Genomic DNA, 144179 nt, shown 5'->3' with positions numbered 1-144179 from the left:
TTTTATGTTTAGCCGCAGTGTTGAAACAAAACTCTAAGTAAAGCATGCAATGGAAGCAAGAGGCACGATGCTCGGCTGTTGTATGCTGGTGCAATTCTGTGACTTCACTGATGCGGAACCAGTTTACATCAGCAGAGGATTTGGCCATAGGAAATGTCAACAGCAAAAAATTCCATGAAGGCTAAGGCTATATTGAGAAATTAAATGCAAAGAAGTCAGGAAAATCAATACCAATTTTAACTCTGCCTCCGCTCCCTAAACTGGAATTAGGTTTGGAGTCAGGGTTAGATTTGGATTTTCTGTACATATATGGACAGAAAATATTCTCCAGTCCAACCTCCTCCACCCTCTGGATGGATTGTGGGAGTAGAGAGAACAGTGAGCTAAAGAATGACCCCGAACCTGGAAATCCAGCAATTTATTAAATTACTTCCTACAACATCTCATTCCTCTCTAGGAACTGGAGGACCTAGAACTCTGCATTTAATTTAACTCCACTGTCTGGAGACCCACTCATACTTCTGCCATCCCTCCATGTACAGGCAAGAGACCCAATGTACACCAGCCCTCCCATGTACCATCCCCATCAACATGTGGGCCAGGGACTGCAAGTGTCCTTACCTATCCCCACCCATCCACCCTGCTGCTATGGGCTGGAGGCTCCTGCCCTTGAAAAGCCTCCTCTCCTAGGCTGGGAGGAGCGATGATGTTCACAGTTGTACAGCTCTGTGGCCTCACTCTCTTCCTGCAGCGCAGGTGGGCTTTTAAGGCTCCAGGGCTTCAATGAAATACTCTATTGTCATCTCTAACCTTAGCAAATATACATAAAGTGCATATTAGAACCTTAACTGAGAATTTCCCAACATTAGCTATATTTAAATTCACAATCATAACTTTGTATTAAAACCATTTTTATTATACACTCACCTGAATCATGGCCAAAGTTCATTATCCAGCTGGTTTTAAACAGTAATGAATATAGTTTTACACGCCAACTACCCCATATCTCATCTCAGGGCCTCATCCTTCACCTTTAACCACATGTGCAATCCTTGATTTCAATAGAACTATGCACATGACTAAGGTTTACTCACATGAATAAGGCTATTTGTATGAGTACAGAAGAGCTCCAATCTAGAGCCCTATGTGGGGCTATTTTTTTAATCCTGTCCACCCAGCAATTCCCATTCCCACTTGCTCCCTCACTGTTTCTTGCATTTTTGTCCCACAAAAAGATCCTTCAAATTCCACAAGAGCGACAGATTCCTCCATGCTGGTAAAAAACAAAAAACAAAACAAAAAACTACTACAGTTGGTTAATTATATAAATACATGGAATTCAGACAATATTTGCCATTAAAGAATAAAATACATCTTAAACCATGTAAAAAATACTTTAACTCCTGTTATAATAGATATCAAATCTCTTTCTAGCCCTCACTTAAATTTAAGTATTAAAACTTAGAAAAGAAAAGAAAAGAAAATCTTGTTTTACACTGCTGAAATTCTATCTATGACGAACGGACAAGAGATTTAGTGTTTTCCTGTAAATTTCTGCAGTCTGTTGGGTTGGGTTTTTTGCCCACCCAATCCCACCCACAATAAAGTACATTTTACACACTTCTGATTTTACGGCAGTGGGTCCTGCAGGACCCACGGGATCCCAGTCCCTCTGCAGGCTCTACTCTACTCCTTGTAATAAGTTACTCATTAAGGGCTTAATTCAGCATCTTTTTAAGTAGTGGAAAGACCTACTGGGTTGTAGGGGCACTAGATGAGGCACTGGTACATGTGCATATGTAACAGGTAAGGGGACAGAGATAATATTATCTAGGATTACTTTCCCTTTCCTGCATTTTGACCTACTCTTCTGCTGAAGCACAAGTCAGAGATCAGTCCTTTCAGGACTGAGATTTACGGTTATACAATTACACTTTTGAGAGAAAGAGTCTGACACAATTTCTTTAAAAAAAACAACACCCCAACATTTAATAAGTATAAATAATCTATATGCAATATCTGACTTGGTTGTCAATATTTCCCATAAACAACTATTATGTGTTTCAGAGTAGCACCCGTGTTTTTATGTGATAACCTTTTGGTGTTTTTGCTCACAAACTTCCGTACTTGCTGCTATTACAAGATATTGAGGAAATGTCTACCTTGACCCACACATGTATCTTCACTTCCCTCCAAGTTTCTCATGAGGTGAGCCCTTCTTACAATGTGTGTAATTCAAAGTATATATGTTCCTTGAGCCTCTTACAGCTAGAGTAATTCCAGGGTCTTCGGCCAACTCCCCTGCACCTCTTCAGCAACAGCCGTCTTAACTCTTATAACCAGTAGTAACTTACGGTCTCCTGTAGCTCCCAGTGAGAAAGGGAGCAGGTTATCTGGATCCATATGGATTGGCACAATCTTTGAGACACGGACCTTGCCATCAACACCTTTTAATCCTGTGGGCTTCAGCTGTTGAGTTCCCACAGGTGGTCTCCGACTTCCCCTATTTATAGCCTCACTGAGGTTCAGGTGGCTCAGCCTTCAGATGGGGACTCTGAGTAGGTTCTGTCAGGCAGTTTGTTCACAATTAAAAGCTGCCTGTATAGCTTCAAATCAGCTACTGAGCATGTGTGGTGACTGCTACACCCCAGTCTGGATGTTTCTTGCTCTTTTAATGGAGTTACCCTGCCCAGTTCCCACCCGCTGTGCAATGAGCCATGGATCCTCCCCACTGTTTCTTCCCTTATTTATACCAGTAAATGTTGCAGTGCAAGCACATGGGTTACACATCAATGGGGCCATGGTTCTGGATAGCTGATGAATTTTCTGGACATGAGTGGCTAATATGAAGAGTTTGTTCTCCATTCTGGCCTTCTGCATTTGATAACCACAGCAGGGGATCACAGCAATCCAGAGATATGACCTAGGCTACACATTGAGGAAATTGTTTTGTGAAGAACAAATGTCCCAGTGAAGCAGGGGCTGACCGTATCCTTTTGTTACCCAATAATGCATCACAAACCTGCTGTGTGCGGAGGTTTTTGGAAATATTTGGGTCATACACTCCACACGCCAGCCGCGTCTGTATTTGGAACTGTTTAAAGAAGGGCTCAGATAAGTCTCTCTGTTTTGTTTACATGTGCTCTGCAGTCAGTCTTCTGTTTTGAGGAACAATATTTAACTTGGACATTTCTTTTGACTGAATTTCTTACCTCTTATGCAACAATATTTGTCTTTAACTCTATCCTGTTGGATTCCCCAATTTTCCCAACACAAGTGCGAGGTGTGTCCTTGCAAGCTATACAATGCTGCATGTCAGCTCTAGGGATGACTTCTAAGCAGAGCACCTCCAACTCCTGGGAATGTTGTGGAGGCAGCATGCTCAGCTACTGGGCAGGAGGCAGAATCTCAGTCCAGCAAAGCACAAGTAGCCCCACTGAAGCCAATGGGATTATTTGTGTGTTTAAACCACATGCTTAAGTGCTTTGCTGGATCAGGGCCTTTATTCTTAAGCAGCTCCTCCCAGCTTTACCAGGAGCATTGCTGATAAATCCCAGAGGGACTCTCACTCACCCACCCAATGGGCTTTGTTTATGTACACGCATTTTTTATTTACGACCATCTGCTTTTCATAATATCTCAGGCTGGATGGACACAAGGTATTTGTGAGGGAACAGAAATGACAAGTAGAGCATGTTTTGAGCCCTTTATCTACTCGGTCTTGTGTTCTCATCCAAAGACAGTCCAGCAGGCTTTCTTCCTCTAAAGGGACATTGACATCTACCTGCCAAGGGCGCGCACTGTAAGCTGGCAACCTTCCCGACTAGCCTGGGAAATTATCAACTACGCCCAGATCAATCTTTAGCCTTTGCCTCTGAGCTCCATTTATTGTTCAAACAACCAGCAAACTTGCAAAAGGAAACAAACTTCCACCTGAGGCTTTCTAACCAGCCAGGACACCAGGGCTTCCCACCGGGAGCCTTCCTTCTCCAGGAACTTCTACAGGAGCAGTCTGTCCCTTTCCTCAGCTCTTTATAGGGAACACCTGTTCCTGTCTCAACTGCATCTAATTAGTGAACAGGGCTGGCTGACCCCAGGCCTCTGGCTCCCAGAGAGACAGGCCATCCTGTTACAGACCATTGTTAATAACCAAGACACACAGGCAGTAGAACACCTTGTAATTAGAGCTGGGCACAGTATTCACAGCAAATGATTCATGGGATGAATTAAGTCCTCTTTTCTGTCAGCAAACCATCTGCAATTTAGAATCATTTATTTGTTATGCAAAAGTCTTGGACAACTAGCTGAAGCACATATTTTAGCCTATAGATTGATTGTCACACACTAATGGTGATTCGAGATTTAAGCATTCATTAGTCACGTGTAAAGACAAGGCACATAAACCTCAAGATTATTTCTATTCCTCTGATACTTACTTTTGTAAAATTGTCAAATGCCAGGGATTAAAATCCCCTCACTTCATTAATTTCAACCGAAGCAACAGTATCCAGTAAACTGCTTAATTGCAGCAAGACACCATGGCAACATGAGTTTGATCAACAAGGAGCTGAATGATCAGCTGTAACTCCAAAGCCACGAAATAGAGATCCTTTCCTTTTTTTAATGGGGATCAGTACTCCAGAGTCCTACCTGCATTGCAATACCGAGTGGCACGTACTAGGACTGTCGATTAATCGCAGTTAACTCATGCGATTAACTCAAAAAAATTAACTGCGATTTAAAAAAGTAATCGTGATTAATCACACTGTGAAACAATAGAATACCAATTGAAATTTATTAAATATTTTTGGATGTTTTTCTACATTTTCAAATGTGTTGATTTCAATTACAACACAGCAGGAGGACAAGAATGCTAGCATGGAGGCAGCTCACCCGACCCCTTTTCTATGTGGGGCTGGGGAGAACCACGCAAAGAGAGCTCCCTCCATGCACAGCTCCAGAAGGCTTAAGCTGAACTGGAAGTGATCCCTCTATTCCACCAGCTGCATGTCATCACTCCCCTGTGCCTTGGGACCTCTGTGTTTTCATGCTACTTTCATTCTCTTTTCCCTGTTGTAAGGCCCCATATCACCACCCTTTCACCGGCCAGCACTGAGTACCCCTCACCAGCCCATGTGTGCTTGTCACTGTCCCACATCCCTGTTCCCACCAACCGAGCTGCTACACTGGGTTCTATATCACCAGACAATCTCCCATGTTGTGGCCATAGGTGCTGGCTGCAAGGGGCACAGCACCCTGCAGTCCAGAATCTGGGCCATAGTCATTTGTACTAGAAAGTCTCATGGGCTTTTGAACTTTACAGGCTTGCCTCATGTGTAGCAGTTATTAACAAAGCGGGTGGGGTGGAAAGTAGTTAGCCAGAAATTGTCAGGATGAACCACTCCTTCATGGATTTCCTGAAACTAACCAAGGTGTTGAAACTCTCTCACGGAGGAAATCAGAGATTTTTCTAGATGGCCGATAAGAGTTGGATAGTAGTAGAGATGGGTTTAAACTAAGAAACTTCATCCAAATCCACTGGAACTTCCTTAGAATCCAGATCCTAACCCTTCTCAGGTTTTGGAAAACAAACCCGAACACACAAGGTTTTGTCAACTTAACATATCACCTCATTGCCCATCTAAAGATAGCAGGTAAAAATCCTGGGCTCAGAAAAGAGACCCTATTTTGGGAAGACAGTATCAGCTTGTCTGGGGTGAACAAGACCATGAATTAAAGGATTCTGCGCCCATTGACTCCAATAGGAACAATTGTCATCCTCTAAATATGTTGCCAAACTTTCCGTATATTTATATTGCTTTGATTACTAATTATTGATAAGTGCCCAAAGTGTGCAAAACAATTGCAAACAATAAGCATGTTCTACTTTACTCACCTGAGTAGTCTCATTGACAAATTAAGGGTTTACGGGCTCAGTGCCTAAAAAAATCAGACATCTGCTGTAAGGGAGGGTTCAAGTAAGAAGGGATGGGTGTGGAAAGGAAGGGTGACAGTTATCCAACAAGAATACTCGGTAGCTTTGTTGCCTGTGTGTACATTTTAAGGTTTCTGCTATGGTGTTGTTAAGATCTAAAATGTCATTTTTATTTTTTTGAAATTTTTGGCCTGAGAGTTTCAATGCTGCCTTGGAGATTTGGATGCCTAGTCTAAAACCCTAGAAACAGCACTGAAAAGCTCAGTCTTGGTTTCTACATTTTCTCATTGTGACAAAATGTACCCGAGTCCACACCCTACATGCTATTGTAATGATCTTTGCACAGTATGTCTTGTGAGCTATCATTTGAAAACTCATAATTTGCTAGTCATTATTGTTCTGGTAAAATATGTGTGGTAACCTTTTATGTGAAGTTATGAGTCCACTGTATGGTGTTATCAACACGTGCTTCAAACTGAGGTTGGCAGACAGGTCTGTCTCAAACAAAGGAATGTGTACTCAGTAAACAGAGTCATCAAGCAGGAAGGGAAGCAAAGGAGGCTCAAACAGGTGAGGAAAAAGCAGCAGGGAACATCCTTCCCCATCGACTTTTTGTATCCTGGTACCCAGCCGGAAATTTTTGTCAAGGGGGGGACTGAAACTATAAAAAGAGGGACAAACAGCCACAAGGCACACACACTCCCACACACCCCGCTCATTGCATTGATGGCACGTGAAGTGACAAAGGAAGCATTAGTTGGATTCTGGGAGAAGGGGTCCTGACCTAGAGGGTTTGGTCAGTAAGACTGCTGAAAGCATGTTATGAGGAACCTTGCTTGAATCTGATATAGCGTGTTAAGTTAGGCATCAGAAGTGTTTTAACTTTATTTTCTAATAACCATTTCTGACTTTTATGTCTCATTACTTGTACTCACTTAAAATCTCTTTCTTTGTAGTTAATACACTTGTTTTATTGTTTTATCTAATCCAGTGTGTTTAAATTGAACTGTTTGGGAAACTCCACTTGGGTGGCAAGTTGTATGCCTATTATTTCTATTAAAGAAATAACGGACTTTATATAAACTTGTACTGTGCAGGAGAGGGCTGGGCAGTACAGGACATACATTTCTAAGACTGGGGATGTGTTGGGTCACCCTGCAGTATAACCAAGGCTGGTAAGAGCCAAGGTGTGACCGGCTGGCTGCAGTGCTGGGAGTGACTTGCAGGCTGGAGGCTGTTTGTGAACAGTCCAGGCTGGAGGCTACAGCAGCAAAGTAGTGTAATGGGCACCCCAAGTCAGAGGGTAGGGGTGACACAGCTACTCATTAGGCTGGATTGTCCCTGTTATCCAATTACCCAATTTGTTGTAATAAAAAGCTATTTTTATACACTGACTTGACTGTCCCGACTGTCAGTCACCTAGAAAGTCTCAGAAGAGATCACATGGTAGCCTGCCAAAGTGAAGAGTGCATGACAGCCTTGTCTGCTGACCTTAAGAAAGGAATGGGGACTGTCAGTCCCACTTGAACGGAGTTCAAGCTGGGATTTATCAAGACGGACAGGGCACTGTGATTATGGGAAAAGGTTCTGTCTGAGCACTATTATTATTTTTTGCATGTATTTACCAGGGAAGATCAAAACTTTATTCCTCTGACCAAGAATATCAGTCACAGTCTCCTAGGGCCATATTGTGTGCAAGAGACACTCACTTCACAAAAACAAAGAGTAATGCTGAGTCACTGACAGCAACATGGGCGTATGTCACTACCAACTCGGAAGAATAGTGTTTTACTCACACTTTACACAGGTGTAAGTGACTACACAAAGGGAAAGGCAGCAGATGACCATTCCCACAGACGGTGTGATGTATGTTGTATCAGACAGTAGATGTCCTTTTCAGCAATCTCAGAAAAGTTTTATTTTCAGAGCTTGGCAGATACTAGGGAGGAATAAACCTCGATCGAGTACTGGATCGAGTCGGAGCCCTACTACAGTCTAAACTTTGAGCTAAATTCACACCCTGAACCTTGGAAGGCTGGACCAGTCCGCAAGATGCCTTCAGTGAGATGCGTTGAAAGAGCATAGCTGGCAAAATCTGCCAACTTGACTGGAAGCCAGATGGGGAGAACTGCAGGGTGCTTTTTAAGGGGCCAGTTAAAGAGACTATGCAGTGGGGAACTGGAGTGATGAGTTTCCACACTTGGGATTTTTTCCCACTTGTTTAGGCAACCTGTTTCCCTGGAGGAACCTCAAGGATCATGGTTAGTGAGTTTCTGGCTTCCCGCATGTATTCTTGAAGGCAAATCAAATTTAGCAAGGTCCAAAGCTCAGCTGAAAATTGAGAAGCAGCAACCTGCATGGCAGATTCACACTAACCCGGATAATTGCTAGCAGTTCTTCACTGTGAGGAAGCAGTCTAATATTGCCACAATGTTCACCAGCTGTCTTAGTAGCTATTTCAATTAAATAACCAACAGGACACAGGAGGTAACGAGAAGAATTCATAGGAAAACATTAATTAAAGCTCTGTCCTACCTTAAAGGTGCTGTTTAAACTGAGACGGGGAATGTTGAGATCAGCCAATCATAGATCCATCAGTACCCAGAATCATCTGTAATATAATGAGGATAGCCCTGAGTGCAAAGACCTCCCATGTGACCTGCTGTACTTAAATTAGCTGCCCAGCTGAAACGAATAAACACTCAAAATAAGAAAGGAGATTGAAGCAATTTCAAAGGTGAATAAAAGACTTTCCTCAAGCACAGCAGAAATAGTAGATTAGAGTTAAATTTAAGGCAAAAGACCGTCCCAGTTGAATTCAGACCTAAATCCTGCAAAGATTTATGCATGTGCTGAACTTTAACTTTACAGTGAATCACACTGAGCCTACTTCTCATTCTGGGTGCTCAGGCAATGTAAAGGGCCCCTCAAGTGGGCACAAATTGCACGTACACACTCTTTAAGGCTGCACTACGCTGCCAGCGTGGTGTAGTTGGCCTCAGTGTTCAGCGGCCCTAGTCGGGAGCTTAAATCAAGCACATGCACGAACCTTTATCGAATCAGTACTCGAAATCTAACCTATCGTTCATCTATTTAGTGCTGTGGGCTCACAATATTTTGTGCTCTATGGGAAGCCTGCAGGTGTTACAGAACTAGTCTGAAAATACTGAATTGCACATTTGCACTAGTGAGACCATTGCTATATACTCTTTGCTTTATTTTTTCACATTTATTTTAATTATACATGGTTCAGGTCATGAGTCCTTTGTTCTGTTTTATTCAAACTTTATCCTTTCTAAATATGACCAGGTACATCAGGATTTGGGCCACTATATCTTTACGATCAGGTGCCAAATGTTTGCAATTTTCTGTCATGGACTGGCTGTAAATCTAAGTTACAATATTGCTGAGGAATCAATGAAATCCTTTACTTTTAAATATGACTTTGCCAATTTTGTAGAACCTGATTCTGGACTCCTAGTTCATACTAACTTGTACTCATGTGAGAAGCCCTCATTAAGATCAGTCGGACCACGTGGGTAAGTGCTACTAAGCAGGAGTAAGGGGAGCAGAATTGGGTCCTCAATGATTTATGCCTAAATTTTCAAGTGCTTCAGCTTTTGGGTGACCATCATTAACAATGAGCAGGGTTAGATGACATGGGGGTAAAGAGCCCCTTCTGCATGGCAACTTTGCCCACTGCAGCCACCAGCAGACCTGGACTGTTGGCAAATGATGTGTCTTTACTTCCCAGACAAGGCCTTGTAGTGCAGGGTCACTTCATTATATGAAGTGCTAAACCCCTTGGGATGTAACGATTATCACTTCCTAGACAGGCCTTTAAAGAGACCTTACCCCTGCTCTCGGCAGACCTGCCAACGCTATGATTTCACCCCAGAGACTATGGGTTTTCAGGTTGTACTTACGAAGAAATCCCTGTCTGAAAAACAACCTTCCCTATTCTCCCGCCTCCTGGGAAATTAATCAGGAGCACCACAAATAAGGAGGAACAGCCTGGTCTCCGCATAGGTGGGACAAAAAGCATTCCCCTCCTGCAAGCACAGAGCTGGAATGCTCCTGAAGCACTCAGCCCTGAGAGCGCACAGCTGGCTGGGGAGATCAGCTAGCCTCCGGCTGCTCTCTAGGAGATAGAAGCACTCAATATTATACACTCCTGGAATGCCCAGAAAGCTATGGAACAAATCTATGAATATTGCTGACCTACTTAGAGACAGTCAGTGTGGCTAGAGACAAAGAGATGTACGTTACATTGCTTCTCTCCACTCTTTAATAGTCTGTCTATCTGATTCAAGCCGACTGGGCTCCCTCTTGGCTCCATCAAAGAAATAGGATTTTTATTTTTATTTTATAAAGTTAATATTGTCAGAGTGGAATTAGAAATTACACCTCTGCTCCATCAGAGAGGGAGAGGAATTGATTGGACAGCTGTTGAAACAGTGTTGGCAGCGAATCAGGCCCTTAGCCACCTGATCCAATGCAGATGATCTCTTGGCTTCATCCACATATGTCCATCTGTTATGCTGACATTGTGACTGTTTACATATTAGTTACAATCTACTGAGGTTCAAAGGTGCCAAGTGACCCTGCATTCAGATAGGCAGCCAGGACACTACCACGAGTGGTCTCTCTTTTGCAGAATGCTCCATCCTCTGTGCCAGCACTGAAGCTCTGGTACCGCATGTTTCTTTAAATGTGATCCCACCTGTTGACACTTGCCAAGCAAGGGTGCTTGGAGAGTACACATGCTGGTGAACTTTGACAGGTGGACTTGTTTTGGATTCCATAGAAACTCAGAAACTTTTGCCAGCTGGAATCATGTCTGACAGCAGGTCCATGGCCCACAATGACTGTAGATACCACCTGTTTGTCCCCTGCAATGTTTCTGTATCTAGGAAATCCTGCACCATTCACCATCACTGGTGCAGCTCCAAGAGCAGAAGGACTTGTACTTCCTTAACCTATTCAGCACACATCTAGATGACAACATGGTAAAACCTCCAGCTAATGCCAAGGCCCTATTTGCACTAGCTGCCACTGCTCCCACCATCGATCTGCCCTGAGGCTGGTGGTGAAATGGTGGAGGATTTCCCAAAAATGTCTAGACAAGGCCACAGATCCACAAAAGAGTGACTCCAGCAAAGCCTGCGATATACATTGCGCATGTCCCAAGAATTAGACAATTTGTTGAAGGGACAACAGTGCTGATTCATGACAACTCTCTAATGTAGACAGGAAAAAGACAAGAGAACTTGTCATGATATTTTTGCCTCTGGAGCACTCCTGGGTAACATGGGGCACTATAGGGGAAAAGGTAGAGAAAAAAATGGCTCATTTCTCTACTTGCTGACATGGCTACATAACCAAACTTAAAGATGCTTGTTGCCAGAATGGCTAAGGAATTTGACCTTTTCTGCTATGCTAGAGTAAGGAAGGAATGCCAAAGCCTGATTGCCTATTAAAAGAAATCAGCCTCTCTTTATTGCATACTCCTGTCTGCATCTTATATAAATCTGCCCCCTGTGTTTGTTCCGCTGTCTTGTATGGTGTCTTGAATGTGTGCATTTGGGTCTGGTTAAACCAAATTATGGCTGACTGTTAATGTCTTCATTTCTTCTGTGATGCCTGGAATAGCTGGAAGAAGGTGCAGCAATATTGGAAATGATACTAAATTTGGACATAGACAGGCTGCATTATCTGCTACGTACTCTGACCTGTTATCCTGTATTTATTTTTACTAAACATGTAATTAAATATTTTTGAAAATATTAGTCACAACACAATAAAGTACACCAACCACAGATGATCCTCTTCCACTGAATGCCAGCCCCAGTGAATAATCACTTAATGTAAAGTGTTATACAGTGGGTCAGCAGGAAACTTCTGCTGAAGTGAGAGAGAGCATCTTCAACTGAAAAGGCTTTAATTCAACTCAGACACAGGAGTACATGTAAGCAATTTATTCTATTAGCTTCTTTTAGCCCGTTTGCTTAGAAGTGTGTTAGGCATCAGAAACTATCTGATTAAGGAACTGGAGATCTTTATAAAATAGGCATGCGTTATGCGGAGGTAATTGGTTGCTAGCCCTTGATTCTACGAAGATGAAGCAAAATTAGTGATTTTAAAAGATGCTACAGCACAAAAAATTATTTTCAAGAAAAAAAAAATCAAATAGTTCTAGAATCCTATAGCCACACAAGGGATTGGTATAGATAGCTGCTCGTAGCACTGATGTAGAAATCCACTGCACTTCATTTAATACAATTAGCATTAAAAGGCATGAATGCTAGTGATTAGTATTCACAGTTGTCCTGAATGAGGTAATGTATCTTTTGGCAGGAAGAACTGTTCGAATGCAGGGACAGGGAGCTGTCTTTGCTTAGCTGATTGATCTGAGAAAGTTCTTATTCCAGATAATTTAATTTGGGGTGAGGGTGGGGAATTATGCATTCATCTGAATTCATTCAGGACCTGAGCTAAGGCCCATTGAACTTAATGGGAAGACTTATTGATGGTAGTGAGTGTTGGAGCACAGTCTTGTAGAAGAAGGATGGTCTTGTGGTTACAGCACTGCACTAGGATTCAGAAGACCAGGTTTCAATTTCCACCCTTGCAACAGACTTCATGTGTGACCATGGGCAAGTTACTTAATCTCTCTGTGTCTCAGCTCCTCTTCTGTAAAATGGGGATAATAAAACTCTAGTACTGCACCTAATTTCTTAGGGCATGGTCTGTCTCTTATTACACGTGTGTGTCAAATACATAACTTGTCAGGGCCTCTGATGCTAAGTGATTAAGGCACTAGACTTGAAATCCAATGGGGTTTCCCCATGCAGCTTTAAATCCTGCTCACAGCAGCTATGGCTTTCATAAGAGTCAAACAGGAATTCGATCTATATATAGATTAATTATAACTCTGGATATGTTTGATGACAACATAAATTTTATGCTTCAGAGTTTACACTAATCTCTATTAGAAATCAGGATGAAACCTCATATTACACATCTGGTTCAGCAGAGTTCTTACACTGTGCTCTGAGGCATCTGGTGCTGGCCACTGTCAGAGACCTGGTACTGGACTAGATGAACCTTGAGTATGATCTAGTTTGGCAATTCTTATGTTCCTAGCTGAGGTTCTGACCCACAGATTTTCTGGATGCCTTTTATTTAAAAAATAATCACTAAAAAGTTAAGGATCTATTCTCACACTGTTCCCCATTACTACTGTACAATCTCACTGTATGTACAGGTCCCAAGAGAATGCAAGGGTCCCCATGGAGACTTAATGCATGGTGAGCTGGGGGAAAGTCTACAGTGTACTAACTTGTTTTGCACTAAACGTTCTGTAGCGTGCTTTGACACACTGCTCTTGGACAGTTAGTGTTTGGCAGGCGCAGGTGCTGTAGATTGAAGGCCGCTAAGGCCAAGGGTACATCTAGATGGTTGTACAAAACCCCACGGCACTGAGTCTCTGAGCCCGGGTCAATTGACTCAGGCTCGTTGGGCTTGGGCTGCAGGGCTAACAATTGCAGTGGAGATATTTGGACTAGAGCCTGGGCTCTGAGACTTTCCCACCTCACAGGGTCTGAGAGCCCGGATTCCAGCCTGAACCCAAAGTCTAATATGCAATTTTATAGTTCTGCAGCATGAGCCTCAAGCGCCTCAAACAGCTGACCTGGGCCAGTCAAAGGTCATTTATTGCAGCATAGACATACCCTAAGTCTCTGTGTAGGCAAGCCCTAATATTAAACAGATATGTCAAAGATGTTACATATAGAACTACTATTTTTTTTAAAGTTTCATGTCAATTTCACTGGTATTTCAGTGCTTAGCAGTTACCCAATTTAGTGTCTGGGTCTCATTTGACACTCTTTTGCTATGGAAACCTTGTATTTGTGAAATAGGCTTCATATTTATAAACAAAAAGATTGAATTTCTTTACAAGTAAATTATAGTAAAACAGTTTTGAAACTGAACATACAGTATTTTCATGGTCACAAATATTCTTCAAATACATTTTATTTGTATTTCCACTCATATTGCATTTTTACTTCCCCAAATAGTTGAATGAAATTTGCTATCGTGCCACAGTGGGCATAAGAACCAAGCAACTTTTTAAAGTAATCATGAATATCTGGTAAAGGAATCAAAACGTGTTTTGCAAACTCTGTCCTGTAACTTTAAGAATTTGTTGGGGTGGTGGGTGATGGTGGAAGCAGGGCCGCCCAGAGGGGGGGGCAAAGGGGGCAATTTGCCCCGGGCCCCGGGCTCCGCAGGGGCCCCCAAGAGAACAGCTGAGGCTCCTGCCTCCGCCCCTCTCCTGGAGCCTCAGCGCATCAAGCGGGGTGTCTCCGGCGGAGCCCCTGAGCCCCGAACCGCGTGGTGAGGGGGCGGGGCTGCGAGCTCCGGGCTGAGCTCAGCTCCCTCCGCTCGGCGTGGAGCTCACAGCCCCGCCCCCTCACCACGCGGCTCTGAGTGGGACGGGGACACGCTGCGGCTGTTCCGGCGAGGCGCTGAGACTCCGGGTGAGGAGGGAGCCGGGGGTAAGAGGCTGGGGCCGGGGCGGGGGGGAAGCGGGACCCACCGCCGAAGCGCAGCCCAGTCTTCGGCGGCGGGGGGCCCTTCCGTTCCGGGACCCGCCGCCGAAGTGCCCCGAAGACCCGCGGCGGGGACCCTCCCCCGCCGCCGAATTACCGCCGAAGACCGGGCTGCACTTCGGCGGCGGGTCCCGCTTCGGCGGTAATTCAGCGGCGGGGGGCTCCCGCCGCGGGTCTTCGGGGCACCTCGGCGGGGGGTCCTGGAACGGAAGGGCCCCCTGCCGCCGAAGACCCCGGGCCCCCGGAATCCTCTGGGCGGCCCTGGGTGGAAGCATTCATTACTCTTATAAATCTGCTTTGAAATAACTCTATACCAGATTGAATCTACTGTAAAACATTGCTGTACAATTCATCCTAGGTTTTATTTTCAGTGTCCTTAAAATTATAGAGTTTTCATAGGGAAAGTTCTTGCTGCTGCTCAGTTAACTCTTGGTCAGGTCTTAGTAAACTACAAGAGTCATGCAGAATCTAGCTCAGTAAAGGTCAGATTACACTACCCAAAAACCAATTTAGTCCCACTTTACTCCTGGAGAAGTCCCATTAATTACAATGGGATTACTTCAATAATAAGGGGTCTAGTAGTGTGTGAAGGGGCGGTAGAATGTGACCGTGGGCACAACTGTTTTATACATCTTCTAGATCTAATGACAGATTCTGCCAAATATTAATTGTATCACTAGGATTCCATTGTGCCACGTGCAGTACAAACACAGAACAAAAAGACATTGAAAGTATGAACCAAGACACACTCACTTGGAAATCCTCGCCAGCCCTTTCCCCTAGAAGCATAAGGACTAAAGCGTGAATGAATAAGCTTCAGCCTTAGTAGCCATCTGAAATCTATGTATTTGAATGCATAGAATACTGGTTGGTCCTTTACTTTGGCCTTTCATCTTTAGAGCATTTCGAAAGTGCATCAGCATCAGAGAAATTCTGATTCCCAACATTACGATGAGGTTAGCTACAGTGGAAGACATACTTTGGTTTCGAATTTTTCCAGACATGATGTAACACTGGGATGATTAATTGTGGTCAGTTACTGTCTTATGATAGCATGCACTGCTTACCTTAATTCTAAGGAACATTATTTACTTGGGTTATAAACAGCCTTTTTCTTTTTCTCTTTCCCACAACTGTAGTCTGTTTCAGTTGGGTAATCCTGTAATTTCAGTGGCAAAGGTCATTTTTCAGAAGCTGCTTTGGATCTTGTAATTTCTGACGCTTAGGGGATGTTTCAAAAGTAATTTTGCCCACACAACACTCAAGTCATTCTTTTAGAGCTGGTTGGAAAGGAATAGTGAGTTTTCACTACAATTTTCATTGAAATTTCATGTTTTGTTTTAATTCCAACTACACTCTAAATTGATATATATAAAAAAAAACCAACCAGCAAAAACTTTCCAAGTTTCTGTGTTGAAAGCAGCAAACAAAGGAGTGAAGTACTGAGCTGTAAGGTAGTCAGTAATGTACAGAGCCATCCCTTTGGCCTGAACTGTTAGCCAATAATTGGGGTCTTGCAGGCGTGTTTCCCTTAGGAGCAGAAAACAATATGAGTCAACGATATTCTTGGGGTGATCTTACAAAAATATGGACACAAAGTCCTGCTTCCCTGAACAGAGAAGAAACAGAAGGCAGTTTCCTTGCTCACAAATCCCCAAATCTGCTGCTCCAACAAGCTCTGTGCCCAAGAAGATTTGTCTCTCTGCTTCCTCTTGGGGCTGGTCTACACCACAGACCTATATTGGTACAACTACGCCGCTCAGGGTGTGAAAAATCCACTAGATGCTACAGCGGCGCAGCTTCACCAGTAAGCATATCTGTAAGCGTAGACAAGCCCTGAGAGGATGGTCATTTGTATCTCAATGTTGGCACATTCAGTTTCACTTCTCCTTGTGGCTCCAGCGTGAAGGATGCCTGTCTGTTGTGTAGCTGCTGCTGGCCTGAGTAAGAGAACCAGGTTACAATCAAAGAGGGAAAGGGACGAGAGCTTATTGAGTAGAAGACTAGAGTGAAGCAGATCTGTTGCACATCCTTTTAAATCAAGCTGTACTGTGTCTTGAGTAGGTAAGTGAGACTCTGGTCCCAGTCTGAGCTGTGCATGGCACGGCTCTGGCAAGTGGGAAGACAAGAGAGACTTCATGTCATCTTTGCAACACCAGATTCTGGGACTGGCTGGGAACCGGTCTCCTCCCTGGCAAATTAGAGCAGCCCAGAGGCAGCTGGGAAGAGCCAGAGTGGAGAGGCACTCTGGCCATAGCACCTCTCCACTGGCAAGACCTCCTGTGCTGGGGACTAGGGAGACTGGATCAAAACCACTATGCCAGTGTATGGTATCCAGGGATTCCCCTTACATAAAGCTTTGAGGAGGTTTAGCTCTGGAGCTGTAACCAGAATAGAGGGACCAGGATTCGGCCAGGTGTGCTACAGCTTGGAAGCCTGGCAGCTAGGAGCCTCTTCTGCTCACGACAGAGAGCACTGAACAATGTTCTGATCATAATCTAACCCAGAGTACAAAGAAAGGTCCCTGCAGGGATCACTGCACTATTACTTGGGCAAATGACCTTCAAGGCCTCAGACGTTAGAATTAAAAAAAAAAAAAAACCTATTTGTTTCATTCAAACAAATATGCCAGGACATTAAGGCTGGCAATTGCAGAGACTAGTCGTGGGAGCAGAGGAAAATGAGGCACAGACATCACATTGTGGGAGCAGAGAGGGAATGACCTACTACCCAGAAGTTCCTCATTTTATTAAGCCTCACATACATCTCTTCCTCTCTAGGAGCTGGTGGACCAAGAGCTCTATGGTTTTCAGCTTAACTCCACAGATTGCAGCTCAGTCTTTACAATGAAAGGCAAGGCTAAGGTCACTAACAGCTTGCGCTGAAGTAGAGACCAGAAGTATCCATGAAAAATTCCCTAAAGAGGCTGGGAGAAGACATCAGAAGATATCCACGTCCAGAGTGGTCTGTCTAACTCCCGGAGAAGTGCAGAAGTGCACCCCCCCCCACCGCCCCAAAGGGAAAATAAGAATAAGCTACGACAGCACCCCCTGCCAACTGGCTGACAGAATGACAATGGCCAAAAAGAAGAATAGGCAGCCTGACGTCTGACTCAGAAGGATGGAAGTGGGAAGTATGTGGGGATAGGATGGGGCTCAGAAGTGGACCCTTACACAAGCCAGCATGCAGACAGGCTGGATTTGTTGATACGGTACATGGTACGTGTATTCTGGGCTGAATCCTGCCATCTGCCACGTACATGGCTCCCCTCAGCTTTAATTATTGTTGTGTATATCTAACTTATTTTTTTTATTTCAGCACCAACCCTTCTCCCCCACACTCCCACCAGCCTGATGATTTTGTCTCTGCTAATGGTCTTTGGGTGTTCTTGACACAGCCAATATCTGGCAGCAATGCCACCTTTCAAATGCCACTGCTCTTTTCCCATCTGCTTCCTCCTTCACACCCACACATAGCAACAGGACTGCGTCTTATCAAGGCTCATATCTCAGCCCGATGATGATGTCAGCTGAACCTCTAAGGCAATCTTCTGTTTGGCCTCACGGGGTGAGGATGTGACCACTTGTGAACCTTGCCTTTTATTATTTGCTGAGATAAGATAATTAGAAATACCAAATGAGATAAGCAGCAGGCCTACTGAATAGATGTTCTGAAAGCTAAGCAAAGAGCTTTTGAGCCATCAGATGAAAATATCCTGGATACTTAAAAAAGATGAGGTACTGAACTCCTAACCCTGCCACTGACTTCCTGGCCGAGGGGCCCGAGTCATGGACCTGGACGCTGTTGTGCTAGGTGCTGTACAAACACAGAACAAAGACAGTCTCTGATCCAAAGAAAAGAGACAGATGGATACAGACTGAGCAAATGGGAAGTACAAGGAAACAACACCAGTCTGTACGACAGGCAGTGGCTTCAGCACACCAGTGGCCTAATTCATTGTCATATTGTATAGGCAACACATCAAAGGAGAATTTTGAGGATGATGGAGGTAACTGCTGTAGATGTTTCTGGAGAGCACCTGCCAAGCAGGAAGGGCAGTCAGGGGGTAAAGCACAACAATTGCTTTTCTGAAATGTTAAAGAGTGGCAATGAGGGTTGGCACCATGGGCCTATTGGAGGCAAGAGTCAACATCACTAGCGAAGGAGAGATGAAAGGTTGGGTGGGGATGGGCGATGAAGGGCCTTGAAAGTGAAGACAAGCAGCTTATGGTTGATATGATAGAGAAGGGGTGACATAGTCAAAACAACAGATTAGGAAAATGATCAATGGATGGGAGCAGGGCAAGAGTGCATTTGTCAAGGCCAGAGAAAAGGATGTTGTGGTAACTGAGATGCAAAATAATTAGAGTCTGGACGAGAGATTTAGCCGAGTGGATGGATAGGAAAGGCCGTATCTTACAGATGTTATGCAGAAAGAATCCCCAAGGCTTAGACATTGGGTAGGTCCTCACATCCAGGCGGAGGTCTGAGTCAAAGCTGAGGCCTGTAACCTGGGCACAGATGACAGGCAAGATGGCGGTGTTGTTTCCAGTGATGGAGAAAGGAGGTAGGGGAAGGCTTGGGTTGGGCTGTGGAGGAGGAAGATTAAGAACTCTGTTTTAGTCACGTTGAGCTTGATAGGATGGCTAGACATAGACAAGGAGATGTCAGAGACAGGCAGAGATTTTAGTGTGGACGGAAGGTGGCAGGTCTGTAGTCGTGAGGTAGAACTGTGAGTCAGCATAGGGATGGTAGCTGAATTTGTGTTTGCAGATGAGGTTACCCAGAGATAAGGTGTAGAGGAAGAAGAGAAGAGGCCCAAGGACAGAGCCCGGTGGAACCCCGACAGAAAGCTGGAGGGGAGAGGGATGAGGAGGATCCTCTGATGAGCAAGCTGAAGGAGCAATGAGAGAGGTAGGGGAAGAACTAGGAGAGAACAGAGTCAAGGAAACCAAGAGAGGATAAGAAAAACGTAGCTGACTATGTCAAAGGCTGCTGACAGGTCAAAGAGGAGGAAGGTGGAGTACTGCATCTGAGCTTTGGTTAGGAAGACATCATTAGAGACTTTGTTGAGAGCTGTTTCAATGAAGTGCAAGCCAGACTGGAGAGGCTCTAGGATGGAATTGGAGGAGAGGAACTCCAGTGATTGTAAATAGCATGTCCCACAAAAGGGAGATGGGGCAGTAGCTGGAGGAGTGACTCAAAGGTGGCTGGGATTGAGGACATGGAATTCAGTTAAGTGGGAAAAGCAAAGTTGTCTGTCTTTTCTATTTAGATAGTGAGCTCTCCAGGGCAGGGACTCTCTAATATTGCTCCCTAGTGTTCAAAAAACATAAGCCAGGCCCCTCAAAATCATGAGATTTCAAAAACAAGTGCAGGGTTATTTTTATTTGCCGTCTGGTGCCAGAACCTTTAGTGCTCACATTTTCAAGCTTTTCTTCACAACCATGAGGACTTGAAACACGATTCCAGAACCGAGGGGCGCTGAGAAAACAATATGAAAAGCTTTGCGATAAAATCATGAGACCTGGCAACACTGTCTCACATATAGCACCTCATACAAGGGGATCCTGATCTCAGCTAGGGCCTCTAGCCACTACGGTAATATAAACATACTGGTTCTACCTCTATTCCTGCTACTGCTACCCTGATGGCTCTGTGACACCTGACACTGCAGAAATAAAATCCAGCCTTTAATAAACTGGCATCACCAAAAGACCCAATGGAAATTAAATAATGTTTTGGTTTGTTCAATGAAAAAAGACACTTTCATATGAAAATACCCACCAAGCTTAAACATCCAGTCATTTAAAGTAGAAAGAACAGAAGTAATAAATATTTTACAGCTGGGGAAAATAAATCCAGCTCGGAGTGGCTTTCAGTGGCTATGAGTTTTCCCAGCAGCTGGCTGTCCCATTTTTTGCAATGTATAATTATGCTTACTAACAGGAAGTACTCTTAGACACTCAACAAAGGTACAATTAGAGGCAGCATTTGAAGTGGTAGCTAACCTAATAGAGACCTCAAATAGAGCTCAGTATTATTAAACATTGACCTCAAAATATTAGCCAAGACTCTGAGTCATCAGTAATCACTCCAAGCAAACTCCAATCAGGTTTTATTTCAGAGAGAACCAGACTGAACTGTGCTAGTCACCTATTTAATGCTCTGGTGGAAAACAGAGAGTACGACAACCAGGAATATTTTAGTTCTACAAAGAGAATAAATGCTTTCGAAAGAAAACTGTTTCAAATATTCACACTTGGTAGACGCTTTGTAAAATGGATCACATTTTATACATGATCCTGGAGAACTGGGTTTTCAGCTAAACAAATGTCTCAAAAAGGGTCAACTTATAGACAACATTTTTGATTTTTCAATCCAAAACCCCAATGCCCGAGAACTGAAATTTTTGTATTTGAATAGCCTACCATGGTGCCTCAGGGGAGTTGTAATTCCACATCCTCATATACCCATTCTCCTCTATGGGAAGGTAATCCCTAGCTCAAACTGGGGGTCAGGACCCCTCATGGGGTCGCAAGATTATTACAGGGGGGGGGTCGCAAGCTGTCAGCCTCCACCCCAAACCCCGCTTTGCCTCCAGCATTTATAATGGTGTTAAATATATAAAAATGTATTTTTAATTTGTAAGGAGGGGTCGCACACAGAGACTTGCTGTGTGAAAGGGGTCACCAGTACAAAAGTTTGAGAACCACTGCCTTAGCTGGACGACATCCCCCATGCCCATGGCCAGGGGCTGAAATGATGCAACCACCCCCCCTCACCAGGAAGGCAGAGTCTGGTGCATCATGGAAGATGTAGTCCAATTGGGGCACCTAGCTCTTCCAGGAGAAGGGGAACATGAAGCACTGAAACTGCAGTCCCCATATCAGTTTTCCAATCCGCTCTCTCCAACCCTTCGTGCTGCTTGGGATTTTAGTGACTAATGTTATTCTCCTTCCCTTTGAACTAGGAAAGGGTAGCCAGATGCAGAATAGCTACAGATGCTTGTCTCCAAAATGTAAAGGAGCTAAATGGAGCTATCGTGATGGGAACGGTTCCAAGAAGAGGGTGAACTTACAGGGCAGAGATTCAGAAGTTACACTAGAATGGCCATACTGGGGCAGAACAAAGGTCCATCTAGAGTGACCAGATAGCAGATGTGAAAAATCGAGATGGGGGTGGGGGGGGGTAATAGGTGCCTATATAAGAAAAAGGCCCAAATACCAGGACTGTCCCTATAAAATCGGGACATCTGGTCACCCTAGGTCCATCTAGTCCAGTATCCTGTCTTCCGACAGTGGCCAATGCCAGGTGCCCCAGAGGGAATGAACAGAACAGGAGATCATCAAGTGATCCATCCCTTGTCGCCCATTCCCATCTTCTGGCAAACAGAGGCTGGGGACACCATCCCTGCCCATCCTGGCTAATAGCTGTTGGTGGACCTATCCTCCAGGAACTTATCTAATTATTTTTTGAAGAACCGGAAGTTACCAGGCAATCGAAAATAAATCTCCAGCTCTAACATAGCACATTTTCTGAGGGCCAGTGGTTTGGGCAGAGGACATGCTCAGGTTTTCAAAACTAGAAGTAAGCATGTTTGAAACAACGGTTTGTTTTTCCTTGATACTATGTCACCGTAAGGAAATGATGATGAGGGAAGGCAATTGCTGATCATAATATCTGCCTTTTCTGTGCTGATTTTTACAATTGCAAGTGAATCTTAGAGGGTCCTTGAATAGAAGTTATTGGGCTTGTGGCATTTACCAGCCTTACTGGATTACTAGTTTAAGGGTTGCTGTTCCTCTAGTTGAACTCAGTGGAGCTAAACTGATTTACACCAGTGGCGATTCTGGCTCCATAATCTCAACATTTCGAAGAACAGTAATATTAATGATGACAGTGCTTCTCAAAGCCAGTCTTCCTGCTTGTTCAGGGAATGCCCCTGGCAGTTCGGGCCAGTTTGTTTACCTGCCGCATCTGCAGGTTCGGCCGATCGCGGCTCCCACTGGCCACGGTTCACTGCTCCAGGCCAATGGGAGCTGCAGGAAGGGCGGTCAGCACATCCCTCGGCCCGCGCCGCTTCCCGCAGCCCCCATTGGCCTGGAGTGGCGAATCGCGGCCAGTGGGAGCCGTGATCGGCCGAACCTGCAGATGCAGCGGGTAAACAAACCGGCCTGGCCCGCCAGGGGCTTTCCCTGAACAAGCGGCGGCCCGACTTTGAGAAGCACTGAATTATGACACTATCCAGCAATAGCCAGAAAACAAAGTTATTTCACAATCCCCATACTTGCGTCACGGTATCATGCTTTCTCCATAGTGGCCTTCATTGAGCGTGAGTCTTAATTTTTCATTTCCTGTCTTAAGTGTGTATCACCCTCTAGCCCAGTCTGAATATAACTTGTGGGGCCATTTTATCAGCGTGTTGTTTTTAGTGCATTATTAAGACATAGAGGCACAATAAGAACCTACAGATTGCAGCACTTGACCTAATTGTTCTATGTAACTTTTTTCCTCTTGTGCTGATAATTGTCAGTGCAGTTCGCGAGAAGCAAAGGTAACAGGATCATAGTTCACGCTGACAAGGCAGAGTATAAGAAAAGTGCTACTGCACTGAGAGTGCAAGAGCGTGTTTCACTTTCAGCAGAAAAGGAAGAGAAATATGAGAACCTCATTTGGTCTTTCACATCATCTGGCTACAATGACTGGTAGTAAGTGGGGGTCTGAGATGACCTTGTTTAACAAGCAATAGCACCCTTAAGCCTGTGTGACCTATATGATTACACAGGCTCCTTACGCTTCCAGGGACTTCCCTCCCCATGTTTCTCAGTGAACCCAATTCCATATTCACCATTCCCTCTGATTTCTGTGCTAAGAGGCATACAGCCTGTTACAGCCCCCCCTCCATACATGAGTCCTATCGACATGTCTTTTAGCTTTTGCAATCTTTGGGGCAAGGAGTATGGCTTTTTATATTTGTATAGCACTTCGCACAATGGGGCCAGAACCGTGTTGGTTTCTAAGTGCTACTACAATGTAAGTGTTAAATAACGGTTAATAATAATCCACAGCTGGTGCAAGTTACCACGGCTCCTGATTTACACTAGCTGAGGATCCAGTCCTGGTTCCCTGACTAAGCATCAAACCCACTTCTCATAAGGAAGTCACGGATCTGGCTCTACCTCCTCCTCCAGGAGTAGCTGTGGACTGAGTTCTAACTTCTGAGCAAGCAGGGTTTTTACATTAATGTGCACAGGAGAAAACCCCTAAGCGAATGTAAAAGGGATCTTTGTATTTCCATGTCATGCCTTGTTCTGAATGTCTTTTTAATTAGCATAATCGATAACAGTACTTTCAATCCAACAAAAAAATAAAACAGAAATTAGTTTGATATTTTATCATGTACTTTAAGGCCACCTTCCTATCTTCTTTCCTTTCACAGTTTGCGGCATTAGTCAGAGCCCTGCTGCTTCTGGATATTAAGGTAACAGAGTAGTGCAGAGTGGGTTTTTTTCCCCGCACTTGTGACTGTTGAGAAGGTAGCACCCTTTTTTCTCTGATTGTCACCACAGGAGTGGATTGGTGCACAATGTGGGCCTGATTCTGCAAACACTTACACACGTGAGCAGCTTTACATATGTGAGCACTTGTGCATTAGTTTGAGTACTCATGTGTGGGGCTGCCATTTCAGAGTACTTCAGATACTGCAGAATGCAGCTCTCTACTTGTCTAATGAAGCTTCTCTCATGTAACAGATTACATGTCTGTGCCGTGATCTGCTCCGGCTTCCATTTTGTCTCCTGGTGCAACTCAAGGCTTGTGTTAGACTTATAAAGCCTTAAATGGTGTGGATCATCTGGCCTACCTTAGAGATTCCCTCTCTCCTCAGGGGACTCTGCCGAGTTGCCTCCTATCCAATGTAAGTGGGTGAGGGCTGCTGGCTGGGCAATTTCAGTGCGAGGTCCCTTGACTGTGGAGTTCATATGCCCTCTTGGTGTTACACAGCCCTGGGTGTTTCTGCTCCTAGGCTTTTGACAAGGGAATGGGTCAAGGTGGGCAGAGGCAACTGAGAAGGTGGAAGTGATTAGTTCTAGGGGTTTGATGGGTGTGCAAGAGATTTTAAAAAATATTGACATTGGATTATGCTGTCAAGTCTGTATACTATCCAATCCTATCTATATTCTTATAATGCCCTCACCACTGTAGTATCTGGCCTCTAAGTTTTGTTTGTGTGTTCATATTGCACATGGGGTGTGGTTTATCAATGAAATAATGTACATATTTATCTGAGGTAGGCTCTATTCATTGTTTAAGTGTGCAGATGTGCACAGAGGCAGCAAATGGACCATTGTGTAGCAGAGGGGGGATCTCTCCACCCATGTGCTGCTAAGGGGTGTTGCGTGGTCTCTTGCCAGCCCTGAATAAGCTTGAAGACTGGGTAATGGGGGACTTGAAGACTGGGTGATAGAATCTTTAATTAACATGAATCCTGTGGCCAAGAATTTCTGTGGAGAGGTAGTAGCCATTATTCCAGTCCACAGAAAAGCTACATTACAGTCCTGGGGCATATACCCATGGGCTGTGGGACTGAATTCCAATCCTCTGAGCCCATGGAGATATCCACGCAAAGCTCGATCATTTTAGCTTTGTGCCTGGCTAAGGTAGGAGGGAGGGGGGAATTGCACTCTAAATATATAACACCTGCCTACCTACAACACATGTAGCACCCATGTACTTACTCATGCATAAAAAAATCGACACCAACTGCTAGCAGACCTAGGACTGAATGAAAACATTGCACCAAATACCGTTGTATATACATGTGTATCACAATGCTGCACCAAGTACCTGTGACTTTTCTAGAGTATAGCAACATTGCACTAAATATTGGTGTTCCCACACATCTATAATAATCCACATTTCCAATCTGCATACCTGTCTTTGTATTTAACACATGTCTTCATCCGCAAACTTAACTGTAAATATGCACAGGAGAAACTATATTTGGTTTTTAAAACATCAGCTGAGAGGAAAGAAGCAGAAACAGAAAAGAAGGGTGTTTTGAAGAGAAAGGAGAGAGAGAAGAAATATGGGCTTAGGAAGAAGTATGTGATGCAAGAAACTGGGGGGAGGGGGAGAAGATTAGTTCTACATATTGACCTGCATGGGCGTGCCCCTTTGCTCACTTTCAGCCTCACTGACACCAGAAAATAATCAGAACAGTAGGTGCTTGGGTCCCCCCCAATATTCTGACCAACCTGATGCATTTTCCTGCCTTCAGAAGACTTTAAACATCTCAGAACAAAGATTTGAGACACACAAATCATAAATCTATTTCCCTAGAATGCTGGGGATTTATTTCTGGGGCAACAGTGGGGTCTATGGAGGCACGGGGTCCCCCCACGAAGTTGTCCATGTGGGTTTGGGGTCTGAGAAGAGTTTAAAAATGTGTTTTCTAGAAACTTTACAGCAAACGAAGCTAGAGAATTAGACTTCCAGCATGCCTGAGAAAAAATTTGTTTTTGTCTTTGTGTCTGGAGGTTTTTTGAAATGCACTAATCTTCTACATGCAGGAAATTGCTCCAGGTTTTCCACAATATTCTGGAGCTAACAGGATCAGTGCATTCACTGCTTTAATGATAAACCATGTCTCCCTGCTAGTCAGAACTAAACGTTCACACAAGGTTTGTGTGCGTTAGTCTCCTGGATGTAAGATGCTGGCAATTATAGCATTTGCAGGTACCCTGCTTTTGATTTTAGGATTTGTATTTTCTTTAAACTGGGATTTTTTTAAAAGTTTCTTTTCATTTAACTTCCCCCCCTCCTGTTCTCATCGATAGACAGTTGTTATTTAACTGCGCCTCTTTTGATTAGTTTCTCGGTGTTCTGCACTTGCAGAACCGTTTTGCTTTTACCCACAACAAAAATGGTTTCCAACCATCCGCTGGTAACACATTTATCATTAGCAAATCTGAGCCCCGCAACTACTTCCTGTTCGGCTTTCATGCCCTCAAGAAAGATGGCTCATGCACTTCCAGTTCAGGAGCTGCAGCTCCCAGTTTTTCTGCTTCAGCTGTGTGAGTATAACAACGACAAGCTAATCAGGGTCTGCTCCCTTTCCCCTGGCAGGCTGTCTCTAGGGGGTGGTGTCTGAGGATTACATGCTGCTTTAATGGGGTCAGCTGGGGTGGGGTGCTGCATGGGGCTGCCAGTGGATTTGGGGTGATGTGAAGGTTTGGGAAACAAGGTGGGGGTGGTAATAAATTTTATTGGACTGGCTTCTGTTGGTGAGAGAGACAAGCTTTTGCGCTTATAGAGACAGAGCTCTTCTTCAGGTCTGGGAAAGGGACTCCCTCCCGGCCTCACAGCGAAACGCAAGGTGGAGCAGATTGTAAGGGGCCATGCAGAACAGAGTGGCCCGTTAACACCTCTCCACTCAGCTTTGTCCGGTCTGGGGGAGCAAGGAGTTGGGGAATCTGAGGGTGCTAGTGAGTGGCCAGTGGCTGCAGCAGGGTGTTAGCTAGAGGCTGGGGGATGTCATTGTGTGGTTGGGGATGGGTCTGGTAGAGCAGCACTGGGGCACGCCGGAGGAATGGGTGGCTAAAGGGGGAAGGGTTCCCCTGCCCATGGGGAGCTGTTAGCGAGCCCTTTTCAGGGAGCATGTGGGAGCGGCTGGCAGTTAGTGGGGTCTGGGTGCTGTTCACCTGCCCTCTGACAACCCATCAGCCCTGCTGCCCCCAGACTGTCATAGCTGCTTCTTGCAGCCAGGAGGCGGACAGACCTCTCCTAAGACCTCGCCCCCAGCCAGCACGCAGTCGCACCAAGTAGTGCCGGGGGCCCCGATCCTGCAAGCCCGTCTGCATGCATAGACCAGTGCGGGCACAGGGTCCTCGCTACCTGCTTTCAGGATTGGGGCTGTGGCGACTTGTCCCATGCAAACCCATGCTCTTGAGTGTCCCTAGAGCCTCTGCTTGCCAGAAGCTGGGAATGGGCGACAGGGGATGGGTCACTTGATGATTCCCTGTTCTGTTCCTTCCCTCTGGGGCAGCTGGCATTGGCCACTCTCGGAAGACAGGATACTGGGCTAGATGGACCTTTGGTCTGACCCCCTATGGCCGTTCTTATCCCTGCTCCACCCTGGCTGTGCCAGAAAGCCAGGCTTTGTAAATAACAGTGTGGGGCTGGCCCCACAGTGGAGCCCTACAGGGCTTTGTACCATCCGTGGGGGCTGCGTATCCCTGCTTGGAACCAATGGCTTGATATGAAGGCCTTTTTGCTCACTTTTGATGTCCCTTGTTGCCTTTCCCTGGGAGCTCTTCTCTGTGTTGCTTTTATTATAAGCAGGCTGAAAATTAACATTAAAAAACAAAGCTGGGGAAAGCATCTGCCAAAATACAGCCGCTGGCTTACACGCAGCGCTGGAGGACTGATAAATAATGGAGCTGGGCCAAACATTTCAACCTTTTCCCCCCACAAAAAACAGACCCGTCTCTCATAAATTTTAGAAAAATGTTTGTTTTACCGGCTCTAATAAATACTAATTGCAGAGACTGATCCTATCATAATATTTACAAGGCATTCCCTTCCAGCTCACTTACCCCTGGGCTAGCCGTAAATTATGTTAATGATTAAAGGGGTGGGTGGGTCTTTAATTTGGCTTGCTTGTTTCAGTGTTACAAGGAGACAGCCCTCGTGGGGGGCAGGGAGATGCTCTGAATCCGAGTGTGCGTGAGTGTAGAAAGGGCAGGGGTAAGCACTGCTGGGACAGTCAGACCTCTGAGGATGGGAGGATCTAGAGTAGGGGTGTCAAACACACCTGAGATAGCGGGCCTGATCCGATACTCTGCCACTTGTGCAGGCCACACTCAGCAAAAGTTATTAAAATAGAAATAGCCAAAGATAAGCCATGTTGGTAATGACCTACATTTATTTTACACTTCTCCAGAGCCTCTTAAATGCTTCCAAGTGGTTCAACACCTGTACACAAGGTTTTGTTGGATTGCTGCACCGGAGTCTGGATTGTGGACTAACTCCCCCACGTGGACCCTGTTGCTCCATGCTAAATGTTCTTTAGCGTGTGTTGATGTCGCCCTGTTTTTATCAGGACTTCATCAGTGCACACTAGCAGGGTCTACGCAGGGTTGTTAGAGCACAGCACACTGATGTGCTCTACAAATCACACCCTGGTAGCGTGGACTCTGGGATTGTGAAGACAAACCTGAATATTCATGGGAAGTCCACAGTCTGGATGAAACTGTTCTGCAGGCTAGATCTAGCCCACGGGTGTTACATTTGACCCCTCTGATTCTGTTAACAGCAGTGCATCTCCATTGAGATGAGGGGAATTATATGAGGTTAAGTAGAATAACTAAATGGGGGAAACAGACTCTGGAAGGCCAATGAGTTATATCTGTCAACACCAGCTGTTTGTGGACCTTGCAGTGTGTAAAAACATTACACCAAATACATTTGAATAGATGTGTATGTTACAGAGCTGTACCACATGCCTGTGAATTTTGCTCTTCAGGGCAGGGACTGCCTTTGTGTTCTGTGTTTACATTGCCTAGCACAGCAGGGTCCTGGTCCCCAGCTAAGACTCATAAGCCCTACAATAATATAAATAATAATATACTGAGCTATGACAACACTGCATCTGATATCAGTGTTCCTACACATCTGTGATAATCCACACTTAAAAGATGGGAATGCAGATTTTTAACATTTGTCATTATCTGCATACTTATCTTAATATCCATCACAATACAGTTTTTTAAAATCAGCTGAGAGTAGAAAGGCAGAAACATACAAGGAGAGTGTCTTGAAGAGAAAGGAGCAAGGCAGAAATATGATAGTCTTGCATGGATGTGCCCACTTTCAGCTCTACTGAAGTTATAACAGTTTTATAACAGTTTCTGTATTAACCTCTGTATTCACATGCTCATAATGTTCTGGAATATTCCTGTTTGGTATTGGGAGTTTTCCATGCTTAGCTTTTGTCTGAAGGTGGACTTTTCTTTCTGACTTTCTTAGTTTGAGCAAAATCCTGGCAGTGATTTCAGAGTTATGAGGAGGTAAAAATGATTTTTATTTTTTTACTATGGGAAAAATGTACGATTCTCCTATTTCCTTCTATTTTGTGGGAATAACAGAAAAACAGCTGAACTTTGAAACATCCAACTTGGGGCCTTTGCATCCTGCAGCGTGCTCAGCACCTCCCGGCTCTGCCCTCACTTCAGGTCAAGTTGTGGAAGTGCAAAGCCCCATAGAAACTGCTCTCAAAGTCTTGAACAATCTCTTCCTGGCTAAATCTCAGGTCTGTCCCAGACCACCTCCTCCCTTGCGCTTTCCTCTGCCTTTGACAAAGTTGATCGTTCCTGTGTCCTCGAATCCCACCTGTCCCTGGTTTCATGGAGCTTCTGGGTCTCTTCCTGCCTCTCTGGCCACCCTTTCCATGGCTCTTTTGGCAACTCTTTCTTCTCTCAGCTCCCATGTGCTGTCAGAATCCCTTCAGGGCAGTGCTTATGGCCCTGGCAGTGGTGTTCTTGGGTGACCTCCTCCACTTGCATGGGTTTAACGACCACTTCAATGTTAATGACACTCACATATAAAGCTTCTCTGCTCTGAATTGAGCGCTGAGGGTTCACCTTGTGTCTCTCACGGTTTCATTTTGGACCGCTCACCCTCATCTCATAACCAAGCTCTTACTCTCTTCCAAGCTCTCTCCTCTATCTCTGTATCATGGCTTCTAACTCCACCAGACCTATAACCTGGGGGCCACCTTCAACTTGTCCTTCTCCTCTCCCACCCAGGTTGTCTCCAAATCCTGGAGCTTTTCCGTCCATAACATTTCAAACAACTCTTCACCGGGGTGAAATCACTGGTCTCTAATCATCCTACTTCATTGCTCCAGTCTCCCCCTCGTCAGATCTTTTTTATACCAACTTCAGCCCCTTCCAGTCCATCTTGAATGCCCCAGCCTAGGTCTTGATTTTTTAGGAGTTCTGAGCACCCACATCTCCAATTGACGTCAACGGGAGCTGCAGATGCTCAGGACTAAGTTGTCTCAAATTGAGATGCTGCCTGTAAGTGGCCAATCCTTAAAATATGGTTGTCAGTGACTTGCCTAAAATCACACAGTGAGGTTATTGGCTGGGTGGAAAATAGAACCCAGGTCTCCTGAGCCTGGTGCCAGCTCTGAATGCTAGATCATATTCTCTTCCTAGAATGTATTTCCTGGAAAGCCTTGGTACAGCAGAGACAGGTGTTATAACACTCTGCTGGCTTCAGAATGGCAGCAACAGAGCATACTGGATAGGTGTGAATGAATGGCTGTTTCCCCAGCATGTGTGGGCATGAGCCAAGCACGGAGGCTGTTTGATTTTTAGTTTTCTGCTTCAAAGTTTTTGAATAAATGAGAGCTCACATGGCATCAACATACCAATACAAGTATGGAGGGTGTTAACTTCTCAGTGAGGCCAGCATCAGTGTAAAAAGATTGAAGGAAATTATTTCATAAATGTGCTGTTTTTATTTCCCAGGGAAGATCCACTGCTGCGTCTGTCCTGACAAACAGTGAGGAATGTGTTGACTTCAAGTGACACACACTTTTTGAAGGTCAGACCATTTTGGCAGAATGATCAGCTGATGCAAGGAATCTAATGACCTGTTTTTCATTCCAGAAGGCTGCAGCTGACAGACGTCCTAGAAGGGAAAGCTGCGTGACAGATGTTCACAAACACTGGCAACCTGTTCACTTCTGGACATTGCTCAAAGGGTTACTCAGTCGGCAGCGATCCATTCACAGGTACAATGCAAATGAAATGATGTGTCCCGCTCTTGCGTATCTGCGAACTCACAGGTTCAGTCACACCATCACTTTTCCTCTGAGATCAGCCTCTCCACTGAAGGCCTGGGAGCAAGTTAACTGGAGACTGGCTGTACAGCTTCTAGAAATCCATTATCATGTTATAAGGATGTGGCCAATCACTACCTAGCTTGTGTGTGTTTTCCCCTTTGGCCTCCCTTCCCTCTTTTTGCTGTGTCTTTATGCCTGTACAGCAACTAGACTGTTGAAAACTCTACTTGTAACTAATATGACTAGGATGGAGGATAGCTGAAGTGTGGTGCACGGCATGTGGTGCAGAGATGGAATTTTGGCCAGGGATTCCTAGGCATAGTTCCAGTGTTTTGACATGTAGCGTAGGAGTATTAATGTCCATGCCGAGCAGACACCCTCCTGTCCGCCAGCGAGCTGCAGCGCCTTCAGTTTATCTATGCAAGGAGAATGAAGGGATGAGCTGACCCAGCTGCTGCTAGAGGCCTCAATCTGGAAAAAGGACTCCAAACATGTCCTTAATTTTAACTACATGAGCAGTCTAACTCGGGTCATGTGCTCAGTGTTTAGCACGTGCCTCAGTATTTTCCTGGACTCCATGTGTTTCCAGGGAGTCCAGGTATCTCAGCCTTGATGCTTAGACTTTGAAGTTATCCCTTCTGCCCAAGAACAGTAAAATCTACTTCTTTCATGCTGCCTTCCTCTTCTGAGACCCACTCTCCCTTAGTTCAGTCAATGACTAAATGCTGAATCCAGTATTCTGTTGTGTGATGATGAAGAGCATGACCAGACGAGCTCTTCGGAGTTTGCTTTCCTTTGGGTTTTCATGCTACAAAATAGCATTTGGACACAAATCAGACGTCAAGAATTAAAACACCAGTTGGAGAACACTTCTACCTCCCTGGTCACTCAATTACAGACCTAAGAGTCGCAATACTCCAACAAAAAAACTTCAAAAACAGACTCCAACGAGAAACTGCTGAATTGGAATTAATTTGCAAACTGGACACCATTAAATTAGGCGTGAATAAAGACTGGGAGTGGATGGGTCATTACACAAAGTAAAACTGTTTCTCCACGCAAATTTTTCCCCTGCTGTTACTCACACCTTCTTGTCAACGGTTGGAAATGGGCCATCCTGATTATCACTACAAAAGTTTTTTTTTTTCTCCTGCTGATAATAGCCCACCTTAATTGGTTAGTCTCGTTATAGTTGGTATGGCAACACTCATTTTTTCATGTTCTCTGTGTGTATATTTATCTTCCGACTGTATTTTCCACTGCATGCATCTGATGATATGGGTTTTAGCCCACAAAAGCTTATGCCCAAATAAACTTCTTAGTCTCTAAGGTGCCACAAGTCCTCCTCGGTTTTTTTGCTGATACAGACTAACACGGCTGCTACTCTGAAATTTGGATCTCAGTAACAGTTGTGTCTTCACTGCAGTGGGGCCATGGAGGGAGATGAAACCGCATCGAGCCACCCCTCAGAGGACAGCAGCGTACTGGACCTTCCCTCTGCTTATGATATAACAAGCTTCCTGCCAGAACACAGCACTGGGACCAGTGACGAGCCTTGTAGTTCTGTGGATACTTTTGCCTCATCAGCATGCTTAGGTAAAGACTAAACTAACAAATGTAAATATTCTCACTCACACACACACACACTTTAGACATAGACATGTCGGGTCAATATTTATTGCTTCAGGCAGAGTGTTGTTTGAATAGGCAGCAAGCAGCTTGCTGAAGTTCGAAGCAAGTGCATCTGTCTTAGTGCAAAGTGTGGCTTATTGGAAGTGCAATATGGTTCTGTGCTTCCTAGTAAATATAAAGTGCGCTGTGGATTGCCAGTACATGTGAGAGCAGTCGAGAGGGTTGCAGCTTTCTGGTGTCACTGCTCATGGACGAGGGAGTTACCTGAAGCCAACTAACAGAAACAATCCTAAAGCACTCATAGGCATCAGGAAAAACATTGCTTTGTACAATTACAACCAGCAAGGAAACATCTACTCTGCAAATCCTTCTACCTTCCTTTCCCCCATCTGCAACATGTCCTTATTAAACCAGTGCAGGACAAGTGTTCTGTCTATAAAAGGTTATAGAAACAGGCAACTGAAAGGCTGGTTGTGCTGCATTCCTTGTGGATTAGTGAAAAGCTTGCTCTAGGATCTGTTTATGCTCAGCAACTAGGAGACAAGGGTTAGCTTTCTTGCCTTGTTTTGTTTCTTAGGGCTTGGCTACACTTACAAATTTGCAGCGCTGCAGCAGGGTGTGAAAACACACCCTCTGCAGCGCTGCAAATTGCGGCGCTACAAAGCGCCAGTGTAGTCAAAGCCCCAGCGCTGGGAGCCGCGCTCCCAGCGCTGTCCGTTATTCCCCACAGGGAAGTGGAGTACGGACAGCGCTGGGAGAGTTTTCTCCCAGCGCTGGTGCTTTGATTACACTTAGCGCTTCAAAGCGCTGCCGCGGCAGCGCTTTGAAATGCAAGTGTAGCCAAAGCCTTAGAGAGGGGGGATTTCTGCAAAAATGGTCAAGAAACTAAGCTTTGGGCCAGTTCCCACTTTCAAAGCTGCACTGTTGTATTTATCCACAAGGGAGATAAATTGAGGTTGTATCAACTTTAATTCTGGTATTTTCTAATTTTTGAGCATGTGACTTTACAACCTGAAAGTTCATTTAATGTAACTGTTATGGATGTGATATGTGTACAGGTATTGTTCTGCTCGTACTTTCTGAGAGCGACTCTGGCCAGTTTCCACTACCTTTGTGTGTTTGTAGGGATGAATTATTCTACAGTGGTCGGAGTGCCTTTGAGAGGGTGCATTAAAATACAATATTAATATAGTTATTGTAGGTGTCACTAGGTGGCTCTGTTACACGCAGTCTTCCAAGTTCTTAACAGGGGCTCAAATGTTCAGTCATGAGAAGAAAGGCTTTGTGGTGGTTTTGGTTATACAAGATTATGGGATTGGAGCTGTGAGCAGCAGGAGAATTTGCTCTCTGCCTGGGGCACTGATTACCTTCAGCTCTTGAAGCCTGGTTGAAAATGTTCTGTCAAAGCTGTTTTTCAATGGGAAATTGGGTTTTGGCCTAAATTAAATTTTCTACAAAGTGTGTTGGCTTTCCACAGAAAATTTAGACTTTTCATTAAAAAAACCCTGTTGCCGGCCAAAAAGGCCTGAGGCAGCAAACAGTGATTCGTTGCCCGGAGTGCCTCGCTCCAATTAGACACACCAGGGTGGAGAAGCAAAAAAAAGTTTATTTGAGATCTCAAAGCGCGTGCTCGGAGACCACGTCTCAGATCAAGCACACCCCAGAAAAGCAGCTCTCTGTCTTTATACATGATCTTAGCTAAGCATGTCTATTACCCCCAATGCCCAGCTCCTCCCTTCCCCCCCCTCTTCTCCCTCCTTTTTAGTTCCCATACAGCAAATACATTATGAAGCAGCAATTACTCTAAACAGGTTAGATCATACTTGGCAAAAAAATATATTATCTCGTTAGTAACTTTTCTTGACCGGTCATTCTGTTTCACTCCCTTTAGCCAGGTGCAAGCAGGCTGTATAATTGCCTCCTGGTACTGATAACTAGTTGCCACACATTCCATTCTTTCCATCTAGCCTGTGGGGTTAATTAAAGTTTAAACATGGAAGCGGTTCAGACAAGCAGAGGCCTAATACAGGGAGCCTTCATTGGCACTGTCATTTTCCACCCCTCTGTCAACACTGGGTCATGCCTGGTGCCACCAACAATTCCCTCCTTTGAGAATACTCAACAAACCTTTGGCTGAGTGTTCTCATATACTGTGGACAAAACATAATTGAGTTCTATGGAGCTGGGGCTGTCAATGAGAGGGTACATAGGGACCTTCGGGGCACGGGGGGTACAAAGTTTACGGAGGAGCAGTTTAAAACAAGCAGATTAAAAACAAAAGGGACCAGGCCCACAGGTTAGGCTGGCCCTGTGAAAATAAACACAGCCAACGCTCAGAGTGTTCACGGGGAGTGCGCTGTAACTGTCCAAAGGGGTCACAGGGCATTCCCAGCAGGCCTTACTGTCGCCTGAATAACAGCTTAAGTCCCAGATCGTCGTTGGCAGTCTTCTCCGCAGGTTGGACGGTCCACCGTTCAGGAGCTGGCACTGCTTTCAGACGGGAGTAGTGGATCCAGTTCTTGTATCCCTCAACCTTTGCTGCTGTGTGGGTGATCAGCAGGACGGTGTGAGGTCCCTTCCACTTCTCTTGGAGAGGCTCGTCCTTCCAGGTACGAACGAGAACGGAGTCACCAGGCTGCAGGGAGTGGACAGGGGCATCCAGCGGGAGAGGCTGCAAATCTTTGGTATACCTGTGGAGAGAACAGAGAACAGCAGACAGAGAGCACATGTACTGAGATAAGAAACCGCAGCCTACCTCCCACTCCCCTAACAGAACCGGTGTACCATTCATAGGCCATGCCCTCCCAAACATAATCTCGAAGGGACTAAGCCCTAACCTGCCCTTTGGGAGAGCACGAACTCGGAGCAAAACAAGGGGTAAGGCATCAGGCCACCGAAGAGAAGCCTCTTGGCAGACCTTTGAGAGATGCCGCTTGAGTGTCTGATTAGTACGTTCCACTACTCCACTGGCCTGTGGTCGCCATGGAGTGTGGAGCTTCCAGGTGATTTGTAGAACATCCGAAATCCCCTGAATGACTTGCGATGTGAAGTGTGTTCCATTGTCAGATTCCATCCACTGGGGGAGTCCAAAGCGAGGAATGATCTCCTTGACAAACTTGAGAGCCACAGTTCTGGCAGTGTTGTTTCGGCATGGGAAGGTTTCAGGCCATCCGCTGAATCGATCCACCATGACAAGGAGGTACCTGAACCCTTGGGTTCGGGGGAATTCAGTGAAGTCTACTTGCCACACCAATCCTGGCCCTGGGGTAGGTTCCAGAGTGGCTGGTGGCACTGACACTCCTGGTCGAGGGTTGTTCTTTTGACAGACTAAACACTCAGCCTGTACCTGGGAAGCCAGGGGTCTTAATCCAGAGGTTAGAAAATACTTATTCATAAGCTGGGTGAGAGCCTCCCTTCCAGCGTGAGTGGTCTGATGTAGTTTCTGTAGTACTGGCCGTATTAGGCTTTTAGGTAGGAGGATTTTTCCCTGAGTTTAGCCTGGTACCGAGCTACCCGAGCCTGCGTGAGCCAGAGACCACCCTTAGTGTCCAGCAGGGCTTGAACCATATGAGGGGTATACATCTGCACAGTCCCCCCCAAAGTCAGTTTCTCTGCTTCACCAAGCACTAGGGCAGTTGCCGCGACAGCTCGCAGGCAAGCTGGCCACCCCTTGGCAACTTGATCCAGTTGTTTAGAGAAATATGCCACAGGACGTTTCCAAGTGCCTAATAATTGAGTAAGCACCCCTAGAGCCACTCCCTTCCTTTCATGCACATACAGTTGAAACGGCTTAAAGATGTCTGGGAGACCGAGTGCTGGAGCTTCCATTAGCTTTCTCTTTAACACTTTAAATGCCTTGTCAGCTTCTGAGGACCAGTGAAAGGGATCGTGATCCATTCCCTTAACACATTCATACAAGGGCTTAGCCCACAGTCCGAACTCTGGGATCCATATTCTGCAAAAGCCTGCCATGCCCAGAAAAGCCCTGAGCTGTTTACGATTGCTTGGGATAGGAATTTGACAGATGGCTTCCTTCCTCTCGTTTGAAAGCTGTCTCTCCCCCTGTCTTATGTGAAATCCTAAGTACTGTACTTCTGAGAGGGCAATTTGAGCCTTGCTCTGAGCTACCCGGTATCCTCTGAGTCCAACAAAGTTCAGGAGGCTCACAGTGGCGTGGAGGCAAGGGGTTAATCCCACCGCCCCTATTAACAGGTCGTCCACATACTGCAGGAGGAGAATCCCGTCCGGAGTATTTTACTCCTCCAGGTCTTTGGCCAGAGCCTGGCCGAACAGCGTGGGGGAGTTCTTAAATTCTTGGGCTAACACAGTCCAGCAAAACTGCCTTTTAACCCTTCGGTCGTCTTCCCACTCGAAGGAGAAAATCTCCTGAGATTGTGTGTCGACCGGAATTGTGAAGAAAGCATCTTTCAGGTCTAGGACTGAAAAGTGGGTGTACTGCCCTCCTATAGATGCCAACAGTGTATATGGGTTTGGAACAAGGGGGTGCAGAGTCTTAACCCGTTCATTAACTGCCCTCAGGTCCTGGACCAGCCGATAGGTGCCATTGGGCTTTCGAACAGGCAGGATGGGGGTGTTCCAGGCTGACTGACATTCTCGCAGTACCCCGTACTTCAGAAACTGATTTATAGTTTCCTGCAGCCCTTCTCTGGCCTCCCTCTTTATCGGATACTGCTTGATCCGCACCGGACTTTTTCCTGGCAGGAGCTGAACTTTAATGGGGGTGTGATGTACTGCCTTTCCTGGGACCCCCGATGCCCATACTAGAGGAAAAACCTGGTCCTCCCACTGGCTCCACTCTGGGGCTTGCATGGCTGAGGGCTCAACTGCAAGAGTCATTATCCAGGCATTCTCTGGGGGCAAGGTGAGGGTGATTTCATCTTGGGTGAAGTGCAGGGTGGCACCTAAGCGACAAAGCAGATCCCGTCCCAGTAGAGGCGTTGGGCAGTCGGGGAGGTAAACCAGCTTGTGGGAGAGAGTTTTGTCTCCCAAAGCACATTCTGCTGGGGCATACACTGGACATTTGATTCCTTTTCCTGTAGCGCCGACCACAGTGAGGGAATCTGCCACAGGCAGCTGGAGGGGTTGATTTACAGCGGTTCGAGCCGCTCCAGAGTCTACTAAAAAGTCTATTTCAGAATTTCCCACCCGCATTTTTACTCGGGGTTTCGGGGGCAGGATAGTCCGTCTTTCCTGACACCCCTAGTCTTGATTCTCTGCTGCCATCATAGGGGTATCTTCCCTCTCGGGGCACTCATTTTTCCAGTGTCCCTCCTTTCGGCATATGGCACACTGATTGCGTCCCAAACGCCTTTCCTGTGAGCCAGGGCGCCCACGTCCACGACCTCTCATCCCCCGGCCCCTTCCACCACGTTCCTGAAACTTCCTCTTGTCACTGGCCTGTACTGCTGCAACCATCATCTTCACTTGCCTTTTTTTCTTTTCTTCCTCCCTAAGGCTGTAACCTGATTCCTCTTCACTTCAGACAACAGGGTCCTCATAAGGATATTACAGTCATCCCAGTCAGGCTTGTGACTGGCAAAACATCCCTCAAAAACCGAAATAAACTTGCTGGGATTCGTGGAGAATTCCCCTGCCTGTGCCTTAAAGGCTGCTAAGTCCACTGGGTTAAAAGGCACATGTGAGTAAACTAGCATAGTAGTGGCCCGGCGCCCCTCTGCTCCCGGGCGAGCCACCACAGTCTCAGTAATCAACGGATAAAATCCCACTGAAGGAGCAATCTCTGAAACCTGAGGCACCTGGTCTTTATACGGTGGGGGTGTAGGAGCCGAAGGGGACACCGACTCTGCCATTACAACCGGGGAGGGGTTCGGGGAACTAACACAGTGACTGCCGAGCCTGTCGGAGTCAGATTACACTCTTGCAACAGATCTGACCTATCTCTCAACAACATAAACAACTGTGCATACATAAATTCATTCCACTTATTCATTCGCTGACAAAACAAAGCTAATTGAAGGATCGTGTTGTAATTAAGTGATCCCTCCGGTGGCCACCTTTCCTGGCCCTCTAGCTGGTACTGAGGCCAGTTTACTTACAGAATCTTTTCAGTTTACTTTTAGTCAATGGATCTTTTTCAAACACTTTCCAATTCATCAGAATGCATTCTAAGGGTGTACACCGTACCCTGCCTGTACTCTGTCCCTGCCCCATACCTATGGGAAGACACTGGGCGTCCCCAGGTCTTAACAGGCAAACAAAAGGTTAACAGCACTGGACTGTTCCTACCTTATCCACGAGACCGGTTCCCCACCGTCGCCCGTAGCTGCTTCTCCACTATCTGAGCGCGTTGCACCGTAGTGCCCTCCGGGGTCGACCACACTGCGTCTCCGCCGAGGCCCCCGATGAAGTCACCGGTGCGCGCTGGGCATCGGTCGTCGCCGCAATCCGTCGACCTCCAGGAGGGGTCCGGGCAAGGCTAAATTTAGCCTCAAGCCCACCCAGGGACGCCAAAACTGTTGCCGGCCAAAAAGGCCTGAGGCAGCAAACAGTGATTCGTTGCCCGGAGTGCCTCGCTCCAATTAGACACACCAGGGTGGAGAAGCAAAAAAAAAGTTTATTTGAGATCTCAAAGCGCGTGCTCGGAGACCACGTCTCAGATCAAGCACCCCCCAGAAAAGCAGCTCTCTGTCTTTATACATGATCTTAGCTAAGCATGTCTATTACCCCCAATGCCCAGCTCCTCCCTTCCCCCCCCTCTTCTCCCTCCTTTTTAGTTCCCATACAGCAAATACATTATGAAGCAGCAATTACTTTAAACAGGTTAGATCATACTTGGCAAAAAAAATATATTATCTCGTTAGTAACTTTTCTTGACCGGTCATTCTGTTTCACTCCCTTTAGCCAGGTGCAAGCAGGCTGTATAATTGCCTCCTGGTACTGATAACTAGTTGCCACACATTCCATTCTTTCCATCTAGCCTGTGGGGTTAATTAAAGTTTAAACATGGAAGCGGTTCAGACAAGCAGAGGCCTAATACAGGGAGCCTTCATTGGCACTGTCATTTTCCACCCCTCTGTCAACACTGGGTCATGCCTGGTGCCACCAACAACCCCAAATATCCAAAAGCCAAAAAGTTTTGATTTTGGCTGAACATTTTTATTTTGAAATACAGCCGTTGTGCCTTAATGGGAGTTGGTTGTACTTTTTGGGTATGTAATGTCCCATTCGCCTCTATGTGCCAGGCTCCCCAAGGGACTAAATGTCTCATGATGCACTGTGGCTATGTGATTGCTGTGATGCACTGTGGTATCTCAGCAAGAAGGGAGAATGTGGTGCATCATGGGAGATGTAGTCCAGCCAGGGAGCCCAAGCCCATAAAGAAGAATGGTGTTATGAGGTACCTGAATTACGACTACCCTGAGGCAGCATGGCAACATTTCTGAATCAGAATTTTCAGTTCTCTCTTTATTATTTGGCTGAGAATTTTTGGTTTTCAGTTTTCTCGCTGAAAAGTTGGAATTTTCCACAGGAGAAAAAACCAACAAACCCATTTTTTGACCCGCATAGACTATCCCCAGATTCGCCTCACTGATTTCTCCACCACTGCGAATCCAACTTTCCAGCCCCTGTCAATTGCTATGTTATGGTGGAGGGGGAGCACTGATGTTAGAACAAGATGCTGGTGTCAGAAGAATGGGCAGTCATATGTTACATCATGTGATCCAGCCTGACGTTATTGATTCATGTGATCCAAGATCCCCCTTCCCCCCCACACTCACACCCATCCCCTCTGACTTAAAAGTTTGAGGGGAAGTTTGTGATGGGGGAATCACTTTACTTATGAACTAAGTGTTGCTACTATGTTGTTTGCTACTTTTAAATATTTCCAGTTAAAATAATTTTGTTTGATTTAAGACCCACTAGTACAGTATTTCTTTGTGCACGGCTTTTGCTGCTGCTGTCATCACCATCAGTGACTGCATAGACAGTGCATTGGACATGGGGCAGAGCTGGATATGGTTGTATTCAGCCTTCGCTCCTTTCTGGAATTTTAAATCCAAACTGCATTGAACCCACCACTTTCATCACCTATTCAGTCCTGATGCACCGAGGGTTAAGAAGGTTTGTGGCAGTTGCACTAAAAAGCCTGGCTTAAAATAAAACGAGGTGAGGTTGGGAAGTCGTTTGCAAATATTTTTTTAAAAGAAAAAAATATTTCTTCTGTTTGCAGGTAAAGCTAGCAAAACCCCTGTGAAATTTCTGTTCACTCTGGAGATTTAAATAGTTAAAAGGAGGTGTTTAACTCCTCTTCCTCATGTTCGCTGACACAAGATACACCTCTACCTCAATATAACGCTGTCCTCGGGAGCCAAAAAATCTTAGCGCGTGTACAAGGGTTAGCCGGGGCTCGACCCTCTCCAGGGCGGCGGGGAGCCGCACTGGCTCACTACACACAGTTGATGTTGGGGAATTAGTCTGGCCGTGGGGTATCCCTCGGCAGCCCTTGCTGTAACAGGACCAAATACTGTAAGCCCAGGCCCTGGATCAGGGCGGCGCAACACTGGGTCAGGTGCTCAGGCCAGAGCTGAGCACTGGCACTATAGACAGTAGGAATAAGCCCAGGCCCTAGGTCAGGGCGGGGCAACAAATGCTGAGTCAGGAGCTCAGGCCCTCAGACAGGGCTGAGCAGTAAGTGCAAACGGTTGGGAGCCCAGGCCCTGGGTCAGGGTGGGGCAACAAGGAGTCAAAGGCTCAGGCCCTCAGGCAGGGCTGAGCAGTAGCGATAGGCCCCAGCCTCCCCAGGCCTGGGAGAGGGGGAGACAGCCACCCCGAGTTGGGTGGTGGGGGGGACGCAGGCCCTCCCACTCCTCTGCGTCCCAGCCCGGGGCCCTTGCAGCGGCAGAAGACTCGCTGCTTAGTCAGTGGGGATCCTGGCCGCAACACACCGACATCGGCTCTGGGTGTGCTGCAGCCAGACTAGGGCTGGCTGCCCCCGGGCTACTTCCAGACTCCCCCTCGGGTAGTACCTGGGTCAGGGTGTTGTCCTCGGGGGCGGGGGGGTGTCCCGCACCATAGGTTCCTCTGGGTAGTGGGCGAGCGGCAGGCCTGGCAGCTCCTCCGGGTAGCGAGCGCAGGGCAGGTCCGGTCCGGCAGCTCCTCCGGGTAGTGAGCGCAGGGTAGGTCCGGCCAGCTGCCTTGGCCCACGGGGTTTTCCCAGTCGCGGGCTAGGCTGGAGACATCTGGTCTCCCAGGCGGCTGGGGCCTTACTGAGCTCTGAGGGCCGGCCTTTATACTTCCAGGTCGCCGCCTGACCCTCTAAGGGGCGGGCTCAGAGCTCCCTAGCTCCGCCCACTCCGGACGAGCTCTCCGGATGAGCTCTTCCCCCTCCGGGGCAGCGGGGAGACACACCGGCTCACTACATCGTGTTATAGGTGAAACCGCGTTATATCGAACTAGCTTTGATCCACCGGAGTGCGCAGCCCCCTTCCCCCCCCCCCCCCCGGAGCACTGCTTTACCCCGTTGTATCCAAATTCCTGTTATATCAGGTTGTGTTATATTGTGGTAGAGGTGTACTTGCTTAAGGGCTGAGCAAACTACCATGGATGGTAACGTTTAGACATCAGCACCTCTACTGGTTGCTCACTATATTGCACAGACAGAGGATAAGTTCCCAAAGAACCTAGTCTACTGTGGTGTTACTAGCTTATGAGGTCTGGGCAGTTTCCTTCAGTTTCCAGTCTGACAATTCCAGGATTATGTCTCAAGTAAAATAGCATTCATCTGTGATAGGGATTCCAGCCATTGCTGTGTTTTGTCTGTTGAGAGTAGGAGCACTGGAGGAGGCTACGTGACCTAGTGGTTATAGTAGATTTGTCCAGTTGATATTCCTGTTCTAATTTGAGCCTTGATTAATTTCAGATCTTGGTAATTGTAAAGTGTCCACTTGTGCGTCATAGTGTCATGATGTATTTCCTTGTTGCTAGTGAAAATATGCCAAATAAATCTCTTTCTCTTCTTTAGTAGAGGAATTCCTCTGACAATGTGATAGGCTGGGGTTTGGTTGTTTTAGACAGACAATGTGTCACAGGTTTTCTGTGAGCCTTTATAGGTGTATCCACAAGTGCTGGGATTTGTGGGCAATCCCTGGGTGTGTGTATTGTAAGCTATTTGCTCAGGTCCTATTCTTCTCCAGCAAGGATTGGTGCTATTTGAGTTAATTGTGTTGGTGATTAACATTGGGGTGTGGGAGGAACGTGTGATTACTCTGCAGTTCCGAGACTGGTTTGAGGAGCAAGGAGTTTACAGCTATTCAGCCAGCTATGACACATGAAAAAACAAAGACAAACTGCTCAAGCGTGAAATTTCATGTTGTGTTTTATGGCAGTAGAGGCCAGATCCTGCATCTTTGTTCATGTACAACACCCGCTGACTTCAATGGGCACTTTGGGTTTTGCAAAGAATGAAAGATCAGGCCCCAGATTATTCTTCTTTTGTTCACATTACAGTTGCACTTAGAAGCCCTGACTAGAGCCAAACTGTGATGGACACTGACTACACATAATAAGACAGCCCTGATCCGAAGAACTTGCAATCTAAACAAATACTTACTTGAGGGTAGTTTTCTATACAATTGCGTCTATATAAAACTGCTGCTCCAAATATCCGAGTGCCTGCTGTATGGAACAGCATCAACATTTTACATGCACATTCGCCCATGCACATCTATAAAATCATTAACGTCTTTTATTTTAAAAGGAGACGTCTGCTTTCTAATCTTGGTGGTTTAAGCTTACATAAGTCCTTTATAAGCCAGCACTGCAAAAAAACAACCTGTGGCAGCAAGTCTCAGCGCCTGAGTCAACTGACTTGAGCTGTATACATTTGCAGTACAACGGAGCTAAAAATAGCAGTACAGATGTTCCCGCTTAGCCTGGAGCCCAGGCTCTGAGACCAATCCGCCTCGCTGGGTTTCATAGCCTGGGGTCCAGCCCAAGCAGGAACATCTACACTGCTATTTTCAGCCCTGAATTGGGGCTTCTTCCAACCCTGAGATTCTATGATTCTATGACCATGACTCCACTGTGTTAGGTGCTGTACAAACACAGAACAAAAAAATGGTCCCTGCCCCAGTGAGCTTACAATCTAAGTATGAGACAAGAGACAACAGATGGACACAGCCAGAGAAATGGGGGAGCGGAAGGAAACAATTGGTCAGCATAATAAGCGGTGGTAGGACGCCAGCTGGTATGATTGAAGTTAAGAGCAGCGATTTGCTCTAACCTGTACTATAAAGCGTTTTGACTTGGAGACCGGCTCCTATGGTTTAGGCAGTGGGAATGACGGGTAATTCTTGGAACTCTGTTTTAAATGCCAGTTGTAGTTTGACAAGGACAGTGGTCTCGCTCGCTAAATGTTCATTTTTCGGCACACAGCAGTACAGCCAGCAGGATTCTCTGTCTCTCAGAACATAACTTTCTTAGTGGAGATGTAGATGGAGACAAAGTAATATTTTTCTGGCATTCCTCCTGTCCTGGATTGATATTGACCAGAAGGCATGTCATCGAGCCTTCAGGCATCCCGAATAAATATTTATGTATCCTTAGTGTATCCTAGGAACAATTAAAAGTGTGTATAACATAGGGAGGATATATCATTTTGTTGGAAGGGAAATGTAGTTGGGTAACTCCATTAGACTGTTGAATTAGCAAAACAGTGCTTCCAGTCGCATGGAAACGCTAAAAAACACTACATGTACGTGCGAATGAGCGTTCTCCTGCTGTAACAACGATACAGCGTATCCAGCAGTAAGCTGAATTTTGTAATGAAGTAAAAGGGACATTGGCAGGTCAGAAAGAGCATATTTAAGCACACACTCAAAATTTCCTTGTTTATACAGCAATGGACCTTAGGATATTAAAGCTGATAAATTGTACTTTGCATCTTTTTTGCTTTTTAAAAAAAAATTCTGCTTGGCTCAGAAAATAAAACAAAATGACTGTGTTTATAACATTCCTAATCTGCATTACTCGCATCCTAGCACAACATTGCAGGGTTTGGGATGCTGGCTCTGTTGGGGACTGTTTTAAATCCAGGCAAATTGTTTTACCATTTCAAGTTTTTAAAACGGTCTTAAAATATTTAAACTCGTATTTCGATTTTGCTGACTTTTTTTCAACGAAACCTATATTCTGTTCCTTTATTTGCTGCTGCTGTCTGCATTATGGTAGCATTCAACATGTGTTAGGTGTTGTCCAGACACAGAGGAGAACATGGATCTTGCCCTTAAGAGCCCTGCAGCCTTAAAAAATAAAGGGTGTGAGGAAGGAGATACAGCATCCAAGCCAAGGATCATGGGGAAAGTTGGCTCATCTCTAAGGCTAAGATTTTGTCATGGCTATTTTTAGTAAAAGTCACAGACAGGTCACAGGCAATAAAGAAAAATTAACGGAAGCCTGTGACCTGTCCCTGACTTTTACTAAAAATATCTATGATAAAATGGGAAGGGACCAGGCAGCTGCAGGGTGGCTGGGAGCTCTGGGGCCCCCACCACCCATGGGGGCTCAGAGCTCCAGAATCCCCCTGCCTCCAGCGACGGAGTGGAGCTGCAGGGTCCCCCTGCCTCCTTCTTAGTGGCAGGGAGCAGTAGGGCTCCCCCTGCCACCACCGCAGTGAGGAGCTTCAGGGCTCCCCCTGCCGCTCACGGTGGCCAGCAGCTGCAGGGGTCCCCCTGCTCCCCCATGGCAGTGGCTGGGGAGCTGCGGGGTACCCCTCCCTTCCTGCGGTGGCTGAGAACTGCGGGGTACCCTGCTGCCCATGCCGGCTGAGAGCTTGGGGGTCTGCTGCCTCAGGCGATGGGGGTTGTGGATTGCCACGTACACGCAGGGGTGAAAGAAAATGCAGGCCTGTTATTTACCAGGCTGCACGTGGCAATAGACTATGTTGGTAAGGGATGCAAGGAGAATATGGGTCACAATGCAAACTGCAGACACACACACACAACTAAAGTTAATCAATTTAAAGTTTTATTGGGGATAATTACAAGGGGTAAGGGAGCAGCGTATGATTAGCTAATAGAGTTAATGAAACTTAAAACACACAATGACTAAAATATCTACTAACAATATTTATAAACAAAGATGCAGCATTTAGTAATAACCGATACTTACAAATACAAACCAACGCATAACGACCGGCAAACGTAGAAACTCTGTTTGAAACACGTGAGCTGAGAGAGAGGCTTCGAGGTGATCAGGCTCGATTACGGGTGTACACAGGATACACAGGATTCGTTTTTCTTTCTCCTCTCCCTGCCTGCACATGGCAGGCAGGCCTAAAGTACCAACTATGACATCATAGAAGTGTCATAGGGGATGGGGCCCAAAACCTGTTTGTGTTCGTTTCTGATTGGCACAAGCAAAGTTTACACCATGTAGGGGAGCAGGTGCCTTAAAGTCTGGCTTCGCCCCCAAAAGGTGAGGAAATGCATATTGTTTTAGAATGCGTTCAACACTGAATGACAAAAGAAGAGGCCAGGGCAATACCGGTATGGGCAAGTTTTACAGGATGCAGACAGGAACTCATCTCAACAGGGGTACCTTGCAGCTCCCTGCTACTGGAGATGGCAGGACCCTGCAACTCCCAGCCACCAGGGCTGAAGTCACAGAGGTCTTTGGAAGCCATGGATTCCGTGACTTCTGCGATCTCGGTGACAAAACTGTGGCCTGACTCATCTCTAATTCATTCTGTGGAGGGTTTATGAACATTGGTACAAGTTCTGCAGAAAAGGACCTAGGGGTTACGGTGGACGAAAAGCTGAATATGAGTCAACAGTGTGCCCTTGTTGCCAAGAAGGCTAATGGCATTTTGGGTTGTATAAGTAGGGGCATTTCCAGCGGATCAAGGGATGTGATCATCCCCCTCTACTCAGCACTGGTGAGGCCTCATTTGGAGTACTGTGTCCAGTTTTGGGCCCCACACTACAAGAAGGATGTGGATAAATTGGAGAGAGTCCAGCGGAGGGCAACAAAAATGATTAGGGGGCTGGAGCACATGACTTATGAGGAGAGGCTGAGGGAACTGGGATTGTTTAGTCTGCAGAAGAGAAGAATGAGGGGGGATTTGATAGCTGCTTTCAACTACCTGAAAGGGGGTTCCAAAGAGGATGGATCTAGACTGTTCTCAGTGGTAGAAGATGACAGAACAAGGAGTAATGGTCTCAAGTTGCAGAGGGGGAGGTTTAGGTTGGATATTAGGAAAAACTTTTTCACTAGTAGGGTGGTGAAGAACTGGAATGGGTTACCTAGGGAGGTAGTGGAATCTCCTTCCTTAGAGGTTTTTAAGGTCAGGCTTGACAAAGCCCTGGCTGGGATGATTTAGTTGGGTTTGGTCCTGCTTTGAGCAGGGGGTTGGACTAGATGACCTCCTGAGGTCCCTTCCAACCCTGAGATTCTATGATTCTATGATGACTTTGAAGGGGTGGGGTGGGTAGGTGGGAAAAAGGGGAAAGGAAAGGAGACATTGTAGGGAAGAGATGATGTCAGTGGAGCAAGGGAGTAGGAGAGGAGGGAATTAGGAAGGGGAGGAAGAAGGGGGATGTTGGTGATGTGACCGGAGCAGAGGTCAGAGTCCAAAAGAGTCTTAAGGGCTGGATCATCATCTGGTTTAAATTTGGCTTCAAAGGAGCAGCGTAGTTGGACACCTGCTAAGGCTCTGACCCCAGGCACAGATGCACCCTGTGATGTAAGGAGGCTGAGAATCTGAAAACTGTTCCTGGGAACAAGACCCTTCACAGGCTACCCCAGAAGCTTCCCTCCCTGCCTACCCACCCAGGGAATGTCTACACAGCCTGCGGCAGTCAGTCTCCAAGACCAGGTCCACAGACTTGGGCTCATGTTACCACGCTGAAAATAGCTGTGTAGACATCACTCTTCAGTTCCCTGCCTCTCCCTGCTCTGGTTTGCACTGGTTACAATATTTTTTTAAATTAGTATCTGAAATGAAACATGTCCGTATCGATGCATATTTATTCTGACTAGTCCCTAACTGTTCTGTTTACTGCTCTCTTTGCCTTTTAAGAGCCTCTTCCATCTTTTCCAGTAGAGCTATGTCATGTATGTGATGAGAAGAAATGGTTTTACATGCCGTAGTTTTTTCTTGTACTTGTGTTATGCATGCGTGCTGTTGTGGAATGTTGAACATTAAAGAAACGGGGTGCACTTTTAATATCGTCAAGCCATTTGAGGCAGTGCTAGCACTTGAGAGGCCACTCAGAAGTTCATGGCAATATAAAATTCAATGTATTCATTCTTTATCCTGTACATTAAAGAAAAACCCAGCTTGGTTACCTAACTACCAGGAGAAATGGAACTTCTAGAACACATTTTAACTCGCTGCATTCATTAAGGAGGAAGTGTAATGTCAAAGACCACAGGCTTTATATAAAAGCGCATTAGATGAGTCTGTACGTACCCTGTAAGTCTAAAACAGGTTTTCTCCAGTCATGTTATCCACGCAGAGCCAAATTTTAGCTAAAATAGGAGGCCTACTTACATGCACGGTTGCCACAGTTCCATGCAGAGCTTAGATGTGCAAATGGGAATTTAGAAGCCTAAATGCCCATGCATATGCACAATCATTGTTACTGTGTGCAAAGATAGATGCACACTTGTGCGTGCAAAAATTAATAAAAAATAATAATCAAAATATCTGCCTGCCATGCACGTTCAGATGTTTGGCTTGATCGGGAAGGATTTATATACATACACTTTGTACTTTTTTTTTTTTCCATAAGAGAACTCGTAAGAGTCCCACCAAAATAACCCAGTATCGGATGTTAGCGTTTAGAATACTAAGGAATAGTAGTTTGATATCTGCTGCCCTCTAGTGATCAATATTACTGACTTCTGATATATTAGAAATGTATCAAATGGAGGTACAATTAAACTTCAGGTAGTGGTGGTAGTGGAGGAAAATTGGCATCTATACATTTCTGCCACAAGCCCCAGGTCCTCAGCTGTTGCAAATCAGTGGAGCTCAACTGATTTCAGTGGAGCTACATCAGTTTACTCCAGCTGAAGATCCTGATCTGGAAATGTTGCCAAAGGAGACTTGATTGTTCACTGCTTAGCTTATAGTGTGTAGTTTTCTACATAATGTTCCTGTCAAATGCCGGTGAAGTATTTTTGTGGTTTTTGGAATAGAGTTTTAGTCTGTGTCTACATTACAGCCGTGTCAGCAGATCCAGTGAGAACAACAATGCTTTAGAACTGTGGTTTTCAACCTGTAGCCCGTGGACCCCTGGGGTCCGCAGACTGTCCCTAAGATTTCCAAAGGAGTCCCCATCTCCATTCAAAACTTTTTAGGGTTGAAAACCACTGCTATAGAGCTTGATTATGTTGTTTGAGCATAGACATGATTGTACCTACCCCTGAACTGGGCCAAGCCTTTGAATACGAAGAATGTCTGGTGATTAGCGCTGTTGTAAGGCCTTTCATTACTGGGATTTGCTGATTTTTTTATTTTTATTTTTGTCTGAAAAATTCTGGGTTTTGAAAAAGCCAGGATTTGGGCAGGGCCGCCCAGAGGGGGGGGCAAGAGGGGCAATTTGCCCCGGGCCCCACAGGGGCCCCGAGAGTTTTTGGGGCCCCTGGAGCGGGGTCCTTCACTCGCTCCGGGGGGCCCCGGAAAACTCTTGCGGGGCCGGGCGCAGGAGCTTCTTCCGCTCCCGGTCTTCGCCGGCGGGAGGTCCTTCCGCTCCGGGGCGGAAGGACCCCCCTGCCGGCGAATTACCGCTGAAGTGGGACCCGCTGCCGAAATGCAGCCGGGTCTTCGGCGGTAATTCGGCAGCGGGGGGCCTTTCCGTTCCGTTCCCCCGAAGTGCCCCGAAGACCTGCGGCGGGGACTCCCGCCGCTGAATTACCGCTGAAGACCCAGCTGCACTTCGGTGGCAGGTCCCGCTTCGGCGGCAGGGCGCCCCTGCCACGGGTCTTTGGGGCACTTCGGAGGCGGGTCCCGGAGCGGAAGGGACCCCCGCCGCCGAATTACCGCCAAAGCGGGGGGCCCCCCGCCGCCGAAGACCCCAGGCCCCCGGAATCCTCTGGGCGGCCCTGGATTTGGGTTTCACTGTTCCCCCCCCCCCACCCCCCTCCAGATTTTGGCTTTTTTGGTCATGGGGAATTTTTTACGGGTGAAGCAAATGGAGCTGTGCTGCAGGGTGTCAGCAAAGGACTGTCTGGCTGAGGGGCAGCTTTCTGTTCCGCTCCTGAGCATAGCCCCATCCACTTTCTCTGCACCACGGTGGGGGAGACAAGAAAGGAGCCTTTTCCTGGCAGCCAAAACCGCCCAACTGCAGCAGCAGCAGGCCTGCAGGGAGAAGACAACTTCCTCCGCCGCAATATTGCAGGTTACACTCCCCTGCCCCCTGGGCCCACCCGCTGCATCCTAGGAGTACCAGGCACTCCTTCCCCTTCGCCCCACCTGCTGCCCTTCATTTTCTGTTTATTTTTTTCCCACCCATTTTAAAAATTGGGGACTGTAATTGTAGGTCCTTGTGTTGTTGTAAGTGGGTTCTCTGACATAGTCGTAGTGGAGCTGGGAGCATGGACTCTAATCTGGCAATTGCTATGTTCCATAGCAGTACAGACTGGATCAGACCCAAGGTCCATCTAGTCCAGGGGTCAGCAACCTTTCAGAAGTGCTGTGCCGAGTCTTCATTTATTCACTCTAATTTAAGGTTTCGCGTGCCAGTAATACATTTTAATGTTTTTAGAAGGCCTCTTTCTATAAGTCTATAATATATAACTAAACTATTGTTGTATGTAAAGTAAATAAGGCTTTTAAAATGTTTAAGAAGCTTCATTTAAAATTAAATTAAAATGCAGAGCCCCGCGGACCAGTGGCCAGGACCTGGGCAGTGTGAGTGCCACTGAAAATCAGCTTGCATGCCGCCTTCGGCACCCGTGCTATAGCTTGCCTACCCCTGATCTAGTCCATATTCTGTCTCTGACAGCGACCAGCATCTAATTCTCCAGATAAAAGTATAAATACCCTCTCCAGATGTGGGATAATCTGCCCCCCACGTTAGGTCTCAGCCTGATCTCTGCTAGTCAGAGGCTGGCTTAAATTCTGAAGCATGAGAGTCAAAAATTCCTTTAGAATTTTTAGAATAATTAGATCTCTGGCTATTCCTTACGTCAGAGTTCGGTGGTTGTGTTAGTCGTTTTCCAGGAAAAAGAAAATATTCACACAGCTGGGGTTTTTGTTTGCTTGTTTGTTTTTGTTTTAAGATGAGCGTGTTGATTTTCAGGTTTCAGGCTTGATGTGAAATTGTGCTTCCAATTAATCATTATTATTTTTATTCCCAGTGCACTCACTCCATCCTCAACCAAATCATCCCTCAAGTACAATTTAAAAAAAAAATCTCCCTCTTCAAAGCTAGTTGGAGTGATTCTGAAATATTTCAGATCTTAATGCGGCACATACACACCTTGGTACAATGGGCCGGATCCTCAGCTGGAGTAAATTAGCATTGCTATGATATTAATGAAGCCACATGGGCTTCACAGCCGTGGAAGCTCTGGCCAGTTGTGTTCTGTAGTGTCTGTTAGCAAAGTGGTGCAATTGCATGAAATATTAAATGAAGTAGCAAAGCTAAATTATGGCTTATATAAAATTAATACAAATAAATTAAGCCGTGCGACACGGAAAACCTGAGATCTCCAGCTAGATGAGGGGCTGCGTGTCCCTGTAGCCATCTGTAATTAATTTTTCAAGAATGTGTTCTACAGAACATTCAACTGAAAATAAACCCAGAGAAAGAGAAGCAGATATCTTATTCTAGATGCATTCTAAGGAAGAAAAGTCGCCATGGATTGTTTTCAAAAATGAGAATGAGATTTAGAAAGAGCATGTCCCAAAGATTTTTCCTTGACTATACTTACTCTTGACATTGGATCAGGCCCATGGAGCCCAATCCAGTAAGGCTGCTGAGCACCCACAGTTCCCATTTAATTTCACTGGGGGTTGGGGGGCTCGGCACCTCCCAGGACTGGGCACTTACTGCACACTGCATTCAAACCGCCTGTGTTCCCACTCCAGGAAAATGAATTGGTTTCCAAGTACTAAACACAGACTTTGTATTCTAATGGCACAAGAGGACTGTGGCTAGATATAGCTGCATAATTAATTTTTTGCACACTCCGAACTCCCACTGAAGCCAGTAAGAGTTTTGGATGCAACAGGAATGTGGGATCAGCCCCTTGGCCTCCTGCAGAGCGCTTCATTTGGCCTTTCATGGCTCTGATTTTCAAATACATATTTTGGGGCCAACGGTCTGCTCCAGTCGGGCCAGATTGTCACCTGCATTCTGCTCCTGTGCATGGGAGTAAATAGGTGTAAGAATCCCCTTTGTTCCTTGGCATGGATTCCCTACATTGTGGGCATCAACTCTTCTTTCCACACAGGGGTGAGAAGTGTGTGGAGCCTTTGCTCTGCCATCCAGTCGCAGCAGCCAGTGCAGTTGTGCTGCTCTGCTAAGGGAGGTAATCCAGGCCAGCCGCTTAGCTGGCTCAGACTGTTCCCCTCCCATCCCGGAGGATGGGGGAGCCAGGAACCAGACTGTTACTCTGCGTCACAACAGTCGTTATTCCCAATAATGATATCATAGCCAATAAACTGAAAGCTCTTGATTTTGCATTCCTAATTTCCTTTGGATGTGAAGAGAGGCGTGGCAGCGAATTCATACTCTACAAGAGCATGTTTTGTGTGTGTTTATAGTTAGATTGTAGCATTGGGGTTATAAAAATCCAGTCATTGCAGTCCCCGGTGCAAACTGTGCAATGTTGGAATTCCCATGGAACAGAAATTGTGGCTCCCGACCAGCTCCAATCTTAGCCCAGCTGCTGAATAATTGAAAGGTGAAATCCTCCTGTGCTCTGCCTCTGAGCCCAGGGGCCAGGCTCACAGCCTGGTATGAAGATGAACTCGCAGTATCCCCCCACTCCTGTAACTTAGCTTTGTACCTTTCCATCCTCCGTGCATGCCCCTGGCTCTGATTTTGAAAGGTGCCATGTTTTTTACTGAGCTACAGCAGGGATTAATTACATTTACAGGCCTGCAGTTGTGCTGTGCTGCTGGAATTGTGCTGTACATCCAACAGGAGGAAGATATCTGCCGGCTGCTTTCACAGAGAGACCTTCTGTCTCTTCCTCCTGTTTCTCCACCCCACAAAAAAGCATTAGAAGATGGTGTCCCAGCGAGGACAGGTCCTTCAGTGGTTTCCTGGGCCTGATTCTTCACTCAGTGACACTGACGTTATGCTGGTGCAGTTCCACTGATTTCGGTTGAGCTACGACAGAACAGGTGACCCGGAATGGAGAATCGGGCCACTTACATCTTTGACGGTGTGTCTGTCACAAGCATCCCCTTCCTGAGGATACTTTTTTGGGGCTGCTAAATGGATGGTCAGTGATTTTAAAAGAAGGTTGACTGACCTTTAGCAGCACATCATGCTAATGTAAATTGATCTCCCTGTGTGGGCCACAAGCTTGACTTCCCTTCTCCTGAGGAGAGAGGGGGCTGGATGAGGAGAGCCTGGTAGAAAGGAGACTTTTGAGGTGGATCATGGGCTGTGGCCTAGCTGATAAGGTGTCTCTTTCCTCTCCCCGTTCTTTGTGCAGATAGTCCCTGCCGCAGAGAGCTTCCAGTCTCTCTTTGGCTGAACAGCACCTAGCAGAGTGGGATCTCTGGGTGCTTCTGGAATACAGATATCAGCACCTTGCACTTTTCTCTGATGAACTCTTTGGCCAATTTCTTAAAGCACTTTATTGGCTCTTTATCAAGCCCTCCTTGGCCAGAGGAAAGCTGATAGGATGTGGGGTTGGGAACAGGAGTAGTAAATACTCTAACATAACTCTCATGATCTAGGCTAGGACAATGTAATGTTCACACTAGTTTTTAAGGACGTGACAAAGCCCTGGTTCAGATTCTGGTTGTATTTAGAATCAATGAATTGCGAGTCATGCACTGTCAGTTCAAAACTCGGCAACACATGGGCAGCTGAAAACATGGGGACAGCGTGAAATAAATGGAATTTATCACCAGAATAAATAACATGGGGCAGAGGTTCTGTATTGGATGTAATATTCATTTCAATAATGAATTCAGTAAAACACGAACTTTAAAATTTAAATGAATGTGACACAATTTCCAGCGTGTCCTGGAATCCAGGGGCCTTATTGAATCATTTAGGTCTCACATATCATAAGAGCATATCTTGGGCCTCCATTGCTAAAGGATTTTTAGCAAAAGTTTTTGGTTTCACTGTATCCTATCCACACCAGGTTGCATGGTGATTTTTCCCTACCGGCGCCAAAGAATTTTCCTGGGCAGACTGGTAAGTCTAGTCATTTTTTTTCTAGATAATGGTTTTTGGACTAATTTTGCTTAGCAATCTACACATACTTCTGTTTCTGGGAGCTTCACTGATAAACATTCCACACTCATAATTTGCAACTTGTGAGCCAAATCTCCAGTTAGCGTGAGTCAGCATAGCTCCATTGATTAACAGGCTCTTGTACACTTAATTGATTTCAATGGAGCAATGCTGGTTTACACCAATTGTAATTCATGCACCATGGAATATGAAGGCGCTTGAGCTTCTTTCTGATTTCGATGCCAAAATTGGAAACACTGAACAGAATCTATGATTTGGGTCAAAGTAGCTCGTGAACATCCCACTGAGCTCAACGTTTGATTTTCTCTGTTGGGCCATGATTGAAGACAGTCGAAGTACTTCCATTGACTTTGCTGAGCTTTGGATTAGGCATTTCTAAGGTCTTTAGAAACCCATAAGCTTGGAGATCTCTTACTACTAGGAACACTGTTGGTTGCTAGTGATGTAACTGACAGGGGGAAAAGTCCTTTAGTATTCCAACCACTGCAGATAGGATTCCAAGTCTTTGCTGTTTTCCTTTTCTATAACTCTGCCTGTGGGGGTCATTTTTGCTGCTATCTTTTCCCTTTCCCTGCAGAATTCCTTTCCTTTGCAGTTTTCATTGTCTTGTCTCCAACTCTATTCTTTTGTTCACACTTCATCGATTTTCCAAACACATCAACCTTCCTGTTATGGCTTCTGGGTAGTGTGGGAACTTCCACTAGAAGGCTCTCAAAACAGCATGTATCTATTTACATAGTTTGCCAAAAAAATATACACTGGAAATCCTAGATGTAATTTGTCTCCGGCACTGTACTATTTTGTATTTGTGCTGGATCTCTGAGCCGATTCCCAAGTTATCAACTATTATTTATTTTGTGTTGAAGGAAACACCACAGTTTCATTGTCTTTGCTTTTAAAGATCTGCTGCACTGAATAAGGCATTTTCAACAAAACATGGGTTGTGTCTTATCTGAGTTTGCGACTGGTATTCAGTTCAGTTCTAGCCTTTGGTATATGCTGTTTGTCATATTTTCAAAAGTGGATCTGTTGCAGGTAGCTCTGGGTTATGAATATTTAGCTAGAGGCTATGAATTCTGAAATGGCAGAGTTAATATGTGAACAAAATCCTTTAATGCTGGGAAAAGGTCAAACGACCATAAAAGCGAGGCAGAGAAAGAAGAAAATCTATGAGATCGCGATTAGTAGGGAGCGAAAGGATTAGTGAATGTCCCATAGTGGGAATTAGTTGTCTCCATAAAGTGTCAAGATATAAAACTGCAGTTAGAGTTGATTGAAAAAAGAAAGTAAACTCTGTGCAAACGCTCCTAGAAGCTTTTAGGATACGGTGTGGCCAAATCTCGTGATTTTGTTGCGACACTCACAATGTTTGTGTGTGTGTGTGTGGGGGGGGGGGGGGTTCTTAAAGCCCAGCTCCAGGAGTTATGTGATTGTGAGAATTGTAGCTTTAATTTATTTTATATATACACCTCTACCCCGATATAACGCTGTCCTCGGGAGCCAAAAAATCTTACCACGTTATAGGTGAAACCGCATTATATCGAACTTGCTTTGATCCGTTGGAGTGCGAAGCCCCGCCCTGCCCCGGAGCGCTGCTTTACCATGTTATATCTGAATTCATGTTATATCGGGTCGCGTTATATCGGGGTAGAGGTGTATATGCTTCTAGCCCTCAGGTTGCAAAGAAAAGCTGAAAAATGTGATTGTTAAAGGCTCAAAAACCAGAAGGCAAATACAAAGACCTCCAATTTATTATATTTAAAAACCCAAATCTCCTGATTTTTAGTGGATCTGACTCATGATTTTTTTGAATGCTTGAGGTTAACAACACAGAGGACACCTGCATGTAATGCCAGGAGCTGAGGTACAGTAAATATGTTTTTATACTGCCAAATTTTCTACCCTGTAATAGGTATACAGCGCTGTGTCTGCCACTGGGTATGTTCTGGATCTTTTAATCTTATTTTGCATCATGGTATGGGTGCAACAGACCCTTCAGGCCATTTCTTCTTTATATTTATTTGACCTGTCACTCCAGCAGCTCTCATTATAACCTGTCTGTGTTTGTCCCACACAGTACAATTTCAGCACTCTAATGTAATTTAGACTGCCGTGATTCCATTATGGTGATTGCTTTTAATGTGGCTGTGAGGCGATTTTGTACAAGTATATGCCAACATTAGTTTATCTCTCCAGACCGGTGAGTGAGCACTGGCTGTCTGTGTAAGGAGGAATAAATACTGTAAATAAATGATGGAGAACATGACTTTGTTCAGTTCTTTATGGGCCGCTCTCCCACCTCCAGAGCACTAGTGGAGATGGAAAGTAATAAGGAAGAAACATTAAAGCAGTTAAAGATGTTTGTTTACAGAAGATTGATGCATGAGTTTTCAGTATACGTAAAGTCCTCAGATCAGTACGCTCATGTCTCCTTGACCCACCGTTGTTAGATATTACAGAAGGCAAAGGAGAACGTCAGAAGGCCTCAAGAATTTAGTATGTGTCTCCCAAGAGTTTGATCTTATATCAGTGCAGTGCATGTATGATCATCCTTTTGTTCTGTGTTTGTCGAGTCCCTCGCACAACAGAGTACTGATCCATGACAAGGACTCCTAGATGCTATCGCAACACAAATTATTAATGACAGTAAAATGCTGGGGGATTGCATTACTGTAGCTCTTCAGGTGCAACACTACCTCCTCACACTCAGTACAGAAATGGCCAAAGAGGCAGTCCCTGACCTGGATCAGCATTAGAAACTGTTCCCTGGGTTACACCATTTTGTAAACAGAATTCTTATTTCGTGTTTAGAGTAGGAAGTTTCTACTGTAGTTCTGCTTTTTAGGCTCTATTTTAAATCTTTTGTTCCTTTTCCCTTTGCACTGCATTTCCACACTGCCCATGTCCTTTTTTGTCTATGCTGAACATCCTGTGATTCTAATAATCTGAAGTAAAGGGTTGCAAATTTCCTCTTCTGATCGGGTCTGGCTGGCCTTTGAAGTATGGTAGATCCCAGAAGGGAATTTACCTCTGACAAAAGGAGCAGAGAATCAACTGAACTCAACGGGACTCTCTCTGCAGATGGAAGGGCCCACCCACAGTGATCCCCTGTGTAGCATCGGGACCCTTGTCTGCAAGTTGTTTTTGTTTTTAAATCATTTTAATTGGATTATAAACTCCTCAGGGCAAGGCCTATATTCCTAGTTGGTTGATACGTGAATAAATAATAACTTAAGGCTATGATTTGGCTTAGTAAATGTAGTTGATTCTCTTTCTTCTAGAGCATGACTCTAATAAGCTTTATCCAAAGGCAGTCCAGGTTGTTACTGGTGTTTTGAACCATCTGGAGACTCTTCCAGGGTATGTGGCTTTCTTTCTAGATACGAGTCACAACAACCAGGCCTGGAAGCCTGAGTGCATGGATCCCCATAGCCTGGTGTATCTGGTAAGATAAGGTGCCATATTGTGGCTGGTCGCAGATGGAAACAAGTGTATTTTTGCTGCCAGAACTACTTGCGCGCCTGATAACAATGAGGGGGCCTAAAGGACCCCAAGGCTGAAGACCAAGTGAACTATCCTGGGGCAGATGCTCCCAAATTGTGGTGGATTTTATAAAAGAGGCAAATCCTTTGAAGTGTTTTGTCTCCCTAGCAACATCACCTCAATCTCGCCTGGGTAGAGTTTTAGCCAGCAGCTCCTCATCCAAGTGCAGATGAGTGGGAACCAAGAAAGCCATTTACTTCATGTGATTATACTCTAAAGGACAGGATGTTCTTGCAGGGAGACTTCTCTAAGAAATCCAATTGGTAACATGGCTCCTTATCCTTCAGCAATATTGTTGCTTGAGGTAAAGAGCTCAAACATCAATATAAAGGAGCTAGATGGGATGGAAACAGAATTCGGGGAAGGGAAACGGGAAATTAAAATCTCTAGTACAATGTCCTACTGTAGAAGTTAAAAAACCTCAATAATAAAATGAATCAAAACTAATTAGATATTATTTACAAAACCAAGTAACTTAAGGAACAATTGCCAATGTTATTTAGGTGCTGTCTACTTCTTTCATTTTTTTTCTGGTTTTTAGTAAAAAACAATGATTATAGGAAATATTTTCCATGTACATTGAGCATGGATAGAAGTTCCATCTCGATCAAGCACCTTAGGCAGGATATAGGTTGCTTTAGCTGAAATATAGCCTCTCCTCTACAGCTACGTTACATTTTAGATGCTGATTTCCTATGTAACTTTTAACGTAATTGCTTTCCAACACTGATGTGTGACTGTTAGTAAATATTTTTCATGCATCTTCCATCCAAGCATCTAAAACGTGCTTTACAAACATAGGGCCATAGTGTTCTCTGTGCACATAGCTCCCAGCTAGGGGACAGGGCTGGTGGAATTTCCATTGTACCCTTCTGCCGGCAAGGTGTTCAGAGGTATCAGAAAATTTGGTCCCCGTGCCCAGGTGTAGCCCAGGTTTGCTCTGTCCCCCTCTCATGGCAGGACCACAAGGAGGTTTATGAATCTGCTACAGCCTTTGAGCTCATAGATCTGGGTCTTTTAGCTCAGGCTGTACAGGCTCCTGCTTTTAGGTCCAGAGAGTCCAGGATTCAATCCCCGTGGCTGATGACCCACCAAGGGCATTGTGGTATTTGGAGATCCCCAAGGCTTGCAGAGGTACAGGGATGGACAGAGGTTCTGTTCTGTGCTGCTTGGGGCTACCGTTCTGGCTGCTGGAGCTGAAAGTCTGCTTCCAGGGGCTGGGGGCATTCTGCAGAAGGGAACCAGAGTAAGTTCACGCTGATGGGGTCAGCATCGTGGTTTTCCCCCGCCCAGATTTCCTATGGGACCAGAAGGGGGATGATGCTGTAAGGAGCATCCCACCAAGCCCATGAGATTAGAAAAATGGGAGGTAAATGATGCCACGGAAGTGACTTTCCCCCTCGTCCATTTCCCTTCCCCACCAAGCAGAGATCTGGCAGAGGGAGCAACTTGGCCGACTTGTGTAGTGCCAGTGCTATTGGTGTGCCTGGCGTTTTACATGGGGTAATGCAGCCATACAACGGGGACAGTGACCCGGGGAGGGCAGCTCCTGCTGGGGAGGAAAGTTTCTTTCCTTGTGTGGATCTAGTGTTTGTAGGCCTCACCCCAGCATCCCCTCCCACCCCTCCCTTTGGCAGGAAAGTCAACAAGAGTCACCTCCCTACATTCTTGCCATACTGCCCCCTTCTGATGTCCCAGTATAAACTGGGCTGGATTTTCATGTTAACGCTGCTACAGTCCAGAAGGTTTAAATGCATATGTTAGTAATAGCACTGACTGTTTGAAACTAAAAACAGTTCATTACACGGAGCTTTTGAATAAGACCCAGGAAGGAAATAAGGCTGAGTGAGAATACGAGTTACAGCTAAGATTGCAAGGGTTTTTCCCCCTTGGAATTGCAGCATTTCCATCTCCGGCAGATCCAAGGCTGACTGCTGCCTTTGGCAGTTTGGAAGGGAGAGTCCTTCCTTAAGTTCAGCTGACACAGAGGAGCCTGCTTTGATCTTGCATCTCAAGTATTCTCTCTCACCCAGTGAAGAAGGCCCTTTGGAAAATGTAGTCAAAGCAGCTAGTTTTCGTTCTCGTTGTGAGAGAGCCTGGCTTATTTCCTCCTATTCTCGTCTAGGCTCTGTCTTTGTAGCTAAAGCTTGGTCTTCGTTCAAAAAGCCTTCAGGAACTTTTCTCTTACTCTAAAAGTTCTCTGAGATTTTCAAAGCCATCTAGGGGATTTAGAAGCATTTTCCTTTAATTCCAATGGCAGATGTGTCTAAATCCCTCTATCGCTTTAAAATGTCAGCCCTCCAAATCCACCAAATTCTTCTTTGCACAAGTGACCTCACTCAGTACAAATTACAGTAAATCCTATATCAACAGGGGCTATGGAAGAAGGTAACTTTGTTCTAAAGAAAATACGATGAACCAAAATCTGCTCTCAGCCATGCCAATCATTGGAGTTACTCTGGATTTACACGAGCGTAAATGAGAGCAGAATTTGACCCATTAAGTGATTCAAATGCTTACGCACTTGCTTTAGACACATGTCTGTACCATTGGAGGTACAGCGAGCCAGAAAATGTCCCCTATGCCCCCCACACCACTTGAAAATTTTTGTCTAAATTTTCCATTAATGTGTTTTGTGCAAAATTTAAAAAACTGATTGAGGGAGGCTGTCAGAGTAGACTCGCCGCTGGTGCACCCCTTGTGGCTGGGGGTAGCGTAACAGGCTCTCCTTCTCCAGCAACCCCTGCTGACAGCTGCTCTATCCCTGCTGTGGTCTGCTGCTTCTCATGACTCCTTCTTCCAGCCAGGTCATATTTAGACAAAGGGTCTAATAAACTAAAGTCACATCAACGTAACTCCTCACCCCTGGTTTACTCTTCTCCAGACTCTTCCCCCTTCCCAGGCTCAGCAGAGTTGTCCTCCCACTTTGATGCAGAATAACGCCTCCCTGGAGCCCTAGCTCCAAAGTCAATAGTCCTCCCCATCAGAGTGTTTCCTCACCACCTCTTCCAGTGGAACAGATGGGGAACACGGGCCCTCCCGCTCCTGTGGGTTCTAGCAGAGGGAACTTGTAATGAGCATACAAGGTGTCTCTGTCCAGTCTCCCACCCCACTGCCACCTCCCTGGGCTTTTTCCTTCCTCAGCCTGTTTGCAGGCCTCTCCGGGGCTTATTGCACATCTGCATCCCTCGAGGCTTTTCCTCCACTCTCTTGCACCAGAGAATGCCTGTATAACACCGACAAACCCCAGTGATCAGTGGGTGGGATTGAACCTGGGACCTCGGGAGCTTAGTGCATTTTATCTCTCTCTCTAAGTGGTCTCTGTGCCACTAGATGGGACAGAACACCACACCCAGGAGGTGTGTGGGTTACACCTGCAGAGTTCTTCCCCTCTCTTCCTGCAGCCGCCTTCTTATCTGGGCTTCCTCCCTTTATGCTAACCCCTCAGCTCCTCTCCTAGCTGAGATTCATCTTCACTTGGGCCTGGCCCACCCCAACCAGCTCCCCTTTCAGGGCCAGTGTGGGGTTTACACCCCATCACAGAGTCAATGTATCATAGGCCTCCCTGGCCCTGGTGTATCATGGGAGATGTAGGCTGCTGGGGAACCTGGCCAATAGAGAATGGAGACAGGAGGCAACTAACTAGACCTCTCCTGCGGTGCTACGGGAGCATATATCCACGTTGGAATGGTTGGGTTTTTAGCCATTTGGGTTTTTGACCTTTCTGTCAATAAAAACAACTTTCCACAGAACAAGTTTCCTCAGAACCCCATTTTCCATTGAAAAACAGTTTTGATGGGAAATTTTTGACCAGTCATTCGGGTTGGTCAAAGGTGGACTTCTGTGCTAGTTACAGACTGCTTCATAAATGAACCACTTCTTCAGCATGTTCCACAAATCTGACCGTACCCTCGAATCACTCTGGTGAGGCAGGTAAATAGTATCACCGTTTTACAAGTGGGGCGATTTAAGCTGTCACATGAACTACACTCTGCTCTGTCTCCTTGTATTTTCTTTTTCCTGGTAGACCATAGGGACTTTATGGAATGCAGGAATTGCCAGATCAGACCCAAGGCCCATCTAGTCCAGTATCCTAGTTTTTCTTTTGCTTTTTTCGTTCTAAAAAGAAAAAAAATAAATGCATGCCCTGAATCCCCGTGTTGTTCAAGTAACCGAAGGAAACACCGCAGGAGTGTGAATGTTCACATTACATTGACATTCATTCCTGGCATGCTGTTGGTGGATTCTCTCATTAGTGTGTTAGATGGCATTGTCTGGGGCTGCCAAAGTGTCATATGTGTTATACTTTTTGTATAATAAAGCTGCTCCCTGTAGCTTTGCATTATGTTCTTCTCTCAGTCTCGTGACAATGCAGATTCTACAGAAATGACCCAAAATGGGTTATATCAGTGCTGAGAAGCCAGCAAATTATAAAACATAAAATTGCCAAGATAACCTTGCTGGATAAAATGGATGTTACCTTTTCCTGCAGCTTTTAAAGTTGCATTAATATTTCAGTGTTTAAATTGTGTCAGCTGGATCATTGAAAAGTGGCTTGTAAAGTTCTATTAGAAATAGAACTAATTTTTAAGCCACAATATTGTGAAGGTGAGGAATGGCTGCTGTGGCAGCCCGGTGAAAAAGGGCAGTGGGTCTCAACCATGTCCATGCTTGAAGACCCCTCCTTTCCATACCGGGAACCCCCTGTTCCAGCCGGCCAGGACCCCTCTCCCATTTAGTGGGATGGGAAAGGGGAGCCCCGACACCTGTTTGTGATCCCTCTAGGTTGAGAACTCCTGAATAAGGGCGTATGATGTAACCTGACATAGGGTGATATTCAGTGCCAATTGGAGTCAGTGCGGATTGGCTCAGACCCATGAAGCACTGATTGCACGTTTTGGGTCCCATCCTGTAGTGATTACTGTTCTGAATAGTTCTTACTTGCACAAAGAATGCTATTGAATTAGCAGGACTACTCACAGAGCAAGGGGTACTGGATCAGATCTCTATCAAATTCCTAGTCCCAAATATGTAATTGCAACCAGACATCTCAATGTAAGTTGAACTGTGCTGTACAACTCCGCTATGGGGAGTTGTCAAATGGAAAGACCTATTTAATCTGAACCTAAGTGTTCTGTGTGTTTTAATTGGTTTTCCCCTGTGGAAAAATTGCTTAAGTGCAAGATTAGTTGCAGAATATTATAGTACACAGGATGGTGCATTGAGTAGGCAAACAGTTTAATGGGACCAAATTGTGGGGCCCGGTTAATCTCCATCCAAGAATATTAAAGAAACTGGGCACATGAAATTTCAAGCCCAATAGGAAGGATTTTTAATGAATCCGTAAACTCGGGGTTTGTACCCCATGGTTGAGAATTGCAAATATAGTACCTATACGTAAGAAAAGGGGTGGAGGTAGGGATCTGGGAACTGTAGCCCATTAGTTTGATCTCAATTGTATGCAAAATCTTGGAACAAACTTTGAAAGAGAGCGTAGTTAAGGATATAGAGGTAAATGGTAATTAATTGGGATAAAATACAACATGGTTTTACAGAAGGTAGATCATGCCAGCCCAACCTGATCTTTTTCTTGGAAAAGAAAACCAATTTCCTACACAAAGGAAATGCAGTAGATATAATCTACCTGGATTTCAGTTCACATGAGAAATTATTAGTTACATTGGAGAAGATGGGTATTAATATGAGAATCGAAAGATGGGTAAAGAACTGGTTAAAGGGGAGGCTACAATGGGTCGTACTGAAAAGTGAACTGATTGGCTAGAGGGATGTTACTAGTGGAGTTTCTCAAAGATCAGTCTTGGGACCAGTTTTATTTAACATTTTCATTAATGACCGTGGCACAAAAAATGTGAATGTGCTAATAAAATCTGCGGAGCTGGGGATGAGGGGTTTGGAGTATGGGAGGGGCTCAGGGTTGGGGCAGGGGGTTGGGGTGCAGGGGTGAGGGCTGTAGTATGGGGCCGGAAATGAGGGGTTCAGGGTGTGGGAGGGGGCTCTGGGCTGCGGCAGGGGGTTGGGGTGCGGGATGGGGTCAGGGCTCTGAGCTAGGGGTGCAGGCTCTGGGCTGGGGCCTGGGATGAGGGGCTTGGAGTGTAGGAGGGGGCTCTGGGTTTGCGGGGGGCTAGGACAGGGGGTTGGGGCACAGGCTTACCTAGGGCGCCTCCATCACGCGCTGTGTGAAATCTGTCCAGCAGATCCTCACCAAAGCGTTTTGTCCTCTAGAATAATCCAAGGAACAGATTATTTTATGTCGATCAACACCATCCCATTGGAGTATGTACATGTCTCTCCCTCCCACTCTATTTTGTGTTCTCTTATGTAATTCGGTATAGTTACTGCTGATGTGGCAGATAGTGTCGTTCTGATAACTTATTCATGTAACTAAGATGTTCTGTATTACAGATTTATGGGCATGTCTTATGTAACTAGCATATGCCAGGGCATACAGTCCTGAGATATCTGCATGTCTTGTGTATATCTGAATGTCGTTAGGACCAAGAACTGCATGAACCTGGTATTTCAAAATAATCTCATATCCTAAGCTCTGTGGTTCAGTTTGTGTTGTCTTTTAAATATTTCATTCGCTTTTCTGAGTCTGTGTATATGGTGCTTGGAAGAAGTCTGCTGTTTACGAGCTAGGGAGTGTTGCTCAATAATTATAGCAGCGGACCGGGAGATGGGTCTTGTGTGTTCTGTTCTTGGCTCTTACCCAAGTCACTTAAGGGTTGATTTTCAAAGGCACAAATCTGTGTAAGGTTCGCTCCGTTCTGGGTCTGGGGTGCTGAACCATGCCATTTAGCCTCCTTAAAGGAAGTGTTTCACTGCAGCCCAGACCATTCCTCTTTCTATAATTCCAGCCCTTTCTCTGTGAGTTACTTCAGGTAAGGTGTCTGTGTGCTATGAGACAACTATAACATATTGCAGCAGCAGGACTGCATTAGGAAGCAGCCATCATATTTTCAGCAAAGGGGAAAGTAGCAAAGTAGAAAGGAGAAGCCTCTGTTCAGATCCTCCCCTGGCCTCAGGTCCTCTTCTGACCCATTGCTTCACTGTAGTGTTTCTCTGGGATTTGCTTCGTGGTGGCACTGGAAAATGAATCTCCCATCAGGGGTGGGGTGAACCAGACATTGGTAGAGGGAACCTGACACTGGTGGAGTGAGAAGCAGTGATTCTCATTAAGCTTCTTTGCAGAGCTCCTCAGAGCTGAACTTCTAATAGGCAGAACTTCTTAGATTCTGCTTAATGGATGGGGAGGGCTCCTTCAGACCCACCTGAGTAACAGCACTGGGTCTGACACCACTGCAGGAGTAACTCGTTGGCTGCAGCCAAGTTGCACTCTGTTACATCAGTGGTGGAAATGAGGTTGTAGGGGGAAGCCACTCATTCCTGTGCAGGAGAAGAGTTTATGCCTGATCAAGCATTGTATGGGAGTGCATATGTAATTTGAGTGGGGAAGTAATGGGGGGAGCTGGTCACAGCTCCCCCATCTTACTGCTCCCAGGAGGCCTCTGCAGTCCTAAGTGCCCTAGCATGTGGAATCAGGATACCTGTCACTGAGTTAATGGATATTAATAATACCTAGCTTTTACATAGCACTTTTCATCAGTAGATCTCAGTGTGCTTTACAAAGAGGTCAGTATTGTTATTCCCATTTTACAGATGGGAAAACTGAGACACAGAGTGGTCACCTGGCAGGCTGGGGCTAGAACTCAGGTCTCCTGATTCCCAGTATAGTGCCCTACCTTTAGACCATACTGCCTCCCTGTTCTTGCAGGCCACTGTATGTTGTCTGAGTGGCTTCAGGTAGATGTGGAGGCTATCCAGCAGCACGGAGGGGAGCTGACTTAAACCAAAAGCTCTGATCTTGAGGGTGACTCTGGATTCAAAGTTTTCAGCTAGAGCTTTTCTCTTAATTCTTGTAATTGTCCCAAACAAGCCTTTGCCCGGGGCATCTGTCCGACCTGCCAGCATGCTGTGAGGGAAGGCTGGCCTGTAGTATTGCATTTCAAGCGTAAGACTAGTGGCCTAGCATCTTTCACTTTTGGTTCCTTTTGTTGTTAAAGTTGCTAAAATGTTTTTCCTAGGGGAGCCCTCTCTGGGCTGGGATGATATCGAATTTTGTTGTATTGTCCAGTGAGCCACTGCAATTATTTCATGCCTTTTCTCCCTCGGTTAGCTGCTCGACCGACAGTCTCTGTTGTTTAAACATGTCCACTAGAAGCTACATTCACCTGGGCACCATCTTTTCTCACCCACTTTGACTGCCCTGTAAGCTGACAAGGGCAGCGAGTCCTGGTGTGAGTGAACCCTGGCCAGTCGCTCTTTAGTGCAGCATTGTTTGGCAATGGAGATCACGGCGTCTGCAATGCCTCAGACTAGCACAAATCTTCTCCCCTTACCATTTCCCCCATTTTGAATTGTATTTGTTCCATAACGACTGATCTCTGTGGCCAACCCCTTCCTCTCTCCAACCCCACAAGTAACATTAACATTACAGAGAAGTGAAAGAGAATTCAAAGGGGTCAGCAGAGAAACAAATACAATACAAATCACAAAAATACAACTGCAGGGAAGGTATGTGGTGGTGAAAGAATCTGGCAAGCGGCACAGCATGTAACCACATGTGCCCTGTGTCATGCAGAGGGGGGAAAAAAATAAATCACAGGCTTGCGTTCTCCTAACATTGAAAGAACTATACGAATAAGGAAAGCAATATTATTTTCTCTCTCTGGAACCACTGCCTTGAACCTTCCCTTCCTGCTATCAATTTAAAGAAACTACTCGTATCCTCATGTCTTCACTCCCCTCTTTCCCTGCACAAACAATCGTGAACAAGAAATTGTAGCTGCAGATGGGCAATCGGCTTCACTGCTCAGCCAGATCTAGCTTGAGAGTTCTTTGCCCTTTGAGTCACTTGAATTACAAAATCCCCAAAGTATGGGCCCCTGCTAAACAGCTTTAGGATTTTTCTCAACAGAATAATCTTCCTTGTTAGGCTGTGGTGCAAGTACCATCGCTGCTAAGGGAACACTGCAACTGGGCTGCATTTTGAGACAGCTGACGATACTGCCTGCTTCCTCTGTAGAGAGGAGCCTTGATCAGTCTCAACCACATAACGTTTTGTGTTTGAATATAGCTCTAAATGTCTCTTCGTTTTACTTTGAGATTGGCCAGAGCCACAAAGTTCAGGTCCAGACTGAACGTTCCCAAAGATTGGGAGTTAAGCTGAAATAAATATCCTATTTTAAAGGTAAAAGCCTGACATGAATTGGGATCTGGAGCTGCATCTGAATCCCACCAAAATTTCAGGGGATGCTCTGATCCAGGACATTGGTTCCAGCTTCCCTCTCTTTATTTTAGCAGAGTTTAGTGATGTGTGAACGCAGACTGATTGTTTATTAAAATGGGGAAGTGAAGAGACAAATAGACATTTTCAGCAGCTAACAATCTTTTAGGAGCAAACAAGACTGCTAGTCAGGGAAAATAACCCACTTCCTCCCCTGACAAACCCCACCCATGTACCTATTCGCTACAACAACGTTGACTTGAACTCAAAATACATTCTATGGGTGGCATACCTGAGATCACTTATTCACTGATGCTTTAGAAACTCCCGCACCCCAATCTGGGTCTGTGCTGGTTATGTGCTATGTATGTATCCTGTGAACCTTGTAACCGATACTTGTAACTTCTCATAACTCAAGCTTGACCCCAGATGTACAGTACTTTCCTTCTTAACTGGTGTAAATTTGATTTTAAACTGTAGCTTTAGTATATCTAAAAATAATCTAGTCCTAAAAGATCATGAGTCGCAGAAAATGTGTGTGTCAATAAAATATCTGGCTTTAAAAGACTGAGGTATTTCACACACAGACCTGAAAAATCAGAGTAAAAAATATGCACCGGCACATAAGGCCTGAAGCAACTGCGGTATTAGTCATGTCCACCTGTCAATACTTTTGTTAGCGTGCCACTCTGTTTGGTAGAATTGATCCAGTTTCTTTCACACTTGCCACTTACATCTATGGCTTGGTTCACGTCAAGTGTGAACGTTCTAACTGCATCTTGGCTAGATGGGAACTTCTGAAGAAGAACTTGAGTTGTCTGGTATTTTCGTGAAACATATAAAACAACAAGCAAGAAAAGCTTTTTCTTATGATGGAAAGATCCTCTCATGAGGAGCATCTTGAACATATATGTCAGTAGCCCAGGTGTGAAAGCCTTACTTGTGTTGGTATCATTGTGGAACTAGTCTCATTTGAAAGGAAGGATGGCCTTGTGGTTAAAGCAGTAGAATGGGCTGTGGGAAATTTGCGCTCAGTGCCTGGCTCTGCTATGTGTGTATCCCTTAATCTCTGTGCCTCGGTTCTCCATGTGGAAATGGGTAACACTTCCTTTGTTTGCCCCAATCTCCGTAGCAGCCTCTAGATGCACAAGTAACAACACTGTTATCACTGAGCCCTAAATTATCCATTAAGGAAAGAATTCCGGGGGGCTCTTAGCATGACAGTGCATTAGGGCAGCGGAATCTGCCACTGCATGGATGCTTCTCTTTAACTCTTGAAGTAGCTTCTATGGAGCAATTAGGTACCCAGTCCATGGTCTTGCAGGGCTGGGTGGGGGAGTTGCTCACAGGGGGAAGCCCAGCTCTTGGGCTGGGTCTGAGGGCTGCGGATGTGGCATGAGGCACACAGGTCAGAAAGGGTTAATACCTTTTTCTTTGTAAAACGTTTTCTAGATTTTGTGTAGCTGAGCCCCTTGATTACCCTAAAAAAAATAATCTCTGGAAATGGATGGAAATCTGCCAGGCTGAGCAGTGCTTCTGTGTTGACACTGAGCCTTCGCTCTACGGTTACCCACTAACGATAACTGGCAGCTGGTTATTTATTGCTGTAATAAGTGCTGGCAAGCAAATGACAGTGTTTTCTGCTCTGCACTGTTCTTTTCAGCACGTTGAGGGATTTCTTGCTGGGCTCCATTATTTATGTTCGCTGAGTGGGGTTGTCATTTTGCTTTTGCACAGTGGACTTTGGCTTTTGTTCCCATGCGGGCAATACGTTAACCCATCGTCTCTTTTAAAATTAACATCCATGAGACAGTGCTTCTTACTGTGCCAATAATCTCTGGGGTACACCTGAAGACAAGCCCCTGACAGTCTCACTCCCAGAAATCTCTGCGGGGGTGTTTCTGTGCTTTTATTTTATGTATTATTTTACCACCTAGAGACCCCTGCTGAAATCAGGGACCCATTGGGCTACACTGTCCATACATGTCATCCCTGTCCAGAAGAACTTACAGTCTAAATAGACAAGCTAGGCAAAGGGTGGAAATGCAGGATGGAGAATAAAGCAGAAAATATTACAATCCCTTTATTTCAAATGAAGCCAGTGATTTATAGAATCTGTGCAGTACTAGTACCCAATCTCAAAAAGAGTATTGCAGAACTCAAGGGGGCTCCAAGAAGGGCAGTAAACATGATTGGGGGCAGGGAAATACTCTCATATGAAGAGAGGTTGAAATGGGTGGGATTGCTTACCTTTAGAAAGGAGATCAAGGAAAAGGGCCACAATAAAAGTGTAAAAATGGTGAATGGTCTAAAGACCACGGGGACAACTATCCAGATTAAAAGGTGGCAAATTGAAAACCAATAACGGGAAATACTTTTTCAAAGACTTTATAATTAGACTGTGGAACGCCCTGCCAGGAGAAGTTATTGAGGTTTACAATTTAGCAAAATTTAAAAAAGGTTTGGACAAATGGCTAAAAGAATATCCAGGGTGCTAATAGTTAATGGTAACAAAAAGTTTGGAAGGGATATTAAGCTTCATGGTTTAAGCCAGTCTCTGACTATTAGAGATCAAGATGAGACCTATTATGTGGCGTAGATTACCTGACATCCACCTACTGTGGGATTCTTATGCTTTCTCTGAAGTATCAAGTTCTGGCCACTGTCCGAGACAAAACACTGGACTAGATCATGGACCTCAGATCTGATCAAGTCTGACAATTCCTATGTTTTCTGTTCCAAAAGGAAGCAGTATTATTCCCATTTTACAGATGAGAAACTAAGGAACAGAGAAATTATGTGATTTGTGACAGACCTAAGTACTGAACCCAGATCTTCTGAGTCCTAATCCAGTGCCTACCTGTATTTGAAACAATTTTATAGCAATTTATAGAAAACTGCTGATGAAATTTTTCATTTAGCCTTTAGAGCATATAACTGGTTTATTTTTTCTAGTTTAAGGTGTGAAACAAGAGGGATTTGTTCACTGCTGCCTTGCAATTTAGCAGTAATTTCTTGACGCCTCAAACTCCTTTCTTTTAAAGTGCTAAATTGGAACAAAACGTGATTATCAAATCTGTACTCCCTGTTGAAATCAATATTACAGTGCTTCTCTGCAAAGGGTTTGGGGTAGCCTAGCGAAGAGATAGCAATTTCATCCTCGCTGTCATGGAAAATGCTCCTAGCTGGGGTAACCCAGACTAGCAAACGGGGAACGGGACTATAATTTGGAAGAACTAGCTGAGCAAAGACATCATATGGATTTTCCAATTAGTCAGGGATGAGAGCTTTGTCTCTTTCTAACACTAAAGTAGTGCTGTGACAGCGGAGTGGCAATACTTACAACGAAAACACTTGCTAATGTATCTGTTTGGTCCAGATGCCCTAGGACTGCCAGAGGCCCGAGAGCTACTGGAAACCTTGAAAATGCTTCATAAAGTCCCCAGGTCCCGGTCAGCTATGTATCCATTATCACCTCCCTGAGAGGCAGAAGAATTCTTCTGTTGACATAACTCTGTCTACACTGCGGGCTATGCTGGCTTAACAACGTCAGGTGGATTTTTGAAACCTTTGGGCGACATAGCTGGATTGACTTAACTTTTTAGTGTAGCCCTGGCCTGAGATAGCTCAAATAATGTTAGTCTTCCATTACACCCGAACTCTTCACCTTTCCACTCCCTTCCTTCCCTTTTTTGCCTAATTGTGAATGTCATCCTGTCTCTCTCCACCACCTTTTTTTGTTGTTACTCCCACCCTAACAAGTGATGTCTGTGTAATGTTCTGATTTTATATATATAATAGCCAATGCAATTATGCACCATATCACGTGAAATGTGCAGTATTTGGTGACATACAAAAAGGTAAACAATGTAGAGTTTGTATATGTTATGACTCTCGAATATTAATACAAAACTAAACACACAAAAATAAATGACTGCTTTGCTTCCTCTGTGGCTGCCAAATGGGGTTATCGGTAGTTATATTTTTCTCCTGATGCAGTGTTAATTAAAGATAATAAAGATAGCATGAGATGTGAAGCATAAACAGTGCGAGCGAATCCATTTCGTACTGCACCACCAATGCTTTGTCGGAGGATATTTGGTATTGCTGCTTGTTTAATAATGTGTGTGAGTCATGCATAGAGTCGGTGGCAGCATTCCAGAAACAAAGTTCAATTCAATGGGGAACGTTGCTGCCTGTGAGCTCGTGCTAATGGATTTCATTCCTATGTTACAACAGAGTGGAAGGGAATATCAGGGAAAATTTAAATTGGCCACAATCTGCTCTTCAGCTCCTATAAAGCTGGGATATTTGAGCACAGGGAAGATCATGGGCTGGTGTCAAACTGCATCACTCCATTGTTGTGGATGGAGAGATACCAGCTAAGGGTCTGGCCCTGAGTTCTCAGTAAAAGATTTGGTCCTACATAGGGAAAGCTAAATACTTTCCCTGCCTGCAACAAACAAATATAAAATGGCATGTTTTCTCTCACTCATGCATCATCCATTCGTAACTGATTATAGCTGCAAAAGCATATGGGTAGTTTTGACCACTCCAGGCTGGTAACTTGCCTAAAAGCATTGAGGGCATCATGCTGCTTCAATGGCTTTTTTTAAAAGTAAAAGTCTGCTTTTTTGAGGTCCACAGAAAACACTCTTTCATACTGATTTGCCCTCTGCTGGCCTTTAACAGATGCCTGGTTACGATTCAGAAAATACGTAGCTAGTTTCCCCAAAAAATCTTTATTGGGTCTGGTTTAAAACTTGAAGTTGATGTAACAGACAGAGCCTCTTGTGTTTGCAAGCTCTCTTGAGACCACGGTAATTTTCTTTCTGAGATCAGCTGATCTGAGTCTTTGCACCAAATTCATTTCTTTTAAACCATGAAGAAATTGTTGATATTTCCTGTAGGAATCCCTTATGCAATCAAAACAGAACTTGCCCTCCAGCAGCAATACCAAGTTGGTACACAATAATTAAACTTCTAAGGTCAAGTTCTTCTTGCAGCTACACCTGTGAAATCAGTGGGCTTGCAACTTGGAAGTCAATGAAATAGAACTGAGTTGCACTGGTGGAGCTGGGAGAATTTGGCCCCTTGGAAATAGATTACCGGTAATTCAGCATGCATCAAGAGGCCACTCCAATTCCCCTTGAAGTCAATAGAAATCTTTGCATTGACTTCAGTAAATGCTGTGTCAGACAGAACGGGGATGGGTAGGGTTACCATGCATCTGGGATTTCCCAGACATAACCTCTTTTTCAATCCTCCAGCCGGGAGGAATTTTCAAAGAGGAAATGTCCAGGAAAACAGTCTCTGTGCCCTGATTGGTCCCTTCCCTGCATCCACAGCTGCCCAAGCCTGGCCTGCCAGATAAGCAGAGCAGCCAAGCACCTCCTGGTCGGGCCACCCACCCGCCCCTCTGCGGGGCTTCAAAGCCTAGCCAGGAGGGGTGACAGGGCCAGGCCCTGGCTCCCCGCCCTGGGGAGAGGGAGAGACCCACAGGGAGGCGCTGACTGACAGGCTGGCGCTGTGTCCCAGGCCTGTACCAGCCACGCTGCCACCGTGACAGGGAGTGCGACTCTGTCCCCACCTCAAGTATGAGGCCACAGGTACCTGCTCCAGCACAGTACACATACACCCCTCCAGCATCCCTCAAATGTCCCCTTATGCACCTCTCCCAGTACACACACACACCCCTCCCATACCACTCAAATACCCCCTCCAGCTCTTTCCCCCCACCCCCAGCCATGTCCTCTATTTGAGAACTTGAAATATGGTAACCCTAGGCATGGGCACATTGGAGGAGGTTCCTAAACTATGGAATCCCTTTTGAACCTTTACACCATTTTGAAGCTCTCCCAGACATTTGACTAACTCACCCATCTTTCTCCCCACGGACGGCCTTTGACTTCTTTCCTCAGCTACACCAGCAGATACCCAGCTTGTTCCAGACCTCCCACCTTGCTCCTGCAATAAGGAAAAGCTAGTGCTGTTTGTTTGTTTTTTCCCTGTGGGAGGCTGGATGTTTGGGGATGTTTTCTGATGAGATTTTGTTTCCTGTTCACCAAAACTGGCGCTTCTTGGTTTAGCTTTGGTGGAACCAATGTGTATCCCTTTACTTCGCTCTCTTCGTGGTATTAATAGTGTCACGGAGCTTGTCCACCAGCAGCTGAAGCAACAGCAGATGGGGCCAGTGGACTTGGCAGAATCTGTTCACTTTCAGGTAGAGAGAAACATGAGCTACAATGCTTGGATCTTGATCTTCATTTCCCCAACGTTTGGGTTGTTCCAAGATTTTGATTAAACCCATTTTAGTGACGGGTCAGCAGCAAGGTTCAGAACCAGCTCTAAACTCCCTCAAGAGTAGAAGGGTTGTCCAATGAGAGGAAGGATGGCCCAGTGGCTAGACTTTGGGCAAATCACTTAGTTTCTCTATGCCTCAGTTTCTTATCTGTAAAATGGGGATAACGGCACTGTCCTAATTCACAAGGTTGTTGTGAGGACAAATACATTAAAGACTGTCCAGTGCTTAGATACTACAGTCATGGGGGCCAAATAAGTACCATAGGCTAGAAAGTTCAGGGTAGCTGAGATCTGGAGATTTAGTTGGGGTCCATCTTTACTTTAAGGACAATTTCGTCCCAGCATTCAATGTGGAATGTGCCTGCCAGGCCATACATATATGCACATTTGTTTGTTTAAAACAAATAAAAGGAAGTTCTTCACGCAGCGCACAGTCAACTTGTGGAACTCCTTGCCTGAGGAGGTTGTGAAGGCTAGGACTATAACAGCGTTTAAAAGAGAACTGGATAAATTCATGGTGGTGAAGTCCATAAATGGCTATTAGCCAGGATGGGTAAGGAATGGTGTCCCTAGCCTCTGTTTGTCAGAAGATGGAGATGGATGGCAGGAGAGTGATCACTTGATCATTGCCTGTTAGGTTCACTCCCTCTGGGGCACCTGGCATTGGCCACTGTCGGTAGACAGATACTAGGCTAGATGGACCTTTGGTCTAACCCGGTACGGCCGTTCTTATGTTCACATTCTGATGCTCCAAGTGCACCTTCCCATAATATTGGCATGTTTTGGCATGCCCATGATCCAGTCATAAAGCTGTGACAGTAGGATTAGCAACAAAAAAGAAAGGAGGCAGCTGACGAAGGCTCTTTCTCACCTCTCTGTTTACGCAGTGAACCCTGGGTTGCAGTCCTGGATCTCTAGGCTCGCGTTCCATGCTAGCTGTCATATTAGCACTAGTGAATTAGGGGAGGGCCACCAAGCGTTTGAACCAGCCTCTATGAAGGATTAAGTCATTGCATGTAGTGTGCATCCTTCAGAAAAAGCTCTGCAGAATGTAATAGAAAGTGGAAACTGTTCTGTAGGACCCTGTAGAATTTAATAGTTACACCCCTGCTGTTCTATAGATTGGCTTAAATAACCTATAGAAGGATGATATTCTCTCTCTCTCTCTCTCTCTCATACTCTTTTGGAGTGATATCTATAGAACATTGTTGGTTTCATCTGTAAGTTCTTTTTATAGGACTTTTTCGTAGAAGGGCTTTGCTGGCTTTGGGCAATGGCTGCAGGAACGTCAGTGCTCTGTTTAATGTTCAGTGTGAATATTCCCAAAAGCTCAATGCAGGATTTGAAAAATGTCAGTTCCACAAATGTGCCTCAGCGCTCTTGGTTACAGGCAAAAAATTAAACAAGAGAAGCGAGCCGTACAATAAACCATCCTTAGTACAACGGCATTATCCTTGTAACAAAAGCACTTTGGGGAAATATAAGAAATATAGTAGGTGGCTTTTAATCTGCAGAGCACGTTCAGTCAAAGTAGAGGGTGGAAGCAACCTTTGATCACTTAGGCTCAGATTTTGCCATCCTTACTCAGGGTAAGCAGTGCCTTGCTTGTGAATAATCCCATTAAAATCAGTGGGTTTACTCACAATGTAAGGGATTACTCAGTGTCGCTGCAAAAAGGTTTGACTTGGACTCCATATTTTATGTAGTGTTGTTGGAAGGTAAAAAATCCTTTTCCTACCTCTACTTTAGACATAACATAGATCTTGCAGGCCCAGCTCACAGCACATGATCTGCCTGTATCTGGCCCTTAGAACATCTCCAGGGATTAATGCACATTGTATTTAGAGAGTTTTATACTAATGGCTGGATGGCAGGTATATTGACCTTATCAATGGATTAACGGGCTCAATACAGGAGTAAAAAGATGGAACTCTGCGGCTTGTGATCAAGAGGAGTTCACAGTAGATGATCTGATGACCCCTTGTGGCTTTAAGGGTGTGATTCTTTGAATAACTGTTACTGTAGCATTCACCATTGGGTTGAGAATGAACATCAGCATGTTCAGATGGGGGCAGAAAACATTTAGTGCTTTACTTCTTCAAATCACTACCCCAATAATGAATTCTCCCACTTCCAGTAAGCCTGGCATTTTTCTTCAAATGTCGTGTGTTGCACTGATACCAACCCAGCCCCTCTTTATATGGGAGCGCCACTGGCTACTCAGCTGTTTTAGCCGTTCTCCTCAGACCGGCATCCAAGCACCTCTAGCCAACACAGTGGTTGAAATACAGCCAGGCGTGGGCAGTCGACGCTGTCCCAGCCAGCAGAGATGCACCAGCGGCAGTGTGCATCAGAACAACAACAACAAAAACCTTGTGTAAGCATGGCAAGATCGTGGACTGGGGCTCAGGAGAGTTGGGTTCTGCGCCTGTTCTGACACCAACCTGCTGGGTGATCTTCACCAACTCACCTCCTCTCTATTTCCCTTTCTCCTCTTCCATTTAGATCAGGGATAGCTCAGTGGTTTGAGCATTGGCCTGCTAAACCCAGGGTTGTGAGTTCAGTCCTTGAGGGGGCCATTTAGAGATTTGGGGATTGGTCCTGCTTTGAGCAGGGGGTTGGACTAGATGATCTCTTGAGGTCCCTTCCAACCCTAATAATCTATGATTCTATGAAACTTACTGACTCTCCGTCTCCGCAGACGACAATCTTCAGAAGTTTGAGAGCCAGGGCTCGGAGCTTCTGCTGTGTGAGAGGCACCTGCCAGGGCTTGGGGCATTAGCCCCACTCCTGCTGAAGTCCCAAGCCCCGGCAGGTGCACCCTGTGGGGCTGAAGCCTGAGACCACTCTCCCCACTAGGCAGAAGCCCCTACCCCACCACCCTGCTGCAAGACAGAAGTCCTGAGCTTCCCCCTCCCGCCCCGTCTGGTAGGTTCAGAATGTGGGAGTGGGGTCATGGGAGGCTCAATGAGCCGCACTTTAACTGTAAAAAAGCTGCATGCAGTTCGCGAGCCATGGTTTGTCCGCCCCTGATTTAGATTGTGAGCTCTTTGGAGTTGAGACGTCTCTGACTATGGGTGCCCAACCCTAGCACAATGGGTCCCCAATCTCAGTTGGGACATCTAGGCACTACAGTAAATGACAGTAAGAAATCACTCTCCCTCTCATCTTTGGAAAGTTGGTGTGTGGCTGTGGCCTTCTCCTGTTAAGCATTTTATAAAGCGTGTGGAGTCACAATCTTATAGCAATATTCTGCTCATATCTGAAACTCTGTAGGTAATTTCCTAGAGAAAGTGACTGAAACACCACAAAAACTGTGAAAGATTATTTTATGCAAATACATGCTAGCTCCCTTCCATGTAAACACCTCTTTGATATGATTCCCTTCATATTGCTCAGTAATCTGTTCATCTCAATTTTCCTAATCTTTAATATTTCACAAAACTTTTTAAAAAGGAAATTAAACTCCTGTTTTCAGATAGGGAGCTTTGATTAGGCTTAGCGGCATACATTGTACAGCAGGCAGCAAACAATACTGATATCAGGGGGTAATTAGGTTGAGCGTCCTGAGCAGTTCTCAAGACCTAAACCCTAGAGGGGGAAAAAAATTAATGTGCCAGTGGTCTTCATAAAACGAAGGCAGATTAAATCGGGAGCACTGTCACAGCATTGCTTTTACGGGCACATCTGCTGCAGACTAATTACCTCTCTTTTGCCCATTAAGTTAATCAGTGTTTTTGGTTTGTGTCTGCAGTAAAAACAATTAAAAGCTCAACACTCCTATTTTTATTTTTTTGATAAATTTACAGGTGCTCTGCTTTTGAGGGTAATTTAATTTTAGTTTGATGTGTATCATAGTCCAAAGTGTTCTTGTTAGACAACATGCTCTCTCTAATATAATTTACCTGTATCTAGAGTGTAATTTTCTTTTCAATCACCTTCTTTCAGTTCCTTGGGCTGTTTTTGTTGAAGAGTACAATAGCTTTTTCTCTTTTTTAAAGAAACAAACAAAACAACTTTGTGTAAGTGATTTTAAAGCAAACAAAGAATTGCCATTGGCCCTGATCCAGCAAACCACTAAAACACATGCTAAAAACTAAGCTTGCATTTAAGTCCTGTCGACTTCAGTGTTTTGTTGACTAGGGAAGGACTTAAACACATTCTCGAGTGCTTTGCTGTCTATTATAAAAATAATTGGGGAGGTAAATGCACTAGATTGGAGCAAATTCTGTCACGAAGCTGCAAAACAGGTATGAAATATGCCCACATGTATATGTTGTGGTCAACTGGGGCAGATGTAAATTGGGATTTTGCTGTGTCGAATAGGGTAAAAGACAAGCATCCTCATGCGTGTAGGGATTGGGCACTTCATAGTGACCGTCAAGGTAGAGGTGGGATTTTTAAAGGTGCCTAAGGGAACTAGGGATCCAAATATCAGTGAAATGCATGGAGAGGTAAACACCTATCTCCTGATAGCCCCTTTGAAAAGCCTGGTCTGTGCTCCTAAATCACCTGGGCACTTTTGAAAATCCTATTGTGGGTTTCCTTCAGTGTGTCATGTAGATGGATGCAGTTATATAACTCACACATTAACATCGGATGTTACAGGCTAGCGAGGCTGCTCCCAGTGTGGTCTGGGTGCCTAACTCCCTGAGGCCCCTTTGAAAATATGAGCCTAATATACAGAAGTTGGGCAGTTCGGTTGCAGGGCCAGACAAAGCCTGAGATTCTGCCAAGCCACTGGCAGTGAGCAGAGGTTGTGGGCCAGCTCAGACCAAGTGAGTGAGTGGTGCTGGCCCAGAACAGCAGAGGGGTGGGGAATGCGTTGATATTAGTGCAGCCTCTGCAGAAAAGTCTCCCACAGAGTCACGGTGAAGGAAACACCAGGAAGGGGGAAATGTTCATATCCTAGCCCTGTGTGCGTGGGCTGTGTTAGGAGCGGGTCAGTACACCGCCTGCTAACACGGTGTCTCAATAGGATTGAAAACCCGTTTCACAAAGCAGGGGAGGATGTGAAATGGGGTCTGGAGCAGCAGGAAACAGCCCAACCTTTAGTTTAACAAGCCTTTCTGTCATTTATGTTGGAGAAGGAGCAGCACCAGCATTCTGCACAGTGCATAGGCCCTCTAGTTACAGCCACATCTAATTTCCTGTGCGCTGCAGGTAGGAGCAGCCATAAAAAACCACAAACACATCAGGCCAGGTCCTCAACTGGTGAAAATCCTCCTAGCTCTATAGATTTATACAAGCTGAGGATCTGGCCCATCACCTCTACCTATAAATACACATTGTGAAGCTGGGCAGTTGGCTCCGCAATCACCCCTCCCACTGAAAGTCATGTGCACCCATCTTAAGGACAGACTTGGCGCTGCTTACCTAGGAATGGTGAGTGTCATGTTTTCAAGCTATTTTGTTAATTAAATCAAGTTCCTAGTCTTATGTAACCATTAGACCCCCCCCACGTTTCAGTGAATAATGAAGCTGTGTTCAGAAGCTCCATATCTGGGAGACAGACATTCCACATTATAATAGCTTTTGCCTTTCTTCTTGTCTACTTAATTGGCTCCCAGAGTGCTAAAAGTAACTGAATTTCATCTTGATGGTTTGATTTAAATGAGCTTTTCATTCCCATTTCAACTTACAGCAATTCTGAAAAAAAATCTCTTCACGGGTCATTAATTACTTCCACCAACACATCTTCTTAAGTAAGCAGAGCAATATTCACATATGCTTCCCCATCTTCCCGTTCAAAAAAATTAGTCCATAAAAGCATGCATTCAACCAGCAAGATACTGGAGTAGATCTGATGGGTTGCAAGTGCAGAGAGGAAAGGAACTGTAAGCTATACCACTCTGTTAAGAGGAACTTGTTGCCCCTTAAAAAAAAAAAACCAACCTACTGGCTGGCTCCTTCAGCTTTTCAAAGGGTCCCTACTGGCCCAGCTAATACAGGATGCCTCCTGCAGAAAGCCTTGGCTCTTTGGTTGGCCAGGCCAGAGACATCAGCTCAGCCTGTTGCTGGCAGAGAACAGAATTCCTCCAGCTCAATGCAAGGTTGCAGAAACTTCCTTTTGATGCATTTGCATTTACATTGTGGCCACTAATCTGTCCTAAATAGGGGTCTACTCTCGTAGGCACCGCACCTATTTGACTACACGTTTCCCTCTATAAATGGGTGCTAGTTGTTTATATAGCTTTGTTATATTTTCTCTATTTTTTGTCTACACTGTGACTTTCATTCCTTAGGCTGTGTCTGCACTATGGACCTTAGAGCTGTGCAGCTGTGCCACTACAGCTGTGCCGTTGTAAGGTCTCCTGTGTAGCCGCTCTTTGCTGGCAGGAGAGAGCTCTCCTGCCGGTATAATTAAACCACCCCCAACAAGTGGTGTTAGCTACGTCAGCAGGAGAGCCTCTCCTGCTGACGTGTTTCAGAGTAGCAGCCGTGTTAGCCTGTATCCGCAAAAAGAACAGGAGTACTTGTAGCACCTTAGAAATTTGTTAGTCTATTTGAGCATAAGCTTTCGTGGGCTTATGCTCAAATAAATTTGTTAATCACTAAGGTGCCACAAGTACTCCTGTTCTTCCTGCTAACTTAACGTTGTCCACACCAGCACTTTTGCCAGTGAAACTTATGTTAGTCGGGAAGGGGGTGTTTTGTTGGTCGGGGTGTGAAGAAAGTTTTACCAACAAAGGTGGTAATGTAGACAAAGCCTTAGTTCTCTTCTTATATTTCTCAGGTAAGCGGGGGGCGGGGTGGGATTTCAGAAGAGCCACGTTCCCATTTAGTTACCAAGTGAGAACAATGGGAGTTGCTAGATGCTAAGCAAGAGCTACCCGCTTTATTTAGACCCACTTCTGAAAAATCTGCCCTGTAATCGACAGACTTATAGGCTTTCCTCATGACTTACCCCAAGGCTATCTACTGAAATAGTGAATGTCAGAGGTAATTGAAGTGAATTGTCCAATTCGCTCACAGGTTAATAGATTCATAGAAAGGGTCAAATCCTTAGCTGAGTAAGTTGGTATAGCGCAGTGGTTTTCAACTTGTGGTCCACGGACCCTTGGAGGTCTACACGCTATGTCTAAGGGATCCACAAAAGGTAACTATGAAAACAGTTTCAGATCCCAGAAGAGGCATTCTGTTTTTCTGATCAACCAAAAGTATGTGAGTACCATCTATTGGTCAATATTGGGACGTGTTGTCGTTACCATAGACGCCCATAGTTTAGCACTCTCTCACTCTGCATCAAATGCGGGCTGAGCATGTGCAACATTTATATTTGAATTCTGTTCAGTTGATTTTCAATCTAAGACTTCCACAGATCACTGATTGAATTTCCAAAGGGTTCTGCACTTACATTTGAAAATTTTTAGGGGTTCGTAAATGAAAAAAAAGTTTTAAAACCACTGTTGTAACACCTCTGGTCCAAACCGTTCACTAAACAATTTCTGAATAAATCAGATTTGTTAAAAAAAATATTAATTCAAAAGGTGAAATCCTGGCTCCACTGAAGTCACTGACAAAAGTCCCGTTTACTTTAGTGGGATCAGAATTTCACCCAAAGTCATCTTCATGGATAGTCAAACAGAGAATTCTTCCTATAACTTGTCTGCTATGATTAGTGCATCTGACTCCGCTCAGGCTGATTCTGTTTAAAAATGCAGGGCTAAGGACATCGGTAACAAGATGCAATCTGTAACACCTAGCATACCAGATTGGTAGGGACCAAAAGCTGTTACTGTTTGCGCTTGGTGAAATAAGTTGATCTCAGTTCAATTCATACTGCGTAAGTGTCTACATAAGACAAACCACCCCAGCAACTTTCATATGTATTGGCACTTAGCTGAGAGACCAAGGACTGAGTGGGCAAGGAGACTAAACTTATCTCTTACCCAAAAATGGTCCCTTCAGGTCAAGGGTGAGGCATTGCTGCTGCCCATGTCAGTACCACTCTAAGGATGCCCCATGTTTTCCCCTCTTGCTGAGACACTGTAGAGTCCCATGGCCAAAGTGCATCATTGGAGATGTAGTGCAGCTCAGGAGATGGGCCCCTATAGGGCAGAGGGCTGAGGGCCCCAAACCACAACTCCCGTGAGGCACTGTGGCTGCACAGATGCTCCTTGATTTATGCAAGTGTTCCGTACCGGAATGCCTTGCGTAAATCGAATTTTGCGTAAGTCAGGAACATATACCCGACAATTATGCCCCCCCCCCAAAAAAAAAAAGCTTACGGAACTTTTTCTGTAAGTGCACATTTCTGTAAATCAGGTTTGTGTAACCCGAGGAGCATCTGTATTTCCAAATAAAACAGTTGGTTTGGGGGTATTTGCTTTTTCAATGAAGAGTCAGAATTTTCTGCAGAAAGCAGACAGTTTTCATGAAAGATTTCATTTCATTTAAGTGGACATCCAATTTTACATTTTAAAAGTATCTGTGGAAAATGTCAGTCCTAAACACGAGTAAAAATAAGAAAAACAAATTGTAGCTGTTCCTAAGCCTCCAAGGTATGAGTATCATCTGTAAATTTGTCCATCACTCTGCTCCAATAACTTTTCTACTCATTACTTACCTTAATGTAATACTGCACCAGAGCTTATTGGAATCAAATGCTTGTTAAAAATGCATTGAAATAAGCAAACCAAAAATGACAAGGAGTTTACAAAGTGACAAACATCCCCTAGGTAGTAAACTTTTATATCTGTCTGGCTTTTCATTGTCCTATATGGAAGATGGATTTTCTTTCTCAGTTTTTTGGAAGTTTCCTTGACAACTGTTTAATAATATTTGAGCCTTCACTTTCCTTAGTAACAAGGTGTTCCCTCCATTGGCTGGAACAAAGGCAGATAGCTATCTCTGTTATATACAGAGGGCCTCCAGTTCTTGTATTTGGTTGGTATCTCATTTCTTGATCAACTGCTGTGATTGAGAGGAAAGAATGACACAATTCTTCTCTTGGCACACAGATAAAAAGCAAGCCCAAAAAGTGATTCCTACCCTCCCATGACTTTGGGGGAGTTTAAAAAAGATTAAAAGATGACAAGTCACTCATTTGAAAGTTTAATCTTTCTAAGGCCCCTGTTATCACTGTATCTGAACCCCTCATAATCTCATGTTTTTATCCTTTCAACACCCCTGTAAGGCACTGAAGTGTAGCTATCCCCATTTTACAGGTAGGGACCTGAGGCAGGCAGACAGACCAAGTGACTTGCTCAAGGTCATGCAGGAAGTCTGTGGTGGAGCAGGGAATTTAATCTAGGTCTCCTGGGTCTCAGCCCCAACCACTGGGCCATCCTTCCTCTTCTTCATACCCGCCAGAGTTTTGTTTGCACAAAAGAGAGTGCCTCTCGCTGATTTTGTTCTGCTCCTGGGACATCATCTAGCACCCCTGTGTGCAGATATAAAAGCTATCATAAAGCTGGATCACAAACTTGCCTACATTCCCACACAGGTATATAAGGAAGAGTGAATCCCCAGACTCTCACACGCACCCCAGTAGGGCCTCACTGAACCTTGGGTCTGCTACTATGTCCTGTCTCTAAAACAAGCAGGGTGGGAGGAAGGGAGCAGAGCAGAGCTGTATGTCCATCCCTAATGCACTAGCCAGTTATTAAGAGCAGGGAAAATGTTTTGTACCAGCTCTGGTTGAAGTTGAGATGTACTACGCTAGGGAACCCTAAACCGTAGCAACAACCCAAAAAACTGTTTAGATGTTCTCCTCAATCAGCCTACATTCTTAGGGAAGTGTTGTCAGGCAGGTGGAGACTGCTTCTCTGCCTGCAGGTGCAATTTGTGGCCACTGACTGATTTGCATGCTCAGACGCGGACACTCAGTTGGGTAGTGTTAGACGTGTAACTTCTATGCATCTACAGTTCGGAAGGGTAGACTCACCTCTGGTACACCCCCTTGTGGCTGGTCATGGTGTAGCAAGCTCGCCTTCTCTAGTGCCCCCTGCCAATAGCCTACCAACCCCTGCCTATTCTCGTTACTCGGCCCTCCAGCCAGCTCATTTTGAAGTCTCTCCCCTTCCAGAGAGAGACTGGATCCTCAGCTCTGATCTATCCCCAAAGGTAGCTGCCTGTGGGTTGGCCTTCTCAGGCCCACTCCAAGAGTCTCCTTCATCCCTGCTGCTCTCTCCCATCAGGGCCAGTCCCAAATCATAAGCATCCTGCTGAAGCTCCCCTGCTCTTTACCCAAGAGAGGCACTGCAGTGTTTCTCTACTTCAGGCTCCTTCTAATCTGGGCTTCCTTTCCTTGTAGTCATCACCCTGTTCCTTCCCCAGCTGGGCTTCACCTTTAATTAAGCCTGATGTGCCCTCCAGGTACAGCCAGGGGCATAATTAGCCCCTTTCATTGCCTGTGCGGGGTACACACCCCATCGCCCACTGGCACAGAAATGTGGGGGGTCAGCATTGAGATGAATGAGCTCTTTACACATCAAAAGCAAGCAAAAGAGGTCACAAATCCATGTGTCTCCTTTACAGGTCACTGGTGAGTGACTTCCTCACGGTCATACAGCGAGCTGGTGTTAAGAATCCCTTGCTGAATTTTATGCATTATTTTAGTACTTCAGAGTGAACTTTCCCTCTTTGGCTTCTCATGTTTCACTGGAAAAAATCTAGGTACTCGGTTCTTGTCTTGTCACAGTTCTGACTTCTGAACAATATGACATGCCTCGTTCTTCTGGACCAAATGTCACAAATCTCATTTGTGCAGCGATCTGCAGCTCTTGTCGTCTGAGATTGATACGGAAGTACACGGAACAGGAATACAAACCTGAATAACTGATCGCTAGCACGTGGTGTGGCTGCTTATCACATTCAGTAGGATGCCTCCAGGAAGAACTGTCGGCTTCTTTTGGAATATTGGAAAGTGGGCAAATTTTGGTGCCTGTCTGGGAATCTGAGCTGCCTAGTAAAATGCATTGGTGGCTGCTTTATTTTTTAAGTATCTTTGAGTACATAGGAAGTGCCAAACAGGATCAGATGCAAGGACCATCTCGTCCAGTGTTGTGTCTCTGACAGTGGCCAGCCTCAGATGCTGCAAAGGAAGGTGTAAGAACCCTCATCAGGTAGATATGGGATAATCTGGCCCCCACATTGGGATTCATAATGATCAACTAGTTAGAGATTGGCTTAAACCCTGAAGCATGAGGTTTCATATCCCTTTCACAACTGTTATTAACTATTATCACGCTGGATATTCTTGCTGTCCTTATAAATGTCAATCCCCTTTATGAATCTTGCTAAACTCCTGGATTCAATGACTTCCTGTAGCAGTGAGTTCCACAGTCTAATTCCATGTTTTGTGAAAAAGTATTGTTTTTAAATCAGCTTTGAGTTTGCCAACTTTTAATTTCATTGACTGTCTCTTTGCTTTTGTATCACGGGAGTGCAAACTGACTTGGCGAAAGGGAAAAAAAGGAGGGGTATCCTTTTCTCTGCTGTCTTCCCTGCTGCATGTCTTTTTAACTTGAGTATCAAGAAAGTCTTCTGACTATTTTTTTTGGGGGGGGCGGTGTCAGAGGACACCATAGATGACTTGGAGATGTCCCTGTGAACTTTCTGACCTCTTAGCTGAAGGGTTGGGCAGGCTGAATATTTATTTTTTCCTCCCAACTGCCTAAGTTAAATAGGTATTAACCAAATTCAGAGTTTGTAAAGAATCAGAATAAAAATTGCTTTTCCTTTCAGTTAATTGGGGTTCAGGGGCAAAGTTTCTTTTATGTCAGAACCCTGCTAATTCAACAACTGCCTGTGGAGTCTGCTGGGAAAATGAGACTAGGCAAGACCTGAATTTCTAACTGTAAAAACAAGCAGAAAAAATACTTCAAAAACCTTAAATCTCTTCAGCCTTTTCTATGCAACGTAGCTAAGCAAAAGGGCTTCTTTATGCATCATAAAAGACGCACACAAATTTTACTTTGCAGGCCACCTTTACATTTATGCAATAAAAGCCAGGAACCCAGCTTTTATGCTAAACTGTTTGGAGCTCAGCTTTTATTTTTATTATACAATACAGGTAGCTTGAAGTCTAAGAGGATCTAGCTATAAACTTCACTGTCTTGTTCAAAAAAATTGTATGGGTGTGTTGGAAATTTCTATCTGAGAAAGCAGAATTTAAAGCTATTTACCAAAAACGATTAAAAAACCCTCCAAAGATTAATACGTAATTTATTTTTTTTAAAGAAAGTCTACAAGAGGAAAAAATGCAACTTGGTCAGTACTGAAATGTGTGCGCTCCCCAGTGAAATATCCAGAGTTTCTTCTTGTTTGTATCACAGTAGCAGCAAAAGGCCTCAACCTAGACTGAAGTGTTGTGAAGAGCTACATCCTACTTTGCTGAAAAGTTCATGCACATTTGGGAAGGCGTCCCAAACTGCATCGGTCCACTCCCCCATGGCATCCACCAAACAGCCCACCTTCCTTCCTAGAGTTCAGCACATTCCTTAGTTGGCACTGCTCCACAACCTCGGACTCCACCCCATGGCTTTCCTGGATGGTGAAAGACAGTCACGAGTAACTGTTGCTACTCATGATCAAGATAACTAATGCCTTATCAGGGAAGGAATCTTCACTTTCTCCTTCAAGCCGTGTGACTGACAGTGAAGAAACACACCTTGGATACATTGGTTCTAGCCTGGATATTCAGGTTTTAGCCAATTATTGCCCATGTCAAGCCTCCTATTCCGGAGCAAGCCCTGAGTGAAGCTAGCTAAATGCCAGCTACAAGTTCAGGTAATTGAAGCCAATATCCTAGACCTGGCACAGTCTGAACTCTCACCAACCCACAGAATTGAAACTGCCTTAGTGGTACTGATGGATGAGCTCTTCCTCTCAGCGCAGTAGAGGATAGATCTGCATTCTCACCCTATTGGACCTTTCCGCAGCGTTTGACGCTACTGATACTGCTGTCTTGCCAGGGAGAAGTGGCTGGGATTAAGGGTAATGCAAAAAGATGGTTTGGGAACATCCTCCCAGGAAGGAATCAGTGCACCTCCACCACTAGGCCCCTTATTTGTGAATTCCCACCAGGGTCAATGATCTCTTTGGCCCTATTCAATATCTACACACAGCCCAGTAGGTGAACTGATCAGACAATATGGACTCAACTGCCAGCAATATGCAGATGAGACACAACTCTATCTAGTATCGGAGGGGTAGATGACACACTCTTCTATCTATCCTTCACCACATACCACCACCAATATGACCCAGATTCTGCCTTCTTGTACACCCCAGGCAATCCCACTGGCTCTAAGACGAGATAGAATTTTGTCCCTGGTTTCCAAGGTTGGCAGCTTACCTTTCTAGCTACATTCCCACCTGCAATTTCAATTGGTTTTGATGGTGGTTCTTCAGTGGTTGAAATTATTCTTGCATATATCTGGGCAAATTCTGGTCCCATGGGAAGTCAGTGGGAGTTTTGCCATCGACTTCAATGCAAAACAAGATTCAGCCAATAGTTCATGAAGTGCTCTGTAATCCTTGCGGATGAAAGGCCCTTCATAAACATAAGTGTGAGTGTTTCCATCTGTATGGGATGGGTGTATTAAATGGAATTTTAGTAAATGGCAATAAAAAAAATTGAATAAAAATGGTCACCTAAAATCAATAAAATGATCTAATGGTAAACTTAAGGGTAGCATTGTGAAATTCTTCCTGGATTATGGCTGTTCGTGAATGAAAGTGCATGAGGATATATAGTTGTGGCTAATAAGAGTTTGGTCTTATAGAAAACTTTGCCCAGCACATATTTTTGTGACACTACCCCTGGTTGTCACTGAGAACATTTCCCTGACCTCTTAATATCAGCATCAGTTTTCACTCAGACTCCAGATAATTAGCTGAAGCAGTCTTATCAGGAGTAAATTATTGCGACAGTTATTACTTTCATCAGCATTTTGTAGATGGAAGTGATTGGAGCTCACAGTTATTGATACTATATATCTAAATATGAAAGAAATAGATATAGTTTTAATAGAGCTTTTTAAATTACCTCATCTGCTGGCTAATAAGATACCAGGCCACAATAACTTTAATCTACAGTGAATGCTTGAAGCAGGCAATCTGCATTTTATTATTTTTGTTTCAGACAAAGCCTATATTTCATAACAGGATCCCTATCTGATACTTGGTAGCTTTTAATAATTACTGGTTTAAGAGTGTGATTAAAAGAAGCCTTCATAATTTTATTTTTATTGGCTGCAAATGCACAAACTGTATAGTGCACCATTTTAAATCTTTTTAAATGTTTTAAAATATCAAAATTTAAATACAAACAACCGCCTTCAAGCTGTGAATATAATGTACAGGATCAATACAACTAAAAATAAACCAGGAACATCACTGGGAAAACTCACTTCTAAGTTTCCTCTGTATTTAAAGTAGTTATTTTAATTGGTTCTTATACCATGCCTGTCACTGTAGTATGTGATTGGGTACATGCCAATTCCAAGTTTTTAATTTTGGAAATAATTGGAAAAAGACGGTAATTTAAACCTCAATTACTACCACTCCAGCATGTCTCCATCATCACATACCATGATGGTTATGTGCATTAGAGACAGATTCTTGATACCAAATAGGTATAAACGTGCTGAAGTTCAGAAAACCAGGAGGGATCTTTATTTGCAACAGTTTGCATTCTAGCAGCTTTCTTTTACTGTCAACATCATCTAACACAGCCATACTGGGTCAGACCAACGGTTCCTCTAGACCAGTACCCTGTCTTCTGACAGTGGCCAGTGACAAATGCTTCACATAACGTCCCTGCGGCCCGCACCATTTCCCGCAGCTCCCATTGGCCGGGAACAGCAAACTGCGGCCACTGGGAGCTGTGGGTGGCCATGCAAATGTAAACAAACTGTCTGGCGGCCCGCCAGCAGATTACTCTGACGGTTGCCCACCACTGACATAGTGGCATTATGATATTTTCTGTCATATCTATCCCTTTCCTAATGGTTCCTAACATTCTGTTAGCTTTTTTGACTGCCACTGAACATTGAGCAGATGTTTCAAAGAAGTGTTCCTCATGACTCCAAGATCTTCCTTGAGTGAAAACAGCTAATTTAGACCCCATGTGCATTACTTCACATTTAGCAACATTGTACTTCATCTGCCATTTGGTGCCCAGTCACACACTTTTAAGAGATTTTTTTGTAACTCTTCACAGTCAGCTTTGAATTTAGCTATCTTGAGTAATTTTGAATCCTGCCAATTTTGCCACCTCACTGTTAATCCCCTTTCCAGATCATTTATGGATACTTTGAACATCACAGGTCCCAATACAGATCCTTGGGGGACCCTGCTATTTGCCTCTCTCTACTGTGGGCACTGACCATTTTTTTTCCTATTCTTTGTTTCCTATCTTTTAATCAGTTCCTGATTTACGAGAAGACCTTTCCAATTGTTAATTTCCCAAGTTAAAAATTTGTGTCTTATTGATAGGCTGAATTTGTCTAGCTTCAACTTCCATTGCCATTGTTAACTTCTAGCCATTGGATCATGTTATACCTTTGTCACTTAAGTTGAAGATCTTTTATCATCAGATTTCTGTTCCCCATGTGGGAACTTACAAGACATCTTTCAGCCGTCTCTTTAAGTTAGACTCCAGGAGCTCAATCTGCTTATCACTGTAAGGCAAGTTGTCTAATCCTTTAATTATTCTTGTGGCTCTCCTTTGAACCCTCTCCAGTTTAGCAACATCCTTCTTGAAATATTCCAGAGGTGGTTGCACCAGTGCCAAATATAGAGGTACTTATCTTCCTACTCTATATCTTTCCATTTATACATCCAAGGATTGCATTAGTCCTCTTGGCCACATCATCTCACTGGGAGCTCATAGAATCATAGAAGATCAGGGTTGGAAGAGACCTCAGAAGGTCATCTAATCCAACCCTCTGCTCAAAGTAGGACCAACACTTACTAAATTATCCCAGCCAAGGCTTTGTCAAGCCGGGCCTTAAAACCCTCAAGGATGGAGATTCCACCACCTCCCTAGGTAACCCATTCCAGTGCTTCACCACCCTCCTATTGCAGTAGTGTTTCCTAACATCCAACCTGTTCATCTATCTATCTATCATGTTCACCCCCCTCCATCCTCAGTCTTTTTCAGAGTCACTACTTCCCAGGATACAGCTCCCCTACATTCTCTGTTCCTAGATATAGGACTTTATATTTGGCCATATTAAAATTCATTCATGTTTGCTTGTGCCCAGTTTACTATATGATCCTGATCACTCTATCAGTGACCTGTCCTCTTAATTATTTACCATTCCCCCAATTTGCATGTCCTCGGTAAAATTTTAAGTAATGATTGTGTTTTCTTCCCGGTTTTTGGTAAGTGTTAAATAGCATAGGGCCAAGAATCAGTGCCTCTGGGACCCCACTAGAAACACAGCCACTTGGTAATTCCCCCTTTGCAATTACATTTGGATATCAGCTGGCCCATCTTAGTCAATTTAATGGGTACCATGCTGATTTTGTATCTTTCTAGTTTCTCAATCAAAATGTCATGTTACCAAGTTAATTGCCTTATAGAAGTCCTAGTATATTACATATATGTAGTTACCTTTCTCAAGCTTGCAGTATCATTAAAAAAAGATAGGTAGTTTGGCAAGATCTATTTTACATAAACCCATGCTAACTGGCATTAAATTATATTACTCTCCTTTAATTCTTTATTAATAGAGTCCTGTATCAGTCATTCCATTTTTCCCACATCAGGGTCAAGCTAACAGGCTTATAATTACCTTGATCATCCTGCTTCCGCTTTCTTTCACTCTTCAGGAATTCCTGAAAAGCAGCTTTAATAGTTCAGAAAGCTCTTTGGCAGTTCCTTTAAACTTGTGGATTCAAGTTATCCAGGCCTGCTGATTTTGAAGTGTTCACCTTTATTAGCTGCTATGTAACGTCCTCAGTTACCGTTTGAACCGAAAATATCCTCCACATCCTATGACTGCCTCATCTGACTTTTTCCCAGAATGCACAACAAATATTTATTGAACACTTCCGCACTGACAATTCAACTATTTCCATCTAGTAATGGAGCAATACCTTCTTTCTGTTCCTTCTCTACTTAAAAAAATCTTATTCTCTAACTGTGCTGGCCATAGATTTCTCCTTGTGTCCCTTTGCTTTCATTTTGATACTGTCCAGCATGATCTTCTCGTAAATAAACTAGGGAAATGCAACGTAGGTGGAGCTACTATAAGGTGGCTGCAAAAGTGGTTCGAAAACTGTTCCCAGAGAGTAGTTATTGATGGTTCAGAGTCATGCTGGAAGGGCATAACGAGTGGGGTCCTACAGGGATCAGTTCTGGGTCCAGTTCTGTTCAATATCTTCATTAATGATTTAGCTAATGGCATACAGAGTACACTTATAAAGTTTGCAGATGATTCCAAACTGGGAAGGGTTGCAAGTGCTCTGGAGGATAGAATTAAAATTCAAAGTGATCTGGACAAACTGGAGAAATGATGAAATTCAATAAGAACAAATGCAAAGTAGTATTGCGGAAAGGGATCTGGGGGTCATAGTGGACCACAAGCTAAATATGAGTGAACAATGTAACGCTGTTGCAAAAAAAGCAAACGTCATTCTGGGACAGAGGTCGGCAACCTGCAGCACATGTGCCAAAGGCAGCATGCGCTCTGATTTTTAGTGGCACTCTGCTGCCAGCCGGGGTCCTAGCCGCTGGTCCCGCTCAGCCCATTGCTGGCCTGGATGGACGGAACCCCGGGCCGGCATCAGGCTGAACGGGGCCGGTGGCCAGGACCACGGCTGGCAGGGGCCGGCGGACGGAACCCCAGACCAGCAGTGGCTCAGCCCGCTGCTGGTCTGGGGTTCCGTCTGCTGCCCCCCCTGCCGGTGTGGGGTCCCGGCTGCCAGCCCCTGTCAGCCTGCTGCCGGCCCGGGGTTCTGTCCGCCGGCCCCTGTAAATGTAAAATGTATTACTGGCACACAAAACCTTAAATTACAGTAAATAAATGAAGATTTGGCACACCACTTCTCAAAGGTTGCCAACCCCTGTTCTGGGATGTATTAGCAGGAGTGTTGTAAGCAAGACATGAGAAGTAATTCTTCTGCTCTTCTCTGCTCTGATTAGGCTTCAACTGGAGTATTGTGTCCAGTTCTGGGCCCCACATTTCAGGAAGGATGTGAACAAATTGGAGAGAGTCCCGAGAAGAGCAACAAAAATGATTAAAAGTCTAGAAAACATGACCTGTGAGAGAAGATTGGAAAAACTCGGGTTTGTTTAGTCTGGAAAATAGAAGACAGAGGAGACAGTTTTCAAGTATGTAAAAGGTTATGAGGAGGAGGAAGAAAAATTGTTTTTCTTAACCTCTGAGGATAGGACAAGAAGCAATGGGCTTAAATTGCAGCAAGGGCAGTTTAGGTTGGACATTTGGAAAAACTTCCTAACTATCAGGATGGTTAAGCACTGGAATAAATTGCCTAGGGAGGTTGTGGAATCTCCATCATTGGAGATTTTTAAGAGCAGGTTAGACAAACACCTGTCAGGGATGGTCTAGATAATTAGTCTTGCCATGAGTGCAGGAGACTGAACTAGATGACCTCTCGAGGTCCTTTCCAGTTCTATGATTATAACTTTTCTACAACATCTAACTTCTGATTTATATTCCTTGCTATCAGCTGCCCCTTCCTTCCATCTGTTCAATATGATTTTTTTTTTAAATAGCTCTTTTCACTTCCCCTATAAGCTAGGTTTGTTTTTTGGCCAGTGTGGCCTTCTCTCAATTATGGCTTTTTGGACATCTAGTAAAATATTCTTAGGCGGTTCCCACTTTTCTGTCTCTGGCCCTTTAAAAGCACTGAGGGTGCGATCCATGGTACATCCTGGTGATCTGTAAAGCTGCCACTCAACTGCCGCCTAACTCACTTGGTGCTTAAGTTTTTGCCTCGAGGCATGCACACTGCTGCCTCAGTCTAGGCCCTGCCTGATCAGGCACACTGTTGTCTCACAATGGACATCCAGATGCCTATTTCCTGAGTAAGCCCCAGTGGGATTCACAAGCCAGGGACAGGTGTTCAGTCACCTAAATTGCATGCTGTTCAGGTCCCTTCTCCCCCTCAAGCAGCAGAGGAACTTAAACCCGGGATCTCCTACATACTGGGTGAGTACCCTAACCACTAGGCTAAAGGTTTATAAAGGTCCTCACCACTCCTTCCGGCCCCCCCACGTGTTTTATTGTGACCCCACATATAACTTAGGTGGCTGAGTTCCTATCTTCCCCTGGTTCATGGATCGCAGAGATGTGTCTCCCCCGTCATCCCAGTCTTCAGTGCCTAACTCAGAGGGGGTGAGGGTTAACATACGCTGCTCTGGTTGGCATCTCCCAGTGATTAGTGCGCTGACTCTGCGTATCAGAGTCTAAGGTGCCTCTCTCCCCATTCATTGAATAGGGAGCCTCGGCACCTAACTCAGGCTTTGTGGATTTCAGTGTTGTTCCCATTATTTTCTAAGTACCTAAGAGTTAGGTCCTGTGACACATAGCATTGCAACCCCTAAGTCTCTTTATGGATCCCATCCCAAGATTATACATTACTGGTCTAGGCTCTGTTATTTTGCACATACCAAATGTAATCAAGTCATAATTACTTGTACCTAAGCTACCATCCCTTTTTAGTTGACAGTCCTGAGCACTCGTGAAATTAAAATTACATTAAAACCCATTTTTAATTTATAAGGGGGGGAGGGGTCACACTCAGAGGCTTGCTGCGTAAAAGGAGTTGCCCATACAAAAAGTTTAGAACTACTGCCTTTGCTTTATTTAAAGGGACGCTCAAATCACAGACACACGTTCAGCTGTTTAAAAATCAATGGAGGTCCCTCTGGAGTAAAGTACCAGCCAAAGTGAGTAAAAATGTGAGCCCAGTTATGCAGCTCTTACACATGTTGGTGAGCACTTTGTCAATGGGACGACTCGCACAGCAAGGTGCTGCTTAATATAAAAGGGGTATCTTCAGCTAGTCCTGTCATGCTAAATTCTGGCACTGAGTTTGCTGTATTTTCTCAAAGCAGTGTCAAATACCACCACCACATTGCCACATTTTCCCCACTGGAAATCACCACCTATTGAACTGAATTAAAAGCAGCTTTGTCTTAAGTGTTTGACATGCATAACTGTAAATTGTGCAGTTGTCTTGGGAATTCCAGTAGGTTATGGGATCTGTTCTTACCTCTTGTGTTAGTGGGAGTTGAGCAAGATCCTCAGCTGCTGAAATTTGGTACAACTCCATTGTCAGTTTGAAGCTATGCCAAATTGCCTGGCCCTGGGGTGGGTTGGTGTGTGTGAGAGAAAGAGAAATGGGAGGGGGAGGTACATATTTCTGTATCTGGGCAGAGGAGCTAATGGGGGTCGGATCATTCTTTATGGGGAAACCAAGAATCCCATTTGGGACCCGTAACTTCTCCTTGTTTGTTCCTTTTGATCGCTACTGTGAACGGGTTCTCAGAAATTCGTGCAGGCAGGATTTTTAGTTTAGTGAAGCTATGACTAACAAAAATACCCACAGTTTGAGGGGGCTCAGTGGGGAAAGGGAAGCCTGGAAAGGGGGCGTAGTTTAAGACTGGGGAGGCAAGAGCCGGAGAGAACCACCTTCCAGAGTGCTCTGGGCCATGGGGCTCCTGCTGTCACTGTCCACTACCACAACTGTTAGGAGCTGGGCAGCGATAGATGGAGTTTGGAAGGACTGCTGCATTGTACTGCAGTGGTCTGATGGCCCCTACACATGCATCGCCCTCCCGCTGCTTGCTGTCCCTCGGTTTGAATTTAGTGCAGCATCATGGCAGTGTCTCAGATCATAGGGAATATGGCTGCATACTGGAGGCAACAGTGGCCAGCTAGGGCCTGCCTTCTCCCCACCTAAAAGCTCACCTCCTGGCTCCACTCTTCTCCAGCAGTAGCTTCCCTTCCTTTCCCTGTGCTGCTTCATTCCACCATATTGCATGTCTCAGTTACTCCTCTCACCCTTGACAAAAGGCAGAGCAGGGCCCAGGCCCCAATGCCATGAAACAGCTGAGCAGGCTGGGAGGGTTAAAGGGCAATAAAGTCGTGGCAGCCTCATCCATTAGTGTAGCACTCACGTCAGGCAGGGAGCGTATGGATTCACAGCACCTGACTTAATAGTTGAGCAGCTGTGTCATGTGTTAGGCAAGAGGTCAGACTAGATGATCGTAATGGTCTGGTCTGGTCTAAATCTCTATGAAGACTAGACAAGCTTGTTATAGTGCGAAACAGGCAGGCTTCTATTTGAAACAGCCCCATGTTAAGTACCATCATCAGGACCACGCCACAGCAGCGCTGTATGGCTAAATAGTCTTTTATGCCAGCACACTAACTATGAAGATGTTTATGATCCAAAAGCCACATATGAGTGTGCCCTTGTGCCATCTAGTTACTTTATATCATCATACTGAAGGTGAGGCAGTGTCTGTGGTTCCAGATTCATTACATTAAAAAAATCTTTAACTAGCGAACTCAGTTTCTCCAGCAGTTTTCTTTCCTTGTTCCTAATTTAAGGCCTCCCTTTTAAAACTATAGGGTTTTGGGGCACATGGTTTGCAAATGAGTGCCTTAAAGCCTCCAAAATTCATACCTGTGCTTTGGATGCCGAGTCTGCCTCCAGTCTAGTTAGTGTCTTTAACCAGAGAGAGCAGTTACCACTTTCTATGCGCTGTACAGGAACAATGGGGCAGTGACCTCTAGAGTGGTACACAGAAACTAGCCTATCCCCTATCTTAACTATAGGTCTGGATAACATCTTCAGCACACCTTCCCTATTCAGATGCTTTGACAGCTGGAACATTGTTGCACTCGCCTGCCATGCTGATCAACACTTGTGAACAATGGGTCAGCAGCAGGAAAACTTTAAATCTCCCTGTGCTAAAGACGGACTGTTTGCAGTTTTCTGTAGTTCCAGCTTTGAAATTAAGGGCTAATGGAATGCAGCAAAACACTAAGGGCAGATAACAAGAAGACGGATTTGCTGCAATCAGAGATAAATTTTCATTTCCCCTTTGATGCTGAAGTGCACAGTCTTTTTTGAAAATGTTTTGACTAGACTTACTGGGCAGAGGACTAATTATTTGGAAAATTGCTGGAAGATGGTCAGGAAAAGAGCCTACCGTGACTATGTTGCCGTCCTCGTTTTATATTGAGAAGAGTGCAAGGATTGCTTGTGAAATACAACCATTTGCATTACTGTTAAACCTTGCCTCAGTGGACAGCCTAGCCTCAATAGTCTTGCACTTTAGTCTTTCTGAGCACATCTTAATCCCATAATGACTATTTACACATTATGCGCAGTGTATTTTGCAAACACCCCATCAGCGACAGTCCCTACTGTGAAGAGCCGACTACTGAAGGGCAGGCAGACAGTTAGACAGAGGCTGGGGTAAGGGGTATAACCAAGGAGATTTTCATGGGCACCTAACTCCCACTGCTTTTGAAAATAATCCTTTGCGGGTACATTCCACTCTTCTTTTACATATTTATGAAGAAACAGGACTCAACATATTCCTGGGGTCAGTCGGTCTGTCTCTATATAGATAATGTAAACAGTTCATAGACAAAGTGCTGGTAGAGGGCACTTAAGAATATATAGCATAATTCCTGGGTTTTGTAGGACCAATAAAACTAGTTGTGCATTGCAAATGACATCCTCTGCACCAGTTTTTAACTATAGCAGGCACTTGGCAATAGGAATATCTACCAGCAGTCCTAGGGGAAAAGTCACTGAGCTGCCCACAGTCCCACTTCAAACCAGAACCAGGGCACTTGGATCCAGTCAGTCCTACCCCAAATGGAGGTGGGGATGAGGCCACTAGCCCTGAGCTTGTGCTGATGGATCTAGCCTGCCCCTTCTCCTTTCCCCTCAAAAAGAAAACATACATAGATGGAGCTGAGTGATGCTGTACTCAAATTTAGCCCTGGAATTCACATGTAGTGTTGCAATTCCCTGTGTTTATATAGTTTGGAAACACAAGATTTGCTCTATTATCTAGGACCACTGCTCCATTATGTCCTGAATCCTTCCTCCACTAGTAGCTAATAGCAGACACTATACAAGCATCTAAAACCTCCTGTTGGGCTTGATCATAGATGTCAGTGAAAAGATCCCGACTGACTTCAAAAGACTTTAGAACAGGCCCATAATGCACCTGGCCATTTCTGCTCTGCTGTTCCTAGGCAGATTTCTCTAATTGCCACCAGGCTCGGAGTTTCTATTCTGAAGCATGAGATTATATCATAGAATGTGTAACATGCTTCTTATGATAACAACGTTACTCAGTTCTTTACAAAAACCTTGCTATAGTATTTAACTTTGGATACTTTCAGAACAATGGGACCATCTTCCAGGCCAGGGGTAAGGGAAAGGTCAGCAACCTTTCAGAAGTGGTGTGCCGAGTCTTCTTCATTTATTCACTTTAATTGAAGGTTTCACGTGCCAATAATGCATTTTAAACCTTTTTAGAAGGTCTCCTTCTGTAAGTCTATAATATATAACTAAACTATTGTTGTATGTAAAGTAAATAAGGTTTCAGAATGTTTAAGAAGCTGCATTTAAAATTAAATTAAAATGCAGAGCCCCCCCGGACTGGTGGCCAGGACCTGGGCAGTTTGAGTGCCACTGAAAATCAGCTTGCGTGCCACCTTTGGCACCCGTGCCATAGATTGCCTACCCCTGTTCCAGGCCATTGAGAGCCCTGCATTAGTAGGACTGGCACATTTCTGTTACATAGGGAAGGAGACAGAACGTGGAAGACCCTTGCAAGGGAACTACATGCCAGGCATGCTGTGTTCTCTGGGAGTTCCATTAAGGAGAGTAATGGGAGAGGTTGAGCTGCAGAACAGGCATAGTAGCATCAGCAGCTACATAGATCCACCAGCCAAAACTCTGCACCGACAGAGCGTGGACACCACAGCAATAGTCTCTACAGCCTCCTGATATTTTAGCAGCAACCGCAAGAGGCACAGGCAACCCTAACGGAGAAGGCTCTCTCTCCAGCAATTCAGCTGTCTCCTGCTGCTGTTCCCTGGTGATGAATATCTAATTTTACACCCCAACTATATTTACTCAGTAGAGCCATTAGCCCAGCTATAAACTCTCTAATGGTGGCACAAGCTTATTTGGGGAAGTGAAAATAATAAAGCTGAAGTGCTGTTGTATCTCTGAAAGGAGTCCCAAGTCCAAAGCAATTTTTCACATGCAGAGAATCAGTTGTAAAATATGAAGACTTAAAATTATCAGTTGGGTTTATAAACATACAGAATATCCCGTTATCAGCCCCCACATCTTGTGCAAATAAGTTACAAAGGCCCATCTCCAGTTACTGTGGAGGCGGATCAAGTAATATACTTTCTTACTGATGATTATCTGTCACGAGGGTGAAAGCACAGTGAGTAATGGAATGGGTTTTCACATGCAGTCTGCAGTATAAATAGAAGTGTGAAGATCCTTAAAGACAGCTTGGGCAAGATTCTCAGGCAGTGCAAGTCTGTGTAGCTCAGCTGAAGACAAATGGAGATACAGGGATTACCCCAGCAGAGAACCAAGCCTCCTATATCTGCTGAAACCTGACTGACCTGTCCATTGGTTTTGGTGGGCTTTGGGTCAGACCCCTTGAAGCAGTGGTGGACAACCTGTGCCCCGTCAGGGTAATCCACTGGCAGGCCGCCAGACAGTTTGTTTACATTTACACGGTTGCCCGCAGTTCCCAGTGGCCAGCACGTCCCTGCAGCCTGCGCCGCTTCCCGCAGCTCCCATTGGCCAGGAACACCGAACCGCGGCCACTGGGGGCTGCGGGTGGCCGTGCAGATGTAAACAAACTGTCTGGTGGCCCGCCAGTAAACAAACTGATGGGCCGCGTGTGGCCCACGGGCTGCAGGTTGCCCACCACTGCCTTGAAGCCTTGTAACATCCATATGGTCATTGAGCTTCTCTGTGGAAGACCTGAGAAACTCTAGGTGGTTGAAACCCTGCCCGCAAGAGCAGCCCCGGGAGGCTTAGGCACCACAGAGCCACTGTGGTACAGCCGTGTTGTCAGGGACTCGGTAGCCCTGCACTCTCGTCTCTCTGGAGCCTCACTGAGAGGGTGACTTATCGGGGAAGGCAGAGGGTGGGTTTATGCTGGCTCAGTTCCACGGGCCTCATACCCGCTCTCTCCCCCCCGGGAGGGGGGGTGGCACAGGAGCCCCAACCATTGATACAGCTCATGAGCCTTTGCAGAGTGTTCACATGTGCCTTTCACCCGAGAGGCTCCTTCCCTCACCTCCTAAGCGAGGCACCTGTCGGAAGCCAGTTTACTAGAGCTTCCCAGGAGGGAAGGGGGCAACATTTGCCCAGCTGGATTTAAACTCACAGAGGGGGTTGTGTGGCATAATGGCAGATTGAATTTAGTTTTGGAGACATGCGAGGCCCAGGCATACTGTTAAAGACCATCTAAGCTGCGACTGTCAGGAGAGTACTTGAAAGTCATCGTGGGAGCTCAGGCAGACACTTGTCCAGTGTGGATTCTAAAAAGCAATAGCACTCAGAATGGTTTGGTGCATTAAGGGATGGGAATTATTTGTGCTGTAATTTGAGGTGGGACTTGCTAGAGAAAGTTAAGAGGATAACGTGGAAGGTATTGATACAGTGAGCGATGATGTAGCGTCATTTGGAAAAATCTCTTGTTAGCTTCGCTGAGGTTTGGGTCTGGCCCTTGGAGTTCTGTCTCCAAGCGTGATCACCTCCCTGCAGTGAAACGATCCAGAGAAGGGGGAAGATGCTAAAGGTTATTTTGATGGGACTTATTTTCTGTTGTGCAAAAAGAAGCTATAGGCTGGAGCAGAGACTTGAATGAGGTAATCGCAATTAAGTAGAGGTCACTTCCATACTCAATTGGTAATGTCACATATGCATGGTAGGTACAGTCATGCTAGTGACCATCAGCTCATCATGGTTGACGATTCTGTACATTGTCAGCAGCAACTCCAGTGCTGAGCTGGAGTCTCATAAGGTCAGCTCCAAAGCCTATTGCAATCAATGGAAAGATTCCCACTTAAGCCAATTAAGTGATTCCCACTGACTGTAGGGAGATTTGGATCAGGCCAACAGTGACTACTATTGTGAGGATAGAGGCCTCCTACTGAAAGTATAGTCACTCCCTGTAACACTATATGAGTATTTTCTGCCTCAGTCAAAAAAATCCCTTAAATATTTGCTGGTCACTTCTCCACTGGGTTGTAAGTAAGAAGAAAAGGCGGCAAATATGATCATGCTTGTTTAGAAATAGGAGAAAGGAATAACAGCAGAAGTCTTTTCTGATCATGCAAAGCTAATGGGACTTTGCTCTTACCAACAGGATCACGCAGGGTTTCTATATTTGCAGGTAGTGGCAACTGCTGCTTTTTCACAAAGTGTAACTGCAAGCTACATGTAATAGATAGCAAGGGGATGGCAGCATGGGGAGTTGCAGGCTGCCACAGGAGTCTGAGTTCAGTGACATCTGACTGAGATACTGGAGATGCCTGATTCAATGCAGACCTAACGCGCACACCGAGGCTGATGGATTATTAAGGGAAAATGGACCTGCTGTCTTTGATTAGCTTTGATTTGCTACTGTGATGGCATATATTGATGTAAAAAGGAAGCCACATAAGCTTCTCTTTGTACTGTATTAGAAATGTCTTTGTGCAGGACAAGGCTAAGTTATTTCATCTCAGAATTGAGGGTGAAGTCAATTTGAAAGGAAAGATCAAAAGGTGGAAAGTAAGGGGAGGAAGCACTCTTGAAACAATATACAGTATAGCTACTCTGCCACCTTAATTTTAAGGCATCTCTGAACACAAACTGGGGATACAGCGCTTTGTGTCCCCATATTAAGAAAGCTCTTTGTGGTTAGAGCTGACGTTCCCTTTGAACAAGATTGCTCATTTAAATGAAGGGCTGTGCACCACTTCACATGCCAATGAATTATAAAAGGCCCAGCTATTTGCTGACTTTCTGCTCATGTGATCTGAAGCCACTGGCACCACCTCTGAGTGAAGAACAGAAAGGAGCCCTTAGGCTAATGTCTACACAGGGATAAAAGACCCGTGACCGGCCCGTACTAGTGGGGCTTGGCCTTGCAGGGCTAAAAAATTGCTGTGTCGACATTCAGGCTCACGGGGTCCTAGGGCTCAGGCTCCAGCCTGAGCCCAAACATCTACACAGCAATTCTTTGGTCCCAGCACCCAAGCCCTGTGAGCCCAAGTCAGCTGACCTAGGCCAGCCCTTAGAAATTCCTTCCTTTCAGGGCCTTAGGTGTTCTGCCATTTAGCTTAAAGGAATGGATGGAGGGGAGAATGCAGTTAGAGGTGTCAGTAGAGGAGCCTGTTGTCTGCATCTATCTGTTAAGGCTATTTAGGCTGTGAGATGTATTTGCCCTGTTGTAAACTCTCCTGTTTTCACACATGAACTGCAGAGTGCCTGTAACACTGTCAACACTGCATTAGTAATAAATAGGTGCCTGGTTGCAGATCACTCCTATTGATTTCAGTGGGAGGAGGAGTGGATCTGTGTAACTGAATGACATCAGGAATGTTGATCAGTAAGGAAGTGGGACAAGAGCTAGGCTAGACTGAATCAAGAGCTTAAGCAATTTAAAAGTCACACATGAAGGCAGTGTGGGAGAATTTAGTTTGAGCGAGCAGGAAAAATGGGGCTCGGGATGGAGGAGCATGGTAACCCTACACACCACCTAATCCCGTAGTAAGACACTCTGATAAGGTGCTGGTAGAAGGCTGGGGAAGAGGACTCTTTACACGAAGCGGGAACGGTAAGATGAGGAACACGGTTTTAAAGCTGACAACAGAAAGGGGTAGTAAAAACAAAGTGAGCTGTGGAGAAGATTAGGCCATGAAGATGCCTAGGCATAGGCACCGACTCCATGGGTGCTCCGGGGCTGGAGCACCTGGTGGGGGAGGGGAGGGGAAACAGTGGGCCCCGCCAGTGAGCTCCTCCCATCCCCCCACCAGTGCTGCCCACCCGAGGAGGATTAGCTGTTCAGCGGCAGGCAGGAGGCACTGGGGGGAGGCAGTCCTGGCTATGGCCATTGGCAGCAGAAAGTCCACAAGTTACCTGCAACCCTCACCTTTGTAGGAGTCTTAGGGGGCAAGATCCAGCCAGCACAGACCATAAAGTGGACTGGGCCAGCTGGAGACGGGGGGAGGCCAGGACACCTGTGAGTTCTAATTTAGCACATCTCCTGAGGAACCTGCTCAGTCAGCCTGTTGTGGAGGCCTGGTCAGTGTTTAACGCTTTCCTGCCCCCAGGGATGTATGCACCTATTCCATTTTAGGATCTATAGGGCCATGCCTTAGGGAGTCCTTGCTCTGAGATCGCTAGCTGACAACAGTGAATCAGAGAGTCTTTGAATCAGAGGCCACAAGGACAATTCTATTAATCAGCTGCAGCCTGTGGCTAGTTTCTCTGTTTCCTGAAGGTCTAACATATTGCAATGTTTCTCTGCTTGCAGGTGCTAGTAGCCCAGATCCTGAAGAAGCTCAGCATGCAGCTAGCATGAGCGTTTGGCATGGACACTGTGAGGAAGCAAATCCTAGACATCGTCCACCTGCAGAGCCATTTCAACCTGCTGAACCTAGTGGGATTCCATTCTCTTGGACATATGAGCAAGAGGGCACAGAAGACATCAGCATTAGAAAGTCTCTAGACAGCTTCTATGAAACATGTTGTCAGCAGCAGCCCGGCAGAGGGGATCCCACATACAATGCAGCTTCAGAATGGCTCTCTCTCAAAATTCAGGACCTGGCAAACAAGGAAGGAGGAAAATATTCCTTATGCAGTCTCTACATGGCCCAGATGGTTTTGAACAGAGATGGATGTAAGGTCTTTCCAAACCACTCCAGCAAAGCTTGTTTCTCAGCACCAGCTACTGGAGAAGTTGCACTGGAAGAAGGAAAGCGAACACCGGGACTGTCAGATGATGTCCTCCAATTTCTCTTAAAACAGAATGTGATGAAATCATAGGGCCTGGTGTTTGGAGCTAAGGGAGGGGTGAGCAAGCTGTTTGTTTGGTTTTGCTGTGTCTTTTAGTAGAGGGCACCGTGTGGCATTTAGCGCCTCTCTGAGTAGGGACGGCTCTGCCTCAGGAAAGGTCAATCCTTCCTTGAGCCTCCCACTTAAACTGCAAAACCACCCACTACATCTTCTCTCCTGCCCCCGGACTCCAGCGTGAATTTCACATACGTATTGAACTTGCTTCCCAGCATCTGAGCAGTGACTCTGGTGCTTAGTGGACTTGTTCTCCAGTTCCAACTGTTGCTGTTATCCTGAAGCTCACCCTGTGACCATGGGCTAAAAAACATGCCCTTCTCTGAACCTGCCCTAAGGTCTCTCCATACTCTGACCCTAGGAGGTGCTTATACAGAGCTAGATCCTGCTACCTTCATATTCAGTGAATCTTACTACTCAAGTAACTCCCATTTATTTCCATAGGGCTATTCACGGAATGTGATGCTATTCAATGAGAGTTTGTCAGTGTGGCCCATAATGACAAGGCTCTCTACCACCACCGCCACCATCTGGATACCAAGCCCTTATCTCTGCATCATCTAAGATTGCCAGCAACCAGGGCTGCCTAACTTACCTGCACCCCCAGCACAGCTGAACAGTGTCCCCACACTGAGACCTATCCCTTTTATACTTTTGCCAATACCTGTAAGTCCCATTTACTGCAACAAACAGGATATGGAGTGCACAAGCCTAGGCAGATATCTCTACAGGAGGTGTAGGCTTGGAATGATTAGATGTGTATTGGCAGATGTCAGTTTCACCATGCACACACAACCCTTGATGAAAAAATATTTCCATCAGTAATTGACATTTATAGATAAGCAGCATTTTTCTTTGCCTGAGAACTTAGTTTGCTCTGAGGATATTTTGACATGTGATGCTGACAATTTGTGTTTTAGTGATTCTAAAGGTTACATTTTTTAATCTCAATGTCTGTCAGTTATTGTGTGATCCCCCCAGTCCATAATTTCCTGCAACTGTACAAATTTAAATTGATAAACATTGAAAAAACGCTTAAAAACAGATATTGCTCAAAGTCATTAAAAATAAGAGAGTTTTATCAAACCTGTCATAGATCTGAGCAAAAACATTTGGAAACATCATACTGTACCTAGTCTGATATTATGCAGAAACAAAAGAATATTTGTATAAAACCATTATGCAACCTCCTTCCCTGAACAGACTGACAACCATGTCCTCCGTGTGTCCACGAGAGAAAAAACCTGGTTGTGATCTCATACCAGTTTAACGCCATTGGCATCGATGGATTTACTCCTGAGAATCTGTCTGTGTCTTAGAGATGCTAATTGAAAATTAATTGGCTTCATACCAGTTATCATTTCCCCAAGAGCATTTCAAGAAGTTGTCTGTAAATGCACCGGCTTAAACTATGTGTTAAAAATGTGATAGAGACCTGGATACACCACTTGGAAATAGTGAGAGCTAGAAATGCTGCCTCTGGATGGCTTGTAGCATTAGCAACCTCATGCTGATGCTCACAGCTCTAGGGAGCTACCACCAGACAGGAAATCCCTCTCCCACCGCCATCTGTATGGACTATAGAGAGACACCAGGAAATGGGTCTCCAGGGATGTGTTCTTCATAGTGAAAGCTCCTGTGCAAAGCATATGCTTGCTGCTTTGCTGTTAAACTGCTGTGGGAAGCGTACGGCCAAGCTCCACGGTTTCAGCCATTTTAAACAAAACAAAAGCTGGTACAATTCACCATAGCTCCATCGGACCTGCACTGACTTTTCCAGAGCTTGATCTGTCCATTAACATCAAAGAGGCTGTGCCCTTTTACACCATTTTAGGATTTGAGTGAGTTAATATTCATATCTTGCATACAGCCCCATTCATTGATGTTATTCTTTGTCACTCCTATAGAGAATGCCTAGAGATTACTTTCTTGGTATGTTGACAGATAGGAGGGAATTGTACTTCCGAATATTTTTTCTGTATACTTCTGTTTAGGTGTGTTTTTTGTTACTGTATTAACAGCTGATAAGCAGTTGACAGCTGGTTACAGCAGTTCATCTATTTCGGTGTGGGCTGTCATTCTGTATCCTGAGCCCTTCACTACTCTGGTTTCACTCGGGCAACATGCCTGTTGGCTCCACTGAGAGCTGTGACTAAGTTACAGACTTCAGGATTTGGCCCATTATTACTTTTTCATTGTTGATTGTTCGTCTAGTGATACTGGAAGGTGATTGAAATCAATCACTGGGGGCCCCTATTTCATATAATGTGTTAAGCCTTCCACATGCAGTTTTTATAACACACTGGGCCCGATCCTGTCATCAGTGAGAGTTCTAGGAGACCAGTTGTCTTCTCCCTGGCACTGGTGAAAACCAGGAGTAATTCCCTAGGCAATCTATGCAGGCACGTTGCAGTGAGTGAGAAGAATAAGGCCCAAGGTGCACAAGGAATGCAGGATCAGATCCTCTATCTAAACCTTAGTTGGAAACATGCTGAGATAGCAAATAGCTTTAATTTGATCTCTGTTGTCTCGGATGCAGCTGTCAGTCTGACTGAAGCACCTCTGATACTAGCTGTGCCCTATGAACTGTTGTTTAGCCAGGATCAAACAGTGCTTCCTTCCCTATCTCAGTCATTTAGGTTTGGTTTATTCAGTCACTGTAGTCTTAAGTTTTTGAACATTATGTTTTTTAAATATTTAAAGGGGCACTCAGGTGAAAAACTCTCTCCTTACCTAGGTTACTAACACCACAGGTTTGACTTAGGGTAGGTCTACACTGCAATCAGAAGCATGACTGCAGCATGTGTAGACATAGCTAGATCAAGGCTTGCTTAGGTATCTTGACTAACAATAGCAATGAAACCACAGCAACACAGCACAGACTGTACAAGCCCACCCAGGATCCTGGGATCAACTAGCCTAAGCTTTGCTGCTATTGTTACTTGAGATACAGAGCTCAAAGTTTGCTCTGGTATGTCTACACATGCTGCAGTCACACCCCTGATGCAGGGTAGATATAGCCTTAGGCCTGGTCTACACTAGGAAATTAGGTCAATGTAACTATGTTGCTGAGGAGTGTGAAAAATCTACACCCTGAGCAATACAGGCTAGGTCTACACTGGGGGGGGTGTCAACCTAAGATACGCAACTTTAGCTACGCAAATAACGTAGCTGAAGTCATCGTATCTTAGGTCGATTTATCTGGCCGTGAAGATGGCAGCCAGTCGACCGCTGCCACTCCCCCATTGACTCCGCTTCTGCCTCTTGCCACGGTGGAGTTCCGGAGTCGATGGCAGAGCAATCGGGGATCTATTTTATCGCATCTACACTAGATGCGATAAAAATCGATCCCCGATAGATTAATCACTACCTGCTGATCCGGCGGGTAGTGTAAACGTACCCACAATTAAACCAACCTAACCACACTTGTAGACAGCACTAGTTGATGGGAGAATTCTGTCAACCTAGCTACCACATCTCTGGAAGGTTAAGTACCTATGCCCATGGGAGATCCCCTCCTGTCAGTGTAAGTAGTGTCTTCACTGAAGTGGTGTAGCTGCACCACTGCAGTGTTTTAAGTGTAGACAAGCCCTCGGTTTTCACTGTTTATGCTGTGTGCTTGATCTATACAAATTCATTCAGCAATTCAACTAGTCAGTTTCACTTCTGTTTCTCAGCAGTTTTCGATGTCTGGTTCTGAAGCACTGGCGCAATGCTGGAATATTTGGATTGCAAACCTGGCAGGAGAAATTTTTGGGCGAGTGGGATGAAAACAGTTTTTGCTGTTTTTTCCTCTTTTTACTTCATGAAAAGATCTCTAGTGTTAGCATTTGTAAATTCTAAAAACAGCATCACCACCACCGCCACCACACTCACACGCCCCCTAACAACTTTGGATCAGATTTTCAGAAGTCTTTAGACACCCCCATTCAAAGGTGCTGAAGCAGGTTAGGCACTTATGTCCCATTGAAATCAATGCGCGGTAGACGCCTCAGTTATTTAGGTGCTTTTCAAAAGCCCACTGTTGAAAATCTGGCCCTTTCAACCTTAAATATGTGCCTGTCCGCACTTTAAGGTGCAGTGTTCAGTATCTGCAGAGACACTTGCTATTAAGAGGCGTTTACATCAGTTCTCTCTAGTTTAGTCATTTTTATTAAATGAAACAAGATCTCCACAGTGAACAAACACTACATCATTCATTCTCCGCTCACTGCTAATTAATTTTTTACAAACCTATTCTGGAACCTACTGTATATGCTTCCACCTCTGCTAAAAAGCCAGATCGTTTGCATTACTCATTTCCTGCTAAACATCTATCTGCTGTTTCTTATTCAAGAAATTGGGAAACAAGTATATCCCTCCCCCTTGTTAACGGGTTCAAGCAAAAAACTGACTGTTTTCCACACTTTAAGGAAATGGAATCAGTGCTTAGGCTAAGCAGTTCATAGCCCCAGCATCTCTGGGCTTGCTGCATCAGTTATGAATGTAAAAAAATTGCTTGAGCCCCGGAACCTCTCTAATTACAAATTAAGCACTATCTGGCATTTTATGCTGCTAGAGCAATACTGCAATAATAAATATCACTTGCAAGCAATAGCACATCTGGTCTAATTTAGGTCAGTGTCTGAATTTTACAAACTGATTTGCAACTATAGGATGAGTTACATGGAATGAACTAAGCAGTTTTCATATTTATCAAATTAAAATGTTCTGGTTTTACTGTTTTTTAAATAAAAACAATGAAAAAAATAGCGGGGCCTTGTCTGTAGGACTGAGTTCTGACACCTTGACTCCAATAGCAGCCCCATTGATATGGGACTCTCAGTAAAGTAACATGGTGTGGTGAGTTTGTCAGGTCTGAGCCAAGAGTTGCAAAGAACAGGGGACCCTTTGCCAAGGAGCCTGTGCATCACAGGAAGCTTTGAGCAACAGCAGATCGCCCTGCCCTGCCCTTGCCTGCCCCCTCAGAGTTGAGCCTCAGCGTGTTGGATCTGGCCTTCATCCCACTTGCCCCAGCTCACACTACATGTCAGTCCCAATTTGGCCACATGGGTTTTATGGCTTCGAGCCCTGTGCTTAGCTCACTAGCCAGCACTGGCTCTCATAGTCAATGTTCCCTCAGCCCTACAGCAGTGCAGGGTCAGGTACACAAAACATGCCCTCTTGGATGTTCAGAGGCTTCTTTTTGTCAGTCTCTACCACTGGCTTGTGGTGGGGCTAAAAAATGCAACGGAAACAGCTTCTCGCTCCCCTCCCTAGTTTATTGCCAATCACTCTCAAGCAACTGTTTTTGTGACCGTGCCAACTGGATCCCTAGGGAAGCCTGCTCTTGAAAAATGCACCAGATCTGCTGCTGCAGCCCTAGGAGGTGCATGTCAGTCTGTAAACCCAAACACCACCACGTAAGATCTTCCCTTCCCAGTCCACCTCCCCCCCACCCCCACAGGTGGAATGGTTCCTCTGCTGTGCTCTGCTCCCTTTGCCCAGAAGGCATGGCTTAGCACCCTTCACACATGCCCACTGGTTTGCTATCCATTACATGTGGATTACTCCAGTGTCACTAGTCAAATTGGGAGACTCAGTTTGGGGCTGAGTGCCTCACTACTGTTCCTTGACTAACCGTGGGCAGCAAGGCATGGGGCACAGTCACTAATGAAAGAAAAAGGATTCAGGGGCCAAAGTCCCATAAAAGTGTAAGGCCAGATTCTCAGCTGGCGTAAATGGGCATAGCTCAAATGGAGCTCTACCCATCTACACTGGCTGAGTATCTGGTCTTTGGTGCACTTTGTATAAACCCATTTCTGAAATTGTCAGTGCCTTGCTGGAATGATCTGGTCTCTATTACAGATCTATGCTGGCCAGATTCCAGGCTAGGTAATTGCTTTCTGCCCACTTTAAATTGCCTCTGCAGTTTCACATGGGTACAGTATTCCTCCCTTCTTATATTAAACTAATCAGTGGCATTGCTCTGCTCTGCAGCAGCCCCCGGGGAAGTCAGTAGGAGTTTTGCTATTGACTTCAATGGGAGCAGCTGCTGCTGCCTGTCACCCCAGAGATGCCTGGTTTCCATGGCAGATGCAGCAGTTCTTTAGTTGGCAAATAGGTTTGTAAAGTACACTGGAGATCCTGCAGGAGAAAGTTGCCATCTTAATGCAGATCGTTACCATCATCACATGGCTGTTTATCTGTTCTAGTCACAGTGTAGCACCGTTGCCTGTCCTAATCTAACAGAGGAGTTACTAAAACATGAGTCAGGCTAATGGGCCAGATTCTCAGCTGCTGTAAATTGGCATAGCTCTATTGAAGTCATTTGGGCTATGCTGATTTACACCAGCTAAGGATCTGGCTTAAGGTTTTTAACCTCAGGGCAGGGGCATCACAGGAATAAACATTTCACTGCTTTTGGAGGCGTTCTGTGCCCTTGCCGATTATTGGGGGTGCCGTGCCCCTCCTTGCCCCCCATTGTGCACACCCCTGCCCCAGGGTAGTGTGATTCAGGAGCACTTCTATGGGACTAAATAGCTTTCAATCCCTTATGATACAATGGTAGTCTCTCTCCGCACACAGACGTACTCACGCTAGTGTTGATGCAGTTGTGTCAGGAGGGTATTCAGTATGTAGCAAGAATCAGATACAAAGCCTGTCTTCTGGCGCTTGCTCTAATTCAGGCAGTTAAACGTTAATGGCCTAACAAACCATTTAATTTTCATTTTGAAGGAAATAAATTTGCATCTAGGAGAATCAGAGATCAAAACCAGGACCCTGGGTCTGTATCTTTTCAAATCTGGCCCTGGGTTCAGATTCAAGTCAGTCTGTGTTTCTGGTTGGTCCTAGAACCAAAAGGCCCAAGAACTCGTTTCCCCATTCTGATTTGTACATGGCCAACTCTTCCAGGAGCAGCTGTGACGTTGCAGTCCAAAAATGGCAGGAATCTGTCAAGATCAGTCACTCTTGAAAGAGTTCTGTCATTATTGGCCTACAACTTCTGAGACGAGTCTACAAGATTTCTAAACCATGGAACCATGGAGTCTACAAGATTTCTAACTGACTGGCAATCCAAACCTTAGACTAACCCTAATCCAGACTCAGACCCCACCACCTCCTCCTCTGCCCAGAATTCATTGGCCCCATCTAGTCAATGTCACTGTTTGGTGACATGGAATTATCACTTGAATCCTGACAGACACTGATGTTCTGTTTTCTCATTTCTTGCATATTATCCGTAAGCTATTCAAGAGGCTGAGTGTATAAATTACTTCTGATGTTGATGTGCTCCTATAAAGTCAAAGTTGCATTGCACTAGCTTGCCATAACTCTTGTACAGGCATTTAACTTAGTAAATGTTGTGCTCTGTACAGCAAATTGCTGGTAAATACTGTAAGCCAATTTCTACATGCACAATTCATAAAATGACAGAGCGATCATAAGAAATTATATTATGTGACATAGTACTTATCACTTTAAAAACCATTAACATAATCAAGGTTACATCACCCCTCTCCTCCACATGGTAGGTAAGAATTATTACCCCAGTATGCGGATAGTGGAAATTGAGGCAGAGAACTACTGGCAGAGGTATAACTGGAACTGAGAAGTTCTTCAGCCCCAGCCACATGTACAAACCATTAGATCATACTGCCCACACATGATTATATTAGTGACAAAGGAATTCCCACACTGGCTCAGAACCGTGGTCCCTCTACTCCAGTATCCCGTCTCTGGCAATGACCAGTACCAGCTGCTTCAGAGGAAGGTGTAAGACACCATACAATAGGCAGTTGTGCAATAACCTATAATCCACTGGAAAAGTTGCCCCCTGATTGGACAGTTTGAGATTAGCATATGCCCTGAAGCATGAGGATTTACATACCATCCAAACCCTAGGTTATTTTTCATCCTTGCTGTTACAACTCAGGATGTTCTCATTATCCACCGAGCTGTTTGATCACTTTCTGAATCCCGCTAAGATCTTCCAAAGGTGAATGAGGATTACCACCCCCTGCAGTAGAGTTTACCCCACCTTAAAACTAAAGAAGTTCCAGTGTCCATGAGAACCTTGTAGATGACTTGATTCACCTTCCTTTGTGACGTTTCCTGGTAGAAGCTGTCTGGACTGAATGCTCAGTATTTCTAAGGCCTGGTCTACACTAAGGGGGGGTGGGTCGAACTAGGGTACGCAAGTTCAGCTACGCGAATAGCGTAGCTGAACTGGAAGTACCCTAGTTCGACTGACTTACCTGTCCAGACGCAGCGGGGTCGAACTCCGCGGCTCCAAGGTCGACTCCGCCACCGCTGTTTGCGGTGGTGGAGTTCCGGAGTCGACCGGAGCGCGCGGGGAGTTCGAACTATCGCGTCTTGATTAGACGCGATAGTTCGAACTCCGAGAAGTCGAACTCACCGCGTCGACCCGGACGGTGAGTATAGACCTACCCTAATACTTGCACCTTTACAGACAACTACCCTCATAGAGCACATGCATTAATTCCACTTGGAAACTAATATCTGGAAATATTTTTAGCTCTGCCTCTGTCAGATGAGACCTTAGGAGACAGAGGCTGGCCTTCCCAGTCTCAGATGCTTTTAAACATACCCAGCTATCACTGATCTGCAAATGTCTAGACAGATGAAAGAGTAAAGAGATTCCATCTGCCTTCAAGCCTTTTGGAAATGAGATGCAACTAAGCAAAATGAAATAGAGGCAGGACAGAAACCAAAAGACTATGGACGTAGAGCCTCAGAAGATGATAGCCTGAAGTTATTAAACTTTACATCTAAGCAAAACACACTGGAGACAGCTGAGATTTCAAGCACCTGACTCAGATCTGCAATCTCGGCTGGAGCTGCACAAAGGAATATATAAGCATGTCCTGTGGGAATGTACAGCTATCGCAGTCTATTGAAAAAAGGTTTGTCAGCTTAATAGTCAAATATGCCACCATGGTTCACGTTCTGCCTGAGCAGCATTTGCTTCCCAATACATAGCAGTCCACACAAGTAAACAGCAGGTGACATTAGCAATAGTAGTGGGTAAATGTATCATGCCATCTCATAGGGAAGACCAACACACACACACACACACACACACACACCTCTCTTGGTAGTCCATCGATCCGATGATGACAAATCTGAGCAAATTATCTATTGCTGGTCTCATGGTGTGCCCTCTGATGGCTATACAAGCCAATTCTAGAGGTGCACATTTGTCTGCAGATGGTGCATGGGAAGTTCGCAATTAGTGGGTTGTGCGCTGCTGGTGCTCTGTGACGTCGTTCGCGTGCCTCTTGTAGACGCCGGCAGCAGTCTTCCTCAAAGGCGATGCAGGTATTTCTGACTGTTGCACGCCACTGTGTTCTGTCGCTGGCGGTGTCCTCAAGGTCCCTGGGTTTGATATTGCTATACTGCAGATTGGCTTTGATGGTGTCCTTGTAACGTTTTCGTGGACGACCTATATGCCGGATGCCCTGGAAGAGCTCACCATAGAGAAGCTGGCGGGGGATTCTGTTGGCATCCATGCGGCTGACATGACTGGTCCAACGTAGCTGTGACTTCATGATCATCATTTTGATGCTTGTCATCTGGGCTCTCTTGAGGACCTCAAGATTGGTCACTTTGTCTTGCCAGCGGATCTTCATGATGTTGCGGAGGCAACGCATGTGGAATGCTTCGAGCTGCTTGATGTGACGCCTATATAGTGTCCATGTTTCACACCCGTACAAAAGAGATGAAAGAACAGCAGCTCTGTGCACAAGCAGTTTTGTTGACATCCGGATGTTGTGGTGGTTTAAAACTTTGACACGCAGATAGCCAAGTGCCTGGCTTGCTTTGGATATTCGTGCGTTGATCTCATTATCCAGTGATCCATCACTGGATCTGACACTACCCAGGTATTTAAAGTTCTCCACTACTTTAAGCTGAGTGCCATCAATGGAGATACTTGGGACAGAAGCATTTGATCCAGGTACAGGTTGATGGAGAACTTCTGTCTTTCCGAGGCTGATAGTTAGTCCGAAGAGTTACGAGGCTTTGGCAAACTTGTTGACAATGTGCTGAAGATCATTTTCAGTGTGAGCCATGAGGGCACAGTCGTCGGCAAAGAGTGCCTCAAGAAGGAGTTTCTGCACTGTCTTAGTCTTTGCATTCAGGCGACGGAGGTCAAAAAGTGAACCATTGTGCCGGTATTTCAAATATATACCTCGATCCAGATCTTTCATTGCATGGTTGAGGACACATGCAAAGAACAGGTTAAATAAGACAGGAACGAGAACACATCCTTGTTTCACACCGTTGGTGATGTTGAAGGGGGCAGATGTGGCTCCATCAGACAATACTTCGCCTGTCATGCTGTCATGAAAAAGGCGTATAATCTGGACAAATTTTCTTGGGCAGCCAAGTCGTGTTAGAATAGTCCAAAGGGCTTCCCTGTTGACGGTATCAAACGACTTTGTCAGATCTATGAAGACAGCATACAGGTGCATGTTCTGTTCAATGCACTTCTCTTGTATTTGTCTGACAGCAAACACCATGTCAACTGCGCTCTGGCCAGGTTGAAAACCACATTAATTTTCAGGTAGATTTGCCTCGGAAATACTGGCTATTAGGCAGTTCAAGATGATGCGGGCGATGATTTTCCCTCCAACGGAGAGGAGGGATATGCCTCTATAATTTCCACATTCTGCTTTGCTGCCTTTGTTCTTGAAAAGAGAGACAATAGTAGCATCATGGAGGTCCTGTGGTATGTTTTCATCCTCCCAGATGCTGATGATCATGCTGTGTAACGCTGCTAGTGCTGCTGGACCTGCTGCTTTGTATCTCTCTGCTGGTATCCCATCTTTTCCAGGAGCTTTTCCTGAACTCATCTGGCTAACAGCTTTCTTAATCTCATCTATAGTGGGCAGAGAGTCAAGATCTGTCAGAGCAGGTTGTTGTGGAATTTCATTGAGGACGTTATTATTCACGGTTGATGGTCTATTGAGAAGGTTGCTAAAGTGTTCTCACCATCTTTCGTTGATGCCTTCTTTATCTTTAATCAGTGTTGTGTTGTCTGATGAGAGCAGTGGGGTGGTCCTTAGTTTAGAAGGTCCATAGACAGTCTTAATAGCACTGAAGAACATCTTTGAGTTGTGGGTCTCAGCATAGTGCTCGATTTCTTTGGCTTTGCTCTCCCACCAGTTGTCTTGTATCTGACGGAGGTCTTTCTGTGTTTTGCTCTGAAGGTACTTGAAATGGTCCCGTTTGGAGACTGAGGAGGAATCATTCTGCCATTCAATAAAGGCTTTTCTCTTTACTTCCAGAGCTGAGCATATTTCTTCTTGGTTCTCATCAAACCAATCCTGATGTGTTCTTTTCTTTGGTCCAAGAGATGTTATTGCTGTGTCAGTCAACATCTGCTTGAAGTGGTCCCACTTTTCGATTGCAGTACCGATCAGTTGTCCGTGGGATGTCAGTTTGTCATCAAGACTCTTCTGAAAGTTGTTGAAACATTGAGCATCCTTCTGCTTTCAACATAGCCAAACTGGTCGCACATGCTTAGGGCGTTTGTGCCGAGAGGGAGCGATCCTGACTAATCTGTGGTCTGTCCAGCACTTTGCACCTCGTATTACTCTGGTGATCATTACGTCTCGGATGTCTCGCCTTCTGACAATGGCATAATCTATCAGATGCCACTGTTTGGACCTAGGGTGCATCCACGTCGTTTTGTATTTATTCGCTTGCCGGAACAGAGTGTTGGTAATGGTCAGGTCATTTTCAGAACAAAGGCTCAAAAGGAGTAGTCCACTGCTGTTCATTTTGCCTACACCATGTGGCCCAGTTACTCCTTTCCAATTCTCGTTGTCAGCCCCAACTCGGGCGTTGAAATCTCCAAGTAGGAGTAGTTTGTCTGTTACAGGTGTGGCCTTGATCAGTCTATCGAGATCTTCATAGAATTGTTCCTTTGAGTTGTCAGAGCATGTTAGAGTGGGTGCATATGCACTAATGATGGTGGCATGACGTTTGGCATTTAGTGGGAAGCATAGTTTCAGCAATCTTTCATTGATACCCACTGGAAGGTCTGGAAGTTGATTCATCAATGAGGTTTTTATTGCCAGACCAACTCCATGTATTCTGTCCTCTGTCTCAGTCTTACCCTTCCAGAAGAAGGTGTAACCACTTCCTGGTTCGCTCAAGAAACCTTCCCCAGGCAATCTTGTTTTGCTTAATGCCGCTATATCAATGTTGTAGCGGGCTAGTTCTCGAGCAATGAGAGCTGTCCTTCTCTCAGGTCTTGCAACAGTTTCTCGATCCATGAGGGTACGAACATTCCATACACCAATGGTAAGTTTTCTCAAATTTTTCTTTTGGTTTCAGCTGCAGACTGGGTTAAACTGCCAGCCGCGGCTTGCTGGCCAGCTATTGTAGGGCAGGCAATTTTTAGGCCACCTTTTCTAGGCCCCTCCCTTACTAGGGTGAGCACTGCTGTCCTAAAGAGGGCTGCTCAGATGCCTGGGATGCTGCCAGGCAACTCTGCTGCCCCAAGTACAGAGCTGGACGACCACCTATCCACAGGCTGCCTGCGTGCAGGATTGGGACTACGACTCCCAGTGGTAACCTCCACCTGTCGCTTTGCCCCTCCCCCATCGCCACAGGACTGGGTGGTATGATGATGTTTGATGATTTGCACAGGACCTGTGTGTGAAAGCTTTTTAAGTGGTAGAGCCATTGCACAGGAGCAATCCCACTCTCTCGACCTTAGAAGCCAAACATCAATGGTATGAAAAATCGTCACAACTGGTAACTTCTTTGGTTGCAGTGGATGGCCTTGATGTCTTTTGTGCCTTGTCAAGCCCTTCGCTTTCCACAAAGCATTGCAGAACCACCTTCTTGGCCGTTGGATCATAGTGATCTCTTTCGCCCAGTCCGCCGGAGCTGACGTCGCATGCGGGTAGGCATATCCCTAATTCACTGAGGGTTTGAGTCCCATCAGTTACACTCACCTGGTTTAGCTGGCCTGTCGAAGACGTTGCCCAGGGTGTGGCCACTGCGCATGCTGCAGCTACTTGGAGCCACAGGTGAGAGCTGAGTGACAGGTGGGGACCAAAGTGGACGGACTACCCCTGAAGGGGTACGACAAGTCCCCCCATCAGACACACACACACACACACCCCTCTACCTTATCCTTAGATACTGAACCATTGTAACAGGTGGCCAGCATTGCCTCCTGGAATAGATCTAGCTATATCCTGCAGGAGAAAGATATTAGACATACCTCTGATCCACACTGGGATAACCTGCCCTCTGAGCAAAACTAACCCATTTTGCTTATGCCCTGAAGCGCCGCCCAACATGACATGATCATAAGCAAACTGGGGAAAAATGGACTAGATGAAATTACTACAAGGCTCATGCACAACCAGTTGCAAAACTGTACTCAAAGAAGATATCAATGGTTCACTGTCAACCTGGGAAGGACATATTAAGTGGGGTCCCACAGGTGTCTGACCTGGGCCCAGTACTATTCAATATTTTTTTCAATGACTTGGATAATGGTCATTTGCAACCCTACATCCAGATGTAGGAAGGGAAGGTCTGATGATACCCTCAGAGTCTCTCCTTACTTCAGGGTAGACCTGGTTATCAGTTTTAATGAAGTATAATGAAAGCCCAACAGGGTTTTTTCAAAGCATGAGTGAGAGCGAGTAGGTGTTGCTTGTTTTTCGCTTAACGTCAAGTGTGGTTTTGCAGGAAGACCTTTTGGAGCATGTGTGTATTTTGGGCTCTCTGATTATGACTGAATGGAGGGAGGACTGACTCTTTTACAAGGGCATCCTTTCATCCAAGTTGTGTACTAGGCATTGGGGTTAAGAGGTGTTATCAAACACACACCAAAACTGGATCCCACCCCTATTGAAAGACCTAGCAGGCTCAGAAGTGTCATAATCCGGGTCAGCTGTGTTTTCATTGGCTCTGGCACTGACATTTAAGAAAATACTGATTTGCATGGAGGGTAATTAAGAAGAGAAGTTTTGTCGAAGAGTAAATTATCTACAGTGGAAATAAATAGTTCTTGGATTCCTAGGGGAAACCAACAGACAGCAAAACATTTGTTTAGCTGGATGGTAACCCAGCATCTGGCAGACTACTTGTAATAGCTCCCATAGCTGGGCTGTCTATATGATAGGAGACATTTACATGGTTCATATGAAATGCTAAAAGTATTCTTAGCCTTTCTGTTCCCCACTCTCCCTCAAAAAATAGAGCCACCACTTTCAAACCAAAATGGATGAGAAGGAAAAATTCAGCCTTCACAAGTAAAATCAAAAGATGGTGTGCTTTGCTAGGAAAGGACTCAGACTGCAGGGAAAATTTAGGAGGCCTGAATGTTTCCATCTGTTGTGTGTGTTGTATGAATGGGTTCAGGTTAGTTAATGTATCATAGCTATTGGAGAAAAAGGCCTTACACGGTCTATTGCCCTCCACTGCAATTTAAAGACATGAACAAACCAAAACCCCAAAGCTAAACACCCCTAAATTTTGATGTGGTGGAGAGTTCAGAATCCAGATATGAATTTTGCTTGATCCCTTCCTCTTATGGACCAAAACAAGACTACAGCTCCCAAACATTCCAGACCTATTCCATGCTTGAAATCTGGATCCAGACAGTGAAGATCCTGACATATCCCTGATGCATTACTGAGTTTTCTGTGTTACTTGTATCTGTTACCTACACAGACTGATTTATCCTATTATTGAACTAGTTCATAAATTTCAATTAGGCCCAGTGCCCAGCTGACCACCCCCCCTCCAATTGCTAGAGGCCACAGACATCCAATCACAAGCTCATTTCATTTTGAACCAACTTCTGCTAGTGGCCATTGTTAAGATTGAAATAATGGACTAAAAGGGTGATGAGCCAGAGATGGGTATCTGCTCCTCTCTCTGACACACATGAAACAGGTTTACTGGATGTCCCAAGCATTCATAGCTCATCATCTTTCAAAGCCCACTGAAATCAATAGGAGTTTTTCCAAGGACTTCAGTGGCCTTTGGATCAGGTCCTCGGTCTCTATGGTAGATTTTTTTGCATTGGGGCCTCCTTGTTGTCCTGAGCTATTTATGCTAAATGAGCATCACTTGGCTGGAAGGATATTTGTACTCTCCCACACCTTTTCAAATGTATAGCCTTGTATTTGGAATTCACTGAACTTTAACTCCTCTCAGGCTCTGCATTAGAACTCTAGGGATGGCTGAGGCCTTCATATCAGTCAGCCCCTCTCTCCTCTTCCATGGCAAGACCTTTGTTGCCACAACCGATTCCATATTTTTGTCCACTGCCACATCTGGGCAGGAAATACCAATTCACCTCAAGGAGAAGACAGTTAATAACACCAAGCCCTTATGTAGTGCTTGAAAACTCCAACCTGCTTCATCAGGTTTTAGCTAGTGAAAGAGGAGGTTTTTGTTCATTTTTGTTTTTTTAAAGAGGCCTTAGTTGTAAACACCAAAGTTTTACCTGAACCCAAAATAAATGGTCTTGGAAATGAGATCACTGAGAAATGATGGGCCAGACCATGTGTTCCCTTAAGCACAGTCCTGAACAAGGGGTATAAATTACACATGCCCCTTTAACCCCTCCCTCTGAGCCTGACACCTATTGCAGGTGTAGCAGGCAGGGACTGACTGAGCCCACAGCAGCCTGTTATCCCTTTCCTGACCAAGGTGAGGTTCAAATACCCCATCACACCTCCTCCTGAGCTCCTTTAAGATAATTAGCTCAATATTGTCACCGTGGCCTAGCTGGCAGATAAGTTTTGGTTGACAGAACGTATCCCTCCCACATCTTCTTTAGTGGGACGAACTGATTCATGCCAAAGACCTGCCTGCCACTGATCAGTAAAGAGAGCTGCCAGGAGTGAGCTGAAACATTTCAATGTACTGTCTCTGGGCCAGACCCTCCACTGGCATAAATGATGTAGCTCCATTCCCTTGAATGGGGCCAGGTGGGTTTCTGCCAGCGAGGATCTGCCCCCATATATTTTAGTGTTTTCTTGTGCGTGGGTACATCATGACATATGGTTTCTAAAATCAGTGTACAACATGCAGTATATGACATATGTAAATGATTCCATTTCATTATGGAGTGTAGGCAATTTTGTGGGGAGCACATGTTTTCCCAACAACAGAAGTTCATTTTAAAAATACCACCTTGCGTACCTATTTGCTAACTGCCTCCTCCCACCCCACTTGGTCCCCCATACGTTTTTATTAACTGACAACAGATGCCAGCATTTTTCCTTAAAAGCAAGAACCAGATCAGTTAACAGACAATATTAGGAGGACAAAATGTGATTAAGACAGTAACTGGAGCTAACTAAAGCCAGAAAACTCATGGCTGAAATGTTAAATCATGTTTCAATTGACTTTGTCGTGGGCTACTTATTTACTGGGATCTGTGAAGGAAGAAGAGGAGGAAGATGGTCTTGAGACTAGAGCACTGGGTTAATAAAATAAATAAACCTAGCTCTTGTCATCAGTGGGTCTCAAAGGACATCAGTATCATTATCCCCATTTTACAGATGGGGAAACTGCAGCACAGGAAGGCAACTACCCAAGGTCTCCCAGCCAGGAATAGAACTCAGATCTCCAAGGCCTGAGTCCAGTGTTCTAGCCACTAGGCAACACTTCCTACAGCTATGCCCCTTTCTGCCACAGATTTCCTATGTGACCTTGGGCAAGGCTCTCTTTGCACTAGAGGCAGGTTTCGCTGATGCCAGTGAGGACTTGCCATGGTTCTGGGCAGTTAAGGGTGCTAGAAGAGCAACAGATTGATGGAGGATTTGCATATTCCCTTAGAAGAGGAGACAGCTAGAGGCTACAATACATTTTTCTGTCCTCCAAAGAGGAGGTGTCATATATCCTAGTGTTACAAAGACAGTCCGATGTTTTCATGTGATGCCTCAATGTCCTAAGAACTTTTTGGGATACCCAAAAGGTCCTAGCTTTTCCATTTCATCAGTCAAAGCATTTGATTTATTTAAATTTGTCCAAGAAGTATTGCTACAGTGAGTAGAATGAAGTGGAATGAGCAGTCAATGCTAGCAATGGTGTTTGGTGGTGAAGAGAAAAGTCAAAGGAGGGTGGACACATCCCCAGCTGTAATTTTGACCTAAGCCAGTGTTAATGGCCCTCACTCAGTGCTCCAGAACAACCTTGTTGAGACAAGTATCAGAGGGGTAGCCACGTTAGTCTGGATCTGTAAAAGCAGCAAAGAGTCCTGTGGCACCTTATAGACTAACAGACATTTTGGAGCATGAGCTTTCGTGGGTGAATACCCACTTCGTCGGATGCATCTGATGAAGTGGGTATTCACCCACGAAAGCTCATGCTCCAAAACGTCTGTTAGTCTATAAGGTGCCACAGGCTTGTTGAGACAGTGAGTTACTACAGAAAGTCCTCCAGGCTGAGGAATATGCCCATGTAACGACTGAGTCAGAAGACAGCAGCAGCAACACCCACACACGTTTAAAAATATAAGTGTGTACCTACATCTTTTGCCTGGGTATTCATGACCCTAAAAGCAGCACCGCAGAAGTGACCCAGTTCTTAATTATAAAACTATGGTCACCTTGTTTTAGGAGGCTCCTGGGAGCAGCTACAGCTAGCAGATTCTCTAGAACAGGGGCTCTCAAACTTCACTGCACCGTGACCCCTTTCTGACAACAAAAATTACTACATGCCCCCAGGAGGGTGGGGGGGAACGAAGCCTGAGCATACCCGAGCCCAGCCACCCTGGATGGGGGGGCCAAAGTCCAAGGGCTTCAGCCCCAGGCTGACACCGTCAGACTTTGTGGTTCCAGGCAGTGGGGCTCGGGCTTTGGTCCTGGAACCCAGCCAGTCTAACATCAGCTCTGGCGACCCCATTAAAACAGGGACACAACCCACTTTGGAGTCCCAACCCACAGTTTGAGAACTGCTGCTCTAGACTCTCTATCGGGGGCTTATCTACACTGAAAATGCAGTGGTGGCCCAGCTGCAACCCTGTAGCACTTCAGTGAAGACACTAGCTACACCAGTGGGAGGGATTCTCCTGTCAGCTTGGATAATCCCCCTCCCAAAGAGGTGGTAGCCAGGTCAATAGGCAAATTCTCCCATCAACCTAGCATTGTCTACCCCAGGTGTTAGGTCAGTTTAATTGCATTGATGGGATGGGGTGGGGGGGGGATTTTTCACAGCCCTGAGCAACGTAATTTATACTGACCTAATTTCCTAATGTAGACCAAGTCTGGAGGTTGGTTTGGGATGGCCACTATTACAGGCATCGCTGTAGCACTCCTATTATTAAAGTTGCCCAACATTTCCTATTATAAAAGACTGTGTTGTCAGTTGCTTATAACTGTGCCAAACATTACGTATTTGAGCGGAAGTTTTCCATACCAGGAGTTTGCCAAAAGCTAAATGTTTTTGGAAAATTGGAACAAGTGAAAGGGATTTTTTTGGGGGGGGGGGGACAACGGGACTAGCAACCTTCATCCTGGCACACATTGGGGGTACAAGACTTCCAGAGCACCTTCTCACAGGCAGGGCTAGTTCCCCCTTCTCATAGCTCCTCAAAAACTCCACCACCTAGTATAGCTGCTGCAGCCACTTGGCCCTCTAGCTAAATCAGTTGTGAAAAACAAAAGTTCACCCCTTGCAGGGTAGCAGAGTTCCTTAGCACAAAAAACAAACACAAAACACACAGTGTCTTTGTTCCTGCCCCAAGCTGGGCCCAGCACCTCCTTCCCAAGGAGTCTATCTTCTCTAATTCTTCTGCCCACCCTCTAGGCTCAGCTTTCACCCTGCCCAGGGTATTTCCATCTCTCCCTTCAGCCTCTCCTTAGATCCTCTGGGTTATTCCCTGATCTTTCCTGAGCAGCCATTCCCCAGCTTTCCTACCTGGAGCCTTCCAGGGCCTCTGCATAGTGCTCTTCTCAGAACCTCCTCTCCTCCTTTTCTCTCCAGGCAGCTATCATGTGAGGCCTTCTCCTTCTCTAGCTCAGGGGCCTGACTGAGTCACATGATCTTCTTCATTTCCCCCACCTGGGAGGAGAGTTGTGCATGTCATAGGTGGGCTGAGACCCATCTCCCTTGAATGGGCCAGCCAGCCTGAGACATGGCTTTGCAACCTCAATGTTCTTTTATTATATTTTTTAGTGTGTAATTAGTATTTACCTTGCAATAGTGTGCAAGGTGCTTTACAAGCACATGAGGCAACTGGCCCTGCCCTGAACGGCTTACAATCTAGAAAGACAGACCCAGAAAGGGGTACAACACACAAGCAATGTGCCCACGCTGAAGATGGTATGGGCACTGCAAGAAAATCCCAACATGGTGTGCTGAGTTGTCAAAATCTCCTACAGTGCCACTCCCTGCATCCCCCTTGTGCAGCACCCCCACAGGGCTTGAACTGGTTGGAGCGCCCCCCCCCTCCATAGGCCCTCCTCGCTGGGATGAATTTCACCCCAAATAGGTTAAAACATTTCTGACAGTGTCTTTAAAACATCTCATCGGGCTTGCCAGGCTGGATCAGAGCCGAGGTTTGTCAAGTCCAGTACCCGGTCCCTGATAGCGACCACCTTCAGGTGCTTCAGAAGAAGGCGCAAGGAGCTTTGCATTTAGGCAGATGTGGGCTAAACCAAGCACCAAGAGCTCATATGGCTATTTGACAGCCCAGAAATAGCGTGGGCATTTGCAGAAGGGCCAAACCCCAGAACATCATATACAGCATTCAGTGGGGGAGCGGGGATGCTTGTTGTCATATGCTCTGCTCCCCAAACCAGGCTGGCCAGGGCAGGGTCCCCGGGGGAATGTGCAGTGGGGCATATGTTATGTTGTTTTGAAAAAAGAAGCAAGTGCCCCCAGCTAGGGCATGAGGCAGATGATGGGGTATGCACGTGGCAGCTAGGGGACAGGCTGACATTGTTGCCTTGCCATAGGGGCTGTGGTGCATGGGCCAGGGTCGGATGCAGTTCCCTGAGTGCTCCTGTCTGCAGCTCTACATCCTCTTCCCCCTTTGCAGCTGCAGCATAGCAGAGAGCGGGATGTAGCCCCTTAGCATCTTGTGGGAATATTCTGCATTAAAAAACCTTTGTCCTGTTGTTCCCTCTCCTCCCACTCTTTGCCTGCACAAATGCATTCCAGGGCCACCTGTATTTTTTTTTTGGACAAACAAACATACACAATGATGTGCATTTCCCAGTGTACCAGGAGAAAAGCGAAGCAGTTTCTCTAGCAGCATAGGCAGACCCGGAATACAAATCAGCATCCTGGTCCTCAGGAGAGACTTAAGCAAAGAGCCAAAGGAAGAAAGGAAAAGGGCAAGAAGGAAAAATCAAAACTGCAGTTAAAACACGTGGCAAAAAGTAGAGAAGTGGAGTGAATTTCCCACTGATTTTATGCAGCCTTAACTAGCCATACCGGGCATCAGCATTTGTACCATGTGCTAACTAACTTGTATTCTCCAAGCATAGTCCTGGGGCTGGCAGCAGCATTTCATAGAATCATAGAAGATTAGGGTTGGAAGAGACCTCAGGAGGTCATCTAGTCCAGCCCCCTTCTCAAAGCAGGACCAACCCTAACTAAATCATCCCAGCCAGGGCTTTGTCAAGCTGGAAACTTCTGGGGTCTATGGAGTTAACAGCCTGAGCCTTTACTGCTTGAGCTAAAAGGCCACGCTCCTGAACTAAAGTCCATTCAAATCAATGAGACGTTCTACTGACTTCAGCAGGCTTTGATCAGGCCTGAAGCTGGCCACTGTAGCTATCTCATATACCTCTTCTGTGAACTAGCCACTTGTGGGAGACAAAGAGCCACATTCTTCTAGCATGGGTGACACTTGTTCGGGGCTAGTGTGGCTGTGTAAGTGTGGGGATGGTACAAGGATTCCTCCTTTGCCACAGTTTCAGTCCCTGCTCCCTCCTGAGCACAGAGGCTCATCACCCACAAAGGTGCCTGGTGCGCTTGCCCCCTTTCCACACCAGCCAATGGGGATGGCGAGCTACAAAGGAGCATATGCTGCACCCCCTTTCAGAGGTAAAGCAGTGGTCATGCCCCTCCTGCTTCCCTTAAGCATGGGCTCCAGAAGCACGATGCCCCCTGGAGCTCCTGCTGAGGCAATGCAGCTCTACACCTATCCCAGCATAGGCCCACGGCTTTAAAGGGAAAATTGAGCTCTCCTCCATGTGGGATGGAGCTCACTGCAGGATTAGGGGCTTTAGTTTTTATTACATGACAAACACCCCCAAGGAGCCACTTTATCCCCAGCTCAGCACATTGCAGTGTTTCCTGGTGCTATCATCTTGCTTGTCCCTTGCTGACAACTGAAGCAAGCTCTATTCAATCCAGGATTTTGTAGCACTGGAGCTTCAGCTGTAGTTGTTTTTGTTTTGTTTTTGTTTTTCTCCCCTGCAAAGCTTCTGATTAGTCTAGCTGGAGATCATTCTCTCTCCTTTGGCTGAGATAGTTTGGATTTGAAAACTTTAGCCTTTCAGGAGCAGGAGACACACAATGAACTTGGAGCTGACCTTTCACAAGGGAAGACCATTAAAACTGCTTAGCTTCCAGAGCCCTCACTGGTTTGAACTGAGTGGGCTCTTTTCAATCAGACTCTCACTTCCAGCTGTCTTTCCCTAGGGGCTATGTGTATGGCAACAACTTTTTTTCTGGGTGAGTTTCTGAGTCACTCTCCTACCTAGAATGCCTGCGGGTATATTTTCACACAACGGCTGAAATATCACTCTCCAAGCTGTTACCTAGGTCTGTGGTGGAAATGTGGCGCTCATCTCAAATGCTTTCATTCTGCAGACAACTTTGTCAGAGCCAGCTCTTCTACCATAGAGTAAGCCCACTGAAGCTGATGGAGGAACCACAGGGATGAATTTGACTTACAATACAGGATTACTGTAATGGGAGAGGCATGTTGTCTTTAAGTGCAGAATTGTGTGTGAATACATATTCAGATCATTTTTTTTTAAAGTATATTTACCCAATAAAATGGTGCTAAATGGAATCATTATAGTCTGTTGCATATATATATATATAGCCTATGGAATTGGAATTAGCCTCTATGACGCTTCCAGGACACTAGCAACCACAGAGTAATATTATTCTTGTTGAATGAAGTCTTGTTGAAAGTTGAAACTCTATAAATATTTAAATAAACAATTTTTTAGGTAAGCCAGGCTAGCCCCAGTCATTGTAAACATTAAGCAGAATCTACATTAGCTGGTAAAAAAACTTTAAGTTCACAGTGAGGTGCAGTAAATGAGCTCTTTTATTGTCTAAAGGAAGATTGGTTAGCAGTATAAATATAGTTGGTAAAGTTGTTCTGTTTAATGGTAAATAGCACTTAGGTTGTTTTTCAGAAGCAATTTCCTTTCTTTGTACAGACTTCTCTATACAAAAATCAGTTTTCTCCACCAATTATCATACGAGTGGGATTGTGACCCTGCACATTTATGTCCAGATATTGCCCAAAGTATTTAGGCTCCTAACTAGCATTGCCAATTTTGGATGGATGAATTCCTGGAGGTTTCATCACATGACATTAAAGATTAATCTTTCATTCCTGGAGGCTCCTGGACAAGCCTAGAGGGTTGGCAACTCTACTCCTAACTTCCACTAAAGTATGTGTGTATGAAAGCAATGGAAGTCAGGAGCCTAAATACCTTTGAGGCATATCTGGGCCTTAATTTTCTGGGTAAATGACTAAAATGGCCCCATGGGGCGAGAGTTTCACAAATGCTCAACTTGTGTCTTTTGAAAATCTGGCCATGAGTACCATAATCAGTGCTGCTGTGAACTGAGCTCTTTTCAAAACCTGGCCCTGATTGTGGGTGGTGAATGCTTGAAATTCTGGCCCTTAAGGCACAACCCTGTTATAGGGGGCAGTTTGGAGACACTGTTCCAGCCATTAGCCATAGAATTCCACCCCCGTTCCAGGAGCTGCGATCTGATGGGATTTCTCACTCTTCCCCCATACAGAATTCCCCAGCAAGTTATTCCAGCTTGGCACTTGGGGAAGAGGCTTGACACATGATTCCACCTCTTCAAAGGAATATTAACAGCTGTTTAGCTTAATGATCAATTAAATTGACATGGTAGTCTGACCACTTTTCATTGCCTTTCTAAATTGAAAATCCAATACACCACTTTCAGACTGCATCTGGAAAAGGAAAATCTACACAGATGCAAGAAGTGACAGCCCAGACGCAAGGAAGAGACTTAAAAAAACAGCTCATCTAATTCACCATTTTAGTATGCTAAAAATAATAAATTGTGTGATGATTTATATTTAATTGATAATTATTAGGCAAATTAAATTTTACTTATGTGGTGGGGGAGGCGCGGAGAATCTATATTTTGTTTCAGGCCCAAGTCCTCTTTTCCATGAATAACGCACAAGTATAATTACAAGAGATGAGTTACATTTAGTGCCTGAAGCAAACAAACCCTGCTGAGTTGCTGTCAGGGAAGTACTTAAGAAGTGGCAGCATTTTTTAGTGTCAAACATGCTGAGAATACAATATTGAAAAATTATTTTCACTTCAGTAGGCCCCAAAGTGATTTCTTTTTTAAAGTACTGCAATGTGGTTAAGGCTTCCTGTGTCACCAGATGGTCTGAAAATGGGACCCATTGGCACTGAGCTGACAGGGAATCAGGGCTGCAGGAGGTGGGATATTAGCATAATCCAGTGGATCCACTGGGATCCATGTTGCCCTGAGTGAATCAGCTGAGTTTGAGGCTATATCCCACCCTTCTTTGTTTACCTGTTTCTTCTTCTTCTTCTTTATTTATTATTTGTATTCCCATAGCACAGGACCAGCCCTAGCCCAAATGGTGCCCCAGGCACCATGGTAATACAAATAATAATAACCAGGCAAGCATGGCCACTGCATCACCCTCTGAGAGGGTGCAGTGTATGTGCTGTATAGCATTTGGTTGACCCTGTTGCTCAGTACAGGGGAAGGGCCCTAATCATGGCCCTTCCCAGTTCTTATGCCTCCCCAGGCCCTCTAAGGGTGTACCACTGGCAACAGAAACCTTGACCTGCAGTATCTGAATTCAGAGAAGTTCAAGGATCTATAGTGCAGGCGTGTGCCTGTGTGTGCAGTAGAGCCTTCTTCCCCATTGTATACCTGCTCAGGGCATGGCACAGTAACGTGTGATTGTAGCATGGGCAGATGTACCCATGTTAGCTTTAATCATGATAGCACAGGTAACAATAGCACTGTGGATGTGGTGGCACAGGCTAACAACCAGAGTATGTACCCAGGGTCTCTGGAAGCCTTGTACTTGAGTTGCTAACCCATGCTGAAGCCTGTGCCACCATGTCTACACTACTATCATTACCTATGAGATTAAAGATAACATGGGTATACCTTTTGTTCATCTCCTTAGCACCTCCAGAATGCAAGGGATGATTTTATTCATGAATTGGGCTCAGGATTTTCATCCCATAAAAATAACTGACAGCCTATCATAGATATAATCCTGCCTCCACATCTAATTGAAAGAAAACCATGCCCATGGTCCACAGAGCAGCCTGCTGAAATCTCTCAATACAAGATCAACTCAGAAGCAGACATGAAACTTCATTTATCATCTTTTGAAATTTCAGCTTTTTAGGATGAGCCAAACGGTTATTAAAAAAGCTTTTATATTTGAGATAATCCAATAGGATGAATATTGTTTATCCATAAAGTGACAGATTGTCACAGCATTATGTGGTATGCATAGCAGTGAAATTAAAATTCTGACGCATCTGAAAAGCATGGGTAGGATGCGCCATTCATTTCACTGGCAATGTGAAAAACTGCTACAGCCTGCTGTAACCCTTACTCTTTAATGTAATCAAACCTCTTGGAAATAGTAACCTTAGTTCAGTGGAAAGCCACCCAACAGATCCATGCCTGTGAAGGTTTGGTGATGACATTTTTGGAAAATATGATCTTGAATAATCCATCATGGAGAAATATTTGGTTTATATGTTGTTGCTCAGGTTTTCCAGCACCAACCTAAATGTACTTCACATCATGTTTGTCCAAGTCATGATGATATTCTGTCTGTGTCCATTCAAGCTGGGGTGAAATCCACCCCATTTGACTCTGTTCCTAGTTCTGCTATAGAATTCTTGTGTGTCCTTTGGAAAGCTACGTGAATTTCATCGGGCCAGATTCTGATCTCAGTAGCAACTCAGTTACTCTTGACATGTACTGATGTAACAGAGAGCAACATTTATCCTTCTTGGGCTATAGTTCCCCATCTGTAAACTGAAGATACAAAACTTCCCTACCTCCTAGGGGTGCTGTGCAGATGGATCCTTTAATGCCTGTGGAGTACTCAGATTCTGTGGGGAGGAGCGTGTTACAAAATCCTGTAAGTAAAAATAAAATATAAATAAATCAACTGCTAAGGCTGAATACAGGGCGGTAGCACAGCTTCCTCTGACTGCTACTGCAGCGTATGGACTGGAATAGCAGCCACTAAAACAGAGGGATTAGCTCATTGGACCTACATAAACCTAGATATTGTGGGCCTGTCCCAACCCCAGTGCCAGCTTCTGTAGCATGAAGCCATCTCTGTGGCTGCTCCATCAGCAATCCCCCATGAATGAGTCAAAAGTGGTGCCGATGCTTTGGGTGAGTCTTGTGCTCTGGTGTGAATTTCACCCTGTATGAATATCAAACACATATTAAAATGGCCCAGCAGTTTTAAAAAATATACCTTGTACTGGCAAGTGACACGCCCCTCGATAGTGCAGTGCAAACACAGTGATTTAGTAACTACACAGGGACAACCAAGAAGTGCCATCTAAATAAATGGGGAGGCCAAAGAGCACTTTTAAATGGCAATAGCAAATATTTTATTTAAATCTTTTTTCTAATTAACTGTTGAAAATTATAATTCACAAGTTTTCGTCTCACAGCATTGCCAGGGCCTGAGCCAAAGGCCACTGAAGTCAAGGAGTTTCTTTCCCTAGATTTCCCATAGTCAGTGAATGATATCAGGGAACAGGGACAGGGATCGCCTGAGGAGAGCATTGTTGCTTAACTGATACAGGAATTGCAAGACAGAGTGAGTGCTGCCCAAAGCACAGAGTGGATTGCAGTGATAAAATGATCATAGATTTGCTTCTAAATAACAGCTAACTTTTATTAAGTAACTGTATTAGGTTGGATTCAGATTCCAAAGGAAACCACTTCGCACAAATTACAAAAGGGATTTTGAAGGCCCTCCAACTTGACTCTATAGTTAAGGCTACCTTCTAACACAGGATTAAAATAGGGCATAAATTCCTGGTTTTCTTTATGCATAGATGGCTATTCACTGTGGAATTTCATACAGTTATGTGTCCCTATGTATCCTGCTTTATGCCCTTTGAATATATATATCAATCTAGCATCATCAGTAACAATTTGAAGAGGGGACTGTCTATTGTTCTAGGTTTCTACAGTGCCTAGCAGAATGGGATCCCGTTCTTAATCTAGGCACTACTGTAATAGAAATAATAAATAAGATAGTATAGAGTAGCTGGTGTTTGGGGACAATAAATTCACCCATCTTCAGGAATATTGGCACTCAAACATAGGCTCCTGCAAACATGATTTGAAAAGAACAAATGCCTAATAAAAGAAATGGGAACCATCCCTCTAAGATTTAAGGGAGGGGGAAACAAAAAACAAACAAAAAAACAACATAAAAATAAACCCCAAACCTGGGTCAGCAATATTTTTGCTCAGCTGTTTGTAGCTGTATTCAGAATTTCTCTCTGCAAAGAGTTTGTTATGAGATTTTATACTTTACATTTCATGGAGGAATAATCAGACAAGATGGGGTCTGTTTAAGAAATTATTTAAAATCTCTTCTCTGTGGGTTTGTTTTGTCTCCCTAGATCATAACAACAAAAGAGTAAATAAGAGGCTGGTGTGAAGATAGTTCATAAGAGATTTGTTTAGTATCACCTCTTGAGGAACCATGTGTGCCATTCATTCACCAGATGAAATAAGTAGCATGATGTGGAAAGATGTCAAAACCTGATTGCTGCAAAAAGGGCTCGTTTACTATCAGTTCATTCTGCACTGCAAAAGGGGAGCATGATCTGTGCCAAAGGCATGCTTTTTCCCAACATATAAGAGGTTGCAGCAATAGCTGTGCTATTGCCAGAATCCCAGAAAACTTTGATCAGAAATGAAGTAGAAATGTGTGTGTGTGTGAGGGGGGTTCTTTGAAAACTATTCCACTCACCCATCCCCACATGTATCCATGGAAGTAAATGTATAGCCTACCCTGATAATGGGAACGGGGAAACAAGAAGATTCCACATCCTTTAGCTTGGAGAAAAGGGAAGGGGAGCTCTATTTCCACCCTGGGGGAGATTAGTGAAGGGAAGGAGATTCTACCTCTTGCTACCTTGAGAGGGGGAGAGGAGGCAGGGGAGAAGTAGGCAGAGGGGAGGAGGGAGAAGGGGAGAGAGCTCTGGCTTCCCAGTTCTGGGAAGGGGGGGCGTGGGATGAGATAGGTGAGGGGTTCTGGAGCCTTGGAGATGGGGTGAATAATAGGGAGGGAATGGGGGACAGAGAAAGAGGCTGTGGGGTGGGCAGAGAATGGAAGGGATAAAGTCTCTCTGTGTTGGTGTAGGAGATAGGGAGGGAAGGGGGCATCTGTGTGTGGCAGGGGATGGAGTCTGTGTTGGAGTGGGGGTGGGTAGTGAGGGGAGGGGTTGGGCAGCTGGCTCTGTGTGTGGCAGGGGATGGGGTCTGTATGTTGGAGTGGGGGTGGAGTAGTGAGGGGAGGGGATGGGGCCTGTGTGTTGGAATGGGAGTGGAATAGTGAGGGGGGAATGAGGGTGGAGAGGGGGAGCGGAGTCTGTGGGTGGCGAGGGAGGGAAGTGGGGTCTGTGGGTGGCGGGGGAAGGGATGGGGTCTGGGTGGTGGGCATGAGGGAGCTGGCTCTGTGTGTGGCAGGGGGTGGGATGGGAGAGCAGGGTCTGTGGTTGGCCGGGGGTGAGGAACCGGGGTCTGTGTGTGGCGCTGCAGTGAGGGTGGGGAAGCGGGTCTGTGCGTGGTGGAGGGTGGAGGGGGGGGTCTGTGTGTGGCGGGGGGCGTAGGGGGATGTAGTGTGTGGCGGGAGGTGTGTGTGTGGGGGGCTGTGTCTGGCGGGGGTGTAGTGTGTGGCGGGAGGTGTGGGGGGGTCTGTGTGTGGCGGGAGGTGTAGAGGGGGCTGTGTCTGGCGGGGGTGTAGTGTGTGGCGGGAGGTGAAGGGGGGGCTGTGTGTGGCGGGGGGTGTAGGGGGATGTAGTGTGTGGCGGGAGGTGTGTGTGGGGGGGCTGTGTCTGGCGGGGGTGTAGTGTGTGGCGGGAGGTGTGGGGGGGTCTGTGTGTGGCGGGAGGTGTGGGGGGGCTGTGTCTGGCGGGGATGTAGTGTGTGGCGGGAGGTGTAGGGGGGCTGTGTGTGGCGGGAGGTGTAGAGGGATGTAGTGTGTGGCGGGAGGTGTGGGGGGATGAAGTGTGTGGCGGGAGGTGTAGAGGGATGTAGTGTGTGGCGGGAGGTGTGGGGGGATGAAGTGTGTGGCGGGAGGTGTGGGGGGGGGCTGTGTCTGGCGGGGATGTAGTGTGTGGTGGGAGGTGTAGGGGGGGCTGTGTGTGGCGGGGGGTGTAGGGGGATGTAGTGTGTGGCGGGAGGTGTGGGGGGGCTGTGTGTGGCGGGGGGTGGGGAACCGGGGTCTGAGTAGCTCGGGCCCCGCCCTCCTGCCGGGGGCTTCGTGACGCAGGCTGCTGGCGGGATCGCGCCGGATTCCCCCCCCCCCCAGTCCCGCCGCCCCCGCTCCCCCTTTAAATAGCGCGGCACGGCGGCGCTGCCGGAGCAGCCTGTACAGCAGCCTGTGCCGCAGCCGCCCGCCCGCGCCCCGCGCCCCGCGCCCCGCACCATGCCGCCCTTGGCGCTGCTCAGCCTGCTGGGAGCCGCCGCGCTGGCAGGTGAGTGCCTTCAGCACCCTGGAGAGCGGGCTGCCCCCGCCCGCAGCCTGCAGCACCGGGCACCGGACAGCTCCGGGGCCCCGGCCCCGGCCCCAGCCAGACAGGGACCCCCGCTCCCGGAGCTAGAGACCCGGGTGTGAGTGTGGACCCGGCCCCTCGGGCGGCCGGTCTGTCTGGGCGATAGCTAGAGAGAAAATGTCACCCACCCGCCCCTCTATCGTGCGGGCATTATTCATGTAGCCATCCATGAATCGTACCCACCTTCAGTGGCTGTATCTACATCTCCTGTGTGCCTCATATGTACACAGAGTATATAGTGTCTATTGTGTGTACATCTATAGAGACTATTTACTGTATGCTTCTTGTATCTATACACAGACTGATGTGTGTGTGTGTTGATAGACACATAGATAGATAGCCTGAGTACTTGCAAATACAAACACGCAAATTTGATCATTTGTGGCTCAGAGTAGAAACAACCATGACTGTTTTAACTTTACTAGGCTGGACAGAAATTAGAACAGCTGAAAGTAATTAAAAATAAAAGGAAGAAATGGTCCCCCTATTGGATTTAGGAGAATACAAACAGGTAATAAGTGTCTGGAATCTTTGTCTCGCCTCCAACACCCATCCTCTTAACAGGTTTATATGTTAAGAAAAAATCATTGTCTGGGAAAAGAAATCTACTGTGTGGACTCACTTTAAAATGGTATGTGAATTAAAAGTCCAGATAGATTTTTTGAAAAACTGGTATTTGTTTTTTAGTTTATGTTAGCATACTCTTAAAAATAAATAACAAAAATATGTCCAATCAACTGATCAAAAAACCCTCTTGCTGTTGGAGGGAAATTTTACCTACATTGAGAAGGGAATGTTTTGTCCTGGAGGATTACGCCATCTGTTGAGATTTTGTCGTCGTTTCTATCTACCCCACTTTAATTATTTAGATTGAGCCTGGATGGTGGCACTTTGCCTCCTTACTGTAACTAATGGATCATTTGAAATCAATGGATGGATTTATTTGCTGCAACTGTCACACAGACCTGAATTCTGGAAGAGGAAAAAAAACACGATAATTGAGTGGTTTATTTCTGTCAAATGGTCTGTGAGTTTGCATAGTCCTCTGCAAAAGCTGGACACGAAGAGCCCTGGAGGTTTAACAAGATGCTCAGAATGAATAGTATGACTATGAAGAGGTGCTTCAGCAGGCAACAGTTTCTATGTAATGGGTGTTCGCTAAATAAAAGGTGTTTCTAGAAATTTAAAGGGAAAGCATTAACAAAAATCAATATACTATTCATGGATGGTTAAACAGTAAAATTACATAGCTGGAATTCCTGTTAAATTTACAAATTAATTGTATTCATATACCCGATTTTAGAAAAGCTTTAATATGTTAAAAGTAAGGATGCAAAAACAGTGTCTTCTTGAATGGCTTTGCCAATTTAGTCTTTCATAATCTGTATTTTTATTCTGTATTCTGCTTCTATTCATTTGGGATCTGATTCTGCTACCCTTACTCTCACTGTGTAGTACCCAACTCCTCCACTATTCCCATTGATTTCAATGGGACTCATCACAGAGTAAGGCACTACTCAGGCTAAGGACCTTTTCACTGTAGTGCTCGGTAATCTTCCTTCCCTGCCTGTTAACTGTATAATTAGTGCTAAGGATCATTTTTTTAAAAACATCTTGTATGATGATGTCTGAAAGTCTAATTTTATGCAAAATAAGTTAATTAGAAAGCAACTGGCAAAATATAATAGCTGATTTTAGGTAATAGAGATTTTTGTTCACATTGTTTTGAATTCACAGGTTTTTATATTAAACTTAACTCAAGCAATTTACATGAGCTATATAACTAAAACCAAAATGAGTATTTACTTATACATACTACCTAATTTCATTTAAAGGCTACCAGTGCATTTCTGGGATATTATTATTTCAGGTTTAAATACACTAAGAGGCATCAAATGGAAAGCAGAGTAAACCCAGCTCTAGAAGTGCAATAATTTCACAAAATGAACTCTCTCAAGTGTCTTGTTACTATAATAATGCAGAAATGAAAAAGGAAGAGATAAATGCGTACATATAGGGCCTGATCCAAAAAGCCCGCTGAAGTCCATCGGAGTTGTTCCATTGCTTCAGGCCTTTATTGTTCATTTTTATTTGGCTGTGACATCACTGCCAACACTATGTATATGCAATTTCTTATCTTGACTATATAGCTTTCAAAAGTCACAGGGGTAAGTAAACTATAGGATTGGCAAGCCTATTTTTTTAAATGACTAATTCCTGCATCCTCCTGAATTTTATTTTCATTCCTTCCAAACTTGGACTTCTATGATCTTTGTTAAAAAATAATTTTTGCTGAAATGTCCATTTCAGTCAGAGATTGTGCTGTCGTGAGTTATCAGCACTGATGAAATTTTGAAACAGTGATCTATTGGAGAATCTACATGGCTACACCAAAACAATAATAAATTGATGCAAGTAAAACTAATGCTGACTTATTGCTTACTTTTTCAAATGTGGTGAGCACCTGTAGTTCTCATGCTTTTAGTGGTATTTGTGATCATGCAACACTTTTGAAAATCAGGCCATCTGGTTTTCGTGGCCTAAACATATTTGATACAGGAGGGGAAAATGTTCATATGATGTCTGCCAGGTAGGTATCAAAAATAAAGTTAAGACAGTGTTTAAATATAGGGGTTTCTTTTCTGTACGCTTCCTGGTTTTGTTCCCACTTTATCAAGCTAAAGCTGTATACACAATAGAAAAAACATATGGGGCAGATTCACTGCCTTGCTCCAATCCTTTGTGCTGTTGAGGCAGTGAAAACATCTACGTCTCCCAAGCAGCTACAGAACCAGTGCAGAAAGTTCCTACATGCACCCATTGCAGGATGACTATATAGCCAGAGTGCCATACTCCAGCTGTCCCCAGCTGGCAGCCAGTCCCTTGGGACTCTTGCCAGCTGGCACAAGTTAGAGCAATCTATAGCAGGGAAGAACAGAGCAGATTGGCTGCCCGATGGCTTCCCCTTCTGTTGCTTGGAGTGGATCTTCGCTACAGCAGAGAATCTGCCTCATATATATTTTCCAGCTCTCATGTGAATTTGATATTCATTTTATTCCCCTATGGAAGACTAATATGACACTTGTCCAATATTCAATATTTCTCCTGACGTTATGATGGCCTCACACCTCTTATTGGCCTTGGAATGTCATCTTTCATCATCAGACAAATGCTGCTTGAGGAACATTTATCTGCCCGTGAAGAGCCTGACTCTTGGAGAAACTGGAGTTTTGGAATGACAGAATGGCACAGCGCTGTTTTGATTCCTATATTAACATAATACCCAAGAAACTGCATAGAGTTAGGATTGTTAATATTTTAAAGTGATCAAGGGAGGAAGAAATTTTATATTCTGTGTCTTACCAAATTAAACATGTGTCAGTCAGATGGGGTGCTCTGTGGCTGGATCATTAGAAAGAACACAAAACAGCAGCAGGCAATAGTTTATTCACGTTTGTGCAGCAAACTTTGCAAGTGCTCCTATGTTTTCTGATGGAATGAGTCACATCAACTCAAAGATGAGAAGAGGCTATGAGCTCGGCCATCCCCTCAGTTTACACATGATGAGAGGGGAAGCGCCACCTCCATTACACTGTTCTTCCCAAACTGGGATCCAGGGACGACCCTACACAGGGACCTCAAGCACAGGAGCCTCTACTGTACTTACTGTGTGTGGAAGGGGAAAAATGATGTGCTCTTAAGGGATAAGTTTTAACAGGAATTTGAAAGCTGCCACATACCCTGCAGGACATTATATGGTGCCACATTTTCTGTTCTCTCTCTCTCAGAGAGAGTTTCTGCAACAGGTCACTGAGTGTAAGACTGAGGATGCAGGTAGGATAGATTCCAGCACCATCAGTACTGTAGTTACTTGGTATGTTATTTCTTCCTGTTACTTAAATAAATAACCTGCTTCAGACAGCCCCAAATACTAATGGTGGAGGAGCTTTAAACAGCACCCTCACCTGCACACCAGCTGGAGTTCTGCTAGAAATGATTAGGTAGGGACTTATTACAGTTTGGAGGTGCATTAACTGCCTCTGGGTCCCCTCTAGGACTTCAACGCTGCAGCCATAGGGGAAAACAAGCTTAGGGTAGCACATCTGCTATATCCACGCTGCTGGATGTCAAAGGTAGGCCATTGGAGCTACAGAGATTCAGTCATTTGTGAAACAGGCTCCTGACTCTACCAACCCACATACCAAGGGGCTGGAAGGTTTTGCTCCCAGTTGACAATGCAATACCACAAACTCCTCTCTACTGAGTGGATGAGGTCACAGAATTTTGCTGGTTCTTTGTGAGAGGGAGCAGACTGGCTCAGTTTTCTCTTTAGTCTGCTTTATTGTGCCTATCTTCTAAATCCCACCAGTCATAAAGAAGGCAACAGTTGAATGTGATCTTTATTTGCATAACTGTACACACTATGGTGAGGCAAAGGCACAGAGACCATTTTCACTCCAAAGCCCCTTTCTTCTGCATAGTTATGTCTGGCTGGCCACCTTATCTAATTCAATTTCTGAAAAAACCCATAGAGTCCCATTCATGTGATTCAACAAGGTTTATTATTGGACAGTAACAATGCTCGTTAAGCAGTAAAAGAGCCTACTGTAGCACTAATGCATGAAATAGAGTAAAAATGATCTATTCACACTCAGCAGCTCCCTCCCAAATGTAAACAGCTTGGGACAGAGTCACTAACGCTAGTGCAGGGAGGTGTTAATTTTATCTCCCTGGTGCTAGCTGGAGGGGGTGTGGGGGTGGGGGAAGAGTGTGGAATTCTGTACTTCCCTCCCTTGGGAGTTAGCTCCCCTCCAGGGTTCCATTTCATAGGAGGCTGCTAAGAAGAAGCTTTGCTGGATTAGCCCATCTCCATGCCATCTTGCCATGCTTTCCCCCCCAACAAGTGCCTCACAGTGTTCAAGCTTCACTGGACCTCTAGAGGTCCCAGTTGGAGCGGGTATGATGGCTGCTTTCCATTCTCAAGGTTGGGCTTCTGATCCCACTCAGAGCTTTGAGAGTCTCCCCAGTAGACCTTCTGCACCCTACCAAGAAGTTGCAGTAGAAGCTGAGTGAATATGGGCTGTTAGAGTGATCACATCTACATGAGCTAACTCACTATACAGCTCTTTACTTGGCCCCCGCATGATCAGAATGTTTCCTTCTTATGCTAGAAATATCCACAGCAGCCACAAAAATAACATGTGGGTTGAAATGTGTTGCTGAACTACTAGAATGTAGACCTGAGCTTCAAACATTAATTAAAGCACACAAAGCCCCTGGGAGAAAGCTATTCGACAAATGGTTTCAGAGTAGCAGCCGTGTTAGTCTGTATCCGCAAAAAGAACAGGAGTAAAGACAAGAGGCTCCTAACTATTAAAGAGCTGCAGCTCACGAAAGCTCATGCTAAAATAAATTTGTTAGTCTTTAAGGTGCCACAAATACTCCTGTTCTTGTTACAAATGGGCATCTCTCAGAAACTAAATCACTTATCCAGAGTCACATAATCACTCAGGAGCAGACAATGGAATAGAACCCAAGAGTCTAGATTCCAGTTTCCTGTTCTCTAATGCCAGCCCACAACCCAGGCCAGCAGTTACTTGAGATAGGTATTGTCTCTTGAATAAAAGTATAATATAAAATAACTCTGGGCTGCACCTGCAAACCCCTCATCAAGCAAACAGCCCATTCAAGGTCAATTTTCCCAATGACTCTTGTCAGTGAAATTAACGGTGGCCTTTGTGTTGTATGAATCCATGATATTGTAAACTTTCCCCTTCCAGGTATCAGTTCCATGCCAATGGAAAAAGACCATGTTGAAGAAATGGTGAGTAGCCGTATCCCATAAAGTGTTGTATTTAGAAAGTTTCAATCAAAATACTCTCTACCAATTTTCAAAAGCACTTAAGTGACATAGGCAACTAAATCCCATCAGCTTTCAATAGGTTCCTTAAACCCAGAGTGTTAAAAGATATTTAGGCACCGCTGCACTCAGTGTTGCAATGCCTAACTGACTGAGGAGCCTAAATCTCCTTTGCAAAATGGATTTAAGTGCTTAGAAGCCTAAATCCCATTGTCAATAGGATTTTGGCTCCTAAGTGCTGAAATCCCTTCATGAAATTGTTTGCAACACCTGACTGAGGATCCTAACAAAAGTGTTGAAATCCCTTCAGATAATTAGAAGCCAAAATCCTATTGACAATTAATGGGATTTAGGCCCCTGAGTGCCTAAATCCATTCTGAAAATGAGTTTTAGGCTCCTCAATCTGTTAGATGTTGCAACACTGAGCTCAGCAATGCTTAAGTACCTTTAAAAAGCTGGGCCTCACTTTTGAAAATGGGACTTGGGCACTTTTGAAAATTTTATCTTTTTTGTCTGCCTGAAAAATTATCTGAAATATTCATTTGAATAAAACCAAAATGTGGTTGGATCACAAAGAGCGAGGTCACAAATTTGAAGACATTTATAAGTGTAGCATTGATGTATGGGTGAAATAAGGAAGACTGGTTACGGATTCTATGAGGAAATCCTCATGTTTTTTCCAGGAAAGATCTGAAGGTAATCTGAGCTCAAGTGATACATTTTATTTATCTGGTGCTCTCATCATCAGCACCTTAGCCACTACTCTGTTCCCACTGGTTTATTTCTGACAGTCCATGGTGCTGAGCAGCTTCAAGCAGCTGAGAGTATTTAAAAAGAAGCAATTTGTTGCAAAAAAATTTTCTTCTATCTTCACAATCAACCCCCCAAAATTACATTGTCCTAAGGCCCAGGATGGGTAATAGTTCTGTCTTAACCCAATGAGAGATTTGTGGTTGTGAATTATGAGACCTCTGGAGCTTTAACTATTAATAAGCCAGAAGTCCTGTATGTTTTGTTATTAGCTCCAGAAAGCTCTTAAAATTACATTACATTGTTATGTAGGGAAAAAGCTATTTTAGACTGTTTTTAGATTTTTTTTTATTTTTACATTTTAGTAGTTAATAATTTTCCTTTCCTTCAGAGGACTATACAGTTGAACTCTTTCTACTAAGTGTCAGGCATTATAGAACAGACTTGGGAAAAACAAGAGACTCTATATCACATTTCTGAAATAGCTGGCTATAAAACATGTGGCATATCCAGAATATATAAATGGTGTGATCCGATTTATTGGCAATCCTGAGCCATGTGGTCACCCCAAACTCAGCCAATAAAGCCTTTATACCACACCACATCCTTGCGCATACTCTGCAATGCAAAAGCCAGGAAAAAGATGTTACAACGTTCTGGTTTTTTTTCAAGTTATTTTGTCTAAAGGCTCCTGTTTAACACCATGTGTTGTTTATGACAGTACTTTGCACTTCTATGGAATATTTACTGTATGGAACTCTACAATGAGTGGATGCCTCCCAGGCATTCCCTCGTGGCCCCAGTGCAGCTCTGCAAGTTGCCCCTCGCCTCAATTTCCTTTTTAAGTCCCTAGTTACTCCATGGAAGCTTATCTTCTAGTCCACACATAGTTTATTAATAAAACAGTTGAAGCCTCCCGAAACATAATCCATATCACCCCAGTGCAAGCAGACTCTCAAACTCACATCCTCTGGGTCATTGACATAACACATAGCACATTCTGACACCTTCCATCACACCTGGACTGTCAGTCCTCCTTTGTCCCTCTGCCAGGACAGCAACTGCAGCTCTTCCTGCTGGGGTGCAACCCCACTCTTCCTAAGGGGAACCCCCCCAGACTCTTTGCTGGGAGTATTGTTGGCAGGGAAGCATTCTGTACTCCCCCCAGCCCTCTCATTGTTCCTCAGGGTCCAGCTCTCCAGCAAGGAGACATCAGCAAGGAAGCCCCTCTGCTGCTCCCCTTTCCTTCTGCCTTCTCTGGCCTTTAACTCCATCTCAGCGCCAGCAGGCATCTCCCTCTGCTAGTCCTCCTGCCTTCAGCTCTCCAGCCGTGACTCTGTGGCTGGGGGAGGCCAGGGAGCAAATCCCTCTTGCTACTCTTCAGCTTTAGCCCAGGAACCACTTTCTCTCTCCGGCAGCTCTCTTCTCCTGCCCTTCCTGACTGATCTTTCATAGCCTCCACTTGCTGCCCTCTTAATTGGTCCAGCCGGGAGCATGTGGACAGGAACAGGAGAGCTGAGCTCAGTTTCATTTAATGGGCCAGCTACCCCATTATGATCTCAATGTGATTTACAAATTAATTAATTATGAGTCACCTGAGGCACAGGTGATTTGTGAAGTAGAGCCCAGTATTAAAACCAGCCCTCTATTCAAACCACTGGACACATTCCTTCTCTTTTTAAAATCATTTTACCAGTAAAAATCCTAAATGTTGCTGATATTACTTATTATTTGTATGCTAATAGTGCATAGAAGTAGAGATCAGAGCCCCATTGTGCTTGGCACTGCACAGACCCATAATAAAAGGCCCACCCCTGAAGAGTCTGTTATCTAAGTAGACAAAAGGTGGGAGAAATGAACCATTATTATCCCCATTTTATCAACATGGAACTGAGGTGCAGAGAGATGAAGTGACCTGCACAAGATTACGTAGGAAGTCTCTGGTAGAGACGGGAAATGAACCCAGATGTCCTTGAGTCACAATCCAATGTTGTTATAGCTAAACATCTCTCTGATAGTGCATGATTGGACATATGCAGAATTTTTAAAAGACTTACACTTGAAATGTGCTTTTCTCCAACTCCTGCTTCTTCTAGGTAACACGATGTATAGTGGAAGTTCTCTCTACCGCTCTGTCTAAACCAAATGCTCCACCAATAAATCCTTTGTGCAAAGATATCCTGAAGAAGAGTAAGTGCAATACTAAATGAATTTGAGATGCTCATTGAATCAGTGTCATTGCTGATTAAGAGAATTTGGTAGACGTGACAATTTTATAAATACAATGACATTTTTATTATGTGTTCTCATTTTATAGGGCAGATGCATTTGCCATTTTAATTTCACATATAAGAAAAATGTCTTCAAGGTTAATAGTACTTCTTAAAATGTTATCATTTTTGTTTTTTCTGAGTTCTGAATCCAAACCATATTTTTCAAAAGTGTTATGAAAAGCCATCATTTGTTTGTTATTCCAAAATGCAAATATGAAAGGCTGTAATTTTGCAACATGAACAGTAGAATAACTTTTTTCATGGTCAGTAAAGACTCCATTCTTACTGATAAGTTATCCTTAAAGTTGAGTAATCTTTTTTTGTGTGAGCAATCCCATTGAAGTGGGACTATATGCAAGTAACGAATACTAAGAAAAGTAAAAGCCTGTTGTTGATAACGTTAGCAAAATAATGTTCAAACAGAGTGCATTCTACCCAGCACTACAAACATCTGAATATTATAAGGCATGATCCTCTTCTCATTGATTTCTATGTCAAAACTACCATGGCCTTCAACAGATCGAGGACTGGGTTAATCTAGCCTGGCCTTGAGCTGGTGGCTAACAATGGGTTAAGAATCCCAGGCCAGACAAAAGACAATGAACCAAATGCCTGATTTCCTATGCTTAACTTCTCTTGCAAAGCATGAGAAAATAGATGAATTTTTCCAGCAAGGCCTGAAGATGAACAAACTTGGACTATTTTGGACAAAATAGAGAATGCATTCCAAAATGGAGGGAGCTTGCCAGCAGCTGCTTTTTAAACCAACAAGGCTCCAGCTCGAGTGCTTTTGCTGATGACAGCTGAATCAGTGTTACACTGGAGAGAAGCGGTGTTTCAAGTAGGCAAGTACCAGCTTATCCATCCAGAAACTACTTGGCAGCCAATGCTCTTTCCAGAATCCAGAGCATTGGAGTAATGCTCCAAGGAACTGAAAATTATCCTCTCAAGTCTTGTGCTAGTAGCAATTCTCCTCAGTGTCATGGAATTTACCACAAAGAGAGAGGTATAAACTTGCTTGCATACTTTATTAATAGCTATAGTGAAATGTGGCTAAACTTAACAGTGTGGCAAACCACAGTACTCACTTTTTTGTCTTTCCAACTGATGTTTAATTACAGAAAAATAAAAAGACTGGCACTTACCTACCAAGAAAAGCAATAATAAAAGCCCACAGTTGATACTTCTCTCCGTAGAATGATAATCCACAGCCTGGCAAATGATTAGAACACAGTGATTTTCAAATACAGCTGGCACAAATTTGGCTGAGATTTTCAAAAATCAAGAGTGATTTTGAATGTCTCTGGTTTTGGGTGCCCAATTTGAAGCCCCCTAAAGCTTCCTGATTTTCATAAAGGGCTGAATGTCAAGCACGTTTAAGGAGTCTCAAGTTGGAAATCCAAAAATTGAGGCATTCAAAATCATTTGTCCTTTCTGAAAATCTTGGCCTTGAGCTACTGTATTATAGCTCTTTAAGCTGAATGTGCTTATCCTTACTACTGTATCTAAGACCCAAACTGACAGCAGGTTGGACACCTTGCATTCCATTCTTGACATCCTGTTATATAATTTCTTGTTGGCATATGTATTCGCTCTCTTCCGCTAAAGGAGAACAATTTTTGCGATGTTAGAGGATGCAATAAATGTAGACAGATCTCTTTCTAGAGCACCAAGAAACACACATGCAGTCTATACAAAGTAAGAGATTTTAAACCGTGATGTTACAATCCGCATATCTAAGATTTTGATTCTGATCTCACTCACACAGGTGTAAATCAGGAATATTTCCACTGAAGTCAATGGAGTTACACCATACCGTGTGTACATATAATACTATTACAACTGATTTCAGAATCAGGCTCTTATTTAACATTTTAGAAACACCACAGAGTGTGAGATTTAAGTCTAATAACTACAGGATCATAACTTGGTATCACTTTGGTACTCTGCATTCAAAAACCTTGAAAGATTTTTCTATTTGCTTTGAGTATGATGTTCATTCTATATACCAGTCACTTTATTTGGGCAATTTGGAATGGTCTTAGGGTGCATGAATTGGAACAATTAAGGACAGACTTTGAAAGATGGTGAGGATCAACATCTCCCATTGACTGTAATGTGAGCTAAGAGTGCTTAGTATTAGAGCTGGTTGAAAAACACTGGCTAATTAAAAGAAAAATGTATAGCAATTTTAAAATAATTTAAAAAATACATTGTATTTTTTTTTGCATAAAAGTCATTTTGACCAATTTATCAGCATCAAAAACTACTCCACTTATTCTGAATGAAGAATGTTAATGAAGAGTTGGGTTAACATTTTTAAACACAATTTTTGTTTTTGTAGGCAGCAGGCATAAAGCAGAGAAGAAAAATGAAAACGAGGAGGAGCAGCTTGAAGTGAGGCATTTGAAAGAATCATCAGAGGATGAAAAACATCAGCTTGCGAGTGTAGAGGAAGAGAGAGGTCAGAAGGAAGAAAATGAAGAGAAACACCATCATGAGGAAGATGAGAGCAGGGGAGAGGAGGAAAAACACAATGGGGATAGTCATTCTCATGAGAATAGAATCCATAAAGGAGAAAAAAAGCACCATCTGGACATAAGAGGTGAGGAAGAAGAGGATGATGATGATGAGAATAGCTATAAGAGAAATAACCACAGTGAAGAAGGAAGCAAAGAAAAGAAGCATCATGCTGAAGAGTCAGGAGAGGCAGAGCATGAGTTTCCAGACAAAAGGTCTCACTCTGTAGCTAAAAGCATGGAGGAGTTCTCTCCTGGGGATGATAAACACTCTACAGGTCATAGGCACTCTGAGGAAAAGATGCACAGCAATGAAAAGAGAAGCCATGAAAGTGAGGAAGAGGAGGAGGAGGAAGAAGAAGAGGAGGAAAGCAGCGAAAGGAATCACCATGAGTCTAAGGAACACGGTTCCTACCAGTACAGAGGGCGTGAAGAATCTGAGGAGAGTGAAGAAGCTGAGGAAGAAAAACGACGCTACAAACCAAGACATAATCACAGAAAGCACAGAGTGGGCGACTCCTCCAAAGAGAGGCGAAATCACGAGGGTGAGAAAAGGAACCCGCTTGAGGAATCCGATGAGGAAGAGAACCAATTGTGGGATAAAAAGAGCCACTACGAGAAACACCATTATGAAGAGCCAGAGCATCATCGTGAGGAGAAGAAGAATTATTATGGGAAACACAGCTCTGAAGATGTGGAGGAGAAGAGGCACGCCGGCCGCGAGAGTGGGGAGTACAGAGAGCAGCGGCATCAGAACAAGGAGAACAGTGAAGTGGAAGACAAGAGGCACCACCTTAGTGGGGAAAGCGAGGAAGAACAACATGAGAAAAAGAGACACCATGATGAACCACATGAGGCAGTGAGACATCACTATGAGGGGAGGAAACACCACAGTGAAGAGAGTGAGGAAGAGCTGAATAAGCACCATGGTCACAGCAGCAGGGATGAGAAGAGACATCATGGTGAAGGAAGACACCACCTCCACGACAGGGAAGATGAGGAGACACACAAGCTGCACAGTGGAGAGAG

At 45.0% G+C, this 144179-nt stretch overlaps 2 protein-coding genes and 1 long non-coding RNA gene across 5 annotated transcripts in view; 2 read left to right on the top strand and 1 right to left on the bottom strand.

The window, feature by feature from the left end:
- The first annotated feature begins 26523 nt into the window (after nt 1-26523).
- On the top strand, nt 26524-103933 carry SHLD1 (shieldin complex subunit 1). Of its 2 annotated transcripts, none has more exons than XM_045008539.1 (4): nt 26524-26627; nt 31230-31354; nt 32832-33001; nt 102147-103931. In XM_045008539.1, exons 1-4 carry the CDS (start codon nt 26577-26579, stop codon nt 102656-102658), a joined length of 858 nt encoding a protein of 285 aa, XP_044864474.1. In that variant the 5' UTR covers nt 26524-26576; the 3' UTR covers nt 102659-103931. The 2 variants fall into 2 exon arrangements, with proteins under 2 accessions (XP_044864474.1, XP_044864475.1); XM_045008540.1 differs by having other exon boundaries at nt 26548-26627; nt 31233-31354; nt 102147-103933.
- Nucleotides 58613-130402, bottom strand: LOC123365705. 2 transcript variants are annotated; one of them, XR_006577704.1, is made up of 4 exons: nt 129983-130402; nt 127990-128070; nt 64187-64253; nt 58613-59242 (listed from the first exon to the last, which is right to left on the bottom strand). It is a non-coding gene; the product is annotated as an uncharacterized LOC123365705 (long non-coding RNA). The 2 variants fall into 2 exon arrangements; XR_006577705.1 differs by lacking the exons at nt 58613-59242; nt 64187-64253 and adding an exon at nt 121606-121735.
- A 1151-nt stretch (nt 130403-131553) lies between these two features.
- Nucleotides 131554-144179, top strand: part of CHGB (chromogranin B) — a 16320-nt gene continuing 3694 nt past the window's right edge. The window contains exons 1-4 of the mRNA XM_045008538.1: nt 131554-131670; nt 137529-137572; nt 140455-140548; nt 142976-144179. The exon at nt 142976-144179 is cut by the window's right edge and continues 616 nt beyond it. Coding sequence (XP_044864473.1) covers nt 131622-131670; nt 137529-137572; nt 140455-140548; nt 142976-144179 — 1391 coding nt within the window. The 5' untranslated portion in view covers nt 131554-131621. The remainder of the gene's footprint in view (nt 131671-137528; nt 137573-140454; nt 140549-142975) is intronic.

The sequence above is a fragment of the Mauremys mutica genome, chromosome 3, assembly GCF_020497125.1.
Source record: "Mauremys mutica isolate MM-2020 ecotype Southern chromosome 3, ASM2049712v1, whole genome shotgun sequence".
Classification (NCBI taxonomy): Eukaryota; Metazoa; Chordata; order Testudines; family Geoemydidae; genus Mauremys; species Mauremys mutica.
The sequence above is the reverse complement of the archived record's forward strand: the minus strand, read 5'-3'. Positions and strand labels throughout refer to the sequence as shown.

Coding starts and splice junctions, on each gene's coding strand:
- SHLD1 (XM_045008539.1), top strand. CDS start 26,577: ATGCACTTCCAGTTCAGGAGCTGCAGCTCCCAGTTTTTCTGCTTCAGC. Junction 26,628..31,229: donor AGTTTTTCTGCTTCAGCTGT/GTGAGTATAACA, acceptor TTTTCATTCCAG/AAGGCTGCAGCTGACAGACG. Junction 31,355..32,831: donor CGGCAGCGATCCATTCACAG/GTACAATGCAAA, acceptor TCTTCACTGCAG/TGGGGCCATGGAGGGAGATG.